Source organism: Corvus cornix, chromosome 1A, assembly GCF_000738735.6.
Source record: "Corvus cornix cornix isolate S_Up_H32 chromosome 1A, ASM73873v5, whole genome shotgun sequence".
Lineage (NCBI taxonomy): Eukaryota > Metazoa > Chordata > Aves > Passeriformes > Corvidae > Corvus > Corvus cornix.
The window spans coordinates 51,143,315-51,271,232 of record NC_047057.1 but is presented as its reverse complement, the minus strand read 5'-3'; the positions used below and the strand labels follow the sequence as shown (position 1 = coordinate 51,271,232).

The 127,918-nt window shown below is 48.3% G+C and overlaps 4 protein-coding genes across 11 annotated transcripts; all 4 read right to left on the bottom strand.

The window, feature by feature from the left end:
• Window positions 1–22,263: 22,263 nt before the first annotated feature.
• On the bottom strand, window positions 22,264–29,741 carry TXN2 (thioredoxin 2). Of its 4 annotated transcripts, none has more exons than XM_039570725.1 (4): window positions 29,651–29,741; window positions 28,932–29,116; window positions 27,809–27,932; window positions 22,264–23,021 (listed from the first exon to the last, which is right to left on the bottom strand). In XM_039570725.1, the coding sequence occupies exons 2-4, from the start codon at window positions 29,114–29,116 to the stop codon at window positions 22,905–22,907; spliced, it is 426 nt and encodes a 141-aa protein (XP_039426659.1). In that variant the 5' UTR covers window positions 29,651–29,741; the 3' UTR covers window positions 22,264–22,904. The 4 variants fall into 4 exon arrangements, with proteins under 4 accessions (XP_039426659.1, XP_039426662.1, XP_039426660.1 ...); XM_039570728.1 differs by having other exon boundaries at window positions 29,682–29,702; XM_039570726.1 differs by lacking the exon at window positions 29,651–29,741 and adding an exon at window positions 29,629–29,648.
• A 1,617-nt stretch (window positions 29,742–31,358) lies between these two features.
• Window positions 31,359–40,097, bottom strand: FOXRED2 (FAD dependent oxidoreductase domain containing 2). Of its 2 annotated transcripts, none has more exons than XM_039570724.1 (9): window positions 40,015–40,097; window positions 39,033–39,578; window positions 37,346–37,597; window positions 36,587–36,856; window positions 35,734–35,900; window positions 34,932–35,097; window positions 34,182–34,423; window positions 33,149–33,319; window positions 31,359–32,395 (listed from the first exon to the last, which is right to left on the bottom strand). In XM_039570724.1, exons 2-9 carry the CDS (start codon window positions 39,554–39,556, stop codon window positions 32,130–32,132), a joined length of 2,058 nt encoding a protein of 685 aa, XP_039426658.1. In that variant the 5' UTR covers window positions 39,557–39,578; window positions 40,015–40,097; the 3' UTR covers window positions 31,359–32,129. The 2 variants fall into 2 exon arrangements, with proteins under 2 accessions (XP_039426658.1, XP_039426657.1); XM_039570723.1 differs by lacking the exon at window positions 33,149–33,319 and adding an exon at window positions 33,048–33,148 and having other exon boundaries at window positions 32,314–32,395; window positions 40,015–40,072.
• Window positions 40,098–40,339: 242 nt separating this feature from the next.
• Window positions 40,340–47,928, bottom strand: EIF3D (eukaryotic translation initiation factor 3 subunit D). 2 transcript variants are annotated; one of them, XM_039571506.1, is made up of 15 exons: window positions 47,818–47,928; window positions 47,389–47,522; window positions 47,041–47,086; window positions 46,532–46,668; window positions 46,317–46,402; window positions 45,775–45,847; window positions 45,519–45,634; window positions 45,180–45,312; window positions 44,462–44,609; window positions 44,080–44,210; window positions 43,558–43,643; window positions 43,207–43,336; window positions 42,585–42,727; window positions 41,533–41,813; window positions 40,340–40,496 (listed from the first exon to the last, which is right to left on the bottom strand). In XM_039571506.1, exons 2-15 carry the CDS (start codon window positions 47,509–47,511, stop codon window positions 40,483–40,485), a joined length of 1,647 nt encoding a protein of 548 aa, XP_039427440.1. In that variant the 5' UTR covers window positions 47,512–47,522; window positions 47,818–47,928; the 3' UTR covers window positions 40,340–40,482. The 2 variants fall into 2 exon arrangements, with proteins under 2 accessions (XP_039427440.1, XP_039427441.1); XM_039571507.1 differs by having other exon boundaries at window positions 45,519–45,631.
• A 14,651-nt stretch (window positions 47,929–62,579) lies between these two features.
• CACNG2 (calcium voltage-gated channel auxiliary subunit gamma 2) lies at window positions 62,580–114,734 on the bottom strand. 3 transcript variants are annotated; one of them, XM_010410529.3, is made up of 5 exons: window positions 114,421–114,734; window positions 113,734–113,879; window positions 67,767–67,850; window positions 63,939–64,079; window positions 62,580–63,482 (listed from the first exon to the last, which is right to left on the bottom strand). In XM_010410529.3, the coding sequence occupies exons 2-5, from the start codon at window positions 113,873–113,875 to the stop codon at window positions 62,947–62,949; spliced, it is 903 nt and encodes a 300-aa protein (XP_010408831.1). In that variant the 5' UTR covers window positions 113,876–113,879; window positions 114,421–114,734; the 3' UTR covers window positions 62,580–62,946. The 3 variants fall into 3 exon arrangements, with proteins under 3 accessions (XP_010408831.1, XP_010408830.1, XP_039426827.1); XM_010410528.3 differs by having other exon boundaries at window positions 113,734–114,734; XM_039570893.1 differs by lacking the exons at window positions 113,734–113,879; window positions 114,421–114,734 and adding an exon at window positions 113,368–113,633.
• Between the last annotated feature and the right edge of the window lie 13,184 nt (window positions 114,735–127,918).

Below are 127,918 nucleotides of genomic sequence, written 5' to 3'. Positions count from 1 at the left end.
ACCTTCCTTGGCAGCCCATCACAATGTCTCATCACTTTCTGTGAAGAAATTCCTTCTAATGTCCAATGTTGGTTCAGCTTGAGGCCGTGATGCCTCACCCTTGTCACTGGTTGCCTGGGAGACCGACCCCCACCTGGATACAACCTCCTTTCAGGGCGTTGAAAGGTTCAACTCCACAGAAAACTCCTGTGTGTTTCCCTCATGGTCGGATTTGTACATGTGCCATACTTCAGGCAAGTCAGACTTTAAATGTCTGTTTTCTGTAGCTCGATTACCATGAAAATAAGTGTGAGAGGAAAGATGGGTGTTAACGTCTTTGAAATGGATCTTAATGCCTCTACTGACTTTGGGCAGCAGGTTCCTTACCGGGCCCAGACAGCTTGGCTCGTGAAATAGACAAGGGTCTGCACAAGCCTGAAATTCTGAACTTCGGGGTAAAACAGTCGTTTCAAGGGGGGTATGGGGTAGGCAGTTCGGGAAGGCTCTACCTTCCTAGTTCACATCTCCCCCGAGCTTCCTTTTCTCCAGGCTCAACAACCGCAGGTTCCTCGGCTTCTCATAGGACTTTTTCTCCAGACGCTTCACCCACCTTTGTTTCCTTTCACTGGACTCTAAGGGACAAAACTGAGGCAGGCAGAAGCCTGGGCATAAGCAGCCTCTGATGATGTTTGAACAGGCACTGGACGTGCTCATGGAGGCCCGAAATATATTTAAATTTATAATATTTTTAAAAGGCATGCTGAAACACTGAGGTATGAAAAGACAAAGGTGGTGTAATTCTGCCTCCTTACATTTGCTGGAACTTAAGGACGAGCTAAAGGAGGAAGCAATACTCAGGATGCAAGACCAAAGTCCTACTGAAAAGGGTACAGCATATCTAAATCCATATGTCAGATCCAGACGAGCAGATAAGGTTTACTGCACACTTTATGAGCATATAGAAATACAAGGCTTCTTTCCTTTGTCACTTCCTACTTTGTACAAGGAGGGTACATTTGTAGATGTAGGTGCCAGTGACAGAAAATGCAGGGCAAAGCTTACTGGTGGCAGTATCAAAGCTACAAGCAGAAGAGGCAAATTAAGTTAAAGAGGCTTGAATAAAGAGGGAAGTTAGTGGAGAAGTACCTAAAGTAAGCATTTCTTGTCTGCGTGGAACACTTAAGGCTTAGAAGGTTCACTGCAGCAGTTTGGAAACAATCCTAGAACCTTTTATCTCAAGACACAGAAGACAGTGGGAGAAATCACTGAAAGGTTGTACAGCTGAGTATCAGGGACATAGAGGTGTCACTGTTAGAGGCAGAGGTGAGAAATATAAACACAGATGCAAAATATAAACAAGAATTTAATTTGGCAGTGAGCAGGGAATATACAGGGTAGATCTTCACTAGTAGTTCAAGGTAGAAAATGAAAGGAAGCTGGAATTGTGACAGACAGTTACCTACATAACCAGGTACCTTTGGATTTACTGTGGGGGTGATGAGCCACTGGCAGAGGTTGCCTGGAGAAGTTGTGGATGCCCCATCCCTGGAAGTGTTCAAGGACAGAGTGGATGGAGTTCTGAGTTAACCTGGTTTAGTGGAAGGTGTCCCTGCCCATGGCAGGGGAGTTGAAACTGCATGATCTTTAATGTCCCTTCCAACTCAAACCATTCATGATTCTGTGGTCAAACAATCCAGTGGCTCATATTGAGCCATGAAAAAAAGTGACCAACATATGGGACAGATATTTACTGGCTGAACAACAGGGTTTTAAATTCTCCCACAAAAATGAAGCAGAATGAAAATAGTGGAGGTAACTAAATATATCAAAAGCTTCTTAAGAACATGAGAAGCTGCATCATCAGCCACGTGGCTGAGAAAGGAAAGGTAAGCAAAGGAAAGCGGTCAGTATCAAGTCTAAACAGAGCTTTTAAAGGAGGAAAAGTAGCAGATCTTAGCTAGGAAAGCAAGTACAAAAGGCAACATGAACTGACAGCAGTAGTTATGTTGGAAATAAAAGATAATGACTGGAAGCATGAAATGCAGATGTAAAAAGGCTGTCACAAAGTAATTTTTGAAGAGTGTATAATATTGGTAATTTAAATTTTCTTATTCTTCTCTGACTCTCACACTTGCATATGTGCTCTGCTCTTCCTGATGCTCAGATTTAAGGCTAAGGTCAGACTGGACTGCCTTCTTAAGGTTTGGTGGGTTTTTTTGCCTTTTTTTTTTGCTTTCTAATTTTTTTTAATATAAATCTAAGAACTTGGTCCCACTCCTGTTTAATTGATATCAAAACTTTCTTGATGGCTTCAGCAGTAAAGCACCAAAACTGAGTTCAGAACAAAAGTTGATGCAGGTTTACACCATCCTTCCCCTTCACAAAAACTGTATCCCACCTCTACAGAAAACTCTGTGTGTTCCCCTCATGGTCAGATTTGTAGATGTGCCCTACTTGAGGCAAGTCAGATTTTAAATGTCTGTTTTCTGTAGCTTGATTACCTTGAAAATAAATGAAACAGGGTTTTTTTGGCAGGAAGTTACCCAGGAAAGGGGACACACCTCAGAGAAAAACAAGTATGACTAAAAGAGCTATCAGACTGATTTTATACATCTGTTACTTTCTACAAATTCACAGGATGTTTATGTGGATTTTTCTGATCAACTTCACTCACATTTTCCATCAGTGTTTGCAAGCCAGCATCTTTTGGAAGAATGAACCTGTAATGGTCACTGAATTCTGGAAAACATCTCAACAGCAGACAGATTTACCAGTTTGATGGGAATAAATTAATGGCACTGTGGTATTTCTAGAGGGAAACAAATCTATGAAGCAGTGAGCATCCAGGGATACTTCTTCAATTGGCCAGCCTTTACACACCAGACAAAGGGCCATTTTGCTGAACTACAGTGTTTTCCCCTACACTGGTCTAATCCAAGACTAGTTTGGTCTTAAGCTCGTTGCAAACAAACTTTGCTTAAATTTGCTGGCGAACAGCAAGCCCTGGAGAAGCCTGCACTTCTTTGATCAGCAATAAATGCAGGGACATTTGATTTCTGTATCTGACAAATAGGTAAAAGTGGCTAAATTAATTTTGGTGAATAATTTTCAATGCTTTGGGGGGCAGAAAAAAATCTCTGCCAAAACTAGCTTCTTACTGACAAGCTGGAGAGAGTGAAACAACAAAAGGGACAGAGACAAAAAGGTGTTTACTCCGTTGGAGGAGTCACGTTGCTAAACTCTAACCACAGTGGCTTTAGACAGAAACCATACACGTACAGATCTGGAGAATGTCACAATCTGGTGTTGCTAAGACGCCTGAGCTTTTGCAAAACCTTGAAACCTTAGCTGTTCCACTGCAGATTCATAATTAGAATTTCTTTAGAGAAGCAGCTCTGAAGTGGCTTCAATATATACGCCCATACAAAGCAGCAGCTATAAATGCAGATGAGAACTTGAAGCGTTTTCAGGTGGTGTGGCAAAAGGAAGTGGCTCTTTGGAGGCGGGTCTGTAAAGGAAAGCCACATGTCTTCGGACTTCGTGCCTCTGAGCAACCTGAAATTTGTCTGCAATTTAAGCACCATGTATTAGCACATAACTTCCTCTTCCCTTTATACTGACTCTTTATTGTTCTGCTCCTGTAACAAATGCCACATCCAAACTGTGAGAGTGTGAAAGGTGGAAAGCCATCTTAAGAGATGTGGAAGGAGTGAAAGCAAGTGATTTTTCCCCTGAGGGGTGGGAGGGGTGTGTGTGTCAGAGAACCAGTAAGTGAAATGTGTCCCAGGTAACCTGTCTCAGAAGCAGCCAGGAGCGGATGTTAGGAGGAGAGTACTCCTTTTCTTACACTACCCAGCATCTGGCATGGCTGTGGAAAAGGTACAGCTTAACTGGCTCGCTTTCATATGTCAGGGTGCAATTCCATCACGCCCTCTTCATCAGGAAAACTGGTTTAAGGTGTTGGCTATTCTCCCACTATGCATTTGGTTTTAGTGCTGTGACAAAGCTTACCACTGCTCCAGCAGTTATGATGAAGATGTTTAAAAAGTCATATTGTACACTGGATCACTGAAGAACAGCTAAAAAAAGAAGGTCAAGAAAAAAAAGATCAGTTCACTGATCTAGTTTATAGGCCCTCAGAGAGATGCATCAGCACAGCAGAGGGGATTAAACTGAGCCACTGTGATGGGAGTCTTTTAAATTGACTTTGCTGATGGAGAAATTTTAAGAAGGAAATATATGTGCACCCGAAGACTGGGGAGGAGGGGAGGAGCTGTACCTGGCATACTCTAGCATTTAAAACAGTTACTCTATTTTTCACCTCTCCCCAACCCTCCACCCACACAATTCCATGTGAACAACCTGCTGAACTCCTGCTCTCTCATTGTAGTTCTTTCTTCAACTTTAGTAAAAGAGGAACATGTTTTTACTTTCTCAATACATTAATGACAAGGTCTGCTGCTGAATAATAAACCATTTATGTACAGCATCTCTGGTCATTTGGGATACCATTCAGAGGCACACTTCTCTACCATTGTACTGCAGTAAGTATATTTATCACATGCCAGAGTCCCTTCTTTCAATAAAATGCAAGTGACACTATCCTGTAGAAAGAACCCTACTGGGGAAGCAGGATATCAAACAGCTGTGCTCTGGCTGAAGTCATGGAAGTATCCTCAGAAACACACCTAGATGAAAACTTCTCTCTGAGGAAAAGTCTTGGAGCTTGTGAGTTCCTCCAGTCCCTGAGATGAGATTACAACTCCCTTTGGCGTGGTTACAGACACCATATTCCTGATCTGACATATTAAGAATAATGGCCCAGAGCTCTTTACCTCTAAGAGGTACCTCTGCCATTTAAATGGAACCACAGTGTTAAGCAACAGACGTTTTTTAGTTCATTATATTCCTTTCCAAACTGTATTTCCTCTAGCCCTGTTCTCTTGCTGCTCACTGTGTTCTATTCAGCTTTACATTCAGAAAAGCTGGCATCCTACACCATTATACAAAAAGGACAACACAAATACAAGCTATCCAGCAAAAGAATCTTTGTCCTAAAACTCAGATTTGGAATCTGAGTTTCCTGCCTTGGGCCTACCCAGACTTGTCCAAAATGCCAGCAGAAAAAGTCCTATTACCTGCATTAAAAAAAGCACAAAAACTGTTTTGTTTTGGTTTGGTTTTTTCTGAAGAAAATGATCATTTTTCTACCATCTGTTACACCTTAGCTCCTTCAGTGATAATTCAGCAAGTACATATGAAATTTTAGGCTTGTCTGTCCTGGTCTCACAGCTCCCTGGTTCAACAATTGCTAAGGAGCTTTTATTAACATCTCAAATACCTCCTTTTCCTTCTCCCTTTCTCAGAGGGGGTAAGAAATGCTTCAGATTCCTGAGTTCAGAAGGGCTTGGGGGCATTCTTCTTAGCAGAGGATAAGTTGAAAGGAGAATAGCATCCTTCCCCAGCCCCTCTGTCACCCTGCACCTGTCACGCTTATGACAAGCCAGGCTTGGGCGAGGTACTGATAAGGAAAATACAGTTTAAAGAGACTGCCAAATCCATCTAAACACTGTTTAATTCACTCTGATAAGGTAGGGCTGTGGAGAGCTGCCACCTTTGCTTTTATTTTCCTTCCGTAAGTCTCATGCTGGGCCATGTTTTCACAGAACCAAGAATTCAGTAGCAGGGTGACTGTGCTATTACAACAGGGCTTAGTTCAGAGAACACATAAGAGTGATAGCATTTAACTACCTCACAAAATTTATACATTGTTTTAATTGCTTTTCAGCATCAGTCACCTTTAATGGACCTCTAAACAAAAGGCATCTAGCTGAACGTTCATTTCCCTCTTCCTCTACCAGGATGGATTTAGTCTCCTTTTTTTTTAACACTCTCCTTACAAAAAAACCTTGAAAGCACCCCTACCTTCAGCTTGCTGCCTTTCCTGAGGTTACTGTGTGAGATTCTGCTCCACTAATGGTGCCACTCAGTTTATCCCATGTCCACTGTTTGATTTTGGGCTCAGCCTGCTACAGTAATCAAGGCCAAATATTTGCTCAAATGAAGTGCCCCTGTGGTTCTCATTTCAGGAAGCTGGCTGAGCACGAAGTGAAACTAGCTTGAAATTCTCTAGTATGCCCAAGAGATGTTAAGAGGAAGGGATTTTTCCAGAGCTGTAGAAAGTCATCCAGATTCCCACTGTAACTTTGTTGTGGGAACTGCAGGGGAACTAACTTGTTTATAGCCTGCCCCAATTAAAGACACCACTTTTGTCTGCCAGAAACCAAAGTCGGTCCAGTCAAAACCAAACTTTGGGATCATTCTGTCAGGCTACAACCAGAAAGAAGACCCAATGTGAAGTTACTCAAGCATTCGTTCTCCCTCTTCTGCAAGGCTGAAGCCCACATTTTTTTGATAAGAGGAGGTTACATCCTTTGTGCTTGCAAGTCAGTGGCAGGTCTTATAAACACACCCACAGATTCTCAGCATAACATATTGCAAGCTCTGTGCATCTGGAGCCAGTGCATGCTTCGCTCAACAACCCCCCTTTCATTTCTGCCAAGATTCCCTCCCACATTTGTGACTTTTTTCCTGCTCCCTTGGGAGCCTCCTCAATTCTCCCAGCTTCTCCAGCTTCCTATTGTCAGCATGGACTGTTTTGTACAGCTCTGCCGGTCTGCTCTGCCTTTGGGAATGTATGGACCAGTGCAGGAAGCTGGGCACAAAGATGGGTGCGTTACCCTTATTCTCAACCCCGTGCTTGGGTCAGGGGGATGGACCAGAAGAGTGAACTGACAGTGCTGGCACAGAAAGCAGAAAATTCACCAGGACTTCCTGAGACATTAGCTTTGTAGGATGTGAGAAATTGCCAACACAGATACATGAGGTGCCATCACTGTGGGAAGCCTCCTTTCAGATGAGGTGAAGATGAGCTCCATTTAACACAGTCACCCTTCTGTCCCATTTATCAGACCGTCATTTCCTGAGATTACTCTGGGACAAAGAAAGCAACTCACTGGGCAGCTGGAGTGTTTCTATAACACACCAATTCCGGTCAAAAATCAATAACTCACTGAGGAGTAGCAGGCTTCTGAGCTGCCCAGGCTAGCACCTGCTCTGCAATATTTCTCAGCTACCAAGAGACAGGAAAGTGTTAGAGGAATCAAACCCACAGGACAGAGGTGCTCAGGGACTTCTGGAGTTCCTTCATGTGAGGTAGCAACCTGTGTTAGGCCAAGATATAAGGAGTCCTGCGAGGACTGCTGCCTTCTTGCACTGGTCCCAGGGAAGGAAAAAATCCAGGAGGTGAAAAGGTTTTCTGTGGAAGAGAATATTATTTGAACTTTGAGTTATAAACCCAAGCATGACACAGATCTAAAGCACAAAATATGGTAGCTCTGCTCTCTTCTACCTAGGGCAAGTTGTTCAACCTGTGGTAAATCCTGTCCTCTCCCTCCTTGTCTTTTCTGTTTGTACATAGAGTTAAAGCATCCTTAAGCCTCTTACTGCTCCACCACTCTCCTGATTACAGCTGCATCTAACACCGAACTTGAAACACACACCTGTACGTAAGTTTGTGGCTAATTGCGAGACACTGCAGAGGCCTGTAATTCTTTGACTCTTTATAGAGGAATGCACATGTATAAAAGCCTTTTGAATTTTCATAAGCTGCCCCTCAGATGTGGGATAGCAAAATAAAAAAAGATGAAAACAAGATGCTCACCCAATGATTCAGCTTTCCTGTAAAGTTTCTTCTACCAGCCATCATAACCCTGAAAATAATCACCATAGCCCTTTTTTTCCTGTGGGCTAAAAACACATCAGCAATGAGGATCATAATTTAAGGGTTTTTTGCTTCTACTAGGAATTAATGAGAAAGAGCTTTTCATTACATGGAGAAAAAGAATCATATGTAGAAAAAGAAAGGGTGTGTGTATGTTTGGTATTGTCGGGTCCCGGTTTTTGGGGATTTGAAAAATTTTTTTTTTAGTTTAAGGAATGCTAAATCAGGCTTAGCTTTGCTAGGGGACATACCAGCTGTCTCCAAGCTCTTTTTATGATGATCTCTCTTGTACCTTAATTGAGAAAGCAGGGTGTGGAAGTTTCAACAAAGGCTCCCCTTTGTAGTGTGTTAATTAGGCACAGCAGTTAACAAAACCCCTCAGTTATAAACAATTACCTTTCCCCAGGCTTACTTTCATTTTCCTGCTATTGCATTTTTACTAATTTTCCATTAGGTTTCCAGAGTGGACAAGACTAATTTCTAAAATTAGTCTTCTAATTAGCAAAAAAAAGAAAAAAAAACCCAAACCAAACCCAAGCAGGAAAATAAGTAAAGCAGGAGGAAAAATACCCCTATAATTAGAAGCACTAATATATGCTTTTTTTTTTTTTTTTTGTGCTTCTTCAGGATACAGGAGACCAAGGTCTTTTAAGTTCACCATAAAGTCCCCTCTAAAACTGAGAATCTAGATTATGGTCCCCTGGAAGTGACTCTGGGTGTAAATGCCTGGGGACATGAAGGAATGTGATCGGGGTTTGTGTGCGCTAAAATGATTGCTACCCTCACCCCTGCAGGAGGAGGGGGAAAGAGAGGAAAGTGAGAATGGCTGTAATTGCTCCAGACATCTTCTTGCTTGGCGGTGTCCTGGCTGGCTGCTCAGCGTGTGCTCAGACTCGGGACACACAACAGCTGGGACGGGAGCGGCCCCTGCCCTCCTCCCTGATAGCGGTGACCTCACCTCTTGGCACCGAGCTGTCCCAAGGGCAGTGCCAGCCACCCAGGCACTGGGACCCTCCTCCCTCTGCCAAAGGGAAGGAGAAAAACCCGGGGGCTCGGGGCTGCCCTTCTGCCTCAAAGAGAGGCAATCCCAATGATGGTAGTACATCTAGTACAACAAAACTGTACTAGAAGGATGACTCCCTTCTTAACACCAAACATTTTCCACCCTGTGTTAGCACGAAACTTTTCACACTGCTGCTCTCTAATCTTGTCTTCTGTTAAATTTCTGGAGTAAGGTTGAGCAGGGCACATGAACCTATGGTATTAGGAGAAGCACGTTATGATTCAGTCTCCAGTCAGCGTCACACTTTTCTTGTTGCCTCTGATAGTGCTGTTTGCCCAACACCTTTACAACACAGAAGGCACCAGATATTCAAAGTTGCCTTTGTGTCCAAGGAGCTGCCCAGAAAGCAGGGGAATAACATTTATGTAGGACTGGGGAAATAGTAGCTCAAGCTACATTCCCAATGGGGGCTGTGTATCCCATCCTGCCAGCAGACCTGGAAAAGACTGTCTAGGGGAAAACTCATAATTCTTAGTGGCAGCTTCCCAAGCACAGCAGTTCTTATTGGGAACTTGCCTCTCCTCTCTGGAAGAGACTGCAGATAGCCTAGAGAAGATAGGCATTCCAACCTTTATTGCTGCACATCAAACCACTCTTCCTTCTGTTGCAGTAGCACAGACCGGTTCTGAAGCCAAGATCAGCTCCTGCTGCTTTCTGCAAAGAGCTTTCCAGCTCAAACAGCAGGGAAAACTCAGTGTGAGAGAGTGAGCAGAAGTGAAGAAAAGGCTGAGAATGGCCTCAATGGCTGCAGCAGGTCCCAGGCAGGAAGTATGTACAGGTACTACCCTGACTGACCAGGCAATCGGGGAACTGAGGACCCCATGGCAGCACAGAGCTACTGCACGTACTATGGAAAATGTTTAAACTGCTGTAGCTGGGGCCCACAGGAAACTTTTGGGAAGCGTGTGCTGGGTCTAAGACAGGAACCAAGAGAGTCAGTGTTTAAAATATGCACTGACAATGAATTGCTTCATTACTTAGAGAAAAATTGAGAAGGGGGGAAGGAGTAAAACTCAACTACATCAGGGAACAGGCAAGTAATTGTCTGACAGATACACCAGGTCTCCTGATTGTTGGTCTATGACTTTGCTGCTGCTCAGCCCACAGTGTCTTATTCATGATGATCTCCTTCCAGGAGACATCAAGATCTCCTCTGCATTTAGGTATGGATGTCACATGCTGGAAAAGAAGCAAATAGAAACATGGGGCTGCTTGCTGTTTTTATTAAGTGTCTTATTATGCCCTGATCTACTCTTTTTCATTCTCCTCCAACCCTGTTTATACACCCAAAATTGAAGAACGAAAGTGACACCCTTCAAATCAAGGAAACTTTTGGCCCGGGAACCGCTGAAGAAAGACACACAGATGGGTGGGCCACAGCCCTTCTGCAGCACTTTGTAAAGCAATTGAACAGTCCCAGGCAGGAGGCTTTCTGCAAAGGCCAATGCAAGGAGTCGTGTGCAGGGGCAGAGCACCTGGAGAAATTGGACCTCATATCCATGTGCAGAGACATGGGAAACACCGCCTTTCTGGAGCTGGAGTGGGGAGGGGAAGCTCTGGAAGCTGCAGGCAGGAAGAGCCTGACTTGGGAAGAGCGAAGCAGGTAACAATCACACAACTATTTATGGCTCTGCTTGTGACAACCGCAGCCTTATAAGGGCAAGAGCGCTGCAGTCGGAGCAGAGCTGCGGAGGTGGAGCCTCCAGGGGCACTCCTGATGTTTGCTCCCAGGCTATCTGCCTGCCCGAGCCGCTGACCTCCTTCCCGGGAAAAACCCTGGGAACCCTTGCTGAATCCAGCTGTTCAAATTTCAAACTACAAAACGCCTCGGCTCCCCTCCCCTTCTCCCCATACCTCCTACTAGCTGGAGCTGTGGTGAAGCAGAGACGTCTGCTTTTGTAATGTTGTGGGTATCAGGGAGCTCTGGGTTGGAGACTCCCCCCACAGCTGACGTGGGAAACGTATTCCCATCTGGTTGTGACAGTACTGAGAACTGGAAGAAAAAAGAAAACAAGAAAAAACAAACACACCCCCCCCCCCGTGTTGCTTGTCGGACACTAACGAGTGTGTGAAAAGCTGCAGCTGGAAAATCTGGTGCACAAACTCAGTTGCAGATCCTTTTGCCTGTGGATGTGCTTCATAGCCCCCCAGTAACTGGCTGAGTTTCCAGTATGTGTGTTGGGTTCTTACACATTTCAGCTCTGTCCAGTCCACCCAGCTGAACTATGCTGGAAACAGTTTGCAAATAAAACTGAACATAACCATTCAAAAAATGTCACTGTCATCAGATAAGGTTGCTATGCACATGAAATTCCTGACATGAGTTCATTAAACCAAGGACATGAAAAGTTAAGCCACATGCATATGTTGCCTGGGATGGGGAGGAGGGCATGGTGAGTGGGGATTCAGGCTGTAACTTTATTTTTTTAGCCTTCTACCAGCCCATAGCCATCACTCTGGTGTGACTCAATTTCTCCCGACAGGAGGGAAAAAAGAAAAGAACATAAAAAAATGGTACAGCACCCACCTCCCCCTGTGAATATTGGCATGATTTGGGAAGGAGCAGGAGGCAAGGGAGCCACTTGGGAGCTGTGGAAGGCTGGTTTTCCAGAAGGCAAAGCACACATCGACAAAGCCAGGCCTCAGCAGTCTTTACCAAAACCAGTCATATTTAGCACTGCAGGAGGCAATTATCTCTGTGTTATGAGAGGAAACAGGCACTAAGAGCTTCCTCTATGATACACTTCTCGTAGTTGTGGCTGCTGACTTGTGGAAATGCCTGGGCTAGATGCTCCTACGTGGACTTACCAGTTCTCAGACACCAAGTTTGCAGAAGTGCATGAGCTGCCAGATGCAGTGACCTTCCCTACCACCTACTGAGTTGTTCTAGATCTCACATCACGTATTTTAAGAGAGGGGCAGGAGCTGTGAGAGTAGTCTACAAGTGGGAGTGATTTCAGGAGATGCCCTCTCCTAAGCCTACCACACAGCCACGCCTTACCTGCTTTCTCTTTCTCAAGGAAGAGAAGCTGTGCATACTTTGCCCTGGGATAAGCAACACAGGTTAGATTAACCTACAGAGGTGGAACATTATGTTCTCCTCAACGTCTCAGGGGTCAGGGTTGGGGTTTGATGACTGTGTGAAGCCAACCCAAGTCTGAGCAGTCCCTGAAGGAGGGTTGTTCCCCTCCCTCCTCTGATCTTCACACTCCCACCGCCAGTCTCGGATGACAGCCAGCTGATTCAGCTGGAAACAACCCTGAATCAAAAGAAAGACAGATGTTTCCAGTTTGATAATTTCCTTGGTCCATTTGACTATGTGCCTGCTAGAGAGGTGCTGAAAATGCATGGTCATTAGCAGCCAGACCCACAAGCCGCTCACAGACTATGAGGGAATTGAAGTTCAGTAGAAGCCAGAAAGCCTCCCTTCCAGGGATATTGTGAATGAATTGAGTTCAGTTGTGTGGCTGGTCATAGGTGTTCTTACAGCACCCCACATGCAAGTTGTTGCAGTCAGTATCTGAATTAAGGAATGACTACTACCAAATATTTAGCATTACCAAAATCACAGCATCATTTAGCATAAGAGGTAATTTTGGAGGTCTCCAGGTCAACCATCTGCTTGGAGCAGGACCAGCCTTAAGGTTAGATCAGGGTGCTTAGGACCATATCCAACTGGCTTTTGAAAATCTCTCAGGATGGCAAATCCACCATCTTTTCCCTCTTGTATTTTCACTGAGTACATCTGGCAATGTGGCTTTACCTTCCACATAACCCCCATTTGGGTAGTAGAAGTCAGTGGTTGGATAGACCCCCTTATGAGCTTTCTTGTCCGTTTGCAAACCAACCCAGCTCCCTCAGACCCTGCCCTTGTGTCAGATGGTCCAGTTCCCTTGGGCAGCTTCACACTTCTGCCCTAGAGTTGCTCCAGTTTGTCAGTGTCCCTCTTGCAAATGTGAAGGACTGTCCTGGGGCAGCCCGAGGAAGGAGAGCAGGTGTCTCTGCCTGCTTGTAGAAGCTGGAGCTTTTGCGAGTGTGTGTGCTGGGGTGTGCATGCACAGTACCAGTGTTTGTCTGTGCGTGTACACAGTGTCACAGGGCAGCTATGCATCTGCCTCTCGGGTAAATATTGACTCAAAAGTTTAGGTCATAAAAATGGGTGCAAATTCACTCAAGGCCCTGGAGCTGTGGTGGTTTTTGTAAGCAGAGCTCTCCTGCAGGTGTGCTCTGTGAATGCCATCCACACATGTGCTCTGTGAATGCTGAGTCCTAGAGATGTCTGTGAACAGTCCTCCTGCAGCAACTCTGCACCTTAGCAGGCACAGATCCTCCTTCCCATTATTGTTGGAGAAGATGTTTACAGTCAGGTTTAAATCTGGTCAGGTAGCTTCTTGATTACTCACTTCTCAGCTATTACTCTGCCTCAGTAACCCTGAAGCTTGGGGAGACGGTGTACCAGGCAGTAGCCAGGTCTGGAAGACAGCAGAAATAATTTTCTGCTCTGGTGATGTTGCCAGAGGGCAACACATCACTACTGTGATGTCATGAGCATGAGGCACAGCCTTTAGAGCATAAAAAAGAACACCCATTACTCAGGGGGCCAACAGGTGTTTTCAAAGGAGGCAAGTGAAAAAGGACACCTCAAAACTTTTACCTGCTTGCTGTCTTGGGGATATGGTAGGCAAAACGTCGTGTAACTGCGAATCAGCTGTGCCTTTGAAACACTGGGATTGTGGCTTAATGAGCAATCCCTCTGGTGTCTTCCTAAGTCTTGTTACTGTGCTGTTGGTGGACTGGGCAGGGAAGAGCCAAGGCTGGACCAGTGACTGCTCCAAGCTACACAGGCAGCAGCAGCAGAAGAAAGCCCCGGGGTGCTGGTCCTCAGCTGGCCACATCCACTCCTCATTTTACTGCAGCTACATCAAGCCTCTGTCATAAGGAGCTTTGATGCTGCAGCCCAGGGTGTTTGGATGCCTGTCACAGAAGGACAAGGGGTATTGGGTAAAGACCTCCTTTGTGATAAGCTCCAGGCTGGAGCTGTAGTCTTACAAAGAAGAGGAAGCGAATGGAGATGTAAATCTGGGTTAACACAGGGTGAGGTGCTCAAAGGTCTGACCCAGATCAGAGTCAGGCAAAGTTTGTTCCCCAGCTATTGAAAATTATTACAGAAATGTAAGGTTTTACTACAAGTCAAGGGCAAGAATCACCAGCTCTTTATGTCACCCAGCTCCCTTTATTCTGAAACAATTTACGGACTGCTTAGGTGGCATGAGGAAAATATATTCAGGTCACGTTTGTTCCAGGGATCAACATCTCCTTTTGAGACATCTTTGTAAATCCCAAAAGCAAAGCAGTGAGGTGAAATACAAACTCCGTTGATCTTCACTATTAGCTCCACATCTGGATCTTCAGGACCCAGCTGGGATCCCCTGGGTTGTGTTGGGACAAGAAGCTGTGTCTGCACCAACACCCCTGCTGGATGTAGGTTCAAGGGCCCACAGTACGTGCACAGCCACCATGAGCCATGGGACCTTGCTCTCTGCCCAGGGCAGGGTGGCCAGTCCCACCCAGCTCAGCAGCCTGGAGAACCTCACCAGGCTTATCTGGTTGTGTGCCCTCCTCCCTCCCCAGACATACCCTCAAGGCCAGGTTTTCCTGCTTCACCCCAAAGGCTTATTTTTCTTATTTTAAAACAAACAGAGTTGTGTCTGTTTTGATTTCTAGAAGAAGGTTAGAGGGAGGTCAGAGCTGACATCTGGGCTGGAGATAACATTCCCGTCTAATTAGCAAGCCCGGGATAATGAGGGCCTTCCTGTCCCATCCCCCTGCCCTGATGTGAGAAAGGACAGCCAGCGCAGGCTGGTGCACAAATGGGGCAAGAGAACACCCTGTAGGGCAGCATTTCATCTTCTAGTGTCCCCAGCCCAAGTTCTGGGTTGCTGATAGGTGCCCGTGGGCGACGGCTGGAGGCTACTCCTCCTTCATCTTTATGAGGACACCATATGCAGGCACTCAGCCTCTGCAGACTCCTTCCAAGGCATTGGCCATGGCTTCCCAAAGTGCCAGCGGTGCTGCCATTCACCCTCTCTGCAAAGCAGGGGTTATGAATTTAGACACCCTGGGTGCTACCAGTGCTGCTGCGTGTGTGGCAAGAGAAGACACCGGAAGACACAACACTGGTGGGAGACAGATGAGATGAGAACAGTGAGGTCCCTGAAGCTGGGCTATCTGCTGCCCTCCCCTCAGCCGAGGGAGGTGTACATTGGCAGTTCCGTCCCTGCTCTCGGGAACTGGGTCATTTATCGGGGCAGTGCAGCCCGCCGGGCTGACACGATGCAGCTGTTTGTGCACAACAGTCCCGCGAAGAGGAAGCAGCCGCGGCCGGAGCCAGCTTGGGCTGGGACACTGGGCTGGGGGGCAAAGGGGCAGAAGTGCTGGGGAGACCCAGTGTGTGAGGCTTCTGCAATTTGTAGACGTAGCCCCCTGCAGCAGGACACGGAGATGCTGGAATAAGGCCTGACTCAGACGGGACAGAGGCTCTCCGGCTGAATCACCCGAGCGCTGTGCGTTCCCTGCAGCTCCCCCACTGTGGGCTGACGGCGCTTGCAAAACCCTGGGAGATTACAGGCGCAGGCAAGCGTGGCAGGGGCTGAACTGCAGCCAGGCACTCTCCAGGTGAGATTACAACAGCGGGCGCATCCGCTCCATGGAAAACTCCGGCTGGCACCCCTTAGCAGAGCCAGTGACACACCAGCCTCCCTGCCTCGTCAGCTCCATGGCAGAGGGATTTGCTGCCAGCAGCCTCAGATTCCACCCTCAAAGGAAATGCCACAGTCTGTTGATTCCTTGGAGGGGACGTGATCATCATTCCTGGCCTCAGTATAAAACTCCAGGGAGGGAAGGAAGAGGAGGCAGGGAAACAGGGCTTGGGATGTAACACTGGCAGAACTTAGCCATCATGACCCCAGCTGCAAGCTGGAGAAACGAGGCTGGGAACTGTGCCCTTGGGTCAGTCATGTGCTGCTGGCCACCAGGGGCTGGACACAATGTCACACGGAGGCACAGCATTGTGGGGGAGCAGCAGAACAGGGAGATGACAGCAGCCTAAGAAGTTTGCTTGCAGACATGGCCTCATGCTGCCAGTTTCTGTGCCGCAGGCTCCAGTGAGACTGGCAGTGATGGGTCCCTTGCGTTCCTGCATCCTTTCATCTCAAGGATGCTGGTAGCTTCTGCCTTCGTGTGCAATGCCAGATTAAAAAAGCCCCAAACATGCTGCCTCCTGAGAGTTGCCAAAAAACTGAGAACTTGATCCCAAGGCCAGGGAAAGGGGAACGAGAACTAAACAGGGCCCAGACAGGTACAAGGGGGTTGAAGTGCTGGGTAACCACACTCCAAGTTTAAAACTTTTTTTTAAACTCCAAGTTTAGCATGAGAAATGCAGTGGTGGGTGTGATAACAGCAACCTTTAATCTTGCCTGAACTCTATGAAAAGTTTCCATGCTCCTGCTAGGATTTTAGGATGAAGCCCATAGGAGCTGGCCTGGCTGGGAAGGGGAAGCTGGATCTCCTCAGGTAGTGAGCTAAGCTGAAATAGCTAGGCTGAAGGATCAGCCCCTTGAGAGCAGACCTGGCAAGCAAGAAGGAAGATTGTGGGGGTTTTGTCTTGTAGCTTCCTGCCAAAACCTGGCACAGCCATAAACACGAGTGCAGAACAATAATGTCTCCTGTCCCAGCAGCTGCTAAAGCTGTCACCTGGGAAGCTTCCTGCAATCAGCCAGTGGCAGGACAAAAAGAAGCTCCCACATGCTTTCCTGCAATTTGTCATATGTCTGATCTGTGTTCTGCTCAGTCCCTGTCATCCTCCCTTCCCCCAGAGCCATCTCATGCTCCAACAGGAGGATGTGATTATGAAGACCAACCTCTGGTGAGGAGCAGGCTCATTGTTCAGCCTCACTTCTCCAAGCAGCAAGGAGCGCTTCTCTTTATGACTTCTGAGTCACCCTATAGCCTCTCCACAGAAAGTATTTCCCTTGGGCTGGTTCTGCAGGCACTGGGTAGACTTCCCTGGTACCTCAGAGATCCACAGCCCTCTGCAGATCCTCTCTGCCTGCCACATGTTGATGCTCCAGGGCTTACGGTGACCAGAGTTGGCAGGACACTGCCACTGGCTTCTTTTTCAGACCACCGCACCTTTCCAAGGCGTTAATCTCTGGGCCTGAACAGTGCCATGCTGGATCTCTCCTCACGGGTAAGTATTTTTAGAAAGTTTGAGCTCAGAGTATGCAGTCACTTCTGAGCTATGCCAGGATGAAAAGAAAACAACCACTTCTGCCTGAACAATACCAGCACAGAACAAAAAGCCACTGTAAATGGGGTTTTTCGGCATCACTCAAAACTAGCCAAGCTTTGAAAGATGAAACTCACAGTCAAAAAAAGAAGAAAGAAAAAGGTTCCTAGTGAACAAGTGAACAGAAAGGGCTTTGACAGTTTACTTAAAAAGCCAGATTAAAGCAAAACGATGTTATATAAATACCAGCAGGCATGCTGGAGCTTGCACTGCTCCATCTCCATCCCAGCCGCTGCGACAGCCAGACCTGGGTTTGTTACCTGCTGCTGCCAGTGCCATGGCCCCGCGGGTAAAGCCACCGGCGAGGAAAGGAGCCGTGCAGTCCCTGTGCCCGCGGCTACCGGCCCTGCAGGAAGTGTTATTGCCTCATGATGGAGCAAGACAGCAACCCCGGGGGATGCATCTCCTCTCCTTCCTGAGGCCATGATGCTCTGTGTGTAGAGCCCGCCGGGACAAACACCCTCTCACTGACAGCTCTGTGGGACTGGCATGGAGGAGCTGCAGCCACACGGGTGACCAGAGGTCACCATCTCTGGAAAACACCGAAATCTCTTGAGCATGTTGTACCCCCTGGATGACTTGAAGTCAGTATTTCTGAGGACTCTTACCGCAAAAATTTCCTGTTTTTCAGGAAATTGCTCAACCACTTGTCCACTCGCAAGAGAGATGGAACCAGGGTGCCTTTAGCAGCAGAGCGAAGAGAAGCATGTAGTAGCTGAGAAGTGTACAGGGAGCTCAGCCTTGCCTTGGGTGGGAGAGCCAGCAGGGTGGCCCCTATCCTTTTCTGCCAACAGCTACAGCTGCTGGGGACATCTGTGAGTCACAGAAACTCCTGGCACTCTTCACAGCAGAGAACAAGAGTATGTGAGTAGATAAACACATATATATATGTATACACCTACAGGGACCTTACCTCAAAGAAGCATGCAGGCCATGGAGAAAACCCATCCCTTTCAGTGCATTTTTATTGTGACTATTTGGATCACAAGGGCCTAGAAGTCAATGAGAGGTGGGAAGTTGGGTGCTGCCCTGTTGCCTGCAGCTCCCAGCTGTCGTTCTCCCTCAGGACACGAGCAGTTCCAACGTCCCCCTCTGGCCTCTCCCTGTAGGATGTTTCCCTGTCTCACTGCCCACCAGGGACCCCTTGCCACCAGGAAGGCAGTCAGGGTTTCTCCTCGCTCCATTCCCATTGGGATGTGGGCTGACACATTTTTAATCTCTCCCTGTAGCCCTCTTGTTTTCACCCATTTGGCTCCCCTGGTATAAGAAATTCAGGGTTTCCCCTGCTGCTCCTGCCTCCATCCTTCCCTGGCTGGTAGAATGCACAGAGAGAAAAAGCAACCAGGTATGCCTCAGCACAGCAGCCCCCTCCAAACCGCACCCAGCCTGTGGCTACCACTCTCCTGAGACCTGCAGTCTGGTTTTTGCCTGAAAAAGGTTTTAAGGGGAAAAGTGTTGCTGAAGATACACAGCTGCAGAGGCAGAGAAACCACAAAGCTCACAAGGGCACCCCACATCCTTGAAAAGAGCAGCAGAACACCACCCCTGTGTGGTGATGGACAGTATCCTGGTTTAGACTGGGACAGAGTTAATTTTCTTCCTAGTAGGCAGTGCAGTGCTGTGTGTTGGATTTAGTATGAGAATAATGCTGGTGACATACCAATGCTCTACTTTCTAAGCAGTGCTTACTTTAAATCAATGACTTTTCAGTTCCCTATGCTCTGCCAGTGAGGAGCTACACAAGAAGCTAGGAAGGAGCATGGCCAGTAGAGCTGATCCAAACTGGCCAAAGGGCTATTCCATGTCATAGGACATCATGCCCATGTATATAACTGGTGAAGTTACCTGGAAGGAGCTAATCACTGCTCAGGGACAGGCTGGGCATCAATCAGCCAAGTGCTGAGCAATTATATTGTGCATCACTTGTTTCTCTTGTGTTTTCTCTCTCTTTTTGTAGTTTCCCTTTTCATTACGAGTATTATTATGTTATTCTTATATTTTGCTTTATTTAAATTATTAAACTCTTCCTAACTCAACCCATGGTTTAGCCATTTTTTTTCCCTGATTCTCCTCCCCATCCCACCACGAGAGGTGTGAGTGAGCAGCTGCCTGGTACTTAGTTGTCGACTGGGGTTAAACCACAGCTTGAGCCAGGATGTGTTGCAGGGGCAGGTGAAGAGGCCAAGAGACTGTGTAACAGGGGATCTAGCCTGGTTTTCGTCTGGAAGTCAAGCCTCTGGTAGTTTTATCTAATCTTTTTATTGACTAGACTATTGCAGCTGCTGTTACTCTTTAACTTGCAGGAAACTCACAGCAAGCACTTGCCACCATTTAGCAGTAGTTTTGAACTACACTGAGCTTAACATTGCTGCTAACAGCGTTGCAGGGCTGGAGAATTTAATTGCTGATTCTGTCTGAATCCTGTAATTACTTGGACGAGAAAACGAGGTGTGTGAGGGGAAGCTCAAAGTGATTAACAAACTGTTTGGGCCAACAGCCTGGCTGGGCTGTTGAAAAGGCAGTGTCAGTGGGGGCCATTTCCCTGTTGACATGGAGCTGGTCTTTGTTTTGTTCTTTGCACAGGAGGAATCGTATTTGTTGATAAAGCAAAGGATTTACTGGCCAGGCTGCCAAGGTCAGACCTCACTGGAACCAAACTGACCCAAACTATTCCCTTCAGAAGACCACATATACACAGCCCACTGTGTGCTGCAAGCCAAGCAACCTGAATTTTCCATCCTCTACCAGCCCTTGAAGCTGGTCCTGGCATAGCACCTCTAGTAGAGAAGACAGCAAAGCTCTCCCTCCCTCCTTGCAGATCTTTACTATGAGCCAGAGCAGCTGGAGATTAACTCAGAGTTCAGCAGGCAGGCACAAACATCTTGGGGAAAGGAGCAGCTGTGTTAGGGCTTGATGCAAGTGTAAAGCCAACAGAAACGAATGGAAAACCTTTGCTTGCCTGGAATCAGGTGCCTTGGACAAGACTGTGAGGACAGAGGCACTGTGCCTGATCCTTGGGGGAACCTTGGCGTTGGGTTCAAAACAGGCATGGGGAAGAAAAGTGGGCTTAGCTGAGCTTTGCTCCCCTTGGGAAGGCACTGACTGCCATGTCCTCTTAAAATAGAAACAAGGAACATTAAGAGCTGAGAAAGCTACTGTCATATAGACAGGCTTGGGCAGGAGAGCAAGTGCTTGACAGATCAGAGGAGGATTCAATGTGCTTAACTCCAAAAGGGAAAACAAACTGCATCCTTGCTGGAGAGAGGAAACATTTTCCCAGCTGACATAGGAAAAACAGCTACTGCTGAGGAATTACCCATTGCTTCAGCTCCCTTCAATCAGGAAAGACCAACATCACATTCAGGTGGCATGAAAATTGCTGTGCAACCCCTCTTTAGCCACTACATAAATACACTGCTGGCACTGCTTCCTGCTTGCACCTCCTGTTACTAACACTGCTGTGGGAATCCCTGAAGCCTTCCCCAGCAGCTGGCAAACAGGGAACTGAATTAAAGACCTGGCACAGAAAATATCCTTTTGCTCTGAGTTCTGTCCTGTCCTTTGGTGAAAACCTCGCCAAGTGCTTGGGGAATCTCAAGATGTCCCCAAAGCCCTCCTCCTCCCATCCACCTGTTACACTGTTCTGAAGGATTCCCACAGGGCACCACCTACATGGGTCTTCAGCATTTATCTCAAAGAAAACAGTTGTGACTTTCACATAATGCACCCTAAAGTGTGCTGGCACTTTAACAGCTAAGTGACACTTTAGCTCTGCTTTTCCTTAGAAGGAAGCAATAAAATAACTATTTTATACTGCCTGTAATTACACAATGCAAAGGCCCCGTGTTTTTTCCTGTTCTGTAGGATGGTAAGGCAAGAAAGTTGACTATTGTCGGGTATGTGACGCTGTTCCCCTACTTTTCCTGCTCATGCAGGAAAATGGAGAGTCTTTACTAGAAGTGTTTACTGGGCAGGAACACTGAAACTGCAGGGGAAATTGCCCAGCCTGAAACCTGAGGAGGTCAGAAGCAGCACAGCCTCTGTGGTCTCTGGAGTAAAATGAAATGCCAGTTTTTATCGATCGCAACCGACCAACAGGTCTTTACCAGATTACATCCAAGTGACATCACCTCTAGCAGCGTGCCAGCGGTGAGGTCAGCCCAGCCCGAATGGGAGGCACCCACCTCAGGGGACCAGTACCACCTTGTGCTGCGGCCCAGGCCCCAGGGTGACAGAAGCAGGTGGGAGCAGTGATGCCAGCAGCACTGCGGTTGCAGCAGGACTTGGATCACCACCCCCTGGCTCCTTCAAAGGTCATAAATTGTTACTGCAGAGGTGCAGAAAAAAAACTACCTCGCTGCTCACATGCCAGGGAGGTGAAATGGAGCAAAGCCAAAGCAGATTTAAGAGTGACTGAAGGAAACAGAAGCTGTGGTGAAAAAAAAAAGCAGCTTGTACATAGTTATTAAGCACTTACAATGTTCTCATGCAGCTTAGATAAGCAAGCTGGAATTAAACAGTACAGTAGTCATCAGTGCTGGTGCTGTACTCTGCCTGCAAGCACAAGAGGAGGCTGGCAGCACTCAGAAGCCAGGTTGACAGGAAACAGGTGTATGTGAGGAGGAGGAGGAAGAGGTTGGAAGGGCTGAAAGCTGCTCGGATAGAAGCACACAGCCGGCACCATTAGTCCAAAGGTCAGAGCAATTGAAGTCAAAAGGCTGCCTTCTGGCAGGGCTCACCTGTGTGAGCACATTTAATTATTGACAACAGGGACAGGGAGGCTCTCAGGCTCCACACGCTGGGAAGGGGCAAGAAAAGCACAGGGGGAGCGAGCACAGCTCAGGTTCCTCATGTGCAAGGAGCAGCTGTTCCCCTGTGCATGAGAGGCGAGTCCTCCCTCTGCCCCCTGGATCCAGCAGCACACAAAGGGGGTCCTACAGGCAGCACTGAAAGCCCCATGGAAGCAATCCCCTACTTTGTTTTTCAGCACATTAACTTTTAGTAGGGATCAAGTCATAACCTGCACTTTCCCAACCCATCATTAGAAACTGTGCCGCTGATACTCCCAACTCACCTCTCTGGACAGACAGATTTCTGAGAATCAAGTTTTATTCTCCCAGCTAGACAGCAGTGACTGGTAGAAGTTCTCTACTGCAGACATACAAAAGGAGATCCATAAAATACTTCTCCCTATTTTCTCTTATAAAATTATGATGGGAGCTCATGGATTTGTGGAGGACATGTACCTGTCCCAGCAACACAAGGACAGAGGACAAAAGAGACAGGTTTCACAGACAAGGCAGAGGCATTCTCAGCTTTAAACAAACCCACCCAGGACAGGTATGTACCATCATCTTGCAGGGAGCAGCTGCCCTCTGCTCTGGGCTATCAGATGTGAGGCAAAGAGAAAAACATTCCTCCTCTTAACTCAGCAGCAGCAGCAGCTCTGCACGTCAGCTCTTGGCTGATAAATACAGGCTCCTAATTCCAGCCACATTCCCCGTTTTGAGAATAAGCAGCCCTTGCTCCTCAGCGCCCTTTACAACTACTGTTGCTCATGAGAAGGGGGAGAAGGAGGGAAGGGTTACAACATTTTCCATCTCCTAAAAACACCAAAAGAGAAGAAACCTCTGGGTTGTAAGGGCAGGCAATTGACCTGCCCTCAGCTCTCCCAGGCAAGGAATGCACAACATGGACGTGTCCAGAGGCAGAGGCACAGCCACCCTTTTACTTCAGGCTCCAATGAGTTTCTTGAGGAATGCCTCCAGCTGATCCTCATCCTTTATGCCGACAAATTTATCCACAACGTCTCCGTTCTTCATAGCCAGCACAGTTGGCACTGCTGACACCTAGGGCAAGAGAAACAGGGAGACAGGTGAGCAAAGCCTGCAGGAAGCCAGCTGCACCCAGTCCCCCAATGGAAGTCTAAGGAAGTGGGTACAAGGGAGCTGAGCACGCACTGCTGTAGGGTAAGATGTCCACTCGCAAAAGAGGCCAGCTGAGCTCCACGTTCCTCCTCTCCCTGTGGCCTCATCTCTGCACTGACTTACACCACACTGCTCAAGTCAAGGCTGAGCTGCGTTTTGAATTTAAGTAAGACCCAAATTTTTAAAGACAATACCAAAGCTAATACAAAAACAAGGCAAGGCTGTTTCCTCCTCTCCAGTACAAATGCTTCTTCTCCTTCCCTTTTGTCCTATCATAAGCGAACACATCTAGGACACCTCTCAGACATGATGACCTTTGGACATTTTACGGCCATGGCAGCAACAGACTGGACCTGTGTTCTTCTCCAGACAGGACTGGAGCTCTAATCCTAAACCACCCCACCATTGCACAGGCAGATTTCCTGCTCCATCATATTATGGCAATGACAATCCCCTCCAACCCTTCTTCCTTTTCCACTTCTGTTTTCAGTGGTTTATCTGGTCACACACCAGTGGCCATTCACTGCAGATCCCTGGTGATTAGGTAAGAAGTGAGAAAGTCCCTCTGACCAGAGCTAGCAGGCAGCTGTGCTGCTCTGGGCGCTGCTTTACTAGCCCAGAACAAAGTTCTCTGGGAATTATCCAAGAGAACAGTGTTGGAAATGACAACACTCCCCAGGGACTTGCTGGTTGACTGGTGACACCAGAGACCCCAGGGACATCACTGAAAGAAGGAACAACCAGAGCTTGGAGAGCTGCAGCAATGGGAGATCTGATCACATTTCTGACCCCACAGCTTCGATGACCTTATCTCTGCAGTCTTGCCTCCAAAACACATCCTGTCCTTATCTTGCCCGCTGACTCTCCAGCCTGTGGGGCCTTCCCATGTGCACTGCCAGCCCTCCTGCCAACAAAGATCTGCAAATCCCTCTCAAAACCCATCAGAGGGCTGGCTTTTCTCCCACTGGGAGCCTGAGATGAAAGGGCCATTCTGTCTCCCCTTCCCACCCAGCAGTCCAGCGTGGCTCCCCGCAGTGTCCTTCAGGGCTTGTGCAGTCTCATCTGAAGGGACGGGAGCGTCGGGGCTGCTCAGTGCACGATCTTCAGCTCCTCCTAGTGACTGCAGGGAGCAGATCCAGAGGGCTTGGGCCCCAGCACTGGCGATGGTGCCAACACATTCCCGTGCGATTTTAGGAGAGAGAAAGGATGCACTGCACTCAACTGCTCCCTCCCTGAGAAGGGCAAACCTCCATCGAGCACAGTTGCTCTGGTTCCATCCAAAAAAACCAAGAGCCGGCCCTTATTAGGGTCTGGGTGAGAACAGGCAACTCTTGGAAGCTCTACAAAGAAGCAGCCAACACCACGTTGCCAGGCCCTGCAGGCTGACCAGTGCACCCATGAACTTCACATGGCCTCGATCCCTCTGTCTCTTTCCCTCTTCATGCTGGTGAGCAAATCCCAAGAAAGAGTGGAAGGTCTGGGGCTGGTGCTGCAGAGCCAGACAAGAACGAGAGTCACAGAGCAACTTTCCTCTGCTCAGAAAACACGATGATTTTGTCAGCTTCCTTCCTGCCAGCTGCAGCAAGGGCAGCCTGTTAATGGAGCATGTACTTTGTTTTGCTGGTTGAGAAACAAATGTCATGGGAATTTCTAGAATGCAAAGTTGAGGGCATTTTTTCTTTTTTTTTCCCCCCATGTCTTTTTTTGGGTCCCATCTGCACTGAACCTAAACAAACTTTCCTCCTCCCTCAAGAGCACTTCTACAGAAAAAATCAGTCTGCTTTTGATTAGTGTTGACCACACAGATAAATAAACAAACATGGCCATCCAGGTTATTCCTGGCAACACCCATACCAAGGGAATTCTCTCCCATCTGAAACTTTTATACAAGCTCAGATGCCACACATCAGAGCAGGGAGAAGGATTTCACCCAGGCCTCTGAGTGAGGCGGTAACAGGATGGAGCTTCATTCATGAATGACCATCTCTGTACCCAGCAGCTCTCCTGAGCTCCCCACCCACAGTGGCCAGAGAAGGGGCTGCCCTTTCCCAGTCACTACCACAGAGGCAACTGGCCAAGGCAAGAGATGAATCTAAAGAATTTTAAGAGACTGCAGATAAACAGAAGTATTTCTTCTCCCTTTCTGCTCTTGAGGTGAGAGGTCAGGAGATGGCTGGAGCAGTGGAGAACGCCCCCAACTAGAGATGGAAGGTGTTAGATAAAGCAGGGAGTCCCCAGAGAAAGAGCTTTTGTGCTGGGCATAACAGGACGGGGAGGGGCACTGGGGACATTGCTAGTTGCAGGAAATGCATCCGTGCTTTGTGCTAAGCCAGGATCGCTGAGAGCCAAGGGCTTGTGTAAAGGAATGCACCAGCATTCCTCTGATCTTCCAGGGTGTCTCCCCCTCCCGCTGCCTCCCCCTGCACCAAGGAGGCTGCTGAAGAGGACATTGTGCAAGCAGGCAGCAAGCTGGGGGCTGTGTGTGTGCATGGGCAGGGGAATAAACATGGATGGAGGGAGACTTCCTGGCAGCCAAGGAAGGAGTTGTGGGGGTGGCATGGACACTGAAAAGCCCCAAAACAAAGACTTCCTCAGCGTGCAGACATCTGATCCCCAATGGAATGGCTTTAAAACAAATGTTTTCTGATCCCTCCTAAATACCACCTTTGGTTTTCCTGATCTCTCACAAACACTCTATTTGGTCGCTCTTTGATCTCGACTCGGTGCCTTCCCATCAGCCCTCACACTTCTCCTTACACAGCAACTCCACAGAAGATGAAGCAAAACCAAGCACATGCTCAGCACACGAACCAAACTTCTGCCTCGGAAAGGATGCTTCAAACGATCTGAGCAAAGAATTCTCCTATCTCTGTTTGCAGCTATGGTACTTGCAGACACTGTCTAGGGATGGTGTTTCAGCCACGGGGATAACGGCAAAGACAAGGCACACACACATCACTCCAAAAGTGGAGGAGGCCTTCTTGCAAAACAAAAACTTCATCATGTTTGTGTATAAGGTTGCAGAATGAACTGCGAGAAGGTGACCCTTCCCTGCAGCCCCAGTCCTACCTGCACACAAACACACACAGCGGGCAGCGCAGCTGCTCCCTCGGCACCCGGGGGAAGAGGACACGCAGTGCGTCATCAAACCTGCACAACTGGGGACTTCCAGCCTCTTTCCACCCACAGACCTTTCTCTGCGTGCACACACCCTGCTTGTTGTTTCCACTCATCTGAGATTATCCTCTTGTAATCCCAGCTAATTCTATCTACTGGAAAGCCTGGAACAATACACGAGTTGAACTAATAATCTCTATTCTCCTTAGCGTGGTTGCTACCAGAGCCTTCCCTGCATCTATTAGGATTTACATGCTTTTAGATCATCACTAAAACCACCTCACCCTCTTCAACTTCTCACCAGCACCCCTTGAGCTATGCAGCTTTTGGGCTTGCAGCAGCTAGCCCTGCTCAGGAGCCAGCAGACATCTTCCTTGGCCCAGGGTCTATCTGCCAGCATGCCTCCACCCTGGAGAGCACCGGAAGCTCTCGTGCTCAGCTTGTGGGAGCTGCAAGTCATGACTGTGGCCACCAGCTGTGTGGACACGCCACCACAGCACAGGCAGAAAGGTCTCCCTGGGGAAAGAGTGGGAGGGAACAAGCTGTTTCCACTTCCGTCTCCTTCTGGCTCGGCAGGGTGTGGGAATGGCATACAGCGTCTTCTCCAGGCTCAAAAAAATGCCAGCTTGCTCAGGAAGGAGATGGTTCACACTTTTCAGGGCAGCTCAACAAGCTTGCTGTGCTAGTTGTCACCTTGGGAGCAGGACTTCATCTGCAGAGGGGGAGCAGATCCATCTGTGTGATACCCAAGTGAAAATGAAGCACTTTTTTTCCCTGTAAAACATAACAGCAGGATGCCCCAACTCCATGGGCAGAGTGGTTGTTTACAAGGAGAGACAACAGAGGCAGGCACTGCCCTCAGAGGGGCTTCTGTGTTTCTTAAACTACCTAATCACTGACAGAGGGGACAAAGAAATGAATCATGCAAAATAAGCCATGGCTTTCTCCAATCATTCTGCTCCTTCCTGGGAGAAAGGCAGCATAGGGAACACAATCAGCAGTACTGTCACACACTTACACCAAGCTCCTCTCCTTTCAAGAGCAGGACATGTGCTCCTGTTGTCTATGTGTTTTTTCTGACCTGGCTTCTACCTGTCCAAATAAAACTCACCGTGTCTCCTTGTGCTACAACTTAAGGATGGGACATTATGACCCAGCTAGAGATCCTGAACAAGGAAGGGAAAGAGAGGACAGGCTGGTTGCACAAAGAACCATGTTCAACAGCAGTGCAGAATGGGGCTTGTTACTTCATGTTCTTGCCCTGCACCTGAGAAGCCCCGGCTCGCAGCAGAACTCCCTGTGTGCTCCTGGCCCCTCGAGGCCAGGGAAGTGTTTACACTGACAGATGCCTGCAAGGCCTAGAGGACACCTCCCTGCAGAATTAGAGGTGGGGATGCTGAGCACGACCAGCAGAACTGGAGCAGAGCTCAGCACCAAAATCCACCTATTAACAAGTGACCCAGTGGATCAGGAACCCGTAGGCTCTGGGCTTCCCCTCCCCTCCAACACTGCTGCTGTGCAGGCACAGCCCTCCCCAGGGAGGCACCTTTGCACTGCCAGCCAAAGAAAGTCTGTGCTCTTCCACCTCCTACCTCGTATTCGATAGCAAGGTCTGTGTGATCATCAATGTCCACCTTGGCCATCAGCACCTTCCCCTCCTGCTTGGCCACCAGCTTCTCTAACCTGGGGCCTAGGATCTTGCAGGGACCACACCACCTGATGGAGCAAGAAAAGAGAGGAGACATTAGGAGAGGCAGGTGCAGCAGCAGCCATGGAAGGCATGCTGGTACTCCACTGTCTTTACCACCATTGCTGTTCCACTCAAGAGCCAGCCTGGAAATACAGTTCCTGAACCACAGCTTAGAAAAACACTTCTCTCACAACAGAGCTGTCAAAGGTGTTAAGGAAGCTCTGTATCACGTTTCTGGCTTCAACTAATTGTTCTCTCCTCCCTGGATGATCCCAACTAATGCTCACTTTGGTTTGTCAGTTTGGTTCATTTAGAGCAGAAGTTTTTTGGCTGATTTGTGTTCTGTTTGCCCCAAATCAGCCGTAACAGGCTCACATGACAATACTGGAGAACTATGAAAATACATGAAAACCCCAAAGATAATCAGTATTGTTAATCCAGTGGATAACATCTGGGAATATTTTTACTGGCAGGAGGATGACAGGATGTCATTGGTGTCACATGGCTGTTAGTAACACATAAAGGCATTTGCTATAAAAAGCCTCAAAACCACGCAGCTTTAAGAAACATGGAAAGACACAACATGACAACAGTGAGGCACTGCAGGTGCAGAGCTCTCCGTGGCTGTTAACAAACTTTAATGTTTCTTAGAGGACATTTCATCCATGACGCCAAACAGGGCAGGTATCAAGAGTTTTTTCCTGAAGCATCTTTTGTAGGATGATGCAACACTGGGGCTGGGGTAACAAGTGAGCACCTGGAAGGTGCAGCTATGCCACCCTGAGGAATGCCTTCCTGGCACTCCTGTTTAACACTGCTGCAGGGTGTAGCTATGAGGGAAATCTTCACAGATAGAGCCTGACGGGCAGAAGCGTTTTTCAACACCAGACTCCACAGCTTGGGAAGTCCTCAGGCATGCTCCTCCATGGTGTTCCCAGAGTGCCACCACATCAGGAATATCACACAGGGACACACCGGCATGGGTGATGGTGGAGAGGGGTGCAAGAGCCACGGGTGGAACTTACTGCGCGTGGAAGTCCACCACAACGGGCTTGGGGCTGTTCACCACCCGGTCCTGGAAGTCGCTGCCATCCTGCACGTTGAAAGTGCTCCTGCGGCCAGCTGAGGTGCCAAAGGCCCTGCCGTGGGATGCCAGGGGGCTCCGCGCGGGGAGGGACAGCAGCCGCTGGAGCGCCAGCCTCTGGGCCATCTGTGGGGAGAGGTGGCTGGTGGGCTGGGTGCACCCCATGGTTGGTCCCATTGCAGCAGCGCCCTGCTCCGAGCCCCCTCGGCAGGACTGTCCCCGGGCCAGGAGGTGTCCAGGACAGACGTTTATGGGATATGACATGGGAGTGCTTCCTGCCCCTGTGTCCAGCCCCTGCAGCTCCAGTCCCACAGCCACGGGACCCCCAGCTAGACCCCGCCTCCTCCCCGCTTACAGGAGACAGCCCCAGACACAGGGTCCCCGTTTCCCTCAGCCCTGCAGAGCAGAGCTGCCCCCACCGCCCGTTCCTTCCTGCCCACAGGGCGGACCCAGGCCGCGGGATTCCCACTGCCCCGACAGCGCGGGGCTCCTTCAGCTGATGTCCCAGCAGCTCCCGCAGTGGCACAGTGCCCCGTCCCCCAACCCGAGGGGCGGGAACAGCCCCAGACACAGGCGCCCCGCTGCTCCCCCCGCCCGAGGGCAGGCGTACGCAGCCAGGAGAGCCCCGCTCCCCTCACCGGGCCCGCGCCCCGCCCGCACCTTCCCGGCCGCGGAGGTGACCCGCACACACCGAGCTTCCGCCCGGCGCCCCGCCCACCTGCGCCCCGATTGGTCGCCGACGCCGGAAGACTGAGACAAGCAGGCCGGTCGCCTTCCCAGCCGATTGGCAGCCGCCTCAAGAGCCGGCCACCTCTGATTGGCTGTCGTGTCTGTCCATTAGGGCATTTCGCCCCGCCCCTGGAGGGGACGGCGGGATGTGCTGCGTGGGGCAAACCCTGGCTGCTGATTGGCGGCGGAGCCCTCCAATGAGCGCCGCGGGCGCACCACGAGGCGCGTGGCGCCTTCCGCACGTGGCGCGGGCCCGGCGGCCCCGGCCCCGATCTCGATCTCGTCGGCTGGCGGCTCTCTCCAGATTGCTCAGATTGTGGCTAGGCAAAGGGCCACCTGCTTCTTTAAGCTTTGCTGGAAGCGCACAGCTCTACAATCCCCCAGACAGCAATTAATTCCCTTCCACAACACACCCTCTGGGGCAGGGCACCGGGACCAACCTGCAGCCCTGCACTCAGGGGTGACCACAAACCAGCATGGCCCATGCCACCCCCCGGCCTCTGTAACCTGATGGAAAATCGTTTGGAGCCGGCGCTCCCGCTCCCTTGCCAGCTCCAGCATCAGAGGAGCTCAACAGGAGCGAGGCTGAGAGCAGTGCTCACCCTGCAGCACCCAAAGCAGGGAGACTTGGATCCTTACTCCCCCTGTCCTGCTGGAAGCGAGTGGCAGAAGAACAGCTGGAGTTTCAACTCACAAGACACTGGGAGATGTGCACAGTGCATGCTGGAACTGTTGGTGGGTACCAGTTTTTTCAACCATTGCTTTTCTAAGGGGAATCACAATTTAAGGCAATACATACAGATCCACAATCTCTTGGGGGAATTTGAGGATGGAAGAGGAAACATCTGGAGAATGTGCACATCTGTAGGTACAACAGGGATGCACTCTGTGTCAGTGCATAGAGGGAACAAATGAAACAGGCTCTTGGTGACAGCTGGTCAATCCAGTTCAGCCACAGGCCCTTTTCTTCTCCTGCACAATCCCAAAATAAAAAGCCCATGGTGCCGAGGATGTAGCAAATACTAGCACCACCCAACTACAGGCCACGAGAGCCATTCCTGGACTGGCCTTAGAGCTGGGGCAATGGGATGTAAAGGCCACAGAAAGATGCTGATTGATGCCAGCTGAGATGATTGTTTCGCTCTCCAGCTGCATGTGAACAGGCACTATCTTCCAGCAGCAGCACTGCTTGCATAGCCCAGCGTTCTCAAAGAAAGCAAGAACTCCTCTGTCACTTCCTTCACCTCTTCTGCTCCCCAGCCTCTCCAAGGAACTGGCGTTTTACTGAAACAGCAGCTGAATTCAAAGGTTTGGGAGAGCTTTAGGTACATGTAAGGTACAGCCCCCTCAGTGTGGAAGAAAAAGTGAGTATTTTTCAAGAAGCTAAAGGGTTGGAAAAACGTGTGTAAATATAAGCCTGTTCCCTGTCACCCCTCCTCTATTTCCTAGAAATCATAGGGACATTATGAGGTCAAGCTCGAAACTGCTCTTGCTTTGCAACTCCAGGGCCATGGAAGGAGTCCAGAGGGAGGTGACAGGCAAGTGTACATGGCTGACGGGGCAGCAGTAAAGTGCAGCAGCCTCCCTGTCAGTCCCTCTAAGATCTCAAGGTGACTGGAGTGGAATAAAACAGAGAAGAAGCATTTTAACAACATCAAACTTTGTTGATGGGACATAGTGCAAATAGGAGAAATATTGATCATGCTTTATAAAAGATAGGCTAACCTTCCAGGCTGCTTGGTGTGGGAGAAGAAAAACATGAGGACAGCAGAGCCAAACTCTGTAAGTCTGTGTCCCAGGCATTCCAGGCAAGCTACTCATCTGTCGTGGAGGAAGGAGTCCCTTGTAGTGTTCTCTGGGAAATTCTCCTTCCCCACTCAAGCTACACAATTGCCCTAACTCAAATGCAGGAAAAATACCAGGAAGTTTGCCTGGAGTACCACTTCAGGATTCAATGCAGAAACAAATCTTCAAGTATACACAGCGTACAGCATCCAGGGTCCAGAGAACAGCCTCAGGGCTGCCACAGGGTGTGAGCAGGTCACCTCTGAAGGGGAACGTGACATCTGAAGTTTCCCAGGCATTCCTGCACTCACTTCTGTGACCTCTGTATGTCGCTGCAGATATTGGTCAGTGAGATAAACACAAACACCATCTTCAGGCAACTCTGAACTCTGCAAGGACAACGTGGGAACCTCAGCATCACTGGATTTTGGTCCCTCACTCAATCCTTCAGAGCATGTTGGTCCTCTTTGTAACAGCAAGATCTTAGCAGGTCTTTGGCAACTCATGATCAGTGGGAGGCATGGGGATGGAAAAGGGACACTGGAAAGGGCAGAATCCTGCTGTGGATCTCTGTTACAGTACTGTCAGAAGAGCACCTATGGATTTCAGTGTGGAGCAAGAAAGGTTAAAGCTCATCCTTGGCATTAACAAGATGCTGCAGAGGACGAACTGGTATCGCATGATCTCTCATCAACTGTTCCTGTGACCCATCGTGGCTGTCAGGGGGTCTGTCACCCAAAAAGTCTTTGTGAGTGTAATCCTGGAGCAGCCCAGCCTGTACCGCGTGGTGCCGGAGCTCCTGGCTCCCCACCAGTCCCTGCATTCGCAAGTACCCCTGCTGGCAGAAGGGAGGCAGCTTCTGACGGGTGAAGGCAAACAGGAAACAGGACTCTGCAGGGGAAAGGATCAAAAATTAGAGTCAGCAGAGAGACCCTGTAGGGAAATAGTCCCATAAACTATCAGGGACTCGTTCAAAACAAAAGGCAGAGAGGATGAGGGAAGACGGCTAGAGTTTCCCACCCAGTACCCTGCCCCAGCACAGCAATTGACTTAATTCTGCAGTGCTCAGGAGATGCAGAGAGGGATTCCCAACCTGCACTTTGAGAGAAAAAGGAGCTGGATTTGAGTTTACATCCATCTGGCATCTTCTTTGTGCCACAAGATGGCTTCCCTCTGTGTGCCACATGGGCTTCCTGCAGGTGGGTCACAGACGGGTCAGGGAGGCAGCAGAGGCTCTTCACCTCTCACATCACAGCACTCCCATTTCCCATGGGAAAGCAATCCAATCACCAGTACAAGAGATCTAGTACACAGTGGCACAAAGAAATGTTCAGATAATGATGAAGAAAAGAAAGCTGCAGCTAGAAAATAATTGAACCCAACCTTATATGGCTTTCCCTAAATCCTGGCATGCCTGGGCCAGTCTTTTTCTAATGGTGAACGAGAGCAAGGACTCTTTAGGAACACACACACAGAACGGCACTTTGTACCATCTGGTGAGTGCATTGAGGAGGTGTGACTGACAGTGAGACAAGCAGCTTACCACAGGGAGATCTCAGCTATTTGCAGAGGAGATCGCTCCTGTCACTTGTTCCTCACATTCCTCCTCCTCTTTCTGCCACCTCAACCCTGTGCTCAAATTACCTGCAAAGAAATTGCGCAGGTCGGTGCTGAGGCAGTTCTCCAAAAACCGCCTCAGCGGCAGGATGTGAGCATTCGGGGCTGTCCAGTCTGTCAGAAAGTCCTCCACAATGTGATGGATGGCATCTGGCCGGGGCAGAGGCCAGTCTGGGGGACGGAGTTTCATCCCACGCTCTGCCAAGAGAACATTAAGGGAGTCTCTTAGAAGCAAAATGGCATTAAAAAGAGCTTGGGGAGTGGAAAGCAGCTGTGACAGCTGTTTCCGCTTTTGTCCTGACCTTTTAATCCATTACTTTCATTTGCAATCCCCTCTGCCAGCTCTGTCCTCAACAGCCCTGCCACTGCACAGCTGCCCTCTGTCCCTGCCCGCAGCATTCCTGTCATTTCACTCCTGTTCCCCCTGGGCAGGGACTGCCAGATGGGCTAAGCTGCTTTAATGCTGCTACCCATCATGCTTATTTCTGTGCAAGGCAAGCTGGACCCTGACCCTAGGTTTCTGGAGATGAAGACTTCAACACACTCATTTCCTAAGGAAGTCTACTCCGAGCCTGTTTGCTGCTGGATAGAACACTCTTCTTCAAACCCTTGCCTTTGGCTGCCTCGATCGCTGTGTGACCTCTCAGACCTAGGCCTGCCACAGAGAGCAGCTTTCTCTTGGCAGCAAGATGGCCAAACAACAACAGCCCAGCCTCATCTCTCAGGCTCTGCAAGTACACAGAGGGTGACAGCCAAAGGGAAGAACTGTTCCTCTTTTTGAGAACGGGGAAATTTCCAACACGCCTGTTTGTTCCTGTTCTCAAATGTGAGGTCTCAATTCCCCTCCTCCCCTCCCCATATCGTCTTACCAATGGAACTTTCTTGCCAACTCTCAGCACCCTTTTCAGCTCATACAGTGGTGGGGGGTGTCTCACAGGATGGACATGAAGGAAGTGGAGAAAGGGGAATAGTGCTTTCAGGTACCACCTGCACTTTGGCTCTGATTCATCTTTATCCCTCTTTGTTTTGGTTGTGTCACATAATTAACAGGAAAGCTTACCTGTTGGGAGGTGTTTGTAATAGTAAATAACAGGGTGTAAAAAGTTGGACTGCCAGGCATGCTGCGCCTCTCCCACAGCACGGTTGTAGTAGAAGACATCCTTGTCAGCCCCCGAGAAATTCCTCCCATACTCCATGATGATGACAAAGAGCCCATTGCGAGCCTTTCTTCCTGTCTGCATTTCCAGCTCAGCCAGGACTCCAACAGGGTACTCTTCCAGGTATTCAAATGCTGTGGCATTCCTGTGAATTGCAAACACACCATCACAATTTTCCACCAGACAAAGCCAGCTGGGATCCAACCCACCCTCAGGTGGTTGAGGATAAAGCCAAAAGATCATCAGATAGTAATTTTGTTTGGTCATTTCAGATCTGGGCTGGACTTGATGCAGAGCTTATGAAGGCTGCAGATACTGTTACAAGACACCACTGTTTTCCTGGATTATGGGATTCTCTCTACAGTAGCACTGCTCAAGGAAAGTTTTTCCCCGGGGTCAGTAAAAGGATACTACACCTCTGAGCCTAGAGGGAACGTCTAGAGCATTTCAGCCCTTTAAGAGGGAGAAATAGTCTGCACAATTGGGCACCAGTTGCAGCAGTGGTACAGGTTTGGGGTGGCTGCCTACACAATGGTAACATCCTTAGGCAGCAACAGTGCAATTTGTGTGGTGGCACCACAGGAAGCAATGGTAAAGAAACAGAAATGAAATTATGGAGGTGCAGTGCTGGGAATAACTACTCACTCACTCACTCTCTCAGCAGTATGATGTCAGCCAGGACACTGAACATCTGGTAGAGGCCTGAGGCCTCGTTCACTCTCTTGATGATGGAATTGGTCAGCTGTGTAATAGGGTAGACTGTGGATGGCCAGGGGACACCGTGGTGACGGTTTTCCAATAGGCGATGGACTGCCCGAGCTAAGACATGGCGAGAAACAAAGACAGCTTATTTAACAACCCAAGCTTATGCTTTAAGAAATCCAATCTCTGCACTGCAGCAGGACTCAATAAACAACCTTTACAGCTCCTCCGTGCTCAGGATCTCCCACCCCAGTCGCTGGTAACTGCAGTGGAGATGCCCTCGGAAAGCTGATGTGATGCTAAGTGGTGGGGGAGAGGGCGGGGGTCCTTGGGGATATTTTATTACTTCTCAGCAGTCCTTTAATGACAAGGATGGGCACACACACATAAAGAAGGACGTTCTCTCCACTGCCCACAGCTGCTGGGTTTTAACTCCACAGTGCAGACCTCTCACCCACAGCCTGTCACGAGGCAGAGCATCTGGCAGGAAGAAATCTATTGTGTTACATAAATAACAGACAGCAGGCAAGAGAGACACAAGACAAAACAAAGACAGACAACCAAAAACTTCAGATATGACCCCAAGTCACTTCTCCACTTCAGATGATGCAGCTGCAGCTTGACTATGTTTTGTCCTTCTTATTGCCAGAACAACACTAAGGGCAATCTCTTTCCAGCAGTAAACTATGGATTGTTCCTTTGAAGGGAGGAACAATTTCCACCTCTGCCCTTTCTGTACACCCCAGTACTCACTTGTATACCGGAATCCATGGATGAAGCCCCCAGCAGATTTCCTGAAGTCAACTGAATGGCTAGCAGTGCCAAGAATAAAGAGCCCCTGAGTGCCTCTGGATTCATAGCTGGGTTTGATCTGAGGATACTTCTTAATATTCCCTTTTCCTGGCATCAATCCCAGGGATCTGATGTGCAAAAGAGAAGAGCAGGCTATCAGGAAGGACAGGAGTAGAAAAATAAAAAGGGTTTCTGATATTCATTATATTGCAGCCACTGCAAGATTCTGTTTCATACCCCTGCTGCCTTCAGTGGCATTTACTACTAAAATGAGGATCTTTGGAAGATAAGGGTGTTCCTCCCAAGATAGCCCTGGACAAGATCTAATTCTCAGCTAAGCCACTGACAGTGAATTTTGGAAGACAGTGAAGTCAGCAGTATCATTTTCAACTGCAAGATTTACCAAGGTGGAGTGAAGGTTGCATCCTCAGGGAATGTTTTTTTCCCCAACAAAACCTTTTCGTAGTGATCTGCATCTTTATCATCCTCATTTCAAAAAAAACCCCTCTGTCCATGTGATCTGGCAGGTCAGGATGTTAAGTTCTAAAGGTACAAGCTTTTCTGTGTCACTCAGGTCTCATTGCTGCCATCTGCACAGCCTCAGAGCCTGTTGGTCAGAGGGCAGTGACACACATTCCTACTGGGACACAGCCTTACCTGCACAATAAACAAAGGACTGTGCAGCACCAAGCAGCTCAGAGCACATGGAGGTCCAGACACTGCTGCCAGGAGAAAACCTGCTCTTCCCTTTCCTCCCTACTCAGGCCCTTCAGTCTAAATACATTTTTTCATGGAGATCCTGGTTCTCCCTCACCTATTATAGATAGAGAAGTCAAACTTCCAGCCCAGGCAGCGGATGACACGGTCGTAAGGTGCGCGGGTGGCAAAATTGTCCAGTTCGTCCTGAGGGAGGGTGATGGAGTCAATGCCTGCGCTGATGTTCCCGTTCTCCAAGTAGAACCGCAGTGTGATGTGCAGCTTTCCCTTTTTGTCCTTAACGATAGCCAGATCTTCCAGGTCGCCCTCCAGAAGCCCATCCAGAGATTTCAGCTGGTAGGTGTCCAGCAGGCCGTTGTTAATTGCTCTACGGAGAATACAAGAATGTAAAGAAGGGAGGTTCTGTCTTAGCTGCTGAAAATGGGATCACTTATCAGGCATACCAATTCCTCTTCAGTGTAAAGGTTATCCCCAGAGCCTCAGGGCTCCCAGGAACATCACAGGTAACACAACCTCGCTGTCCTTGCAGGATGTAGCCACCCTCCTAGCTTTCCTCTATGACTGGAAACAAGGGAATAACTTGAGAGCCAGTACATTTTAAAGATTACAGCTTCCAAGTGGACATGCTGCTATTTCATACAGATCCTAAAAAGCTCTCATCAAGCCTCTGTGTTCAGTGACTGCAACCTGGATTGCTTTAAACCAAGGACCTATAGAAGGCCCCATATTTCCCCTGTGACCCCCATGACCACAGCACCACCACCTGCACCAGTCCAGCCTATGGCCCGGGAAAGAAATGATTCTCCTTGTTTGTATTCCAGCTGCATTAGAAAGGGGAATAGGAGTGGTTTCTCACCTCAGATCCCCGACGTAGTGGGTGGCCCACGAGAGGCGCACGCGGGACCGGCTCACCATGTGGATGAAATTCGTGACACCCAGGATGTTCTCCGCTGTCTCAAAGGCTGAGTTCCCTCGTCCCAAGATCAACACGGTTTGGCCAGCGAAGTCCTCTGGGTTGATGGACACAGTCTCGTAACCCTCAACATACTCTGAGCCAGGAAAGTTTACCACATTGGGAACCCACATCCCAGCAGCAACCAACAAAGAGCTGCAAAAACAGGGACAGCACTTAGAAATGCAGGAATTTCAGGAAGGGGGCTCCATCTCCTCATTCCTTCTTCCTCCCGCCATGGAAGGTGGCTGCAGTGTGACCCCCACAGTGACACTGGACCAGCTGCATAGGCCATGGTTTCAAAAGAAACCTCTACCTAGCTTCAGCTAATGACCTGCTCCTCTCTTCCCTGTCCTCAGGATAACTGGGAACACTGTTATATATAGCATTAGTCAGTGTGGGTGCTGTATGTATGCATCTCCCTCGCCTGTTCATGAATGCAACTTCTACTCATATGAACTCATTGACAATATATGTAATATAACTTCACAGGTTGATTATATGTTGCATAAAAATGACTTTGATTTAAAATTTGAGTTGCCATTTGGCAGAGCAGAAGTAATTTTAAAGACAAATAGGAAATAGTTTCGATATTTTGAAATGTAACTCCCAGTCACGTTAGCAACACCACTAATTGCTAACACCAAAAATAACTACACTGATCTTTTTATATCACTCCATAAGAGCTTCTACTTGATTCTTGAGGAAGTTTTTGTGACTTAGATGGAAACACCAGGCAGCTGAGGCAAGCAGCACTGCCTGCTGTCCCAGCCTTGCTTACACAGCGTCCCAAGAGCAACTCGCTCGCGGTACGTGGGTGTCCGGGATTGCCTTCTGTCCCTTCGGAGCCTGCCAGCAGCACACCGGCAAGTGACAGCCAGCACGACCTACTGTCATAGAGCTGAGCTTCTCAGGAGAGGTGAGAAACATACTCCGTATGTTCACACGAGTAACTTCGAGGTTTTTAGAAATGTAGCTCAGTGGCAGTACGGGATACACACACGTAAATAGGATGAGTGGAAGGGGAATTCAGTGACCAACAGCCTTGAGGGTTATTTCTCACAGTCTGTGCCCCTGCAAAAAAAGCCCCGCTTTCCTCTGCTTCCCCCCTGTGTTCCAGCTCTGTGCCAGCCAAGGACTTCACTTGTCTGGGACACACCCCTGAGCACACGCGGGAAAACAGGAGTGAGATGTCACCGCACTGACTCAGTCCAGTTTGTAATAAAGGCAGTGCTGGCTGTGAGTACAACTGAGTTACTTTCTTCACAGACAGCAATTATCTAGTGATAAAACAAAAGTGATTCCAAACATACCTATGAAGGACAGACCCTGCAGTGACGGCCATCACAGCCAATTTGCGTCTGTCCTGCCAACCTCCTCAGCTGCCCAAAGCAAAACACTGCTTGTGAAAGGCAATGCATTCCCAGGAGCAGTTATTCCACCCATCCACCTGCCAATCCCTAAAAATGTTCTCCACCTCTGATGGTGCTTAAGGCTCTAAGAGGCTGTGATATCTCCATCCTTGGACATACTCATGCCTCAACAGGGCAAAGCTCTGAGCTGTGTGTCAAGCCCCAGGTTTGCCCATTACCTGCACTTGTAGTTCTTCCTGTCCTGGTCAGTCAGGAGAAAGTAATGACCGTTCCAGGCCTGCTCATTCTTCTCCAATGTCACGTGGATGATGGCCGTATTGTACTGAACCTGCAGCTTCAGCAGGGAAGCAAAGTCCTCCAGGTAACGCACCATGGTGTCAGCGCTGGGGAAGAAGTCGCGAGAGTAGTGTCGGAAAAGCAGCCGCCGGTCGTGGCTGAGGAGCGAATTCCAGTCATGGCGGAGGTTGAACTCGCTGTTGGACTTGCCTGTGTACTGCTTGTTGATGCTGATGAGTTTCCGGTGCCGAGGGTAGAGTGCAAAGAAGCTGCCGGGAGCGTGGCTCCGCTCGAAGACGATGTAGTCCCGGCCAGCTTGCTGGAGGAAGTAGGCCGCCTGCAAGCCTGCGGGGCCGGCCCCGATGATGCAGTAGTCGTGGTAGAGGAACGTGGCACCACTCACCGCGAAAAGGCTGCCCGTGTACAGGGCCAGCCCCAGGAGCGTCCTGCAGACCGCTGGGGCCATGGCGGGGCGGGCACAGCTGGCCCTGTGGGCAAGAGGACCAGGAGGCGTCACCCCAGGGGCTGCAGCCGCCCCACAGGAGCCCCCCGGCCGCACCAGGCCTCGCCTGCCACGGCACCCCCTCACACAGAGCGGGTGGTGGGGCGGGGCCCTGCTCCCTGCCAGCCAATAGCAGCAGGGGTCCCGGGCCTTCCAGCCAATGGGCGCGCAGTGCCCCCGCCCACAGCGCACAGGTGGCAAGGTGGAGCAGCACCTGTGGACGCGAGTGCGTCTGCGCCCCACCAGCCAATGGGGATGGGCGGCCCAAGCCCCCCAGCCAATGGGAGATGGGCTGTCCCTCGCTGCCCTCCCTCCCTCGCCAATACGGTCCCGGCCCCGATGCCCCCGCCCCCGCCAAACGGCGCACGTGCCGCGCGGGGCCGCCGCCGGCCGCCCGCACCCGTCCCGCCCGGGGGCCGCACCTGCACCATGGAGCTCCCGCCGCGCCGCTCCTCCCGCTCCGGGCTCTTCCCGCTTCGCTCCCTCCTCCTCCTCCCTCCCGCGCCGCCCGGGCAGGGCGGGGCGGGCACAGCGCTGCCTCCCGCCCGCTGCGGGGGCGAGCGAGAGCAGCGGCGCGCTCCCCGCGTCACGTGACGCCGCCACCGCCGCTTCCCGCCGCCGGCACCATGGCGGCGCGCGCACCACGTGTCCGGGGGCGAGCGCGCTTAAAGGGGCAGGCGCGGGACGGAGCCGTGACCGCGGGGGGCACCCGAGCCAGGCGTATACAGACACACAAAACAGCGCCGGCACTCGGCAAAATCAACTTTATTCCTGTTTCCCCCCGTTTATGATCTATGTGCAGCACAGCCAGGGCCAAGGTGCAGCCACAGCCCAGCCCCAGGGACCGGAGCTGCCCGGGCACTGCAGCCTCCCGGTGCTGGCTACGGGGTTCAGCTCTCTTCCTCTGAAAAAGAAGAGGAACAGAAATTAAGTAAATGCAGCTGGGGAAAGGAAACAGCCCAAACCCCAAAATTAAACCCTTGCTGTCAAGGAAATGCCACAAGGAACACAAAAAAAAGCACGGCTGCCACTTCGGGAGATGTATACCACCTCCAACTGTCTCCCTGCCTCCCCCCAGCTTCCCAACAAACCTGCCCATCAGCCAAGACCACATACACGTCATTTGGAATTACACAATTTACATTCCTGAGCAGATTACACAGCAACCTAACTAACATTTCCATAATAAAATCCGGAGCAGCCAGGCTACGCTTACAGCCTAAAAATAAGCTGGGAGATATTTTTCCTATCAAAGAAGCAAGAGCTCTAGGGTAAAGGGTTTCCCACTGTCAACTGAGCACACAGAGGTCTCACGTCAGGGGTCACAGATGGTTTTAGGCAGCAAAGGGAAGGCACTGTCCACTGGGCACCACTGATCCTCCAGAACTCCCATCCTGACCAGCCAGTGATTGCTCAGCTTCAAGAGTCACTAAAAGCCTTCACCATGTTCCCTCAACTGCGCTCCATCACCATGCATTTTAAATGTGTCACCTTATAGTCACTGCCACTTCTAAAACTGCAGTCAAAAAATATCCCAGTACCAACAGAAATTAGCACCCACCCACTCCTGCAGACCTTGGGGCCGCTGAATGTAGGGCTTCTTGGCAGGTTTTTTATTTCCCAGACAGTACTCTGGATCTGGGACCTCCTCCCCCGCCCCTGCTAAAATCAGTCCTCATCAAGTATCTGTACAGAGGCACAACATCTGCATTCCCAACTCTCCTCTCCTTTTTCTTCCAGCTGAGTACTCCCAATGTGACCCACCACCTTTTCCACTGAGTCTCATCCTTGGGACCACACATTCTCCAGCCTCGTTCCTCTCCTGCCATTGCACTGGTCAGATCTGACCCTTTAGCTGTGGTCTTCATCATACATCACTCCCCTTTTCATCCACACCAGCACATCACTTAAAAGCATAAAGCACCAAGTATGCTACAAACCTTCCTCTTCCTCTTCTTCCTCCTCATCCTCCTCATCTTCATCAGAGCTGAAGGTGCCATCAGGCAAACTGTAGATCCGGATCACCTGCTTGTTGGGGTCCTTGAGGATGAGGTACTTCCCCTCATCCAGCTTCATGCAGATGTCAATGACGCATCGCAGGATGCCCCAGGCATTCTCTATGCTCAGATTAATCTGGCTGGCGAATTCATTTGGCTTGAACTGCTGCGTGCCCAGGATCACATGGCGGGCAGAGTCCTTCACATGGTAACGGGATACATACCTAGGGGGCAAGAAGTAACCAGAGGGGTATCAGGAGATTAAGCCCAGACAGCAGAAGAACACAGCAAGAAAAGCAGCATGATCATCTCATTTTCTGGGCTGAAAAATCCTAGTACTCCAACACTGAAAGCTAAGAGGATCTCCTGGCTACAAACTGTCAATCTGTAATGCACCTGGAAATCCCCAAATCGGATGCAGAGGTACAAAAGATAAAAGAAGAATTAGCCCCATAGATAAAATTAAGCAATAGCACGATTACCTGGGAGTTTGGAATGAAAAAGATGCAAAAGCATCAGTTCCACATCTGTGGATGGAACCGAGGGTTGCAGAACCACTAGAACTTACTTAGCAAAAGCCTCTTGTTCACTACCTACAGTACTCAACTGATTTTAAGCTGATAGTTTAAAAAATGCTGTGGCCGTATCTCCCCCCACCACTCAATTTCTCAGTAACAGGCACTGAGCATCTCAATCAGATTCTTGACAGGCACCACAGCTACTGTGTTTATTTCCCTTGTTGGTGCCACAGCAAACAGGCTGAGAGCCCACGCAGGCCACCTGCCCCTCACACGTGTGGGGTCAGTCTCAGCTGGATGCGGAGAGGAAGCAGCTTACACCAAGGCTGGGGCACTCACCACAAGCTTTCCTTTCTTGGCCACTCAAACACGGTGATTTTAGGATTACTCATTTTGTAAATGCTTCACTCAGACATACATGAAATTCAATCATGGAAAACGCACCTGGAAGGTATTTGGTGTGAACCTCCCCCTTACCCGAGTTTAAGATACTCTGATCCAGCCAGCAGCGCGCAGCACGTCCAGCGGGCCAATTTGTAGCTGTTGTTCTTCAGCTCTGTGGCAATGACAGCCCCTCTCTGAGAGTCCAGCTTCTGGCGCCAGTCTACCCCATTGCAATACTGAGGAGAATCAGAACCAGGGTCAGCCTGACAAGCCAGCAGCAGCCATCTCTTCAGCCATTTCGTCATCACATAAGGAAGCTGCTTCTGTCTACCCTACGGTACCACTTGAGGGAATGTGACCTGCAGCCTACAGGGAAAGCTCTTGCACCGGGAAGGGACAAATGCAAACAGCTGGGATTGCTCAACATTAGTGGCACTGGTTACAAAGGTAGTTTGTGAAGGAAGAATTCTAAAGAGAACCATAGGAACAGACTGGCTACTGTGCTGAACACCCAGGGACAAGGGTTCAAGCCAGCTACCTCACATTTGGGGGAGAATCCCATCAGCACTGCTTGTCCACCAAAGTTATACTCCTTAGTGGAATGTAACACCCGGGGGACACCGCCAGATGTTTGTCTCATCTTTCCTGCTGTACCTGGCATGTCAGGCAGCAGTGAAGCAGTTAGAGCTAGCTTGGGGATCTTGTTCTTCCTCACCCTCGAATCCCACTCGTTCAGTGTCTTGATGTTGATGAATGACACTTCTCCATTGGCTCCTGTCATCACTCCATCATGTTCACAGCGGACAATGAGATCTATATCATCTCCCAGCTTCCACCTTCGGTATCTGCCAATAAACAATCCAACTGGTTATTTCTGACCTTTGTTCTCTTCCAGATCCATGTAAACACTCAGCAAAATCCTCTCCTCCTCCGTCTTTTCACTGTGAGGTCATCCATGAATCCTTTTCAAGGTAAAGCTTCTGTAAGTAACACTCCTAACCTGTTTTGCCTCCGTATCACACTTAACATCCTGCCCCCATGACAAACATCAGAGAGAACAGCTTACCTGTATGCAACAGAAGCTACTTCATTTTTATCCATGTCATCCTCCACAAAGGGGTTTGGGTTGGGAAACTTGTATTTCTCCTTTCCCTGCAGATGAAAACAGCAGAGCATGTTAGGAGACAGCTCTCCTCTATTGGAAAAATACTCTTTTACAGCAACAGTAGCTGATTTCCCTGATGTAGAGAAAAACCAAAACATTAAGACAGCTGATGAAAGCCTTATGCCCACATTAGTCACAGCACTATAAGCAGCACTTTTACTGGCACTTAGGCTTCATTAAGTGTACTGAGAAGCCTGTCTGCATCATCAATGGGAGTAGGATGACTTGTCTGTGAAATCAAGGTGAAAACCTTTCTACAACATCTCACCAGAAATAATCCCACCTCCTTCAAAACTGAAAGGCCACTGGTGTAACACAACTGTCAATTAAAATGCTTCTGTGCTGTACTAAAGCAGCCTTAATGAAGTTTCCTCTTGAGACTCTGAAACACAGACCCCACTACTCATTACTGTTCCACCTTACCATCCTCAGACACTGCTGGGAGAAGTTATGATTGATGTAGGTAGCTTCCATGGCCAGGTTGCGAGGAGAATTAAAGGAGTTGCCCTCTTCCTGTGGTGGTTCATTGGCTGTTTCACTCACTGTCAGGAGGTCTGGGAAGAAAACCAGATGCAAGTGGTTATACTTGGGGGAGTAACTATGTCAGCTTTAGAGAGTTTCTAGCCCCACATCAGAGCAGATCAATACTGAAGTTCCCCACACAGCTATCACATGTACTGCAGTAATTAGCTTGTTCAGGGGGCTCAGTGTGGACACTGAGACACAGAATAAACTCAAATAACCATAAAGAAAATCACACCCTTTAGCTACTGCAACAGAAATTCCTTTCATGACTTTTCCTCACCAAAATCTGAGTTGTCCCTCTTGTCAAAGAAAAGCTTGGATCCAACTCTCTGGACAATGATATCCCAGGAATAGACAGAGCGAGTGCAGCTCATCAGTGTGGCCAGGATGGCATCTGTGGCAAACACATTCCCTTGTGTCTTGGCCAGCTGTGGATAAAGGAGAAAACTGTTTCAGCAATAAGAACAGATACTCTTTCCCTAGGCAGGATGAGAAGTGCTAGCAAACCAGATCACTGATTTCTGCTGCTGTTCTGACTGAGAAAGCTGAACTGGCAAGTACCACATCAACTGCCAGACCAAGTCTAAGGTACTACCCAGCAATCCTGGCCCACCCTCACCCACAGAAAGAAAGAAACTACTATGAAATGTTAATTCTGTTGGAAAATGCACAGCTTCTTATGGCCAATGAGGTCACGAGAGAGAACTCTCCAAGCCTTCCTCACTTCCAAAAGCAAAGCCCCAAGGATCAGGTCTCTGATGTAAGTTTCCTTTCCAACGCAGCTCAAGTACTGGTCTGCTTGCCCTTCCAGAATTACAGCTTTTCCTTGGCCAGTGTTCTCAACTCTGCATTAATCTAGCTCTGCCTTCGACCTAAGAAAAATACTGGTACCAGCTAATGCTTCTTGCTTTCGCCCTTTGGTCTGATGGTGACAGCTGGTCTCCAACAACAGCACATACCCATGAACACGCTCCTGGGTTTTACCAACTGGTAGCTACCTTTCGGATAACTGGGTCATCCGTAGTGGTGACGGTATGGAAGATGCGCTTAATGCTCCTCAGGAGCTTCTCGTTCCTCGTCGTAATGCGGTCGAAGGCTTTGTCATAGTACTCTAGGGCTCCACAGCACTCTCTGCAAAGGCAAGAGGACCATCTCGATACCCTTCCTACAGATAACACCACCCATGAACCCCTAGGGTCTGCTGGGTGTTCCATTACCTCCCCCTGGTTTGGGTACCTCCATGAAACACTGGGACCAGGCAGGAGACCCTTGAGCTCCTGCTTTCCAAAAATCTGGTCGCCTCAGGAAGCGAGCAAAGGGCTGTCTTAGGAACTCACATGTCCTGTGGTTCTGACACCTCCAGGTAGCGCATTTTCATCAGCCGAGGGAAATCCATCTCCTCCTTCACCTCCCAGTCGCTGCGAACTTCAACAGAGGAGTCACGAGGTTTCTGCTGTGCGGCCAGAGGCAGGTCAGGTAGAGAGCGAAACAGAGACACAGCATATCAGGATTTGTGCAAGAGGAGCTGCCCTGTGAGTGCAGCCAGAGAAACCAAGCCATCACAGGGGGCACAATGCTTGTCAGTTTGTCTACCTGTGATTTCTGGTCCCATTTCTGCCTCACTCCAAACTGTTTCTGAAACTTCTTTTGTAGGCGCAAACGATCTCTAAAATGACAAATGTGAGAAAAGCCATGAAGAGAAGTTCTTGATTCCTATATGCCACAACCATTCCTCCACTTCCAAACTACCACCAGAGGAGCAGTGCTTTCAGGCACCGAGCTGCTGAAACATTTGCTGAGCCATCTGTTGATCAAGATGCCTGAGGCATTAAAAAGTCTGCTCTTTGCTTTGAGGAGCTCTTTACATAGTTTTACCTGAAGACTGAAATAGTTTTCAGAAAGGATATTCTCTGTTTAGAACACCACCTTTACTTTCTAAATACAATTCAAAAAATCTCCTGAGGCATTAGGTAGCCATTTGAAATCCATGCTTTTAAGTACTACTGACACCAGCTGAACACTGGACTCAAAACATCCTGAAATCCTTTGCTGTTTGCTCCAGCAGGTTCTGTTACTGTAAGTTTGCAAATTTATCAACAGTATGTTCACACAGTCCAAGCTCTCTGGAGCCTCACCTCTCCTTCTGCTTGGCACTCTTTGGCAGTGTCTGCATGCTGAACTGCAGCATGTTCCGACGGTCCTTGTCTCTCCGAAGGTTCCTCTGCAGAAATGACGGAAAAAAGAAAAAAAAAAAAAAAAAAAACCAAAAAACAAAAAAAGACATTTTAGTTGGGAAAGAATCCTGTGCTGCTGAGGCTCCCCTTGGATCCCATCTCTGAGAACACGTTACCTGTGCAAACCTCATACGATTCCTCTGGTATGCTGTTTTCTGTGTCCGGGCTGTGTCCACCAGCTGGAAGCTGGTCTCATCCTCCTCGTGGAAATAGGCGTATTGGCTTCCGCCGCCGAACTGGGACGAGTACTTGTCTGGAAATAAAACAAAGCGTCTCGACGTCGAGGTTCTAAGAAAAAACCCTGATGCTTTGCCCCTTTCTCTCCCCAGCTGCCTTCACCTAAGCCTGATGTCTAAAAGCCTTACACCTGCACGTCTTCCCCCGCTCCAAACCTCCCTTACGAGCCCGGTTAGTAAGGCAGTACAAAAATGCAGAGTAAGCCCCAAGGACAGGGAGAGCCCCACAGAGCTCTCCCAAGGGTAAAGCACGCTTCCTAAAGTAAGCTGCCTGTCCTGCTGAGGTGTGCAGGTAATTACAGGGTGGGTGTGAGACATGAAAGCAGGAACGACGCTTAGAAGAAAACTTTGTAGAAAAGAAACCCCAGGAACCACCAGACCCCACGTACTTGTGTATCTTTTATCCTGATACGTGGCTCCTGTCCAATCAGCCACCTAAGAACGAGCATAAACAGTCAGAGCAAGCATTAACACGACATTTCCCCCCCCCCCCGCCACACCTCTAACTCTGCACATATAGTTCCCAGCAGCAAAAGCAAACACTGCTGTACGCTTCAGGTCTAATCCCTCTGACTCCCACCTCTGCTGGGCAGCCCTGCTAGGTGTTCATAGCCTGTCAGGACACAGTGCCAAGGGTGCCAGAGGAGCAGCCACGGTAACGACAGCGAACACCGCAGGCAGCGCGCAGGGGGGCCCGGCAGGCACCCAGAGCTCACGGCCCAGCCCGGCACAAGTACCTTGCCCAGGCGATCTCCTTTGCTGAAGGGCTGGTAGGGCATGTCCTTGAACTGCTCGGGCACAGCACACGGGCCCCAGCCGGAGGGGTTGTCCTGGATCACGGGTGTCACAAACTTCGCCATTTTTTAATCTTCTAAAGGTGGAATAAAGAAAAAAAATAACCCCGAAACCCTCAGCTGCCGCACGGTGTGGCACCGAGACCTGAGGCCTTGCCTCGGCACAGGCCACCGCGACGGGAAGGCGCCTCCGCCCACCAGGCCCGGGGAGGAAGGAAGGGTCCCGGTGGGCGCTGCGTATGCCTGGGAGGGGCGGCGACGCGGCCCCGCCGGAACCGGCGGGGCGGGGCCGGGGGGGGGGGTCTCGGTACGCGCGGGAGGCGCCGGCGGGGCAGGCGAGCGGCCCCAGGGTGGCCCCAGCGCCCCCCTCACCTGCACGGCCCCGATGGCGGCGGATCCGGGAGCGGCTCCGAGAGCGGCTCCAGCGGCGGCGGCGGGCGGGGAAAAGGCCGCGCGCAACCCCGGCGCGCCCTTCTTGCGTCAGCACCGCGCGACGGCAGCGCCGTTGTCGTAAAGTAGAAAAACTCCACCACCCCCCCCCGAAAACGCGACCAACGAGCGCGGCTGTCGTAAAGCGGCCGCGTTGTCGCAAAGCGTCAAATATGAAAAAATTTTCTTAAGAAAGGATGTTCTTTGATGTTTGATCTTTGTATACTTTCAAGTCTAATCAACAAGAAAAGAGGTTTAATCCGTGAAACGGCAGCCAACAAACAAGCTCCAAGTGATACCAAGGTGTTAGAAGGACGAATTACTTGACAGTAGAATTGCCTTGTTAAGGTTTAGGGCTTAACATGTTTCAGTGACCTCAGGGGAAGTTAACAAAACTTGGGAAGAAGGATGTAGCACAGATTGTGGGCACAAAAAATGCAGAATTTACAAGCCACAGGGACATTTGGCAGAACCCCCAAGATAATGAAGAAACTAATAAAGACTGCTCAGCAACTGTGCTGAATCAGCTGCAGCTGAGTAAAAGGTAATTCTGGCAGGGGGAGATCACGGCCACTGACCCAAGAAAGCACCGACTCGAAAGGAGAGAAAGACTGAGCGTGCAGACTAATTAGCACGAGCAGTGAGAGGATCATTAACCAATAGAAGACAGAATACTAATTAAAAAGAGAATTAGGTAATTTTTGGCCAAGGAACATTAGTGGCTTTGTTTGCTAAAATATATAAAGAGTGAAAAGTTTTGGTAGTCATCATGCTGGCTTTATGGATTTGCTATTCAGCACCCCTTTCTATGCAGAACTGTAAATAAATCAAATGCCTGGATTATGTGCGTGGATTGGCCTCCTGCAGACTGGGTGAATGAACCTATTTTGGGACAACACTGTCATTTATTGAAATTTTGTTCCTGCTTAATAGCCACTTAATAAGGAAAAACATGCGTGAGTGCCAGGAGAGTGATGTTAAGGGTAGTGTAAATTTGCCCTGTTGATTAAAATGCTTGAGTTTGGCTTTTAAGTGTAAAAGCTGGGGGTGACATGTGACAAAACCCATTCAGTTTGTACCCAGATGTCATAAAGAGGAAGAAAACTTGGCTTTCTGTGTGTGCTGAAGGCTCAGCAGAGCATAGCAGCTCAGACAATGGTGAGGTCAGAAACATCTCCCGTGCTTACAATGGCTAAACTTCCTGGAACCGTGGAACTTCTCTTGGCAGAAGTATTCAGCCCTGTGGTAGGCAAATGCCTGTTGGGAATGGTTTTGGTGTAAATGGCTCTCCTGATAGCAGCAGGATGGGATAGGTGTCTAACAAACTCCCTCTGCCTGTCTACCCTCTGTTCTCAGGAAAACAACTTGAGCTTCATGGCCACACAAAGGACTGCCCGATTGGAAACTTTTTTCCTTTAGGAAAACTGGAGTTCAACTTACGTTACAAAAATCATGTATTGGAAGAATGACGATCCTCAGCTTAGTCAAATACAGATTTCAACCATTAATGGGCAGTTCCCATCTGGTTGTGCTAGTTTGCTTTGCAGACATGTGATGGAGTTACTGTGATGTCCAGTAGGTAAATTCCTGTTTTCCCAGATAAAAATGGAGATAGAAGTTAAGAGATGACTTTGATAGAGAACAGACTTACAGGACTTTGGACAAGAAGTATGTCAATAAAGCCACATGCTAGGACAGGAAACATGACTTAATACTGTACCTCTTCATTTTCTCTCACACACAGCTTCTTGAAATAAAAGTACAAATGCAAACTCTGCAATGGTTCCGTACAAAATCAGGTACTTTTCAGGCGGTAGTTGTGTGATCATTCAACCAACTTTGTGCTTTAGAGGGTGTTACAAGAACCACTTGACTTTGAGAGTTAAAGATGTGTAAAGAATGGGAATTGCAGTTGCCCTTGCTGTGTTCATAGTGTGATAGTCAAGCTTTCCCATTGTCCCCGATGGCTTCCCTGGACCTGCTGGAGGGGAGGCCTAGGGCTGGAAGTTGGATTCAGCCCGACAGCCTCTCTAGGAGACCGTAAGCCAGTGATTTAATACAGCAGTGCCTCGGGTCCCTGTCTCTGTAATTGGGATAGTATTTCTTCTCAGGGAGTGAGGGCAATAAATCAATAAATCCCAAATGCTCTCATGCCAGAGTGATTGAAATTTTCTCTACCCCTAAAAAGAGCAGGATTGGTTTACAAATCTCTTCAGCTCACAGGCTGGAAAACTCTTCAGAGAATTTTACTGAGTATCTTTTACCTAGGAAGAGTCTAGATCAATATTTTCCAGGCAGAGAGGTGTGCATTTTGTTCTTTATTTTCCACTTGTGATTCCTCCTCGAGAAAGAACTGAAGCTGCAGTGGTCTTTGCTTTGACAAGATATCCTGCCATTAATCAGAAGTGGGATTATTAAAGCACCTCTTCCCGCTAGCAAAAAAAAAATCCACTTATAGGAATACAGTTTATAAAATACAATTTGTAACTGTCTCACCTAAACAGCCTTTTTGGAGACAAACATCATTAGTGCTGGAGCTGCCTCGCCAGTCGCTTGCAGTGGCTCAGTGGGATCCCAGCTCCATGTGAGCCCCACAGCGCCTGCCCCTTGCCCCCCCAAGCTAGGCAGTGGGCCCAGTGGGCTCAGAGGGACTCAGAGCTCAGGAGATGGTGAAGGAAAAGACGAAGAAGTTCTGGAAAGAGAAATAGACTTAGGAATAAATGAAAAGAAATTGATAAAATCCCTTTCTTTCCAGTTTCCTCTTCACTCCCGAGTCTGCGCGAGGTGCATGCAAGAGAATGCAGTGCTGCTGCTGTCTACCAGAGATGGCAGATCACGTGCTGCTTGATCTTAGCCCATCAGATTTCCTTTTCTGGTGACACAGTTGGGTATGGTGTGGGTTGGAGGAGACAGCACACATAGGGAGTGGCTGGTGCGGGATAAACGCTTGCCTGGGCATGGCTCTAACCTTCCATTTTCTTAGCAAGGAGAAGAAGAGTTCTAAGAAAAGAAAATCCAGTCTTAAGCAGGTGAGATTTGCTGCCACATTTAGAATCGTAGGATGTTAAGGGTTGGAAGGAACCTTAAAGTTCCTCTAATCCCAACACCCCCTGCCATGGGCAGGGACACCTCCCACTAGGCCCAGTTATCCAAGGCCTTATCCAACCTGGCCTTGAACACTGCCAGGGTTGGGGCACCCACAACTTCCCTGGGCAACCTGTTCCAGTGTCTCATCACCCTCACAGTAAAGAATTTCTTCCTAATATCCAGCCTAAAATTCCCTCTTTCAATTTGTAGCCATTAGTCCCTGTCCTATCACTACAGATCCCATTGAAGAATCCCTGTTTGGCTTCCTGGTAGTCCCCTTCAGATACTGGAAGGTTGCTATGAGGTCTCCATGTGACCTTCTCTTCTCCAGGATGAACAGACCCGACTTTCTCAGCCTGTCTCGGGTCAGATTTACTAGAAGAGGAAGCAGGTCTGTCTTGCTTCCCACTTCACACCAGGCTCTGCACCTCCTGTGTCCTGCTGGGGCCCCACAGCTCCGTGTGCCTCTGGTCCTGTCCTGCTGACCCCACACTCTGCTGCTGCTGCAAACAGTTCCTCTCGCTGCCTTTGGTTTTCATGAAAGGCACGTGAAATACGTCGCTTCCTGGAAAAGTACTCCAAATACGCTTGCTTTGCAATCATTTGATCCTTCATCCATAATTTCAGTTCATCAGTTAATTAATCATTTAATCAGTTAATAAGACTAATCACTCTTCCCTGGAAGATGCTCATGAGAACTGCCAGGATAAATTGCTCCCATCTGTTTTTTCCGTTCTTGTCTCCCACTCCTCTGGCTTTGGGCTCTGCGCTGGTGTTAACAGGTCCCTAAAAGAGGGGCTCATTCCAGCACCTTAGATGTTCCAGTCCAAAACCTTCTCTGCCATCCCTCTCCTCTGCAGTTTGGGGCTCGCTGTTGCCCCGTAAGCTGGCGCTGCGTTGAGCAGCCACCTCCTGCTGCGAGAGGATGATACACAGCTCAGGCAGTGTTACCAGGGGCTTGCCAGGTTTAAGTGAAGGAGAGCAAGTCCAAGCACCCAACCCATTAGGGGCCTTTCCTAGAAAAAAGATCACCTCTGCCTTCAAAAAGCTTTGGAAAGCCTTAAAACAGGTTGCTTTCCACCTTATATGACGGTACTTCCAATCAAAGAGGCAGCTGAGGATTGAAAGACTAATGTTCCCACTAAAACACTATTTTCCAGTAGTTCCTTTTCTCATTCTTCTAAGAAATGCATCAAAAATACACAGTTGGGTTCCTTTTCCTCACTAAAGACCAAACACACCGTATGCCTGTGCCATATGTTTAGTCTGCACTGCCCCGTGCTTCTTGACAAGCCCAGAAACCAAGGGAAATAGTCTTCAGCCTTAACACATTCCCACTGCAGGGAGCCCTGATGTTCACACACACCTCCTCAGGTCAGATTCCTCTCCCGCAGTCATTGTCATCATCTTTAAAACAGCAAAACTTACTGCTGGCTCCCGGGCTTTTGTTGTAACCAACCTTGGCCATGTGTGAACTGGCTCATGCCCCAGACTGATGTTCACAGGCTGGGAAGCCCTCCTTCCTTCCCTGGCCCTCCTCTTTGCATCCCATCTTTTCCATGGCACTTTTATCTGCCTCCTCAGTCTGCTGTTCTCTCAGGCCAGGTGCTTTGCTGCAATGCTTGGCCTCCTTTCCAAGAGCTTCCTTCCTCTCGCTGGTGTCCTGGTTGCTGAACTATAAACCTGTCCTCTTGTGTGCTGGTTGCTCACCAGCTTTTTCAGGGAAATTCTTGATTGGATTTTCAGGAAAATTCTGGATTGGATTTTCAGGAACCCTGGAAAAATGGCCATAAAACAGTATTACTGTGTACGTGCGGTGAATCTGATTTTTAATTTGCTGTCTGTGCAGTCTAGTGGGGCTGGGCGCTGGTGGCACCTGGCAGATTTGCTGTGTGTGTTCAGACCAGCCATGTCTGTCCAGAAAGGTCCACACCAGGAATGTGCTGAGTTTATTATTCTTGGTAGCAAATAGTGTTTTCTCTGTAAGGCTTTCCCCATCTTCCTCTTCCTGCTGTGCTGAGCTCTCCCTGACTGCTGGGCTGGACTGTCTTGTCCTCACAGACAGACAGAAACTGAGCAAGGACAGACCCCCCTCTTAAACCACGCTGCTTCTGTAGGCTGGGCTCAGAGCCTGACCTTGTATTGTCTGCTCCTTCCATGCTACCAGGAAAAGCCACATACTTTTGATGTACCCAAAAAATAGTCTTTCTCTGAATTAGTGCTGTCTCTTGCCTGGTTTTGACTGTTTTTGCGACCAGTGTCAGAACTTTCCCAAGGTTTCTATAGCTGTGACTGTCAGGGTCTGGACCACACGTATTGCCAAAGAGGCAGTGTGTGTGTCACGCTGCATCCTCACCCTTGGCTGCTGAGCACTGCCCTTGCCAGAGCTGTAGAAGGAGCCCAGGTCCAGCTGCCTCCCCTCAAACTGTCAGCAAGATTGTCTCCTTTGATCTGCACTCAGTGCTGGATTTTATCCCAGCAGCCAACAGGCGAATGCCACAAGTTTATTCTACAAAGCTCAATTAGAGCAGCTGGCGCCAGCAGCGTCCCTGCTGGCTCCAAGCCTGCATCAGGAGAGGAAGGCTGGTGCAGTGGCTGGGGCATGGGCTTGGGAGTCCACAGGCTCAGCTGCAAATCCCCACTCTGTGGCTGTTTTCTAGGCTACACCAGCGAGCTTCTGCAGCAGGAGCTTGTCACCTCCATGCTGTGCAGGGAGGGACAACATTCCCTGCCTGACTGGAGGAGATAGAAGCTATCATGGTGATGGGGAACCGTGTCAACAGAGGCTGCTGCTCCTGGGAAATGCTGCATGGATCCTGCCGGATCTACAGCGGGGAGGAGGATGGGGCCTTGGGTGGTGGAAGGTACAAGGCACATAATGCCTTCTCACCACTGATTAGCAGTGTGCCTTTCAGCTGCAGGAGCCCCGCTCCGTGCCCCTGCGATTATCCAGTGCCTGAGTCATACGCAGCACTGCCCTCAGAAGGATCTCGATCTGAGCAGATCTGTGAGCAACATGGGTGTTCTTTACAAGGGCCCTTGCCCAGCGCAGAAGCACCCACGGTTATTTCCTTCAACATCATCAGTGTTAGAGTAACTTCTGTGAAAAATCAGAATCTTCTGGGCTAAACGTGCTGTGCAAATGCTCTTGCCTGGCTGGTCTCTGTTCTGGAAAGCTTAATGTTTATGCCAGCCAGGAAAAGAGGTCTAAGTAGAGTATCAGGAGGCAGAAAAAGAGTGCAAGCAACTTCTGCTAGGAAACACAGTTGAACCCTATTTGCACAAGACCTAGTTTCAAGGCAGTAAGGAGCCAAAAGCAGATGCCACCTATGTATAACATACTGTTCCCTTCCCAGAGACTGTCAGGAAGGTCCCCACAAAAAAGAAAGGCAGCAAGGGATATGCAGCAGCCCAGAAAGTCCATGGTTGCCATTCCCTTCTTTGCCCCTTGGTAAGTCAGAGACAGGGCTGGCCGACACGCTTGGCCGCGGACAAATGTGCCTCTCGGGGTACAGGGAGTGCGGAGGGTACAGGGAGTACAGAGCCTCGGGGCCATTCCTTCCTCTCCTCTTGAGCAGATTTCAGCACCATCTGCTCTCTTCTGTCTTTGGAGGAGTCAGCCGGGTGCTTTTGTCCCTTCTGGCAAAGCTGTGCTGTGTATGTCCCCCATCGGGTGTCAGGTACCCCGAGGCAGCTGGGACGGATGCGCACTCTCAGCCTTACTCCAGAAAGCTCCCACTGCAGCAGTCCAAGGTCCTTCTTTCTCTCCTTTTCCCTGTCTGCAGCCTGTTCCTCTGGATCAGGCACTTCCCAAGGTCACAGCTGACTCCCAAGGTCAGGCCCAGGCTTTGCTTGTGGCCCCTACTGTAGGGGACGGGAAGGGGTTTGGGCTGGGAAGGAACCTTCCCTTCCCCCCTTTGTCCCTAAAGGATCCACAAGCAGCATCAGGCACTCGAGGGAGAGGAGCAAGGGCAGAAGGAGACATGGGGCAGCCATGGGGCTCCCTGACCTGGGAACTGCTCTTTGGAATTACTCTTTTTCCTGCATGCATGAAGTATTACCCTACTAAACACTCCTAGATGATCCCTGGCTAGGCACCAGTCAGAGCTGCAGATTTTAGAGTAGGAGAAGTGGGGGGACTTGCTGATGATAAGCAGCTTCCTGGGACATGCTGCCTCGAACCTCAGTGGCCACACCAAGCTCACAGTAAGAGCTTTGTTGTCTGCCTTCCCTTCTAAAATAATACCTGCCCCTGTGCTGGCTGGAGCCCGTCATGGGTGGGATTAAGCTGAACCCCCCAGGTAAATTATGTCCTTGTACCCCCTCTGAACTGCTGGAAGGAGAGGGGGAATGAGGGAAAGCAGGTAGTGAGGAGCCCTGGCAGAGTGGAAATGTCCGCTGGCCACCCTTGTGCACCAAGGGGACCCCGGGCAAGGGTCCCAGCGCTGCATCTTCCCTGGAAGCTGTGGGGCTGCTCCAGCTCCCGCACGGCGCGGCTGTGAGGCTCTGCTGCTGTGCCGGGCTCGTCCCACGGGAGGGCACTGCCTGCTCAGGAACAGGCAGCCCGGCCGGCGCTCCTGGCAGGCATTAATGCAGCAAATTAAACGGTGCTGGCAGATTCTGATTGACAGGTCCCTAGAGAGCAAAGTCCCTTGTTTTTTCCATCCCCGAGGGGATCAGGAGCAGCAGGAGGAGCAGCAGCAGAGAAAACCCTTTCCCAAGCCCAGTACTTTGCCCTTGTGGATCTGTTTCTGGGACTCAGCCCATCCCCGTGTATCTTGACCCCTTTGCTGAAGCTGTGGGTATCGGGCCAGCCGGCTCCTCCACTGCGGACGTTCCGCAATGTCAAGAGCTGATCCTGCAGAGGATGCAGAGGATGCCGAGGCCCAGCCCTTGCTGCGCACATGAGCTGCAGCACCCTCGTCGCTCCGAGCCCAGGGTGCAAGGCCCGGAGGTTTCAGTAAAGGGCAGGCGAAATGAGGCCAGCGGGGTTTGGCGTCATTCGCACGTTACTCCTCTCCACGGTGTAAAACTGGCACAAGTGACAACACTCTGCCAGAATGGTTCACGTCTGTGTTGGCTCTGCCACAGCCAGGTCAAAGCTGGGATTTGCAGCCAGGAAGATGGAGGCAGTCACCCATTTTTTGCTGCTGCTGTTGTGGGAAGCAGCATGGCCTGTTGGGGTCCTGGATCCTCTGTCTGGGTCCTCAGTGCAGCTCTATGTCTGGCAGGTCCTCAGCACCCCTCTATCAGCCAGTGGTCAATGGCTTTAGTAAGGAGTAGCCACCACGGACACTGGGACATCACAGATGTCCTCCCTACCCTTGTGGGCATAAATCCCCAGTTAGAAGTCTTTTTAAGACCTGTCCCATGTCCGGGTGACAGGGCCCTGTCCCCTCTCAGGCTGGAGAGGAGTTTCTCATGTCCACGGGGCATCTTGGTGGCCCAGCTACTCTGGAGCTCTGTGGAACCAGCAAAGTGTGGTACAGGTATGCTCGGTTTGATCAGAGGTCCTGTAAATGCCCTGCCTGGGTGAGGAGCTGCATACTGCACAGCAGCCCACGTGTGGTCCAGCTCCATGCCTCCGCTTAGCATGAGGGATGATGTGTTCCCCACTCTTGGACGTAAAACTCAGGCTGATGGCATTTAATTCACACCTGTTTAATCTGCATAGGTCCTACTCAAATTTTATCCTCCATCTGTCTCCCTTCCCTACCAAAACTGTTGGCCCTTCTTTCTTTGTCTCCAGAAGGTATCAAGAAGAGCCTGGGGAGATGAGGGGAGAAGGTCCCAGCAGCTGGAAGGCACCTGGGAAGGAGATGCCAAGTTGTCTGGAGCCCCCTCTACCTTTGGGGATACTTCCAGGACATTCAGATAGACTGTCCTTTGCCATCCTTAGCACTGCTCACTTAGCAGCTTTACTGATGTTGACTGTACCTCTCCACAGACCCTCTTCCTCCATCAGCTCTCCTCAAACCTTTCTCTGTCCTTGGCTGAGGTGCTTGGCTTTTGAAAGGCGAGCTTTGTGGCTGTCTTCTTCCCCCGTGGCAGTCCTCACACACAAGCAAGACAGCAGGCTTGCGTGTCTGACGCTTGGCCTCTCTCTGTAGTCATCTGGCACTAAAAATTATCTGCAGAGAAAAATACTGGGCTCCATACCTGGGTCTTAATATCCTCCCTCACCAAACCATAATTACTAATTACCACTCCTGGGTGTTTAAACCATTTCAATGATGCAGTTAAATGCCCGATGTTAATTTAATAGCCAAGTATCTGGGTTTCCCCACATGAGGAGCTCTCAGAGCGTCTCCCACTAAAGCAAAGTGCAGCCAGCTCTGGCTGTGGTCCATATGAAAGAGGCAGCAGAAGAGTAGCAAGCACATGTTGATAGCAGACCCACACACGTGAGGGCCTGGGCATTACTCAGTAGTAAGTGCTCCCTCGCCCCACACTGGCCCCCAAAGGGAGCCCCCTCCTCAGCCATGCTCTGCCTCCATGGGATGGAATACCTGGCACCACTGCCAGCGCAGGCAAGCATGCCTTGGGCAGTGCAGGCCCTCTGGAGCTCAGATCCTTTGCCAGAGCCATCCTTGCAGATTGCTCTGTCTGAGTAGGGCAGCACTCTCTCTTGGCAGATGCCCTGCCTGCCTTCTACCCATCCCTGGCCAGCATTTGAGAGCATGTCCTCAGGTTCAGAGGGGGACTGTCCAAAATCAGCCCTCTGCAGGGCCAGACACTGCATTCCTCTGACACCTGAAAGCAGGGAATGACCACTGGCCCCAAAGAGGTCATGAGGCTGGGGCATGAGAGGGACCTGGCTGAAGGCATCGGACCAGACTTTGCCTGCTCCATCTCCACTCTGGCTGTGCTGCAAGAGGCCTGCTGCCTCTCCTTCCCCACTGCTGGGGCTTGAGTCTGGGGCAGGAAGTTTTCCAACCCAAATATTTTAACTGACCTCTCAGTCACGAGTCTTTGGCTTCCCTAAGGCCTCAGTGGCTCAGTGCTGTCGAGGAGAAGACCCTGGTGCCATTCTCACCCCTGGCATACTCAGGGCCTGCCAGAGCACACAGTCAGCAGTGGGAGAGGCAAGCACGTAGCATGGGGAGCACTGAGAACTCGGAGGGGCACAGGATAACATATTAGGGTCTCTCACCTACCTAAGTGTTAATGTGCCTGAGGAGAGATGGGGAATGAGAGCTTCTGCCCACGCACAAGTTGTTTGCTTTCAGTGCTGCCCCTCTAAGACATCACTTAATATGACATTAATTAGTTAATGTTTGCAAAGTGCTTTGAACATGAAAAGTGCTGTATAAGTGCTGAATATTAGTACTAATTATTATGGCATGGAGGCTGGCGCTGTCTGAGGAGCATTCCCCACACCTAATTTCAGGCCGGTGCTGCTTCCCTGGCTCTCCCCCTCCCTTGCCTCATCCCATAAAAGCCAGACAGAGAAGGGGAGAAGCATCTGCACCCTACGAGGAAGGAGCCCCTCATGGAGCTGTGTGGAGGGGGCGAGCCATGCACCCCCTTCATTCCAGGCAGGACATTGTTTGGGAAGTGTAGCCATATCTCCCCAGTGCCCCACTGGCACGGGGGAGGATGAGGGAGCACAGTCTTGCCCCAAGCTCTGCAGCGGGCCAGGACTGGAAACATCACAGGGTGGATGGAGGAGATGCGGGGGGGTTCCTTCAGCTCATCCCACCCATGCCTGAGTGGGAGCACCCAGCACTGGTGGAGGCTTCAGAGCCAGGCAAGGAGATGAGGAGGAGGTGAGAAGGTTTTGGGGTCTGTGCACTAGAAGGGGTGGGAAGGCAGCTGTCTCCTAGATGTGCACGTAGCAGGGCCGGGAGCTCCCTGGTGTGCCCCAGACAGGCTCCTGGCCTGCTTTGCTGCCTCTCCCCTCCCTGTGCCCTCCTTCTTGGTGAGGCTGCTGCTGGGAAGGGTCCCTGGAGGAGGAGCAGAAATGGGTCGGCGGGTGCCCCCAATTACCTTGGCAGCAAAGTGTCCTGCCAGCTGGAATGCTGGGGTGAGTGTTAGGTGCTACAGGGGCCCAAAGAAGAGGGATGAGCTGTAGGAGGTTGTGCTGGAGGGGGTCCAGTGAGGGGCAGAGTGGGGACCCACTGGTGCTGGCCAGGGGATACAGATGCTGAGCACAGGTACCAACCTGTGCAAGGTGCATTGGGCAACAGGGAGAACTGCAGTGCAGTGATCACACTGCAACCCAGCAGTGTCTGCTGGGGCTCCTGGAGCCAGCTGTGCCTTCCTTGCTGCTGACAAATTAACTCCCCCGGTCCCACCTGCTCATTCAGCTTGAGGTCCCACTTGTCTGCTGTGGTCAGACCCTGGCCACACTTCAGAGAAGCTTTGTCACTCAGGCAGCTGTCCTTCTGTGTCACCCCTCTGGAGCTAGAGGTGACGGAGTCTGACGGGGATTCTGGTCTGCTTCAGAAAGCCATGGAGGGTCTCACAGCAAGTGAGAGCCCAGTGCAGGGTAAAGGGAAGCTCATTGGTGACACCCTTGCTGCCAGTGGTGAGTGAGAGGTGAGGGGGCATAGCGGTAGCCTAGTCCCCTTTGTGGGGATCACACTGCGTCCTCTGCTGCCACCTTACCTGTTGTTGGGTCTGCATCTCCAGCTCTAAGTTATTCCCTCACTCCAGGCTCCTACACTGAGCATTTCCACCAGGCACCCCCTGCCAACCCAGCTCCTGAGGAAATTGCCAGAAATCCCATGAGTGGCTGAACAAACCCCCAAAACAATGCTAGGGTCACTTTCTTTTTCCTTTTTGAGCCCTCCAGTATGTATGAATTCTGACCTTGCTGGCAATTCTTGGCTTGCCATGAGAGCCACTGTCTTCCAGTAGGAGTTGGAGCATCAGCCTTTGTGGCTGATTCAAGGAGAATGGAACAGGAGGGGAGATGCTGGAGGCTACAGAGAGGCTGGAGCAGGTGTTTTGGAGGGCAGCAGAGAAAGCCCACATGTATGACTTGAATTTACCCACACTTACTTCAAAAAAGAGCTGTGGCAAAGCCCTCTCCTCTTGCCTCGTCCGTTCCTGTATCTCAAAGACTATCATGAAGCAAGACCGTCCTCTGAATTTACAATGAGGACAAAATTGTCCACACCAGTAGATTCTCTTGCTGGATTTTGAGGTACTCTTCTGGCACTACTAATGCCCCCAATAAAGCCACATAAACGAGGACCAAGTTATAAAAAAAAAAAATCTTTATTTCATGTACCAGGATTTTTTTTTTTTGTCATTTTCTCTTTTTAAAATTTTTTTCTTTTTAACAGTCTGAAAAAAACCACGAAATAAAGAAAATGGAGGTTGGTTTCTTGTACTGGTTTGAGCTGGACATGAGCAACACCCTGGGGAAGAAGCTTCCCCGCCAGCCCTTGCCTCCTGCACACGCTCTCCCGGCGCCCTCCCGCCCTCTCCCCTTCCCGCCCGGCCCCGGGGCGCGCTCAGCCCTGTGAATGCTCCCCAGCTCCGAGCAGGCTTGGGCGGGCATGGAAACCCCAACGCCACCTTCCCTCTACGCTGGGATCTGGGGAACTGGCTTTAACTTTTTCCTCGGGGGCCACTGGAGGGGGTGGATGTCCCCCGTGAATCTTTCTTAAGGGGCTGGGGGGCCACCGGAGGGGATGTCAGCAGTGGGGTGGGGTCTGAACACCCAGCCAAGGCGCTCGCATCCGCCTCTTGCTCTGTGATGCCGTTTTTGGGGGTGACCCCGTCCCTCTGCTGCCCCCCGCCCTACCCCAGAGCGGGGAGGTGGGGGTGAAGTAGCAGTGGGTCGGGGGAGCGGGGACGATCGGGCTGCTTTAAAGCAGAAACCCCGCTGGGACCTGGAGCGGGGACTGCGCAGCTCCTAAAACTGGAGCAGCAGGAATGGGGACGGAAAAAAAGTCGAAAAGTGGGTCTGAGCTGCCGAAGGGCTCAGCGGCCCCATCCTGCAACCCTCGGCTTTGTGCCTGCCGCGGGCGCTGCTGCTTTCGGGGGGCAGCCCCAAAGGGGTCCTGTCCTCGCCCCGGGCTGGCCGGTGTCTCGTGGGTGTCACAGAGATCCCCCATCACCTCTGCTGCCACCTCCCCTTCTGCCTCCATCGGCAGCGGCTCTTGCGGAGGGAGCTGCATTAAAAGCTGGCATCCCGGTGTCCCGTTCCCGGCGTGGCGGGGAGGGAGGGGGCGGCAGCCAGGCCGGGGGCCCGGGGCGGGATGGGGGGACCCAGCTTGCCTTGCCTTGCTGCTGTGGAGGAGACCACGGCAGTCGGGGACCCCCTGCAGAGGGGTGGGGAGGAGGACAAAACCCAGCGGGCATGGGGACACCCATGGGCACCTCTCCCCGGCACGGCTGCTGGGGCTTGGGGGCTCGGGGGGCTCTCTGGGATGGGGGCTCGGGGGGCTCTCTGGGATGGGAGCTGGCAGGCTGCACGTACCAGGCAGCCTTCGGCAGGTTTTGGGTCAGGGTGTGCTGTCTCTGCCCAGGCGACGACAGGAGCGATTTCAGGGGGCGGCTGGGTGGCCTCACCGTGCCCCCACATGGCTGCAGCCCCACTGATGTGACCCAAGGGGGATCTGGGCAGATTTGAGGGGTGCATGGCCACCCTGGGGAGCCTCCGGAGCATTCACAGGCGAGCATGCGCACACCAGGGCACGAGTGTGTGAGCGTGGGCACATGTGTGCACGAGTGCTGTCCCCCCCGCAGCATCCCGTGTGTGTCCCCCCACAGCATCCTCATCCTGAAGGGATGGGAGCCCCAGCTGCCCTCCACCAGCCCCCCCCGCCCCGTCCTCTACCTGTGCCTCCCACACAGCTCCCCACTCTCTCTTTTCCTTTTTTTTTTTTCACAGTTTAAAGCTGAAGAAAACAAAAATTAAAAGAAAAAAAATACTATCTGTTCTTCTTGCAAGTAAATCCGCTTATTATATTTACATTTATTTATAGCTGTTGTTTTATTAAAAAAATTGCCACTTTTTTTTTTTTAAGAAACCTCTTTTGTCCTTTTTTTTTTTTTGTCTCTTCTTGTGTGTCTTTATTTACTGTGTCTGTTTGTTTTTTGCACTGTCACCGTTAACCCCAGGGTCCCCAGGGCCGGGGAAGTGGGGACCCTCCTGGGGACCCTGTGGAGGCGTGACTCAGCATCAGCTCCTGCACTCCCTAGGGTCACTCTAAACCCCTACGGACCTGTGGGGGGACGAGCGGATCCCCACGGATCCCAGGGGAATGGAGTGGATCCCCATGGGTCTCGGGGGAACAGAGTGGGTCATGGCTAACTCCGGCACTCAGGATCCTCCATAACGGGCCCAAGGACACCGAAGTCACTGGCAGCCGAACCCCCATCCCCTGTTCCCCAAGAAGCCTGTGCTGGGCTAAAGGTAAGTGGGAAACAAACCATAAAATTAAAGAATAAAACCTCCCAAAATTAAAAAAGCTGCCTCCTCCTCCTCTTCCTCCCACTTGATTTATTGTCATTTGTTATTTCTTGGTTCCCTTTTATTTTTTTTAATCTGTTTTTATTAAATGTTAAAATAATGGTACATGGGAAATCATGCATTTTCTTTTAAATTTATTTCTATTTTTTAAATCTTTCTCTCAGTTTTAAAGTTTTTCTTTTTTTTCTTTTTTCTTTTGCTTTTTTTATTTTAAGAATTTTTTTTCACTGTTGTCTCTTTCCTCATGTTTCCTTTGCGTTTGTTTGGTTTTTTTTGTTCACTCACTTGTTTGTCTGCTTATCTGCTTGTTCCTTCGTTGGTTTTTTTTTGTCAGTTTTTTGTTTGCTTTTGTTGTTTTTGTGGTTTTTTTGTGGATTTTTTTTTTTTTTTTTTTTTGCATTGGGAAGGTCCCCACTCCACCAAGGGGCACTTCCACCTCCTCCTTCCCCACCCCCCCCTGCTGCCCCCTGCCCCCTTCCACCCTCCCCACCCTGCAGCCCACCCCTGTCTCCTCCTGCCCGTTCCTGCCCCATTTTCAGCTCCTGGCGACGGCTTCATACCGGGGTGGTCCGGCGGTTGGCTGTGTTGGTGTGGATAGAGTCCTTGTTCTCTTTCTGGATACAGTTGTGAACCTGGAGGAAACTGTTATCCCTGTCGGAGTTGTAGGTAGCGGTGGGGGTGGTGGTTGCCTTCAGCGGGTCCCTGGTCAGGGTGTACATCGAGATCTCTGTTGATGGGAGGGTGTTGAACCCTTTGATCCCGACGGGAGAGGCATCCCTGGAGTGTGAAGGCTCGGTGGAGCGGGAGCTGGAGCGACTGCGTCTCTGATAGCGGTACCGGTAGCTGGGGATGCGGGTAATGGCGGAGGACTGGAGGTAGTCCGTGGCACGAGCATTGGCGCGCAGCTGTTTGTGCCGGTCTATGAACATGTGGACAGCCAGCACTCCCACCATCTCGGCTATAATGAAGGACAGGGCCCCGAAATAGAAGGACCAGCCGTAGGAGTAGCTGTTCTTCTTGGAGTCACTCTTGGAGGGGTCTCCAGCGTTGGCTGATATGTATACGATGATGCCAATTATATTACTCAGACCTGCAAGCCGTCCGGCGGGGGAGAGAGAAGGATATGTCAGGAATGTCACACATAGCAGTGGTGGGGGCTGTGGGGTTGAATCCCTGCCCATCCCCTCCTGGTGGACAGTTTTCCTTGGGAAACTCGGGCAAAACCCTCCTCATGTGCCTGCTGCTTCCGTGGACTGCACTCCTGGCTGGTCCCTGAGAGATGTCAGATGTTAGGGAAACACTCTCCCTCCATCAGCTCCCAAGGAGGGCAGTAGGAAAGCCCCTGCCTGCCTGCCTCTGATGGGCGAGCAGGCAGGATGGAGAGGCATCCTTGTGACACTACCTTCACCCCAAATAAAGCTTGTCAGGGCTGGGAAATACACACACTCCTGCCTAGGCAACTGCGCCCCTGCAGACGTCCTGGCTGGGCAGCCCCCCAACGCCTGGAGCCCATCCCTGGGGCATCAGGCCCTGTGCATCCCTTTACCTGCAGACACGAAGAAGATGCCGGCACTAAGGATGATGTTGTGTCGGGTTTTGTAGAACTCGCTGGCTGCAATGCAGAGTCCACCCATGAAAAGCAGAATCACACTCAGGATCGGGAAAATACTAGAGGCTCTAACAGCCCCTGCAGAGGAGAGAGGGAGGGCGGGGCAGAAAGAACAACAGAGGTGTGAGAGAGAGGAAACAGGGGCGTGGAAGTGGCACCGGAGTGAGGGGAGGGGGGCACGCAAGTACGTTTTGTGGGTGTGGGTGAAGGGGAGAGACAGAGGGCAACGTGCCATAGGGGAGTAATTTAAGGAGAGAATAAAGGCATTGGGGAATGGAGGGAGGGAGGGAGAGAGAAACAAAGTGTGTCAGAAAAAGAGAGTGGTCCAAAGCAACTCTCCCATGCCCTGGCCACTGCTGCTGCCAAGAAGCTGGTGGTTCGGCACGGGGAGGCAGAGAGGGCTGTGGGGCTGGTGGCTGAGCTGGGAGCCTGCCTGTGTTGTCTGTTCCCCCTCACGCTGTCTTTTCCTCTGTTTTTGCGGGGACTGTGGGCTGGAGGGGGAGCCCAGGCACCATTCAGCTTCTTCTGCGGGGCTCTGCCGCTTGAGCCTGCACTTCAAAGAACAGCAACCCAAATGCTTCCTGCAGAGCTGCTCAATCTCAAATCCTCCTGAAAGGGCATGAGCATCTCAAGGAGATTTTTTTTTTTAGGGCTGAGGAGGAGCTCCTGGTGCCATGCACTGCTCTGCAGCTGCAGTGAGGATCGAGAAGCAAAAGTCCCAGCCCTGTGTGCTGAAATGCGGGGCTTATCCTAGTGATTAAATGACTGGGCTCCTTCCAGAGGGCAGTGATGGGTTTGGATGTGCCAGTTCCCACACACGCACACTCTCCATCAGTCGATACGGGAAGAGCTCAGCCAGCAGAGGGCAATGGCATAGATGCACAGATGCACGTATATGCTCATATGTGCATGCAAAACATACCCCAAAGCTTCTGGGGGGCCTGACTCGTGCTCACACAGCGAAAGGCCAAGCCTGTGTGTACGCACACCCACGCACACAGGCACGCACGCACACTTTGCTTGTGGGCGGCTCGGTGGGAGCCACCGCTCTGCCTGAGTCTGCATTGAGAATATTCATTATTTTTTTTTAACTAGGAAGGCCTTCTCTCCTCCCTTCACAAGAGAAAATAAGCTGTTAAAGTGTGAAATGAAGCCTTGCTTGATAAAGAAAGGTATCAGACGGGCTGGTGCAATTCTGCTTGTGGAGCAAAGATCTGGAAGGGGGGATGAAAGCTAATCCTTCCTTGCTTGCGAGAATGAACCTACATGAAGCAAATGCAGGACTTCTTCCTAAGTGAGCAGAGACCGCGCTTCAAAGACCCCGTTGGCCTCTGGATCCTGCCAGGCACAAGCAACCAGCTCTTTGAGGGGGGCCTAGCCCACTGCTTGTGCATGGGGAATGCAGAAGGCAGGGAGAAACCTCTCTTGCTTGCTTTCCAGCTCTGCCTGGCTGTGTTTCAGGGAACAGGATAGCAGTAATAACCATCTTAATAGCTTCTGGAAAGCAAGATGGGATTTGACGATGAGAAGCTTAAATGGCAGGAAGCAAACATCAAGTAGACACCCACTATTGAGAGGGTTTCTAGGGGGATGCTTGGTCAGTCCTGCAATCTGGTCCTGATGCATCAGTTTTATCTGTGTCTTAATTCTGAAATTCACGTCTGTTGGGAGAACACAAAGTTGCTGACTGACATGGGGAGCTGCAGGTGTCATAGGATGGAGAAGGACAGCAGCCTTCCTCAGCCTCTCAGGAGGACCATGCCACCAAGAGAGGGGCAGAATATCATCCAGTCTTCCTGGCTCCAGAGCCTGTGGCCTAAAGAGAAGTGGCTGGTGTTTGTATGCTCCCTTGAATCCTCTGTGTCTGCTAGCAAAGAAACACAGGGATGCTTCTGCTTCCTCTCTGATAACAGGCATTTGATTTCAAAAAGCCTAAGACACCTAATGTGGATGGCTGGCAGAAATAATGTCTAAGCCCTTCTAGGCCATGGACACTACCCCATCACTGTCCTGCTTCCCTGGGGCATGAGGGAATTGCCCAGTCTGATACTAATAAGCAACTTCCTAGCTGTTCCTGATGGTACTGCCAGGCATTGCCCATGCAGAGCATCCAGGGACTCCAGTTTGGCAGAAGTTCTGGGAAGAAGATCTTCAGTGGGGTCCCTCTCCAGGCAGGTCAAAGCCAGCAGAAATCCCACTTCCCTCAGGAATGACCCAAGTAGTTCTTTACTGACTTGCCAAATCTCTCTTTGAACCTGGTTCTTTCTTAAAAAGGGCTCTACCCTGGGGACACTGTCAGGTCCTGACACTGGGCCAATTTTTGTCTTCAGATCTTGTTCCCTCTGAGGGAACAAACCCATCCTTCTTAAGATGTTTGGCCCCTTCCCCCAGCTCTTTTTTCTGAAGTGCACTTGATGCTGCAAGCAGCTTCCTTGCTCCCAAGCAACTCTGCAAGGGCTGGTTTGCCCTCGGAGGCAGCCTGCAAACCTTTGGCATCCCTGTGCCAAACCAGATCAAACCCCTGTCTTCAGCTCTGCTGTCCAGGGGCCATGCAGCAATTAAGAGACCGGTACTGCAGAAAGGCAGCTGAAAGAAGCAATCTCCCTCAGTTATTTACAATTTACAGTGGATGAAGGACTGTTTGAGAAACCAAGAGGAAGCAGCATAAGATCTGCCTCTTTTCACATACAAATGAGCCTCACAGATCCTAAATTATCTCTCTCATCCCTGCCGCAGGGCTGGGTCTCCACATCTGGCTTGGAGCACACCCGGCTGACAAGAAGCTATTCTGAAAGACTCCCGGTCTTTGGAAGCCTCTGATGATTAACCTTGGAAGGTCAAAAGCACTTATCTCAGATTTCTGTCGGGAGAAGATCTCATGATGTCAAAAGACGATGGGCTTGTGGAGGGAGGGCAGGACAGTGAGGTGGGGACCTAAAAGGAGGAGTGTTCCCTGTTCAGCTGTGCTAAAGGAAGAGTAAGCTCCTGCCTCTGGGGTGGGTGGAAATGCTGGCTGGGGAGGGCAGCCGGGCAGGGCAACGCACGATGCGGATCTGTCCTGCTGGCCAGGATGCTGCTGTGCAAAGCAGTCTGACCTTCACCCACACACCTGAGGCTGGGCTTGGAGCTCAGGCTAGGCTTCCTTACAGCCATGCCTTGTACCTAGGGTTCAGCACCTCTCCTAGGGGCTCCGGGTGAGCACCAGGTCTTTCCTTCAAAGGGCTCTGGCTGTCCTTATTCCCGCTTCCTGCTCCCATCACTAAAATCACTAAAACCAGCAAAGATCAGATCTGTAGCCTCTGTAGGGAAGTGGTGTTTGGGGAAAGGTGAAGACAGCAATAAGAGCTCCTCAGACAAAACCCAGCTAATTTCTTAAGTCTGGTGCCACTGGAGTGTCAGATAAGGAAATGTAAATGTCTCACACATGGACACGCACACACACACTGCCCCAGCTAGCCCAGTCTGACCTAATGCCCAATCAGCTGCTTTTCAATGGATTTGAATTGAGACTCTGATTTTATATTGCAATTAATTGCTGCTAATAAAAAAAATGCCATTGGTTTTTACTGTGAGTTCAAATTTGCACTGTCTCATGGGCAGGGTCCCAAGGAGGTGAGAGTGGAGCCAGTTTTAGGGGGTCACAAGGCTCTGGGGTCTCCACTGAGCCTCACAGGTCCCAGTGTCTCCACCACCCTGTGTTCAGAAAACAAAAGGTGCCCGACGCTAGCACCTACAAGCCATTGCAAAAAGAGCCTGTGGACTTACGGAGGAAATATTCTGCTGTATCGGCTTCATAATCTGCATCCTCAGGGAAGTGATCGATTTGCTTACACAGACCTTTAAAATTCCCTAGGGAACAAGAGGAAAAAAGAACAAATGAGAACACCAAAACCTGCCTTGCAGGAACAGCTGCCCTCTGCGTCACCTTTTGTGCCCGCCTGCCTTCCTCCCAGGCAGCACACCCACTCGTGTGTGCATGCCCGGGAAATGCCCGGGGCCTCTCCTTGCACACTCACACATGTATCTCCCTCTTACTTGCACAGGAATGTGGGCTTTGCTGTCAGGATCCAGCCTGACGCCCACCTAGCCCAGCACGCCTCGCTCAGCAGAGGAGAGCACCAGAAGCTCCGTGACTCCTGCCGCAGACGGGCGGGAGAGCTCTGCCCGCCTCTGAGGGAGGCGGGATGGGAACAGGTGCCAGAGACTGGGCCATCCTGCAAAGTACAGGTGTCAGGGTCCCCTCCCTCAGCATCGACAGGCGTAACTGTGGGTTACATCAGCAGAGCTCAGTGTTTCCCCTGGCGTGGGCTGGTGGATCCCAGCAGTGAGGGGATCGTGGCAGGATGATCGGGTGTGGGTTGCGAGAGTATTTGTTTCTCTCAGCTGTGAATTTGCTGTCCTCTCATTCCATGGGCAGGATACATCCCTTTGTTCTGGTTTGGTGTGAGAACAAAAGCTCTTAATCTACTTTCTCCATATGACTGCTTGTTTTTGCATACCTTTGTCAGGCCCCTCTTGTGTCCTCTCACAGACTGAGGCTACAAGAAGCTTGGTGCAAGTGCGTGTATGCAGCTCAGCAGCAAAACACCCTTGTGCTGGGGGAGCAAAATCTTCCACCATGAGTGAGGGAAGCTGGGCTGGACACAGTTCCATCAGGCTGGTGTACGCACAGGGCCTTCTGCTAGTTTTACTCATGGGGCTCCCTTTTTCACACACTCCATGGCCAACAAGGCCATCCCAGCAGGAGGCCAGTGACATCTTCCAAGTCTTTTGTTAGCTGAGATGTCTACCAGACTCTTATTTTCATCATTCATGTCTCGACATCAGGAATACCACTCCAGAGAGGTACTCCTCAAGCCACATCATAATTTTCACCATGATCACTGGTTAATTAGCATCTCAAATGATCAGGTTGTCCATTCTTGTACAGGGGTCACCACGTGAAAGACAATTTCATTCTATCTCCTGGGGTTCCCATAATTTTTTTCTCCTACCCTCCATTCAATTTCCCTCTGGACACTTGCACTGACTGGCCATCAACACAGAACTGATGGACATAATCTGTCCAGAAAGGAGAAATGCATTGTCTGCATGAGGTGTGTGGGGAGGCATTGTGATCCCATGGGCCTCCTCGCCAGAGGTCAACCAACAAAGTGGCTCAGGCTCATTGATCCCTCAGCAGACGCATTTGGAGCCTGAGTCTGGAGAGTGACAAATGCTGTGGCAACCTGGGTGAGCCTCCTGCCACCCTGACCCTGACCCCAGCTTCTGGACCAGCTGGGTGTGCAGGGCAAGGAGAAAATGAAGCCACCACACTTGAGGTTGTTGCCTCTGGGAAGAAAAACAGAGCTCTTCCAGACCAACCCTACCCAGGCTGAGGACTGCAGGCACCATGTCAGGTCCCCAAGTCATGTCTTGGGAGGTCTATTCCTGACGAATTTGAATGATCTTTCAGTTATTTGTGAATAGATGGAAGAGGAACCAAGCTCAAAGGGTTCTCCCTGAGTTTCTTGTTGAGAAATTCTTGATGGATTAATGTTTGGGATGCTTTGGGAGGCAGTCCTGAGTAAATAGCTGAGTAAATGGAAGGCAGGTATGTGGGTTCCTTTAGGTCAGCCCCCAAATTTGACTTCTTCTGCATCCATCTGGCTTGTGTCTGATGCCTCTAAGGTACCTATCACATTTAGCTACTCATTCAAAGAGCTTGCATAAAGAGACTAGAGACAGCAGAGAGGAGTGTGTGTGTGTGCATTAAGAGGTAAGTAATAGGAGAAGAGAGTAGGAACAAAGCCTCTCTGTGTAGCTCTGACATACTATTCCCACACTGAAACTGTGGGTTATGAAAGAAGGTTATTAATCACCCATCCCCAATCCAGTTAACCTCGTTCGAAAAGTGTCTGCTTCTCAGCCATGGCTCTTCTGGAAAGGCAAGCTTCATAGCCAAGCAAATTGCCTTGGCACACTTCCATCCTGCTAGTTGCCCACTAAAATCCCTATGAGGCAGCAGATACAGCAGGAAGTGGGTCCTTTCCCTTGCTTGCCCCTGACTGCCTGGGGCCATCTGCCTGCAACAGATGAGCAGCCCATCATCCTGGTCCTTTGGCTGAGGTCACTGCTGTACAGTGCACATGAACACTGGCACTCTCCGGGGCACTGGGGAGGTCTCCAGCTTCAGATTTCAGTTCCTTGCCCAGCAGGTCTTGAACACCGAGTTCCTCCTGCCCATACGTGCTGGGAGAGCAGGCAGAACCTGCATGCACCTCCCAGGTGATGTTCCTGGCACGCAGCCGGAGCCTCCCAGTTGGAATCAGCCGGGGAGGGAAGGCGCAGTGCATCTGGAAACCCCCTCACTGTGTGACATCCTTTCCCTGCTTCCTTTTTTCTCCCTCTCCCCCGCTCTGCTTCTTGCTGAATTTGAGGCTGATTAATTCCTATGTAAAGAATTGAGCTGCTTGGGGAAGATGCTGCATCTGGTGCAGGCTGTCTTTTATATGGACTTGTGTGGGATATCTGGGTAGAGGTTCAGCCACCTAGGCAGGCTGAGGGCATATGCAGGCTTTTTGAAAACCTGCTCCTGTTGCTGAGCATCCCAAAGGCTTTACTGACCTGGCTCAGCAGGGTACTTGGCCATTGGAGTGCCCAGCCTAGGCTTCCTTAAAATGCTGTGGCACTGTGGAGCTGCCCTTCTCCACAGGCTGATATGCTGTGCCAGGTTGATTCCCCTCCCTGGATTGACCCTGCCGGGGTTCCCGAAGGCAGCGTTGGTCCCACTTTAGCCCCTGCATTGTCTGTGCTCAGCACAGAGTGCTGTGGATCTGGATGCTGACTGTTCGCCTGTGCTACCACACCCTCTCCTCCAATGCCTCCTGGCTCCTCTGGGCGATGGATGGGGAAAGGATGCAGAATTTAGGTCATTAATGCGCTAACTGGGAATATAAGAGAACAAGATTCAGTTTTTGCTGTGCCACAGGCGTGCTGTTAAAACCACTTTTCTCTGCCTCAGAATCCTACCCTGTAAAATGGGGGTGACAGCACTCCTCTGCCTGGTGCCGTACGGGGACGTGTTAAACAGGGCATGCTGTGGGTGTGCTGGTGCCAGCGGCTCCGAAAGCGCACGGAGTAGGTGAATGATGGATGGCAGCGGTTCAGAAACCCGCTTGGTGTGGGGAAGGCCTTGATGTCACTTCTTGTGCCAAGGTCACTCGGCAATTCTCTGACGGACATCTGTGGCCTGCTGAGATGGTACAGCAGCTTCCCTGGCACCTGTGCTGGTGGAAGCACGGAGGGGGGATGGAGCAGCTCAGCAGTGCTGCTGAAGTCTGACACAACAGCCTTTTCTTGTGCTGCATGTGTGGTTTGCAGAGCCAGGGATGGTGAGAGCCGTGTGTCACCCTATAGTTAATATTCCTGAATGCCTGAGCAAGATCAAATCGTTATGTGGGAGGGCATGTAGGGCTCTGAGAACCCCCCAAGAAAGTAAGAGCAACAGTTCCTCTCTACTTGAGTCCCCTTGTCCTTCCCATTCTTCCCAGCTCAAGGTATTTCATGCTGTAAACCTTGAAACAGGGCATGTGTCTGTCTTCGCCCATACGCCTCTCTGAGAAACCTAAGGCACGTGCTTCCACCTCCTCCCTGTAGCTCTCCCAGTGCAGTTTGGGCTCTCCCCTCATCCTTGCTCATGCTCACCCATCAGATCTTCCTCCTTTTTCTCAGTCCCTCTCATTCATGGCAGCCACCTCCCTCTCTCAGGCATATCAGTGTGGGCATCCTCTGAACAGCCTGCTTTGGGGTGCGCAGGCTGCAGAGGAGGAGGGAATGAGCATCAGCCTGTTTCAAAACAGGAAGGCTGGGGATGCCCAGGTCCATGGAAAAGCAGAGAGCAGTCCCCACATCCCCTGTGTGTTACTGGGAGTCATTAGTCACCACTGTTTTCTTGTTGCCTGCCCAAACTTTGGAAAATGCAGTCCCGAAGAGCCAGGACTGGTGCAACAGGCGCCCCTCCAGTGCCTGGCTGAGGACTGAAGTTGCCCAGTTGGGTCATTAAGAGCAGAGACAATCTCTCATACTGCCAAAAGGGACTAAATATCTAAGATGCATGAAATTCAACATCAACTGTGCGTTCATCTCTTAGAGAGACCTCCTCCAGTGTGGCAGGATCATTGTTTGGGTATAAGCTGTCTATCCAGGACAGCTGGCAGCCGCCAGCCCTGCTGCAGCAAGACAGGCTGAGTTACCCCTGATGAGAACCTGGCTCGGTATTGTTGGTGATACAGTTTATTTTTGTGCCGCTTTGTGCAGCCCTGTCTCTTTCAGAAGTCTTGCTTGCCTGCAGAGTGCAATCCATTGCAAAATAGTAAGTTCCAAAGAATGAAAAGCTACTCCCTTCCTGAGAGGTAGGAACACTTTTAAATGGTCAGGACCATACATCTGAAAACTGCGAGCCAGAGGCAAAGACATCCAAAAGGAGAGAAGCAGACAAAGAGGGACGAGAACAGAAAGACCTCTTTTCCCAGAATGATTTGTGATATTTCCATTTATGGAGAAAAGCAATCCACTGAAAGCTTTTCTTCAGTCTCACTCTCTAATTTAGCAGAGGTTTTGGCATGATGGCTTCTAGAGAAATAAATAAAGGGGGCTGGATATAGCTCTTGTCTCTAAAAGGTGAGAAAGATGGCTTGGTGTTGGCCAAGGATTCAGTATCACTTTCCGTCACGCACTCCCTGTATCATTTTAGGCAAGCCACTTACTCCCCCTCTTCTTTCACTCCAAATGGGAATAATGGTATTTCCCAGGAGAGTAGGCTGAGGATATTTATATTAAAAATATGAAAGTGATCAGACACTGGATCATTTGGGCCAGATAATTCTTCCCACCATCTAGTTCAAATGTAACATGCTCACTTTTGATGTGACCTTCTCCTTACATGAAGACTGTGCAGACATGACAGTTCTCAGAAGCTCCCATTTGTGCTGCCTGCCCTAGGAGTAAACTTTGGCGCAGATTAAACTGTTTTTGCTATCTGCACATGAAAGAGATACGAGAAATAGCACACAAAGGGCAGGTAGTCAAACACAAACGTTTCTGCTCCAGGATTCTGTTTCTGAGCAGAGTCCCTTTGGTTGGACCAGGTGGTGAAGTGGGGCTCAGAGCCAGCCTCTGGGCTACGAAGACAAATTCCACAGCTACAGGGCAAACTGCTGGCATGCCTTTCTTACACACAAAAGGCTTCCAAACCAGGAGAGGAGGTCTGCCGTCCCTGTCAAAAATTGACACTGGTGACACTGAGTTGTTAATGCCCGACCTGACATGACTGCAAGACGAAGGAGTGAGGTTTCATGAAGTGACAAAGAGCACAGGAAAAGCCTTTTGAAGGCATTTTGATTGCCCTCCTCCCTTCCAAGAATGAAGCACTTGAGAGCACACATAATTTTGGGGGATTCGGAGCTGATGAAAAGGCAGTGGCAGGGAGCACAGACAGTGCTTGTGGGCATCTGCTTTTACCCACCTGTGCTGACGCGCCCAAAAGAAAGACTGGCCCTTCAAAAGGGCTCATTGTCCCTCTCTGGGAATCTCTCCATAGATAGCACCTTACAAAAATTAGGCCATCTTTTCACCTGCCTCAGTACGCAGGTTACAGTGTAGGGTTAAACCAGCAAACGTAGCACAAGGTATGAGTGTTCTGGGGCTTGAGCATGTGCTGCTCTTGCAGCTCTGACCCTGCACAGTGGCAGGGGATGCTGTGCTAGGGCAATACCTTTTAACCCAGCTGAGTAATTTTAAGACTGAAGAGTGCTCAGAGGTGCTTAGGGACAAAGGGACTTTCTACTACAAGGTGAAGATCAGTGGGGCAGTAAATGTGGTCTGCAGAGCTGAGCCTGGGACAGTAGCGGAGATCCCATGGGAACTACAGGCCATCAAAAATCTTGCCTCCTTCCTGTCCAAATGCAATGCACCTACTTTGACGTGGTCTTCTTCAATGCAAACATGCAGCAGCGCATGTGTTAAAACCCCCAAACAAAACCCTAGCAACATAACCAGTATGTTGCATACATAATTCTCTCCCTGGGGAGAGGATAAAAGAACAAACCACATGTGACTGATATCAAGCCCCATCACTTACTGTGCCACTGGAAATCATTCAGATATTGTGCTGAAGAAGCCTGTAAAAGAACTGGTGCAAAATAGAAATTGATCTTATAGTTATGAAAGAATATCTACCCTGCCTACGAGGTAGAACCATTATACCAGCTCTCCTCACCTTATTATTAATAATCATGTTTATTACAGCTGTTGCCAAGGATCAGATGACAAAGGGAATTGCAGTAAAAATGTTACAAACACTGTCTTACAGACCATTGCTGCCTTGATGAGCATCGAGGAAGAGGTGTATCACAGCACATTAGCAATGACCAAAGCTACAGCAGTAAAATGGCCTGAACTTACAGGTTCTGGGGTGATTAATTTATTCAGGAGATGGCGGATAAATAGGAAAAGAAATGCAGACCTAGATGGGAAAAATAAGTGGGAGAAGCCAGTATGGGGCAGCACTGAGGAGGAGACGATGAGGTGGAAGGAAGAGGGTATAGAGAGCCGCCAGTGAGCACCAGGGAGATTAGTCCCATCCAAACCAATACCAGGCTCCTGTTCCACAGTTTTCAGCTCTTCTCCTCACTTACTCCCAGCAGCCATCCCTGACAATCACCTGGCAAATGAGAGGGGGCTAATGACAGAAGGCTCATAGAATCATTTACGTTGGAAAAGGCCTCCAACATAATTGAGTCCAACCTTTGACTGATCACCATCATGCCAACTTAAACAAGGCACTGAGTGATGAGCCATGTCCCGTTGTTTCTTGAACTCTTCCAGGGATGGTGACTCCACCACTTCCCTGGGCAGCCCTTTCCAACGCTTAACCACCCTTCCAGTGTGATGACCACACACATGCTGCTGGAGGTGACTTAGGTCCCTCCTGTAGAGCCTCAGCGGTGTGGGAGTGCAGGAGAGCCCATGCCACCTTGGTGTTGCCCGCATGGTGCCTTGCAGAGCTCTGCTGCAGCAGCCAAGGGGGCCCACGCTGTGCTAGGGCTGGACTCTGCACTGCTGTCAGCCTGGAACCGCTTTGCATTTTTCCTTGGAGGCGGCAGCCTCCCCTCCTTCCCACCCTGCTCGCTGCTGCTGCTGCTGCTGCTGCTGCTTAAGTAGCCCATAGGCTCTGCCTCAGAGCTGGCTATAGCTATTCCATGTACGTGGGTGGAGATGCAGTGGTAGCAAAACCTATTATTAAGATTATATGAAGATTTCCATTTATAAACACCCTCTTTTTACAGGGTTGTAACTTTCAAAAATATCCTCGCTGTGGCTTGAAATTTCCCGTGCTTTGTCACAGGCAGAGAAGTGAGATTGGTTGGGAAAATTGGGCAAAGGCTCTTGAATGCTTTTTGGTGCAAACGCAAATCCAGCGTGTTTGAGCTTTACAAACTGAAACATTGCGGGTGGCTGGATTTCAGGGACTGCTAGACATCTGTCCAAGTCACAAATGCAAAACCTCAACACAGCAATAATAAAAATCATTCAAAAATTCTTTTTTGCAGATACCCAGTGCAAGCGTCTCCCACAGTAAACAAATGCCTCTGTTTTCTAGATTTGCCAGAATCAAACCTGGACTGAATTTCTTCTGAAAATAGTACTTAACACAAAAATGTATTAGGCTCATCTAGATCGTTGAAAGCTGTGGGTAACTGTGCTCCTCCTAATGTTCTATTTTTTAAATTTGCCTTCTGGCATTACAAATAGTTTTATATATACATATGTAACAAATGTGTGATTTCATTTATATGTCAATGAAATAATTTGGGGTTTATAATGATATTTTCCTGTGTGATTCAGTGAATGAGTAAAGCATGAACAATATCTCTTTGTTCCTCAGCAGAGAGATCAGAAACAATTTCTACTGTTGTTACAGTGACTAGTGTCACTCTAGGAAGGAAAAATATATGAACTTTCTGGCTTACAAGCCCTATATCAGTATTCAAGGTATACTAGCTGAGTTAGTAAAAGTACTGCCTTTGCCTTGCAAAAAAAGAGAACTGGATTTTAAATGAGCTGGGAACCAGAAATAGAATTGAGAAAAGGGCTTGTAAGGAGTTGCGCTCAGATGTGGTAGCATGATGTTGGGTTTCAAATTCCAAGAGCACAACTTAAGTGCTGGACCTGCCGTGGTGGAGGATGGAGAAATAAAGGGAGAAGTTGATCAGGACATGGAGAAAAGTGCAAGCAAAACAGAAAGGGCAAGTGAAAGAAATCAAGAAATTACAGATTAAAAAAAAAAAATCAATCAATTTGTAGCAAAACCATTTATATGTGTGTATGTGTAACGAGTCAAATGTGACACTACAACTGTGAGCCGAGTGACAGGAAGGGTGATGCAATTATCTGCAGTGAGAGAGAAGTGATGTGCTTAAGGTGTGGGAGGAGAGGATGCTCCGTAGCTACCACAGGCAATCCCAAACCACAGCTGCACATCCAGATGTCAGAGGAAGGGAGACACTCATGTAAGCCTGGATGGAAAGGGGTGAATGGGATGGAGGAAGTATTTAAGAGCTGTTGCTTCTGTTTTCTTTTTTTTTTTTCCTTTTCCCTATCATGGCAACAATATTGTAACTAGGACAGTTTTTGCATATAGGGTTACAACATCAAACTCTCAGAAATGAGAGCGTGTAAACAACATCCTAGCTGGATGAGGCCATAAGGACTGAATCATCTTGAATTTGGACTCAAAGACCCAGAGCTCAAATGGGTTAATCTTTCCCCAGAAGTACAAAGAGGAAAACCACGGGCTACAAAATTTGTGATTAGTTCATCCTATCAGGTTGCATTTTTCTGCTCAGATGTAACTGTGTTGCTGATCTATGAGTGTGCATCAGAGGACAGAGCCAGGCTCACCTTGTACAGTAGGTCATGTTTTGGATCAGTGGTGAGACTGTAACTCTAGTGGTCACTGGAGTTAACCGTGCACAGACATGGATTTAACAGGCAAGAAAAAAGGGCAAACCAGCCCTCCTTACATGGTGAAAAGTGCCCTGCACAGCCTGGGGCAAGCCATAAGCTGTGCATGCCTTGGTACAGGTATGAGCTCAGCCCCTAACTCAGCAGGAATCAGGGCTTGGCTATTCCCAAACTCCAAGTCTTGAATCTTGCAATTGCAGTGCTGTGCTCACAAGGCTTTTTGAATGCAATTTCCTTAGTCATTTTTAAATTATGAAGGAGGAGAAAAGGCACTTCAAATCTTTCATCTCCAACTCCACATTGGATTTGTCTCTGACATATCCAGCTGGATCTATGGGGAGACGCTGTCCTCAGTTAAACTGGTGTAAATCTAGTGTGACTCTGACTGCTCCTTCAGCAGTTAGGGCCACAACCAAGAGAGGAATTAGGCTTGCAGCTGTTAATTAGCTTATGAAGTATGTGGTGTGCTTTAGGGTCCTTCAGGATGCAAAGCGCTATATAGAAATTATTATTAGTTATTAATAACAAAAATACCCAAGAACCCCAGGGAAATAATCCAAAGAATGGAACAAGTCAATGACAGAGGCAGCATTCAATCCATCCTCCCTCTTCTGCGCCACTTAAGCTCTCCTCCCCCTTCCCCTCCGAGACTCAGACACATGGAGGAAGGGAGAGCCCACCATCACACGTGTTTAGCAATTTGGCAGTCTCAGCAAGTCTCCTGTGTTCTCCCACACAACATCATCAGCCTGCAGTAGGAATTGTGAAATCAGTAGCAGAATTGACACCCAGCAGTAGAAATTTTGGGGAATAACAGTGTGTGGGAATTCCTCAGCTTGCCTCTCAGGGAAAATTGCAACCCTGCCCAGTGGTCTTCAGGGCTTTTTATTTCACTGCCCTCCCTTCCTCTGGGAAAACGACTGAGAAGCACTGCTTGCTTTCTTTAAAGATCTCTAGATGAGAACTGGGGGTCCATTTGCTGATGCCTGAGTTGGGGTGAGTGGCTCCACTGGAAATTCACAACCTGTTCTGGCCATTCCAGCCCAGGAGATGAGTGTGAAGTCTATTTTAGGTGAGGAAATAGAACAAGGGAGGGGCTGGACTTTCTCTAGTACTTTTTTACCCCAGGGAACCCAAAGCCCTTCATGCAACACTGACCGAGGTCCCCCAGTGCGGTGGCTCTGCAGATGAGCGTGGCAGCCATTACGCGCTCACTGAGCTCACACACACTTGCCCTTGGAGAGTGGAGGCAGCTTTGCCCAGGCAGGGAATATTGGTTGTCCCTTAGTCTGCTCAGGAAGTGCACTGGGATTTTTGCTGTGCCTTCAGGCAGCCCACCAGAGATGGCCAGGAGGGAACTGGGCGTAGGATTTCCTTGGCAGGAAGCCCTGCTGATTGCAGCGCTTCAGGTTGAGCTGCAACGTGCAGGGCCATGCACTCACGGAGCTTTTCTGCCCTGTGTCCTTTATGCCCTGGAATGCACCACCTACAAATTAGAAAATGAAAGCCCTGAGGAAGAGGTCAGGACTTTCCCATTTTGCAATTTCCTCTGGCAGTCACTATGTCTCACCCTGGAGCACTGGTGTTTTGGGAGAAGCCCGACCCAGAACAGATACCCCACTGTGCTCTGGGGAACATGCTGGGATGAAGGGAATGTGAGTGTGCTGAAACTCTTCCGGATGTTCACTCCTGGTGAATCCAGTCCTGACCTGGACCTCACTCACAAAACTATCCAAAACCTCCCAAATGTTCCTAAATCAATAAGGAATAAGGAACAGGAGGGAAAACAGGGCAGGAAGGGCAGAGGACTGATCTGATGTACAGTAAGCTCCTTCCTACTGACAGCTGAGGAGGAAGCCACTGGTCCCTGCGAGCTACCCACTCACAGAAAGATGAGTTCCTTGACTTTGCAATGTCCCCAGGATGGGGACAGCCTCCACTGCAGTCCCTTCCCAGTGAGCCTGAATACTGAATCCAAACATGGCTTAATATTGTTTCCTGCACTTCCCAGCTATGCTAGGATTTGGGATTTGAAGAGTTGTCTGGATTGCATGTATGCGTTCCAAAACATTTTAGGCTCATACCTCCCTGTGCTTATTTCGGTGCAATTGCTGGCAAGGCAAATATCCAGACTAACAACCACACTGGTCTGTGAAAGTTGCAGGAAAGCATTGCCCTCCATGCTGAAAGAGGCAGGACACAGAGTTTGCTTTGTTACACACATTATGCTTATTTTTCACTTGGGTCACTGGAATTCAGAAAATGTTGGTAAACACAGCTTATATCCCACAGGGCCATGCAGGGTAGCTGTGAGTCTGATCAAATTGCCTTAGCACAGCTATGCCGAGGCTCCCAATGTCTCCAAATGAGCTACTGCTGTTCTAACTTGCTGCTTTACTCATAATCCACCTCAAACACTGGGTGTTAAAGTAGATATTGCACAGATTTGATTTTCGGTCCCTTTCTATGCAACTGAGCAAAAAACAAATGCCAAGCCTTGCAAGTGCTGCTAGCTTTTAGAGGCTGCTATTAGAACATTAATAATTTTATTATTGTTATTTCCTCAGGGTTGCGGGTACCCCAGTGATTTACAGGAAAACAAAGTGATTTGGCCATCTCCTGAAGCTCTTACAACAAAAGTTAGACTTAAGCACAGCACTGGGCTTATTTAACAAGCAAAGAGTGCCAGCAGGGTGTTTGGAAAAGGGAGGTTTATAGCAGCGCAGTATCATGAGACATTTACGGTTGTGTGCACGTGTATATCCTGTTAGTTTATGCTGGCTTTTAAAAAGAAAACCATAGAGGGGAAAGGTGTGCTAGGTTTAGGGATGATGACTGCAAGAAAAACGAGCGGAGGTCAGTGAGGGAAGGATGATTTGGAAAGGGGAGGCTGAGGGGAAGGCTGCAAAGGAGGAATGTGAATCTACCTGTGGCACAGCCAGGGAAAGCATACAGGGGAGCAGGTACTGCTGCTCAGTCATAATAACCCTTTTGAAGCTTGACTGCAAGTCGTGCCTGCTCCACCAATATTTTTTCATCCATTGAGCACACTAATTTATTACAGGAGAGTCTGTAGGTGTGAGCTATGTGCTAAGGGTAATCTCTGAAGCGTTTTCAGCTACTCTACACGTAACATTGCTCTTGCGTCCCAGGGAGGAGGCTATTCATAATGGAATAAAATTTACTCACAATACTAGACTGGGGAATATTATTTCTAATGTGATCTGGTCCAGTTACACTTAGTTAGAAACCTGAAAGGCCGTTTCAGGAGCTTAAATCATGTCCAAGCAGGTACCAAGCCACCTCCAGTGTCCTGGCTTGTACTACGTGGAGACACATCCTTTGGAGCCTCTTACACCAAGTTGTACCTCCATACTCCCCACCTACACCACACACGGAGTAACGTAGGTCTCAGAACTGAAATTTCCCTGCTTTAAAGCCTTTAACACAAGAACTTGTCTCCTAAACACTGCCAAACCCTAAATCCCTTTCATATTTGCCCACTTTTCCTTGGAAAATATTATCAGTTCTCCACTGGAGTCACCGGTCTGAAGTACCAGCCCCTTCCTCAGTTTCTAATTTACTGCTATAGCTGCAGCAGTCTGTGAAGTAACAACAAAAGTTGTGCTTCATCTTAGATCTTAACCTCTTTCTCTTACCTTTGAACTCAGTTGCCAGACAAGAAATGTGCCAAGATCAAAGAACAGCATCATCTCAGCCTCACTGTGTGTTTGTCTCTCCACGAGTAAATCCTTTTTTTTTTTAATCTGTGCCACAGCTACTGCTGAAAGTCTTTATTTCCTGAAGTTGGTCAGCATTTTTCAATGAAAATTTCTCAGAGGGATGCAGAGACTTTGACCCAGTCACCTGAATCCCAGGGGAATAAAGTGAATACCTGAACTATTGGCTTACTGAAAATTTCAATGTATCTAACTTATGGTTTTGGTTTAAACAAAAAAGACAGAAAAAACTATCTTTGTCCCACCCCAGTGTAGAACGGGAAGTTTTATAAATCCAGAGCTTTGTGGGATGGGAAAGTCATTGTCCATATTTTTCCAGCCTGGCCTCTGCATCTGCTTGACTTCATATCAGCTACCATGCACCTTACTTAGCACAGGTTTGCAGCTTCTCTTTGGGTCCTTCTGGGACAGCTGTGGCTGCTGAAGGCACATCTGGCCAGCTGTTCCTGGGGCACCACTTGTCCACTTAACTCTACTTACAGTTGCCACACCTCAGTCTACCAGTCTGCTCCTTCGAAACTGACCTCTAAAACCCATTGTGCACCAAGGCCTCTTGATCGGCACGGCCTTGGAAGGTGCTGGCCTTGGTTTTGCCAAGCCAGCATTAGAGTCATGTCAACCTCAAACATGGAATTCATTCTGTTCAGTAGTCTGTGGTCCAAACTGTCCCTCGTGAAGCCCCCTTTACTGAACGCCTAAATGAGTTTTGGCCAAGCTGGAACCAAAACCGTGCAGGTTTTCCTCTTGTTTCCTCTGTGACCTGACACAACAAATGGATTGTGCAAATGCCTCTTGAGGGCTGCCCTCCACTTGTCCTGCAGGGCTCCTCTTTTCCTGGAGTGCACTTCATGGTGCGCTGCGGAGCAGAGGCGATTGATACATCAAGGAGAGAATGGACGACTTTGCGTAACCCCGGGATCCTGTAACAACCCCAGCACTGGAGATTCCCCTGCAGGGGGTGGGAGGGGTGGGGGTGTGGAGAGAAGAGAGAACATTTCCTCACAAGCTGGAAGCCTTGTGTATAGAATACCTGTGGAGACTGGCAGGGAAAGCAAGCAAGCTGGGACTGGATGTCTTCCAAGCATCAGAGCAAAACCGAGTCTCTCAGTGGAGGATGCTAAATTTTGACAACGGGAAAGAAACAGATAGACAAGGGGTGAGTGGGAGGGGAAAGCCTTTCCCTGATAATGCTGTCTGCTTGTAGCGCTAAGCATTATTCTGTATTTCCACATGCCATCATGAATACACAGCATTTTACTGGCAGCTAAACAGGCAGAATTTTGTCCCCAGGATTTTGCAATGCAAAGACCCCAGCATGTGGGGCACTTGCAAGTGAGGACACTCAGCTCTTCAGAAGAGGCTCTCAGCAGCCATTAGGCAGCAGCTACAAGGCCTGGATCCTGCTCCTGGTGAGGTCAGTGGGAAAACAGTGGGGACAAGATTAGGCCTGAGACCTGCAGGATGGAATGAGGGAAGGAAGTGCCTGAGAAAGGTCACAGTCTGAGTTACGGCATGTTCATATCTTGTTTGCTTCTGGCTTTAGTTGGGTATCTCTGAATCATTCCTCGTTCCAAAGATGTAATGTAGTAAACAAAGTTAATAGTCAGAAGGGGCAAGGCTTGCCAAGGGCATAGGAGAAGTGGAAGTCATTAAGGCAGGGAGAGTAACTGCAGTAAATGAGTCCTGAGGGCAGGCACGAGGGAGGTGAATAAGGTTGTGCGGTGGAAGGAGGGGAGAGGACAGCAGGAGAGGAGGAGCACAGTCATTGCTGCAGGGCAATGGAGGGGGCTGGGAAGGGGCAGATGTGCTGAGTGAGCACCGAGTAGCATGGGAGAGGAGACAGGGAGCAAGCTCCAAGAGAGCCGCGTGAGGCCCTGAAGATGAAATGAGAACTGAACTTTGATGTAGAAGGAGACTGGAAGTCAGCACAGGGATTCAAGAAGAGGGAATGACACAAGTGGAACAGCAGGTAAGGAAAAGATAATGTAGCTGCTGCATGCTGGGTGTTTTAGTGTGAGTATTAAGCCTCCCCTACAGTCCTGCTGGGCCTCTCTGGCTCTGAGAATTGAGCGGGTTTGTGCTTTCATGATCTGGTCTAAATAGCTGGGTAAAACATTTTCCCTGTATTGCTTTGCCTAATCAATCAGCCACACATCAGGAGTGTTCATTCGTAAGGGAGGCAGTGGCGGGGAAAGGGCTGTTGTGAGTAGTGGGATGGGTGCCGCCACCGCAGCAGAACAGTGTCACCGTGGGACAGAGGATCTCCCAGCACAGCCCACAGGTTGTAGGGTGCAGAGCATTTCTACAGAGAGAAAAGTTGTGGGATTGCCTGCAATCTCATTACTTCCCCACAAGTTGATCAAGGGGATAATCCCAGCAGTAGAGCGTTTCCACACTCTGTGGGTTCCAAAGAAGATCAATACCACTGTCTCTGTTGTTTATTGCATCTTCCCTAGGTCATGCCTTGTCAAAGGTGTTTCCGGCAGGACAGAACTGCCAGAATAAGCAAAAAACATTCCTGTTCCTGTGGCTTCTTCTGAGGAAAGCTTTATCTCCCATCTCTGAAAACTTGAGTAGATTCTATGTATTTCTTTTTAACAGCTCATCTCTCCTTTCACTTCTGAAACATTTTTCTACATGTGAATTTCCTCTATTTTCTTACCTTCCATGATTTTTTAGACTTCTTAGTTTTTAGCTTATTGATCCAACTCTGGTGACTTTCTTCATGCTGCCCCTTCCTCTTTCTTCTCCTTCTTTCTCAACTATTGGCATGCGGTTTCTCGACTTCAGTTTTCGGATCTCTGGGACTTGGTCCTAGTAAGCCCAACTTTTCCCACCCTACCCAGTGCTGCCTTGCTTAATTTGCACCAATCCCTGTTGTCTCTTAATCTCAGAATTAATCTAAACCTTTGATTCCCTTCAAGCATTTTCCTCATATGCCTACTTGTGCTCATCTGCAGTTTGACTGGCTCCCTCCTTTCATCTCTCTGTTCATTATGGCAATATTTCAGTCCTGTGTTAATCTCCATTTCTGTTCAACACCATCAGCATTAAAACCCAAACCCAAAACTAAACAAAATCCATCACTTCTTCAGGATGCTTTATCAAGTCTCTGACTGTCAGTTGTTTGGGTTATACTTTCAGGAACAACAGTATGAATCCCTCCTTCATATCCACCAGAAGCAGGGCAGCTTATCAAGGATAGTCTTGTTCCTATTCCTTCTCTGTTTCTCAGGTTGTATTAGCCCTTCCTCCCTGTTCCTCTGACACCACTATTATTCCCAGCACACCCATGTTGTTCTCACCTCCTAGCCCTTTTCCAGACAGAAATATACTTTTTCCATCTTTCAATCACAGATTTCCCTGATTTATCTCGTTTAGACTTAACAGCCCTCTTTCCTGAGCCTTTCTCATGCCTTTCCTCCTACTCTCTTTGCAGCCCTGGAAACATCTGACATAATTCAGTCGCTCAAGAAAACAACTACTTCTCTTGACCCTGATACCTCTCATCATTTAGGCCTATCTCTTTACTCTGTCTTTTTACTTTACTCCTGTTTCCAGTAATTCCATAGCTTCTGGTACTCTGCTCAGCTCTTTGCAAAGAAGCCATTATCTGCTGTGTCCTCAGGCTCCTCCATCGACACTGCCGTTCCACTTAACAAGCACCCAGAGCCTCCTTATTCTTCATTGAGCACTTAGGAGAGTCACTCCCTGCTGTCTCTCCTACATGACTGTCCTCGTCCATTTTCACTCTAGGTTCATGCAGACCGTAGTGCAGGAATCTAATGATCTCCTCTCTGCTAATGATGCCTGGTCCCATTTCTTTTTTACCTCGTGGCAGCCTTGTGAAATGGTTGCCCACTCCATCCGTCTCGAGGTATTCATTGTGATGAAGGTACTCTCGTTTCTTAGCAACTGCTCAACTTTCAAGTGGTTCTTCAGAGGGGGATGCCTCTTCTATGCTGGGATCCCTTCCCCAGGGATAAATGATGCTTTTAATCTTTTTTTTTTCTTATACAAATTAGAATCATACCTAACATTCATACTGATTTTCACTCGTAGAGCTCAAAGTATTTTGCAAAATCAGTAAGCACTGTTTTCTCCATTGTGGAGAGAGAAGAGCTGAGTCACGGAGACATTAGGGCCAATATTTTCATGGGTTCATTCATTTTATGCATCTTCATTTCTGGGAACCCAGTCTGAAATAACTTAACCTAATTGCTTTGCTGTAGGACTTGAAAGGGAGCAGTAGGTCTTGAGCACCTTTGAAAAATACAGAATAGAACAGTAGGTACGAAATATCTCAGATGAGGCACAGAGAACTGAGTCCCTATGAAAATGTAGTTGTATACCATCTGATCAAGACCACAAAGAGCTCCCTTACTTCTGGCATCAGAGCCAGAGACCTCCATTCCTGAGTCTACTGCTGCTTCAGGGTTTTCTTTCTGCCTTAAGTGGTGGAGAGATGTGATGGTGCAAAGCGTCAGGGTATTTTAGAAGTTTCAGAGTAACTCTTCAGTTTGTACTGTGGCATATCCACACCTCCTCAGTTGTTTTGGTTTTTTTTTCTGTGAGGAAGGTAGGAAACAACACTGTCCTAGAAGAACTAGTGGATTAGTAGCTAGACTTAATATTGAAATGGTGGAAACTGGTTCAAAATTCTTCTCACCCAGCAAAGACTTCACCCTGGACTTCTTGTATTCTAGATGAGTTCATGAATTATTTAGTTCTTCTGACCGCCTCTTCTATTTCCCTCCTTCCGGCCAGTGAGTCCATCTCAGATCTAAGCAACCTTTTCCACTGAGACTAGAAAGTATGTTCCTGCAGTGTCAGCTTCAACAAACTGCCATTCACAGACAAAAAACGTGTTTCAGTAAAAAATTTCTGTGAGCTCTATTGGCCACTTTGATGTCAATGGTACTCAAATACACACAGCTTTTATAACTGTGTTGGCTTGTCCCTGCTTACCCACAGCCTCTCTTGCCTAAGAAAGTTTCTGGATTTGTGTCAGCTTTTCTCAGTTAACTTCTTCACAGGTAGAATAGTTCCTCTTAATCTGAAAAGCTTCAAATAATCTGTATCACTTTTCTGTCCCTGTTTGAAAGCCATTCTGCATATGTTCTGTGATGGTTGATGAACAACTCAACATGAGCCAGCAATGTGCGCTCTCAGCGCAGAAAGCCAAAGGAATCCTGGGTTGCATCACCAAGAGTGTGGCCAGCAGGACAAGGGAGGGGATTCTCCCCCTGCACTCTGCTCTTGTGACCCCCCTCACCTGGAGTGTTGTGTACAGTTCTGGTGTCCCCAGCATAGGAAGGACATGGAACTGTTGGAGGAAGTCCAGAAGGGGGCCATGAAGTTGAGGACTGGAGCACTTCTCCTACAAAGACAGGCTGAGGAAGTTGGGGCTGTTCAGCCTGGAGAAGAGAAGGTTGTGTGGAGACCTCATTCATTTTTTCAAATCCCTCTCCTTTATTTTCCAATCTGGTTTGTTTCAGTCTGTGCCATTACTTAAATTTCTCCACTAGCAGGGGCTTCCTCAGTGTCCCACAGCTTCAGATGTTGACATATCTTTTTCCAATACTGCTTCCTTGGCCTGGACTAACATTTTTCTCTCTGCTTTTTGAACTCTCTCTCTCTCCCCTGTCTTGATTTCAATTGATAACAGATTTTTTTCCAATTTTTTTTAGACTTTAGTCCTGGGTTTTTCCACTGTGAACCCAAGCCAGCCTGTGTTTTTCTAGCACTCAGTACAAATGTTACAAAATACAGGATTTGAAAGTAATGTAAAACTGCAATTCCATGCACGATCAACAGAAAGTCCTTATTTCTTTTGAAGAGCCTGGGAGATACCCACTTATTCAAAACTATTAACAGTCTCTCCCATGTGTTTTCAAATAATTCTTGAAGGAAAATAATAGCTTCCCCTAATTTGTTTGTTGATTGACTTTTTGACAGCACAAGGGCAATTCAACCTCTGATTTGTTTGCTAATCTGTTTCTGCCAGCATGGCTTTAAGTATATGAGATGTGAATTTCAGTTATTTTCTAACTGGACACATGTACTCAATGACTTTTATCCTATGCCATCAACTGAAAATGGAAAATGTTTGGGTTTCCAGTTCCCCCACAAAAGAAAGAATGTATCAAAAATATGCCCAAAAACCCAGATGCTTTTGCAGCTTTTCCCTTGGACAAAAATTTCCAGTAACAATTTTGTAGTAGCTTTAACTCATTAGTAGTAGTGTCTCATCAGAGCGAATACTTTTTGGTTACAGAATCAACATTTGCTTTTTACAAACATATTCACGTAAATGTTGCTATTTGAGGGAAAATCCACGCCAGTAAATATGTTTCTGGAACAGTCACAGAAGGCAGACAAATGGAGTGGGAGCACAATTGAAGCAAATTTGTTTAAAGTAAACTGAATAATCATACACAAATATTTTGTGTGATATTTGCTAAAACCTATGTTCTTGCCCATCTGATGACAGCTACATAATTTTTGCAAAGTAAAACAGAAGCATAACCTCTCCCTTCAAATGGTAGGAGTTAACCAACATTGGGAGATGTACCATGCTGAATTTTTGTTTAAAGGGTAGTGTTAGAGGTTAGTCTAAAAATTCAGGTCACATACACTTTTGACTCCAAATGCATGTGTGCACTCAGTCAAAGTTTGACTGCAACCACAGAATCCTTCTTTGATGAAGAAAATGTGACTGCAGAATCAATACTTTAAGGATAATGACAGGTAGAGGGTATGAATAGCTCCCTTCTCTTGGTGGAAATATATCAGCTTTCTCAATTATTGGTCTGTCCAGCTATGTTTCTTTCCTTGGCTGCTGTTGTAGTACAGGATAATCTTACAGGTGCTATTAAGGAGCACCACATCTTTATCCTGTTTATTGGACAGCAAGGGGCAAGTGTGGAGGAGTCCAGCAGTAGTTAAGGTAGTTTAAGCTGTGTGAGTTACATGCTGGCAGGACAGGGAGAAATGCACATTATAGCAGCTCACACTGCCTCGGATTCACTCAGTTCAAGCTGTGAACACAACCAAATATATACATTTTGCTGACATTTTTATTAATTATAGACTTCCATCTTTTCCATCCAAGCCAGTGAAACAGCTCATGCAGCTTGCTGGGTGAAAAGCCTTTGCTCCTGAGTGGGAAAGTCCTGGAATTATACCCCAGATGTTGTATGAAGTGAAATGGCTGCAGCACAAAGTAATGGTTGTGGACAAATAAAGTTGTCATTGGAAATTTATGTTGCAAACATCTGATGAACTGTTCAAAAGAGAGACAAGAGATGACAGTGTTGCCACATCGAGCTCTGGATCAATCATGCCACTGTACACCATTACATGCCTAACATATAGATTATCAGCCAGCTGTGAAGTGATGAGCAGCCCTGGGAATCTCACATATTCGAAAAGGAGCAAACCGCCAAGTGCTCATCATGGGGCATACTGGTGAATGTGGGCAAACAAATTTGGGGCTGTTTGCAAAGCCATATGACTGGGTTCCTCTGCTGCACAGCATCAGGTTTGGAATACAGCATCTCTCTCTAACATAGCCCCATTTCCTAGCTGGCCTGAGAAGCCAGCTCCAGGCAAGTGGGATTAACGACATGCTGATACGCACGCGTGCAGGGAATTAATGGAAGTGACAGTAAAGAGGAGATGCCTGTGACCAATGCAGCCACTGCTAGGTGAAAGGGGGAATCTTCTGATCATACAAGACACCCAAGCTGTTACCAGGGTGCAGCCTCCCCGGGAGCTCGGAGTTTGGAATGGCTCCTCTGGCTGCAGGTTTGACTGTCCTGACCAGGATAGATCCAGTGGGCAGCCTAAAGCCTGCTTTGTGTGTTTGTCTAACACATGTCACAGTAGGAGGTACTGCTTCATGAAATACTGTTTCTAATTGCAACCCAGGGCTTTCCAGACCAGTGGCATTGGCTGACAGACATTCACGTGGTCTCAGATTGCCTTTTATTGTGTTTCTCATCCTCTCATTTGTCCAATAGACCATTGAACTATTGAGCAGCTCTGGCTGACACAGTTTTGCAGCTCTGAGACCTACAGCACATGATCCTCAGTACATGGGGACTATGATCTCTTGTCACATTAAGGGAAAAAAAGGGTAGTTTTTATCTGAAAACAGCTGAACTGGTTGATGTTGCTGTTAAAACTTTCTGTCTACTTGGCACTGCATGATGAAAGTTGTATAATCCTTGAGCTGTTGTGCAATTTCCCGAGTAAGGAGCCAAATAAATAGGATTTCAGAGGAATATCTTTTCTTTGTTCTTCCTGACAGGACATTATATCTCAGTGGAGGAGTTCAAATCCGGTGGCATCCATGCTGACCAGAGACAACGTCACTGCCCCTGCTCTGGGACTCTGAGGCTGTGCTGTGATATGGTGATTTATCCAGCCTAACCCTTTGCCAACAGTAAGCAGTAAGTTCTGTTTCATGCACAGAAGCCTCTAAGATGGCTCACAAAGAGAAGTCCACCCCTCCCCAGGACAGAGGGGAGCCCCATGTGCCTTTGACTTCAGGGACTAGAAACAGTGTGCGTGGGATTTCACCAGCTGGTGCAGAGAGGCATCAGACATGTTCCCACGGGTTCATAGCCCTCAATTCACACACAGTGAGCTCCCAAGGAGCTTGATTCCACAGAGCACATTTTCCTACATCTCTTACTCTCTGGCTACTCTCTCATTACTGTGATAAGGTAGATGAAACAGTGCTATCTCTTTTCTTGTGTGCACAACCTAGGAAAAGCCATACAAGGTGCTTCCTTTGGCTTTCTTACAAGCACGTGGCCCAAGCAGGGCTTACAGTTTTTATTGATTTGAGATCCAAGATGGGCTATTTTCAGTTCTTGATTGGTACCCGCTGAGGACTGCCAGAATGAGGAGATGGGATAAATCTCAAAGGTGTGATGCACAAACCACTAAGACGGAAGTATAAATTTTTAAAAACCCATATGTCTCTGGAACTTAGGGCATAGCTGCTCTTCAGTGATGTACCACATTCACTCAGAGTTCTGCTGGGATGTGATATCCATGAAACCTGGCCCCAGCTGAGTAAAGCCTCGAGCAGACTGGCCTGGCCTCACAGCTGACCCTGCTTTGAGCAGTGGCTTGGACTGGAGAATTTGTGAGGTTCCTTCCCACCCAAATGCTCCGGTTATCCTATGATTCAAACTCAAATACCACCTGCAAATGTCTGACTGGCCTTTTCTTTACTGACACCCCTTGCCCTGTGACCAGAGGGTGCATATAAACAAGCACAACTGGAGGTGAGAATCAGTACTATGCCATTGCAAAGTCTGGAAATACAGTGATTCAATACATACACAACATGGTAATGACCAGACTATAGGTACCTATGCAGTAACTCTAAAATTCCATTCTTCCACAAGATCCAGCTGCTGAAATTTGTGTTACAAACAGAACTTATAAGGAGAAAAGGAATCAGATTGAAAAACATATACAGGGAAAAACAGACTTTCTCAAATTGGCAACATGTTGATAGATTTCTGTCAGTGCAACATATATTAAAGTAAAAGAAGCTTCCATACTAGTCTAAACATAGGAAATGCATAAGTGCTCCAGTGGATCCACCCCATTGGCTGGTTGCGATGTTCTTCAGAACTGGTAGGTCTCTGAGAACATTTTGGGATGAAAGTCCAGACTTCACCTAAGACACAGTATTTATGCATATTATTTATGATGCATTATTATTTTTATTTCCAACTTACCAGTGAAACTGAATCAGAGAAAAACAACTGAAACTGAATTCTAACTCAGGACAGGGATGTTTTATTCAGCTTGGGTTGACCATGGGTCTCACATTTGAGAAGAGCAGGAAAACTGGAATCCCAGAATCCCAGTGAAGCAACCTCAACATCCAAAAAAACAATGCACTTCACTGCATTCTGTTGCTGCAATGTTCCTGCATTCTGGTGGGAAGTAAAAAAACTGGCTTGTAGTTTACATGAAATTTCAGCAAGAATCCAAAATCTATCGACTTCTAAAATGACCAGTAAGCCCCAGTTCCTTGCCTATCCAGCCTGGGGCATAAACTTCCCTCAGAGGCACACCAGGACTGTGCATGCACTTGCTGTAGAAGACAGAATTGGGATTATCAGTTTTATCTCTTTTCCAGTGGGGCTTGTACAAGTTCATTCCGTTTCTGCACTGACGAGACCGGTGCAGGCAATGAGGTCATGACTGCAGTTACCTTGGACCTTTGAGGGTCCCTGGGGAATCATAGCCCTTTTCTCTAGGAATGCAGCTGCATGCTTTCAACCTGCATTTATCTTACAAAGCAGTGTGTCTCGATTTGAAGTTCTGCACAACAGGATTCTTCATAATGGACTTGACAAATCTGGGGCAGTGCATAGAAAATGTCCCTTCAAGGGAACAGGTTCAGGTGCACCGACACCGATTTTCACTCTTCAGCAGATGGAAGGCTATTTAGAGGTGGAACACTGAAGATGGCATTATTTGCCAAGAGTTGCATTCCAGAGTTAAAAGGAAAGGATCTGTCAGAGAGGTTATGCTGGTAAGAAGCTCCCAGACCACCCCAACTCCATTGCATCAGGAGGATTGAATGATCAGTGACCTTGAGCAGATACTTCTCTAATGGGGGTAGAGGCCTTTGGGAACACTTTGTTCCTGTGGAATGTGTCCAAGGACAGATATGAGGTGTGTCTAAGGAAAGAATCTAAGACAAAACAAGAAGTGTACAGCCATCCAAGCAGCTGGAAAGAGGTAGCACTGGCTGACCCGACAGACTTGTTTGTATGTGCATGGTGAAGCCTGAAGATGAGCTGCCAGGGATGGCTGAGCACAGTCTCTCCCTGAGGATTTCTGGATGGGATCCTCAGCCTAGGATCTGCTTCCCTGGGAACTCACTGAAGCATACACCAGTTCCAGACTGTGTTGCCATGCTCAATAGCTTGTGGGAGAGGAATAAAGACAGTCTTGCCACGCTGGACTTAAGAGGTTACTCTGAGGAGTGGGGATCTTCTCTGCTGCAATGAGAGAAATGTCCCAGGCAGGAATAGAGTCCCAGGGATAGGGGTGTGTGACATACAGAATAAAGCTAAGATGCTAAGATGACCATACTTCAACTTCTGGTGAATGGCAAAAGGAGAGGGATGAGCAGGCTTTTCCTTTCTTTGTCCTATCCTGCTGTTGTACTCTCTAAGGCTTCTGAGGTATTGCTAACTCATTGTGTTAGAATCTGCTTGTTAACTCTTCATGGAGTTAACGAGAGGAGTGAGAGCACATTCGGGAAAAGGTAGAAAGAGAGAGAGTATGGGAAAGGTCTTGGAAGGAAAGCCAAGGACAAGCAGATACAGTCACGATGCTTTGGCTGGGATGTATACTGAATAATACTTCCGAGTTGTCCATAAAGTCAAGATCCTGGCAGTGGGTGGATCTGGATGCTAACGCAGCATTTGTATGCTATGAAGAGAATACCATGGGGAGTCAGTCCATTTTCCTCATTGGAATGATCAACTCAAGTGAATTAACTTGGTTTCTAACGCATCCAACCTTAATCATCCTCCTTTGAAGTTCTTCCTCCTCATTCATGCTGTAATTGTGCCCTTTATAAAAAATCCAATGTGTCTCAAAGGCAGCTGGAGTAGAAACCACAGAAGGGACATGGAGGCCTTTTATCCAAAACAGACCTACACTGAAAATTAATCCTGGTTTTGGACACAGTAATAGCTCTCAGATTAGAGAGACAGAAGAAGGTAGCATGGCTGGACTGCTAACTATGCCTCTGCTTGCTGCCCTTGAAAGGGACTGATTCAGGGGACTTTGTTCACCCTCAGTAAAATACTTGTTGAGTTAGAGGAAGGTAGGAAACCTTGTTCTGATGTTACATAAGCACATCATGTAACTTAAACTGAGGGATCAGTTCAACTCTGTAACTCTGAGCAAGCATAACTGTAGTGAAATAAAATTGTTGCAAGAAGGAGTGAGAAGGGGTTTAGGGACTGACTTTCCTGTCATATCTCTCGGGAAGAAAATCTTGATGAAAGCCGCCAGTATTAATGAAAGCCAATTGGAACTTGATAGGAATTATTTTGCTATTTTGTCAGCGTTGGTTGGAACACAGGGATTTAGAAAGATTTCCTTTGTAGAAGTACATCTAGGAACACTGTGCTGTCTCCTCTGAGCTGTGAGATGCACAAGCCTTTGGGAATTTGTATTTCTCTCAGGATCTGGTTTGTATGCAGCTTTTCGGATTTTCATGGGAGACCAACAAACCCACATTACTGGCATCTGTTAACTGAATGAGAACACACAAGCCCAGACCCAAATCCTACCTACATGCCATGAAGGAACTAGAAGGATAGAAGGGAAATTCAGGTTGCCTGGAATCACTGCACCTCTTCTAAAAATTGTCCCCATAAACAAATACCTTATCACAGTGGGGTAAACTGCCAAATCCCAAAGACTGGGCTTTGAGAAAGCCCTTCTCAAGTCATTAAACAGGTCCTATCAAAGAAATGGCAAATGAGAAAGTGGCCTCTGTTACTCACTGTCACGATGGGTCCAGGCACTGGAGAGGTAAGGGGGCACAGTAAGTGGGAACCAGCACAGCATGTAGGGATCCCAGAGAATGGAGCGTGCTACAGTTGAGTCACTTCCTAACTGCATTTGCTGGTATTGCACTTGGCTCTGACCAGAGCAGTTCATTGCTTTTTATTGGAAGCACACAAACATTCTCTCCCATTTGAAAGGAAGGAGAGGGAAGAGCTCAGCTGCAGCGAAGAATAGAGAAATCAGAGAGTGAGGGAGAGCTGTGAAGAAAAGAGCAGGTATAGTGCATGTCCGATGAAGTCCATCTGTTCCTCATTAACCAGATGTCTCCCACCCACCTCCTGAAGTGCCATTGACTGCGTATTGTCAGGACAAGAAGGGGATAACAATGCCACCATGGTGCAGACATTCATACACCAACAGGAGTCCTGCCATGCAGCCATTCCTCCCTCTACTACCCTTCCAGATTGGATGCCAAGTCCCTCTTTTTCATAATCAGCTTTTGAACAGTTACATCCTCATAAAGCTTTTTGCATTCTAATTGCCATGTGTTCCATCCTGCTCTGAAAATGGCAAGTTATTTCAGCCCACTTTACCAGAATCAGACCTTACTTCCTGTAAGTGTGTCACGACTTCCTGCAGCATTTAAAAGAGAGAGAAGTGAATCCTTGCTTTAAAAAGTGATTTCTGCTTGCCAAACTTCATCATTTTAAGAGTCAGAGAGTCCTTGGATTCACACCTGTATCCAAAGTACAGCAGTAGATTTATGGACAATTCAACCTACTAAAGATTATTCAGAAATGCAGGAAGAAGCATAAATTACTTTCTCTGTGTTGTTAGCCAAGGATCATTTATAGTAAGAGCCCATCGAATCATCCTTAGTCCAAGGGTGATCTGTGCATTGGGCATGTCAGCCCACACAGGAAAACTCTGTTTTATTCTCTAGGCTGTATTCACAGCCTGTTCATGGCAAGTCTTCCCTTACCTCCATGTCCCTGATGAAAGCAAAGCACTCTGTCCTCAACCCTCTAAATCATTCCACAGCACAGCTCATAAATTGTAGTGTGCAAATGGAGCATCTGCTGAGCTGCAGCTACAGATAATGTGATGCTTCCACCTATTTTCCTTTGTAAAAGCATGCAGGCTCCACTGTGCACTGGGCCCCTGACTCACGTAACAGCTAGAAAATAGCCTGTGTCTTAATCTTGTCTTTTTTGCTCCGAGCTCCTGCACATTGAACTTGAATGGCTGGAGGAGATCCGGGTGGGCATGTGTCCTCCAGAAGCAGCAGCTCTGAGCACTTGCCAGACGAGCAGCTGAGGGCCTCAAGAGCTTGTTGAGATAAATATCTGTACCTCTTTCAGAGTCATTGTAGTTAGTGAGCCTGCAACGCTACTAGAATAGCACTAGGTTTAAATGCCTTGTGAACAGCTGCTGCTGAGCCTCATGTTGATGTGAGACCTCTGCATGAGTTGTGCACTCTCCTTGATGTCACGGTGTTATTACACTGCTGTAACTACGAGAGTAACTCCAGTGTGGATTCCTGCTCGCTGTGAGGCAGAAGAGTCCTTCATACATCAACAGCGGTTGGTCCTTGAACCCTGGTGGGTGATGACTGAGACTGCACACAGGGGAGATGGGATTGCTGAACCCTGTGCATGTTGCAAAAAGCTGAACAAAGCCAGGTAAGGATGGAAAGGATTAAAGAAAGACTTGGTTGAGGAATGAAACAGGAAACTTCATCAAGAGACAAGACAGAATGGATAGCAGAGAGAGGAGTGAATGGTTTTTTAAAGAGAAAAGCCTTGTTTGGTGAGGGGAAAAACCTCGATCAGAAAAGACAAATTATGAGCTGGCATCTGAGGCAGGAGATCTCCCATTGAGTCCAAAGGAGAGGGAGCAGTGGGTGGGGACATTGTATTTATTGTTTTCTCATGATCTGTTTTTCCTGAGAGGTGATGGGTTCAGACCTTGTATGCAAATTTCATCCTTTTCACAGAGGTGTTACATCTGGCAGTGCCTATAAGTGAAAGTATAAACTCATGCCTTGAGATAGGGTTCTGTGAAAGGCTGTACTTAAGCCACCTGGGGAACTTGTGTGAGCCTGCAGGGAGAGGCAACTGCAGTAGGAGGTCAAGTTCCCAAGAAGGAAGGGTCGATAGAGCTCTGTGCCCCTCTAACATCCCTGGAGATGCCCAGTCAGGTGTAGTGCTTTAGTCTCTCTTTTCGCTCCAGAGACTAAAAGCACACTGGAAACTCAGCAGCTGGATTCTGCGGCAGCAATCTGATTAGTGTCCAACAAATGGCTCCTAGCCAGGTTTGTGACAGCCTGATCAATCAAATTCACAAAATCCCTTTTTAGCTTCGCAGCTGACATTGGGAAAGATCTGGGAACATATTTGGGAATTGAAGGCACCTGCTGAACATGAATGAGAAAGAAAAAAACCCCACAGACAGGCAGGTGGGGAAAGAGATGAATGGAAGATGGTGTGATGATTCCATGTTCTGGTGTGTGGGAGAAAGCAAGCCACCTGAGGTGCCAAACTGCGTCCTTGCCTGCATCACATGGCAAACATGAGGCTACGCTGTGATGGCAATTTAATGTGGATGCATTTCCATGTGTTCCTTTTGCAATAGGAAAACACACCTGAAAGTTTCTCCAAGCGAGTTACAACTGACACGGAAAGCCTGAGGAGAAAGCTGGGATCCAGCAAGACATGGGAAAACATACCCAGAGTGCCTGTTGTTGCTATTAAACACCATCTGTCAGGAATTCAGTATTGGATTCTTCTTACATCACAAAGGCTAAATGAGATAATCTGTGTCTTAGCCTCACACGCATCATGGCTGAACGTAAGAATTAGTTGTTTATGCTCACTTGTAGTAGCCATGGATTTGACCCAATATGACAACTTCATGCCTTATTTTCCTGACATGGCCCAAGACTTAAACAGCATAGATTTTATTTTTCTTTTTTTCCCTTGCTGTTTTCTTCTTCTCACTCAAAGCATTGTAGAATTGGTTAGTTTTCTAACAAAATCTTTTTTAGGTGCCAAGTAAGCCTGCTACTGCAGCAAGAACAATACCCCAGTGTTCTCTCTTTCCCCTTTGGTTCTAACAACCTTTGAGTATCAAAAAGGCAGTGCTTTGCAGAGGAAAAAAAGATAATAATGAACGACTTAAAATAGCTCTGCTGAGGAAAATATGAGTTTGATTTCAATTTCAGAGGGAATAACTTTTTTCCTGGCTCACTCACTGACTCTCTAATAGAAGACCAGCAAGATCTGATGTGGCTCCTGCAGAGACCTCCTATGTTTAAAGGATTTGGGAGCTTGCAAGAAGTACCGTAGAGCTTTAATCGGCTCTAATATGTTACTGATTGCAATCCATGACATTTCCCTGGAGCTTTAGAGAACACCTGTGTACTTCACACTTGGAAAACAGTCAATATCCTTCCATGGTGTGATAGGCAGTGGGGCCAGGTAAACAGCACTCTGGAAGGGTGGTGGAGTGATCTGGATATGGACTTACGGCTTGACGAAAAGTGAGTTCAGCTCTGCTGCAGTCTTTGTGAATACTTGGCTAACCACTTAACCTTCCCATGTCTGGAATTTTCCACAAATAGAATGGGCATGGGAGCATTTTCTTGTGCTCCAGGGACACTGGGTGATGGAAAGCATCAAAGGGTGTAAAACCATGCACTACCAGAACGGCTTCTATTGCTCTGAGCCGAGGACAGCAATCGCATGCATAGAAAACACAAGTTGAAACCTCACCCAGCAGCGTTGGTTTTGCTGCTGAAAACTGGGACATTGCCTTCAGTAAACCATCTGCTAGCCTTTGTTTACCTGACCAGTGATGGCACCAGTGGGTTTGGAATGTCATCTTGATTGGCACCAGTAAAACTTTCATACCATGATCTGCTACTCTGTTCTAGAGGGGCCATGTGTGTCACGGAAAATAAACTTATTTTGAGAGGTTTAAAAAAATTATTGAGACTATCCTTACATTCCTTTTCTGCAAAAGTAAGCAGCAGTTACTACTCAACTAACCACACAGACCTCACAGGGGGCCATAATGATCCTTAAAAAAACCCCTAAATTAGTCTCTCTATGCATAAAAATGTCAACATTTTAAACTCATGCCATTTGAAGTGACTTCTGTAGGGAAGCTGTGGATTTCCAGCTTTCTCAGTGGTATCTGAAGCAGGATGGTTGGTGTGGGGGTTAAAGGTGGCTTTGTGCTGCGTTTGTGTTTTTCTGATCACCAGACCAGAAGAGATGGGCTTAGTCTCTGATGCAAGCTGGATTACCTCAAGGCTGTTGTAACATATACCTGACCAAATCCTGACTGAAAATAAGGGACCACTGTAGCAGGGGACTCCTGGAACATGATTTCTTGTTACTTGTACTGTTTATCCTTTGGCCACATCCCCTCACTGAGGAAAAGTTTCTGCATTCCTTGGCTATGTGGGAGTTCCTGGTAACAGGAATCTAAACCACCAGTGTGCAGCAATGTTAGCACAGGGCAGGATCTGACTGCATGGAGTCAGGCGGAAATACAATTAACTGAAATAGCATGATGCTTTCTGTCTGAAAAAAAGAAGCTGCTGCCTCAAGACTAGATCTTATTCATTTTGGGCCTTGGGCAGGTGTTATTTTGGAAAGCAAAATCACAAATGTCACGGTGTCTGCTTAAACTAATAAATGAGAAAAATGCACATTTTCCAGGGAAGAGGTACTTCAGCCATGAGAAGTGGCCTTAACCCGGTGCAGTAGAAGGCTACGCAGCAAACCCTTCTCATCATTCCCCTGATGCACTCCAACAGGGCTCCCAGTGAGTTCAAGAGATGGTATCTGAGGAACCCAGCATGACCTCAAAAAAACCTGTGTGGCACAGCAGTACCTGATAGGACCAGTGCAAATCCCCATGATAACCTAGCATGACCCACAAGACTGACCCTGTGACAACATTTGATTTACGGCAAATGACATGGATTTAATCACTCACTGGAGAATGCCGAATGACGCAGCACAGCGTTGCTCACTGTGGCTCTACTGAACTGGCACGCTCCGATTGGCTTCGGGAACACACCCATTGGGTGATTCATACAATTAAAGAGCTGCCAATCCTCCCAACACTAATGAAATGCATCTCTATTTTACTGGTAGCACTTTCTAGCAACCCATTTAGGCTTTTCTGCTGCTCTCATCACCCTGAGGTATGAGCACATCACAATTGATGGACAGCTGGTTTGCAGTTGAGGTTAAAAGGAAAACCTGGTTCCAAATAGGATGGAATGGAATAATTCATGAGTTTATAAGCAGAATACAAATATTCAGTCAGATAATTAATTGCTATACTGACTTAGCACGGGTTGGATGACATACCCCCACCTTGGGAGGGGGACACATTAACATTAATCCAGAAATGCTAAGAACTGTGTGTTCTAAGTAAACCAGCGTTACAAAATTGCAGCGTGTAAACTATATCTCACATGGGGTTTGTGATTTCCTGCACACCATGAAAAGACTCTGTGGTTCTTCTCCACTGGAAGGAAAAGAAAAGATAGCTTCAAGGTGCACAGCAAGCTGCCTCCTAAGATCACTGATGTATGAGCATACATCAACCAAAGCAGGTGTATAGGGCTCAGTCCTCAAATTCATTCCAGTTGATTCAGCCCATTTAATAGCACAAAACAACAAATAATTTTGCTTACATTCCATCTGGAGACATTCTTTCCGTAGGGGAAACTTTGGATGACATAAATTAAGGGACATGTGGGCTCTGCTTAAGACTCTTCTCTTCTTTTGTCATTCTGGACCGACTATGATCCAGACATGCTGGAAGATTTAGTCTATCTAGGACAGCCAATAGGGTCTGTCATGTACTAAACTAGTTCAACAGTATTCTCTCAAATCTTGCAAAGGATCTACATTTTTCTATTAGAGCCTCAGTTTCCCTTACTTCCCTTGGTCTAACACCCATGAGGATCCAGCTCGCTTTCTTCCCTGCTTGAAGATTAAATCTTTCCTCAGCGTAGGCTCTATGCTGATTCCCCACTCATTTTTTGCTGCTGTACAATTAAAAATGAGATTCTCCCTCCTTCACTCTCTCCACCCTCCTAATCTAATGCCCTGGTGTTATCCTGATAACAGCATGTAGAGATGTGAACAGATCTGCCTCCCATCTTGTCATCTTCTCTCACGTATCCGACCCAGTTCCCAGGGCCTGATTTTGTACAACTATGAACGTTTAGTCTTGAAAATTGATCATTGGCCCAGAGGCTAAATGTTTGTTACCCGGAAAAAAAAAGATGACATTACAGTTATTCTTATTTTAGGTCCTGAAAAGGGCAGGAAGTCCTACTACGTTAGCAGTGAAATGAACAAGAGTGGCTCAAGAGGGTCTTGACAGGTTCCAAAAGTCACAACATTTGAAAGAACAGTCCACATCTGATCACCTATCAACAATTTATCAATAGCTCAGTGATTAAAAACAAAGCTCTTTCACTTCATTAAACACATTCAGTGCCGTTTGCTCTACATTCCAAATGGCTGAACTGATGTTCCAGTGCAGCCTATTTTTAGTCTTTCTGATTAGTTCATTATTTGGGAAAAGCTACTGACTGTGTATCTGTTGCAGAGATCTAATTCTTCATGTGGATCCCAAGGAAGAGAAGAAGTTCATATAGGTCTTAAGAATTTATTGGGATGTGGGTTCGACCACCATCCCTGCTGTGGTGCAGCTCAGTGAAGTGATGAGCATGGAGCTTTCCTCTCCTTGAGTCTTTTCCTTTATTTTTGTTAAAGGAAGAAACCCAGTAATATATTATACTTTTTTTTTTTTCCCCAAGAAAACTAAGATGTAGATTGACAAAACTAGCAGTCTCAGTGAGAATTAAACAAGATACTCAAGTGATCTCTTGGGTGTCTGAGTAAATCACCACCTCCAGATCAGATTTTATTTATTTTGAGAACAAACTATTTCTTTGCTGGTAAATCCTGCAGTTTTGTCATGAATCCAATGAATTTTCACTGGTAAGTGACAACCCTAGAGACAGAAGTGGCCGTGTATCCCCAGGGCAGATACCACATGGGCAAAAGCATTCCAGCATTGCCTCTTCAGCAAGCTTCAGCCCTCATGTGAAAGGACAGGATCTGCAGGTCACATGGAGATCTGTGTCCTTCAGCCCTGCCTGCTAAAACTGCAAAGGAGAAATCCAGCTGTGATGGCATCTTCTAGCTCACAATTTCTCAAGCACTTGCACACATGTCTGGGCCAAGCTCCATTTCAGAACCCCAAATAATACAGTACCCTTCCCATAGGAACAGAATGAGATGTGATCATTCATTTCTTTCAGACCACCTGTGGTTACCAAGCATGGGGGGAAACCCCTCCAGTCACACAGGCATGCCTGTTTGTGGATGTGAGAATTAGGTTTGGACTGAGAACTGAGAGAGGATCTTACTGCAAGTCCCCATGGCACAGTGTAATGTGACCTTGCATGGGTTTTGGAATCTGCACACCTGAGTAAGTGCTGCATCCTGACAGCTCTCAGACACAGCTAATTTGCCTGTGAAGGGCACCATGCTTGAGTAGCCATTAGATCTTGAAACACCTAAGCTAGCTTGCTTAGAGTTATTTGGGAATCTCCTCCTGGCACTGCCTGGTGCTGGGCAGGCATGCCCTGTTCTGCATTCTGTCCTGCCTGGAGAAGGAGATGAAATCAGTTCTAGGTGCAATACCCTCTTAGTGATGTCAAAAGCAACAACACAGAAACAAGTTCTACACATTTTCTGTCTTCTGCTATGCTGCCTTTCATATGTCATTTGTCATCTTAGATTGTCACTTCTTTGATGTAGGGACAACAGCTTTTGTGTATGCACAGTGTCTAGCATAAAGGTGTTTCCACCCTATGTGAAGCAGTTTTGGTGCAGCTGCAATGGCACAACGGCAAGAAAAGGTAAAATTCTCAGAAAACCTCTGCCGAAGAACAGCAGCTGGAGAGGAGCATTAAATGTTAGTTCCCCTGCTTTACCAGAGTTAATCTAGCCAAGCCATGGGTTCTCTGCCATGAAAACTGTACCCAAAGACTCCAGAAGAAGGACAAATTCATGTGCTTCCAGCTATGAGATCAGCAGAGAGCCTCAAAGTATGAGGTGGTCATAACTGCCTTTTTTGGCATCACCAAGTCAAGTCTAAAATTTCATGCTCTAACTAGTTTGTTTCTTCTTTTTGCTAACCTTTTCTTTTTCTACGTTATTGCATGTAGCCAAAACCACTGGTCACACTTTCCAAATTGCTGTAGGTCCAAATTTGCTTGGTCTATGGGATTAATCCTGCCCTGCCTTTCTATGTCTGAACCCTTCTTTCTCCCATGGACTGGGGCAGGAAGAAGCAAGAGGGAAGGCTGTTAGTGGTGGCAGATGTTGGCATCAGCAGGTGAAAATCCATCCCATTCCACAATTCAGAGAAGGTGGATGAGGGGGTCAGTCTCTCCATCCATCAGCTCAAGCTGATACTGCTGCTTCTCTCAGCAATTCATACCTCTCCTACCTCTGAGTCCCAGGGTTTCTTCTGACTCATCTTCCTCTTTCAGACCATGTATCTCAATTATCTCCTTCCAGCACTCACACTGCACTCCTATTACCACCTTCCCTTGTCATGCTGTGGCCAAGTCCTTGGTCTCCTCTTGCCTAATGTTTCCTTCTGGCCAGCCATGCTTTCCAGCTGTCACAGACCCTTCCAGCCCCAAATGTCTCTCCATTACCAGCATGCAGAGATGCTTTCCTTCACAGCTGAGTCAGTTTATTCCCAGAAACAACCCATCCCTTCAGTTTCTGCAGAAGAATAAAAGTCCTCCCTGGTCCTGGTGCCTTTATATCCTCACAATGCTCTTTCTCACAGTCTTGCTTTGCTCTGAATGCTTTCCCCCTCACTGTTCCTGTAAATGTGGGCCAAGCTGTAATGATGCAGCACTCAGAAAAACATCTTTCTCCTGTGATCTTAGACAGCCCCTGGAATTAATTCCTGGAAAGCCATTCTTGGCCTTTCTGAGTTATGCTTTCCTGTGAACAGATGGACAAAGTGATGGATGAAGAGGGGAAGAACGGAACAATGATTGAGATAGAGTGGTGCAATGATTAGGTGCTCACCTAAAATTTAGAAAAATTGTCAATCCCGTGCATTTTCCTGTGCTGTGCTGCTGTTTGCATTGCAATTCACGCAGCAGGGTAGACATATTATTTTCTCTTTTGCTCCCTTTCCCAACAGCAAAGCAGCTGCACTGCTCTGCTCTTGGCAGTTGTTCCCTTTGAGACTACTGAATACAATTCCAATGGAGCCTTCAGCTGAAGGACACTGTGCAATGTTGAGCTCCAATTACCTCCAACAGCAAGCCTGTTCACAGCTGCTCTGTTGCCCCAAGCCCTTGCACTTCATGAGAGACTCTATCATCCTCCCAGGTTTCCTCCCAAATTCTCCAATTGAACTTTTTTTGTGAATTTTCTCTTCCTTGAAAGAAATACATGGCTCCTACTTTTGGAGACACAAGGGGAGCAGGAGAGATTAAAATAACTCCATGTCTAGAAGACTTAGAGGTCTAGCCCATTGTGCAATCCCTCCAAGCCTGGAAGATATGAAGGAACCTAAGCCTGGTTATTTCTTGAGGGAGCAGCTACATGTCTGCACTTCTGTTATTTCACAGGTCATCTTACAATTGTGCTGCATACACTGAGATCATAGGGCTCCAGGCAGGCATTTTGAGCAATATCTAGGACAGAAGCTTCTACACCAAATTGTAGCATCCCCCATACCAAAAGCATGCACTGCAGTAGTGCTCTGAAGCAATTGGAGGAGAAAGGAGCCTGGAGATAGCTATTCCTGGACCTTTCCTCACGCCCACCCAACTGCATTTCCACAGTACATTGGGGATCTCAGTCTCTCACTCAATTGTTTCCACTGGATACCAGCCCCTCTCGCTATCCCCAAAATACACTAAACCAGCTCTTCACCCTGCTTACAATGTTCCTGCTCTCTGTGGCCAGTTATGAACTCCCAAACACAGGGAAACCATCCATCCTGTGGTCATGAAATTCAGTAAAACTTCATAGTGACTCCAGCTTATTCCCTGTACTGAATTTCTTAGTCTCTGAATATTTGATTTCTGTCTCCCTCCCCCCTGCCTTCAGGCAGGATGACATTCTTTTCTGCTCAAGTCCTTTCAGGCGCTACTGATCTTGAAGCTCCCCAATTACAACCACTTTTCTTGCTATGGTGACACCTTAAGAGACAACAGCAGCTGCCTATAAAGGGCCTCTGCCATCTGTTTCCTCTGCCACTTCTTTGAGACAGCTCTAGTTATATACAGAAAAATATTTATCACAGTTCATTCACTCCTCACTCAAAAATGAGCAAGAGGAAAATGTCTTCTTTCATGATTCTGCCACTACCCTTCAAAAACCCATGACCCTCAGCCTAAGGAAAAGGGCAATGCTTGAATCTAAAACGAAGCAGCAGAAATTCTTGATGATTGATCCCTTGAGACCCTGTACTCTGAAGGCAATTCTGGGGGGCATCTACATTCGGGAAGGACTCCTCGTGGCTGTCTAAAAGGCAACAGTCAAAATTAGACCACTTCATCTCAACCGCCAATCTTTCATAGCGATCGTATCTGAAAGGAGATGCATGTGTGCACACGTGCACACGCATATTTGAACAGACTTGGTTGTGAGTCCTTTTCCACCACTTCTCCAAAGAGGCTGAATGGGATGGGATCAAGGGGACTAGTTTCTACCCAGGAGGACCATGGGCTAGAAATGTAAAGGGAAGGGCAGAAATGTCATCAGGCGTTAGGGCTGTGGGAGAAAACTGCAGACATGAGAGATGATGTGGAGAAAAATGGAAGAGAAGAACAAACAGTGAATTCTGAAGAATAATGATGAAGAGAATGAAGAGAAATGGAAACCAAGGGTGAAAAAAAATTGAACTAAGAAAGAAAAATATTATGCAACATCCTCAGGAGGAGATAAAGCTCCAGGACCAGGTTCTCAGAAATTTACTGTTTACAAAGGACAGGTCACAGTAAGGTTGCAGAAGTCAGCAAACAGGGTTGGATGAAAAGTCGTTTGATTCACAGTGGTCTGTGATACTGAATGGACACAACCTTAAACCTGGGAAATATTCAGTGTTCAAGCATGATCCATCTCACTGCAGCTACACTGGTGATATAAACAAGACCTGAAGAAAGAGAGAAGTTCTCTGAGTGATAGCAAATTTAAGAATGAAACGTTGTTATGAAGGAGTGGGAGGAGAAAAATAAAACAGGCACTAAAAAAAAAATCATGTTCCGAAGGAGAATGAAAACTGAGAAATAGGAAGAGAAAAATCAGAAAGGGATAGAAAATCCAAGGAACGGAGGTGGATAGTGTTATTCTTTATTTGACAGAATGTATTCTTTATACAACAAGCTAAATCAGAAATTTATACTTGCTTGCTTCTAGCAAAAACACACATCAGAAAAATCCCTACCCATGAATAGGATGACATTGCATTCTCAAGTTTTTGTATACCATCCTCATTTTCTGTTTTTCACAGCTAGCAGATAGGAGTGTATGCTCTGGGGGAATAGGAAGTGCAGGATAAAGTCCCTATGCTTCTCTGGGGAGTTATAGATTTGATAGGAAGCTAGTATAAATACTTTAGTCACCTGTGCCACAGAAACAGAAGTGGATTTCACCTCTTCTGCAGGGCTTGGTATGAAGACTCTGATTGTGTAGTTTGGAATTTTATGGAAGAACTTTTCTGTAACACAAGGAGAATAAATGGGGCTGGGAGGCAGAAAACAGTCAATAAAAAAGAGATTCAAATAAAGATAGAAATGCAGAAAGAAGAGAAAGGGAAAGGTGAATGCCAGCAAGTTCATGGTCACCTCTGCCATTTTACACACTCACCCATCCAAGGTGAGGAGTCTGTATGAGAATCTTTGCCCCACAGGAAGGGCAGCCAAGTTGAATTTTTCTAATGAGGGTGAAAGATGATGAAAATGGGAATAGTTTGAAAAGGAACTGCTGGCCTTGGTGAACAGCTGGCATAAATAACTGCAGAATCTCATTAACTTTGGGGCTGTCTCACCCACTCATACTAGAAGTGAATTTAGCCCCTGGTTTGTTGGGTACATCACTGGTGGAGCGGGGACACGCAGTGACCTTGGGGCATGGCTGTTTAAAGCACGCACAGCCCTTCCTCAGCCTCGCTCTCCCCTTGCTTACACGGGCAGTGTTAGCAGCTCCATCCGAGTCACCGAGGTTACATCAGTGCACACGAGGGGAGAACTGGGCCTCCATCTCTTGTGCATAGAAACACTACAGTACTGTACGTCATCAGATGCCAGTGCAGTAATCATTTCCACAGATACAAGAGAAAAGAGACAACCTCGTTTCTAATTTAGTCGTGATAGCATCAAAGAGACCCAAAGCCTATTGCTTTCTGGGAAGCAGGGACTTCAACAATAATAATTCTTTGCACATATATAGCACCTTCATTGCCAACTACTTACTTTATACCCTGGGGTGTGAAGAAAAAGGACTCCACTTAATTCCATATGCTCTTAATTGCTTTCTATCCCAGATACTTCCTAGAAAAATATGATAGAAATACCTAAACTCACTGTTAATTTGTCAAATTAGGGCAGTCATTGACATCAGCAGAAATGCAGGCCTAGTTTGCATCTTACATTGCAACTGCACAGCATAGCACCTAGAAACAAAAGAAATGCCAGACAAAGTAAATCTGAGCTCTGTTTAATCCCTGACAAATGTTTCAGGGAAGAGGCAAGAACCACATGGCAGTCAGATAGGGGATAGACTGCCCTTGTGAAATGTTATCCTAGTTTTTATGGCGACTGACTTAATTGCTGAATTACAGAACACCCAAAATGCTGTTCACATCCATTAGGAGGATGCTTAATTTTCGTGAACTCTGTCGTAAATGCCCACTTGCTTGCTAAATGTTGTTAAAATCTTGGCCATGAGAGCTCCAGTGGCAATGAGCTCCACAGCCCTGATATGCATCAAATGAGAAAGCTTTAACTGGGTCTCCGGTGACTCATGTCAGGTCCTCTTGTCTGTGTGTTACAAAATGGGGAAATCAAGAGCTACTGATCCACCTTCTCTAGCCCATTCATTATTCAACACAATCCAATCACTTTCCCTCTCATTCACCTCCTTTTCCAGGCAAACATGCCTAGCTTTCATGCACACAGTCTTTCCTACTCTTCCTTGTCCCTGTCCCCCTTTTATGAACCCTATTCTTTGCAACACCCCACCCTTGGATGGCCCTTGCTCCTGCACTCTCTGCTATCTTCTTTGCTCTACTCCTTATGCCTGGGGACTTGCTGGTGGTGGGTTTTCTGTCTGCAGCCATGTGCTGCAATAGACCATTAACAGCAGTGTCCCCATTTTGGCACCCCGTGAGTCGCCACGGTTCATGTAGAGCCCTGCATGGTGCACAGTCCCCCTTTTCTCACCAGCCAGTGATACCCTCTGCCCCTCCTCACTGAGGTTCATTCAGGCAACCATGGGGCTTGGAGCCTCCAGACCCATTCACCTCCCCACCTTAGGTATTCCTGAGAATCTCAGAGAAAATCATTCCCCTGAAAACAGTTCAAAAAGGACGACTGCTCGCTGACACTCTTCTCCCCGATAACCAGAGATCCTTCACTGTAGTGCACAACAACTGCCCCAGGGTTATGGCTTCAGAGACCCTTATTCTCCACTTGGATCCTGGCCTGATCCATGTCTGAGGGTTGCCAGGGAGAGCATTTAGGGCTGCCACGAGCTCCTTCCAGCCCAGTTGCTGGCTGCACGCAGATGAGCCAGCTCATCAGCTGAGCTGCCAGTGAGCCCTCCGGCCATGGGAGGTTGGAGGCAGCAAAGTGGAGGGAGGTTGGCTTGACCACAGGCAGTGAGAAATGAGGGGAGCAAAGGGAGGGGCTCGGGTCTCACCCCCCTCAGAGGTAGCTGAGCTGCCATAGGGGTAAGAGGAGATAGCGACAGCAACTGGTGTCATACACTGCTTTGAGGAGGGGGCACTGGCTGAAGAAAGGAGGAGGGGGACAGCCAGAAAGAGGTTGGAAAAGTATTTGTTTAGAGCATACAGGCAGCACGGCTCCAAAAGAATGGGGTCCTTTGGCTGGGGGGAATGACTGTATGTAAGATGGGGTAAAGCCAGGGGAAAATGATGGCCGGGAGAAGAGGAAAGAGGAGAGATGTGACAGCAGGAGCAAAGGGGACAGAGAAGAGCAAGGACAAGATAATATAACAGAGGAAAGAGCAAGGGGGATGGGCCTCAGAGAACTTGGAGACAAACAGGGAGAAATAATGAAGGAGAAGATGCTTTTGAGAGAAAGCACAGAAGAGACATAAAGATGAAAGGGAAAAATAAAGAGGAAAAACAGGGGAGGGAAACGAGAACAAATTGAAATGGAGATGGATAGAATGAGTCAAAGATGGAGGGTGAGGAAAAAGCTGGGGTCATACAGGCAAGAGAAAAATAACTTTTAGGCGTATTGTATTTACATTCCGTTCTGCGTATGCCTAACCTGCTCCGCGTTCTGTGTTTCCCCTGCTGGGTGGCTGCTGCCTTGGGTTGGGGGCTGTGGGGGGGAGGACATGGAGCAGGAGCCCCATTGTAACCCATTCCCCCAGGAGCAGCCCCCTTCCCTCCTTGAGAGCCCCCTTCAAGGGGGAAGGTTTCGTGCCCGTGAAAGGAAGGCAGCAGCACATCCCCTGACAACGAGTGCAATATGGAAGGGAGAAGCAGCGCAGAATGGAGCAGCGAGGGCTCCCCCTGGGATAAACCGGGTATGCTTGATTGGGAATCTGCTCTTAAAACAGGGGCAGGGGGCAGAGCCATCTGAGAGCCTGAAATGTTCCCTGCTCCCCCCGGCAACCTCCTCGCTACTGCTTTTAAATTAAATAAATATGGAGATTCTGCTGTCAAACCTCAGCAGTCCTCCCCCAAAACTCTTGCTTAGATCATACCAAACCGCAACCAAGTGAGACGGGGGCTCAGAGGGCTGCATGGGGAAAGGGGTGGGTTAAAAGGGAAATATTAGATAGGAATAGCTCCTGGTCTCCCTGGCAAAGAGACATTTGTTCTAGCTCTGTGTAATTTCTTTATACATTACTGCTGCCACACTGCATCTCCATGTCCCTCCCACTGCATTTCACTCTCACTCTTTTCAGCAAGGCAATTTCTGGTGCATTTCAGGACAATATTAACCCATTCCTCTTTCTCTGTCAGCAGGAAGATTCATAATTTAAAAGCAATTTAAAACTCTGTTCTGGCAACTCACTAGTGAGGAACAGCATTTCCTTGTCAAATCTTACAAAGGAGCTGAGCTTGCAGGTCTCAGCCCCTCAAATCCCTGCCTTCTCAGTGACTTCAGTCAGGTGTGAATTTAAGCTGAGAGGAGAACCAAACCCACCCAAGTCTGGGATCCTGAGTAATTCTTCTTCACCATCTGCCACCCCACTTTTTAAAATCCTTTGTCTTCCTCTTCACCCAAGGCCTGTCCAGCTCTGAATCCTTTTTCTCCCCAGCAGATGCAATGCCAGCAGCAATCAGCTCTGTGCCCGGTCATTTCCTCCTGCTGCATCTCATGGCTGGGCTAGGATGCTCCTGGTCCTGAACTGTGAAGACATGGAGACCCTGACTTAATCTACTGCTATGTCCACTGAATTTTCAGAAAAGGCCCTGGATTAGGTCAGCAAGGATGCGAGGAAAGAACCCTGGTGGGTTTGTGGATCCTTGGAAGTAGGACGGCAGGCAATTCTGCAGAGCAAAACTAGGGTCGTTGACAGAAACAACGGCTGAAAGAAAGAAAATCATGAAAGGTAAGAGGGAAAATAGGGAAAAAATCCTACACATAAAATGGATGTGAAAGGAAAGAGGTGCACCAGGAACAAACAGCAGTGGGAGAAGGCAGTGAGAGGAAGCGACGCAGCGCCAGAATCGTCTGGCAGAAGCCTGTCCACTGCCTGTGCCCTGCCTCACTTTGCTGTCAGCTCTTCATTTTCGCAAACACTGAATCTGCACTTAGCTCTCATGCACTGTTCAGATATAACAAGCTGGAAAGGGAACAGATCAGCTCATTAATTCTCCTTGGGAAGGGTCTCTAGGCAGGAATTATTTTCTCCACCAACATCCATTCAATTACTTGCCTTCACACCAGTCAGATCTACAGGGATGTCTAACCCCATGCGCATCACTCATGCCTGCCTGCCCTGGACTCTTCTCTCCTGCCTTCTCAGTATAAAAGCCTCCCAGACCTATCTGTTTCTTAATAATAATGACAACATGACAAAACCAATAACCTACAGATATAAAATACATTTCATTTTCTTGCTTCATAAGACCCTGATAAGGCATCGTCCCTCACTTTTTGAGATCCTGTAGGAGATCTACAGGAGCTAATGAAAGAATTAGAAAAGGCATCACTCATAATAAAAAGTGGTTTTAAAACATTCAGGGCCAAGAAGGAATTAGGCTGGAAGTTCCGCAGCCATTTCAAAGTTGTAAGAGGTGCAGCATCCATGTGGGGCATGAGCTTGCAGATCTCAATTGTTTGCTGTTTGTGTGTGTTTTGTACCTATACAGTTAAAGGGCTGAGAAAAAACATTTTTCTTGAAGGGCAGAGACTTTGGAATGGCCCAGAGACCTATCTGGGCAACCCCAAAGTCTGAGAGAGAATCATCTTGAGGAGGATTAGGAAAAAAATCAGAAGCATGATCTGCAGTAATGTGAACTGACACCACCTGTCTGCTTGAGTCCCATGATGGAGCAGGGGTGCGCTGTAGGAGAGAAGAAAGGGGGAAAATAAATCCGAATAGAGGAGTAACTTCCCAAATGGCACTCTTCTTTGAAGTAATACAAAGATCTGAAAATGCTGACTGACAGTCCATTGTAGGGAATAGAATGACTGAAGAGAGGGAAACCCAAAAATTGAGAGCCTGGGGACCAAATTCTCCAAGAGGAGATTGCAATTCTGACCGCAACATACCTATGCATACAGCCCAAGATAAGTGCTCACATCCTTTTTTCCTACTGGAAAAAAAGGCCTCCTTCTTGTCCAAGAAGAGAAAAGACAATTTAGCAGGATAACTTGAACATGAGGTGTCCACCATCTCTGACAGCCTACAGTGTTGACTAATGCCAGTGTTCCTCCACGTTTCCAGAAATGAAGGCAACATCAGCAGAGGCTTCCTACCAGTAGCAGATGGCAGTTTGGACTCCTTCTTTGATTATTTTCTTGTTAAAAAGCCTCCTGCCCTTCTCTTCACTACCTCTCCTCACTCTATAGACATGCCCTGACATCCACCCCAGGCAGAGGAGTGTCTATCCCACATCCTTTGTCAGGTGCCTCTGCCACACCGTGGGCAGGCTGTGAACAGATCCAAGGCTTTTGTCCTTTTTACAGCCTCCTGGGACTAAGCCCTTTCCTCCACAAATCTACCCACTCTATGTATCATGGGGGAAAGGAGCCTTTGCTGCATCCTTCTCTCTCCTGTTCATGAGCAGGAAGCTTTCACTGGGAGAGGGAATCAACCAGGGACGCTCTTCTGATTCCTTCTGACAAGAAAGAAGATAACCCCCCTAAGGTGATCAGACATGACAGTAAGAACCCTGCCATCCAAGGGCTGGTGGGGATATTTGGCTGTGCTGTCCTGGGACCAAGAGAGTGCCAGCCACCACCTCATGCAGGCTGTGGGGCTGAGGGAAGCCAAGCAGAGGCATCCCATCAGTGCCAGTGCCAAACCTATGCTGTGCCACCTCACGAGGCAAACCCATGCTCAGGGCCTGCACAGCATGTGCCCATGGGGATGGTTTTGCCCTCTGCTGAGATGCTCTTGCAACAAATTCTTTATCTAAGTTTTAGTGCAACCTGTGCCCTCAGGTGAGGGACTCAGAGCTGGGCTTGACTTCCCTGTGGTGCATTGCACCCTCCTACCCCACTTGCTGCTGCTGCCCAGCAGTTGGGAGCTGGGGGATTGGGCCAGCCCAACCCTCACGTGTGTGGGGTGAGTGAGAGCACCCTGCCAGGGCCGTGCAGGTTGTGCTCAGGCTGCATTTCACACCCTTCACGCAGGGCTATGATTTTAAGCCCACTGGAGAGCATCAGCAGGGAGAGCAGAGGACCTGGGCTAGCAGCACAACATTGTAGGGGCTGGGGGCACTTCAGAGCTTTTAATTGGAAGTATCCTGGCACATTCTTTTGCCATGCAAGCCACTTCTCAACAGTGCCTGTGGGGTCCTGTCAGATGTAAAGGAGAAGGAGCCCCGAGCTCCTCCAATCTGACAAACCTCACCCGCCCCTTCCTCCTCCCCCTCAGACCGCGTCCCTCTGGGTACGGCTCTGTGGGCAGATAGACATGATCTGAATTCACTGCCTCTCCTGGCTGGGGTCCTCATACCTTCTACCTCCACACCAGCCTCCCTCCGCCCTCCAGCTTGGGGACATGGCTCAGGAAGGGAGTTCATCCCCGCAGCCTCTCTTCCCTGCATGGCTTTGCATTTGGGCTTTTTTTTTTTCCCTTCTCTCTCTCATTAATTTTTAATTAAGGAGATGTCTCCTTCCCTGGTTGTAATGAACATCTGTGTGAAAGGCTTTTCATTTTTTATTAATATATACCTCTATGTATTTATCTATTTGCAGGAAATCTGTGCATGTGTGTGAGCAAGTGTGTTTAAAACATCCCCCATTAATTTACTGCTATTGATTTTCTGGCGTGGATACAGCATATAGTATTCAGCATAGAGCTCCTCTGCAGGATATGTTAAAAGGCAGCAGTTTGGGTTGACAAAGGGCACTAAATGCAGTATGCGTCAAATAGACCATCGCTCAATGAAGTCACTTAGCTATTCAAAACATGTCCAGCCATCACTCAACCGTTTGCACCAAGAACGGGGGGGAAATTCACGCTTCTTCCTGGACACAACCATTTCCAAACAGCAGCTTTAGCTTTCTTTGGTGAGAGACATCAAAACATACATAGTTTATTTCCCCCTTCCCCCTGCCTTCCATCTCCCGGTGCCGGGTTAAGAAAATCAGTTCTGCGGTACCCACTTGCCGTTCTCTCCTGACAGGGAGCTCCAGGCACACCCAGCTCCCGTGGACACCGGCAGACACTGATCTTATCCCTGGATGCCCATGAACCCCTGGCAGCCCACCGTCCAGCTGGGAGCTGATTCACAAACAGGGCTTTCACAATGGGCTGGAATGTGTGCTCCTGTGCTCTCACTCTCTCCTTCTCACTACGTGTGTAACATAAACCACGCATTTACATCGGTTGCCCCTCTCCCTCCAGCACAGGCTGAAGACCACCTCCCCAGCCCACACGTACGCCAATAGCAGGACTCAGCAACACATATTTAAAAGCGAATCACTGGCCCCTCTTTTCTTTCCCCCTCCCTTTAGAACGTCTGATTCCAGAAGTTGGCTGCAGTGGTGTCTCTTCTGTCATCAGACATGTCACTGAGTTGCTATTCAGTTTCACCACATCAGACTTAGGCTGATTTCTCCATTCAGAGAGTTGTTTATTTTAAGCCTTTACCATAAACCTTAAAAAAAAAAAAAAAAAAAAAAAAAAAAAAAAGAGAAACCAAGCAAATCCCCCCCCCAACAACAAACAAACTGGGGAAAAATCCCAGCCCCAAACCAATCAGCAGCCAACTAGACCCCTCTGCACCCAGCCCAGTGAGATGTGGTTGCTTACAGACATTACAAAATGCTCTGAACTCTGTTTGAGATGACTGGTATCATTCTGCATGAGACATTTTGGATGTAACAGGGTTGCTTCTCTTTCTCTCTTTTTCCTTCCTAAAGTGAACTAATAATTGCATTCGAAGTGCTTTGCAATCACCTCCTCCCCACATAGCCCCTCACTCACAGTCTTGTCTTTGCAAATAAGCCATTTGCAAAGAGAGCAATTATTTCACTCTCTGGTTGCAGCTAGAGCACAGCAATAACACAGCATTTTGGCATTGCTTACCCAGGCAATACAAACAAGATGAAGACAGGCAGACTGCACAGTTGCTTTTTGAAAGGATCTCTCGGTGGTTTTGTAACACACACATTATTCCAGTTGGAGAGAGGAAGTGAATTTTTGGGGAAGGTGGGAGGGGGGAGGGTGGGAAAGAAGAAGGGAGAAGGGAATGGAACAGTGAATGTTTTGCCTGTCTTCTTGCCTCTGTGTCCTGAGTAACTGAGCCCACCACTCTCAATCCACGGTGAAAGGAATGAAGTGAGAAAATGGTGGAATGTGGAGGGATTTACTGGGGGGAGGAGGGAGAAATGTGGGGTGGTGGGAGAGGAAGGGGTGGGGGGGGTGGGGGTGTGGAGGTCCAGAATCAAATACCTTCCAGGCAGCAGGTTCTCCATAATCCAGAATGGGTCATGACTTCCTCGTTCTTTTTGCTGGTTTCGTTCTCACTGACAGTTTTAGTCTTGCAAACCCCTCTGGAGTAAAGCCAGTAGTCGGTCCCCACAGCTATGGTCATCAGGCTGAAGGCAGCGAAAGCACCAACGGTGGTTAAAAGCATCTGAACACCTCTGTCAAAGAGCCCCATAATTCTTCATTATACAATACCCAACCGCCTTCTGATTCTTGGGGTGTGTGTGTTTAATAAAATAAAAGAATAATAATTCCGACTAATAATATAATGGGTATAGAGAGAGAGATAGATATCAAAAAAGGGAGGTAAGAAAGCCCACGGAAAAGAGTGTAAATTAGAAAGACCACACGGGAAGAGGCTTGCCTTTTAAATTGGAAACGTTCTGGTTGAAATATAAAAAAAGGAAAAAGGAAAAAGAAAAAAAAAAGAGAGAAAAGAACCAAGAAAAACCAAACAAATAAAGAGAGAACCCCCCCCAAAATGAGACGCCTTAATCCCTTTTTCTAAAATTCTGGTCTCCAGTTTCCATATGTAATGGCTAATTTGGAGATGGCTTCCACAGTGAACAGGGGAGCAGCAGCAGCATCCTCAACACAATCTCTCATTATCTGGACCTAGACAGTTAGAGACTGTAAGAGCAGAGATGCAACCTTCAGTCTTCTTGCTTAGCTCTGCAGCCTGCGCCATGAAAATCCTTTTCCTTCCCAGTTATCTTCCTTGGGTTTTTATTTTTTTTTTTCCCGGCAGCGGCAGTCGCTCCAATCCTCTCTCACTTTTTCTTGCTCGCTTCTCCTTCCTTTTGCTCGCTCCTACCACCAAGCCAGAGTGCCCAGTATACTGTAAGCCCTTGATTTCAGCTGAACAGGTGCCGAGGTCTTGCCTCCCATGGCTTTTCCGCACAGCCGCGGCGCTCGCTCCCGGCGGAGGTGGGCGAGGAGAGAGGGGGGCTCCTGGGGTGGGGGGTTGGGGAGGGGGAGGAGGGGGACAGGCGCGGCGCCCCTCCGGGCGGGGGGCGCGGAGCGGAGCCCGGCTGCGGCACCCCCTGCCCCGCGGCGGCCCCCGGCGACTCCCGGGCCCCGCTACTGCATCAAGGCGGCGGCGGCGGCGTTGGCGGCGCGGCGCTGGACGGCTCCCCCGCGGCGGCGGCGGCGGCGGTGTTGGTGTCGGTGTCGGCGCTGGCCGGCGGTGCTGCAGGACAGCTCCCCGGGCGGCGGGGCGGGCGGAGCGCTCCCGGGCCGGCGGTGCTGCAGGACAGCTCCCCGGGCGGCGGTGCGGGCGGAGCGCTCCGCGGCCCGCGGTGCTGAAGGACAGCTCCCTGCCCGCGCCGCCCGCCCTGCCCGCGCCGCCCGCGCCCCAGCATCCGCGGGCGGCAGCCGCCCTCCTCCTCCGCCCCGCTCCGCTCTGCGCGGGCACACACAGGCAGCAGGCAGGCAGCGAGGGGCGGGGGGGCAGCCTGCCCCCGCCCTGCGCCTCGCCCGCTGCTGCCGGCACCGGCAAGGGTCGCTCCCCCGGGGCCGCCGCGGAACCCAGGGGAAGACGGAGCTGGGGCGCTCCCTCGCTTACCGCCTTTCCCGCCCCACCGCCGCCCCCCAGCTCAGCCTCCTTCGTATCTCCGTCGTGGGTGCCCGGAGCTGGGAGTGCGACCCGCACACCGCAGTTAGACCCGCACAAAACTTCAGTCAGCCGTTTCTCTCCCCAGGAGGGGTTGAAATGTAACGTGGAAGGGTAATTTACAAAACAAGCATGTATTTCTGCTCTTATTGCTGGTGTTACGATTTTTAAGTGCTTGATCTTCACTCTTCTCGGGTTTGCTGCAAGTTGCATATGGCTTGGTGTTGCTCGTTTTCCATCCCTCTGCCTCCCCCTGACCAGTGTTGTGTGGATCCCTGTGTTCTTACTTTGTCTTTAGAGCTTTCGGCAAAATCCCAATGCCTGCTCCAAGAAGCAGACATTTTGGGAAGATTCTTCATAAGAAAGGACGATTTATGATAATTAGTATCATTTTGTTAAGGACAGGAACCACCAAAATTGAATACCTCCACCCCCTCAACCCTGGGAAAGCAATCCACCTTTCACATCCTCATTTTACACAGAAAGATGCATGAGCTGAATGGATGCAGACTGAAATCTATCACTGCTTAAGTTTTCTGTGTCAGACACAACCTGATAGTACAGGGAGCACATACAAAATTGTGCAATACTGACATCTAAGTATGTCATAATCCTCTCTCTCTTCCTCAGCAGTATCATTACACCAGGTTAATTACATTAGTCACCTCCTGGTTCTATACATGTAGCTGCTCATTAATGCAACAATCATGAAGAAAAGAAATCATCTAATTCTTGATGCTACCGATTTTGTTTCTCTCTGATCAGATTCATTGTTCACTGAAAAATGAGACCAGAAGATCTGCTTTAGGTTCACTGCTGTTCTATGCGGGGGAGCAGCGCTGGGGGAAGAGGGTGCTGGGAAGTTGAACCAGTTGGAGGGCTTCAGCCATGCTGCAATTTCATAACTCCAGTTATCTCTTCTCCCTACTCACTCTCTGGGTGCAGACTGGGACTGCCCTTCCAGGACAATCTGTCCCAGGACTGATGGACATGAAGGGCTCTATAGCAAGCAGCCAGGGGGCCACTGGCTTCCCTACAGACCCTTGATCATTTCCCCCATTTGGAGGGCACAATCCAGGCTGCCCTCATAGCTGAGACTGAGGCAGAGGCATTTACCAGCAAGCACTCTTGGTGTCCCACATCAGCCATACGCAAAGCACCATCAGCAGGCAGAAAAGGCCCCGGGGAAGGCAGAAAGAGGAAGAGGTGATAGGAGACAGTGCAGGTTGAGACCACTGAAATATTTTTTGTGGACAAACACAGTACCTAGTTCATCTGGGGGATTTCCAGCCTTGCCCTCTGCCTTAGGAGCTGGGGGGAGGGGGGCTCTTTCTGTACCCTTGGAGCTGCTGAACAGCTGGTGATGAACGTGGGGGCAGGTGCATATTGTACTCTGCATTTTTAGTACTCTGAGTATAGCCTGCTGCAAGAATGTGGAGGATGGTAGCTTGTGGACAGGCTCTCTGGACTGTTGTCCTTGGTGCAAAGGAATTTGAGAGGCAGAGAGATGTGGAGAACACCCCTAAGATGGTGGGAGATTATGGCTTTACAGGGATGGTCTGTGTTGAGGAGGAAGTTCCCTGAGGCTCTTCGTTGGGAAAGCTAGAGAAGATCACCCGAGGGCCTCTCCTCCCCTTGCATTTTGCCTGAAAGAAGGAAGGGGCCTTGAAGAGGGAAGGCATAAGGGAAGAATAAGTAATTCTTGGGATTCTGAGCATTTTCTTTTTGTATTTGTGGTTGTTCCTTTCCAACCCAACCCTAATATTCAAATCTTCTCATTCTTCAAAGGAAGACAGAAAGTCTGGGCCAGGGGCCTGAAAGATTCTGAAGAAGAAAAAAACTTCATTTGGCTATTCTTGCACTTAAATCCATCAGGCACAAACATCTCATGTGTGGACAAGAAAACCACTCTGGAAATCTGCAGACCTCATACTTCCAAGAAAAGTTGGCTCCTCAGTTACTCTGTACTCTCAAATAGTGTACTACAGCAACAAGAGAAGGGCATGTTCTCCCCAAAGAAACTGCCAGCATAAGAAGGCCAGGTTTGCAGGGTGGCAAAAGGAGTGAGACTTATGAGAACTCAGCACATCTCAGGATCAGAACTAAACACGCCTTCCTGCCTCACACTTCCCAATTGCCAGAAATAATTCTCCTCCTGCTACCCTACTTATATACTCTTAGACCATCCACAAGAATCCCTCTACAGATCCAAATGCCACAGGAGAAGAATGGAACAAAGGCAATGCAAATGCCAGACTGTCCTGTGTGACTGCTTGTGCTGTGGTTAGATGCTGTGCTGAGATTTCATCTTTCCTACAAAGAATCATTAAAAATGGTAATACAAAACAAGAATACAGAATAAAAACACTGTGGCAGATTTTTACAACAGTCGCATCTTCTGAATAACGCAACACAGAATGACATCTATAGAAAAGTAAGGAGAGAGAAATTAATAGTCTGGAGGAAATAGAGAGATTTTAAATTACATTTTAAATTACTTGAAATGAGAAGCTGATGAGACAGGGAGCCACAGGAAGTCTGCTTCCAATGGCAAACCAAGAGTGCTGCTATTTGTGGAGAGAAGGGGCAGTGCTGTAGGAATGAAAGGGGCATGAGAAAGATGCAGGAAGCGAGATGAAGGGCACAAAGTCGGAAGCAACTCCATGGGATGGTAATGAGACTGAATAGTGTTTGTGGATTGAGTGCTGCAGTGGAGCTCTTTGGCACATAGGATAAAATCAAACAGCAATAGTGTATAAAAATTTGATCTAGGAATCTTCATCCTGGGGAGGCCAGCTCAGAAGGAGCTGCTGTAATGAGATGTAAAAGAGATAGAGTTGATGCAGCCATATTTGCAGGCAGAGCAGAGGTGTTAATAGGGAAATGCACCAGCAGAGGAGATGTTAGGAAAAACAAACTGGGGTTAGGGTGATGATCATAGAACTGGAAGCCAGTGGGGCAGGGAAGAGATATGGTATATAAAAAGAATGAAAATACAAGATATTTCACTGGAGAAGAAAAAAGTCACATATCTGTATTGTTAGAAAAGCAGATGGGGTGATCAGAGCAGTCATCACTGACATCCGAAGCTGAGGGTCCCAAAGCACTTAAGAAACATTATTCACATCATATGTGCATGCTGTTGGTTTTCTTAGACCAGTTCAATAAACTAGCAAGCCATGGAAAGAAGATTTGTGGTTTTGGCCAGAGAATCTCAGGTGAAGGAGCTAGAGATGGAGATGATAGACACAGGGAGATAAATGGTGATGGAAAAAGCCTCACTGGTCCTCTCTTCTTATCTTCAGGTTCATATAACTGGAAGATCAACAACACAGTTTAAACATCAGACATTCAATACTACAGCAAAGTCATCTCTAGTGTAACATTGTGACCAGAAAGTAAGAAAGAAGGGAGATACAGGATATAGAGGTCTATCAATTAAAATGAGCAGATTTCCATGCAAAATGGGTGGGGGTACTGCCCTGAGAGTGCATTAAAAAATTATTGTGATAGACAGGAGCGGACTCCTGTCTATCACAAGATGGACACCAGTATGGGGTTCCAAGTATGAGGTTCTAATGCTGTCATACAAAAGTCCCTCAGTTTCTCACTTATGTCCTCTTCCAAGCTAAATGTTGTACCAATGGTTCATTTAGCCTCGCAACAGTCTTACAAAGTAACATGTTCATTAGTTTGTGGAGGCACTAAGGCACTGAAAAATCCAGAACATAATCACAAAGCACACCAAAATGAAAGAGTTTGCGCTGATTTTAGTGGGATCTGGGTGCTGTTACGAATGAATTGGGTGCTCACGGGTACCCAAGATAACAGTTTCAGATTGAGTCTTGAAGCTTGAAGCACTCCTGTGCTTTCCATGTGAGACTCCTTTTTCTCACACAACCTTTTCTTCCATTGAATGATACATTTGAAGATGGTTGGGAAACAAAAAGTGTCCTCTCATGAGCCCTGGTGGTTGATTTCTGCAAAAAAGGAACGACTTCCTTCTCTATTTGGAAGAGATAGTTGGAGAAGACTGAGACTCCCAGGATGAATTTTCCGCCATGATGAGTTGCTGGGATGTGAACTGTTTTGCCTCCCTTTCTCTTTCCATGCTATGCTAAGGTTTGTATGTACAGCAGCCTCCTAATCAATAGAAATAGAAAAAAAATCAATACCTGCAACCCATTAGCTCTAACAGAGGGTAGGCTGCTAACAAGTCATTCTAGCTGGAATTCTAGTATTTGGTAAAGCGCCCTCAGTGAGGATATATGCATATGTGTATATATATATACACACAAACTTACCGAATCCGACTAGCAGAGAAAATAAGTTGTGAGAACATTCCCCCTCCCACCAGCACGTCTATCCCTATGTATTTACATAAGTATGCTAAACTAAAGTCACTCTTCCCCACTCAGATGCTGTGCCTCATACTTATCCTCTCCAGAACACACATTTTTCTATTTTTCTACACTTAATCTATAATCCCAGGCTACCTTCATGTTGGACTATCTTGCATATAAATAAAATACATGCCTCTACACTCCTTTACCCCTATGTTAATCATGCACATAGAAATCCAGCTTTAGACCCACTTATTCCCAAGCATACACCCATTGTTTCTCCTCTGCTGTATCCCCAGATCCTTCATGGAAATCCTCTTTTGAGTTCCCATTCATATCCAAAGCCAAGCACAGACATCTAGATACATCCAACCCTGAAAGCATATTCCAGGCAACAAAAAGTTGATGAAAAGTTTTTGGCACAGGTTTTGTAATCAGAATCAGTTCTAGGGTCTAAGGCACAGGGAAAGGTCTCCAGAATGGACCAGAGAGGCAATGGGTCTCACTGCCCATTGTGCCTGGAATATGGGCACCAGTAACTATGTTGCCCCCAGTAAAGCCTTTGTCCTTTTATCTACTGACTGTAACTAGATTAGATTCTCACTCCTGATTTGTCTCTCATGGAAGGGGTGGTCTCTCCAGGTCAACTTCAGAAACTCCAAATTAAAAGCACTCATCATTTCTTGACAAACAGTTTTATGAAACTCCACTGAGGAAATGTACATGGGCTGTGGTTTGGTTCTTAAAGAAAAAAAAAAGCCTGTTTCCACGTAAACATAGCAATCACAGAATTGCAAAGAGTAAGTCAAGAAAGAGAGGCCTTACTTTTTTCTAAAGGCTTTCAGAATCTTCTTGGAAGCATCAGTGCAATGATAAATGCTGAGGTAAAGGTGAGGCCTACAGTGAAGATGGTTTGTGTTGACACTGATCGATATTCTCTGATATCAGTCTTCCTTTCAGTGTAAAGGGCACAGATGGGGACAGACAAGAGGATCTTGTGCAGCCGCATCTATTCAGTGTCATCATTTAAAGCCACAATCCAGCCCTAATATGAGCTTTTGCCATCCAGACCTCTGCAGCCACAGAGGTATCACTGGGGCTTCCTCCACGGACAGACTTGCTCTCCTAGGTCTGGTGGTACTGACACAGGTAACCCTTCTGCAAGACAGCTGTGCAGACTTTCATCTTTAGGATACCCTGAGCTTTTCTTCTGTCAGATAGCTTAGGGTATTGGGGCAGGAATATTGGACATTAAACATCTCTGACACTCAGTGGTATATCAGGGTTAAAAGGATACTTGAAGGAACATCCCAAGAAAAGCAAGAGAAATGGTTAGTGTTTAGGATAAGCTATTTCATCCCTCTGAATTTTCGGAGGGACAAATCAAGGGAAGCACATATCACAGCACCTATTCAGGAGTTCAGTGAGCTGGCATTCTAAGAGAATTCAGAATCACAGTATCCAACTGATGCCAGTAACAGGCTACCAATTTCAATGTGAGAAAGATTTACTTCTGTAGTCCCACATAGTCAGGGAGGCATCCCATGAGGACCTGAGACAGAGCAAGTTTCAGAGCAAGTCAGCTGATATATTGCGACCACAGAGCTCTTGTATTGTATTAATTCCTAGGATTTATTTTCACATTACCATTGTAATGGTTTAGGATCCCCCAAGTGAATTCCTATAGAGGAAGTAGGTTAAACACATCAGATTAAGCCAGTCAGATGTTAGACTGGAGCATTATGGTGATGCACAGAAGAGTATTCCATGGATAGAAATTGTCGAGAGGTGGTATTCTCTGCCTCGGGAATAAAGGCCTCCTTTAAAAAAGTAAGCAAAACACATACATCTATTTAGGCTTCTAACTCCATGTTTAGACACTGAGGAACTGTCCTGATTTTCAGTTGTGCTAAGCAGTCAGCATCTCACATCGAATTTAGAGAGATGCAGGGGCTCCAAACACCTCTAAAAATCTGGATTTCTGTTTTGATGTTTTAATGTCATTTTAACAGAATAGCTTTGATGTCATAAACCAACGAATTTCTTAATAGAAATTAAATCGAAATTCCCAAGGCCAGATGCTGGGCTCATCAGTATCTGACACAGTCGTTCACTGCAGCTACTGACCACTTTTGAAAATTTCTGGGAATGATCAGGAAGCAGGGTTTACTCATATGGTGGCAAATCATGGGAAGTGAGTAGCCTACTGAAGAGCAAAACAATTCCCAGCAGTGCGCTTGGCTCATACAGCTCCACCAGCCTAAGCTCAGGGCCTTGATGATGCCTTTCTGCCACTGTGGGGGTCTCTTTGGCAGCACTTACCCCAGCAGAGGCTCACCAAGCACTCCAGCCCATCCTCCAAGGGTGTGAGGTTATGGTTCTCCCTTGTGCTTCTCTAATCTGTTTGCTCGGTTGTTGTCCTCTTTGACATGGCGAGCAAGTCTGGCAGAGGACACAGGGAAGCATCTCTCAGCCATGCTCTGCAGTCCATAGCAGAGACATGGGAACATGCTCAGAAGCAGGCAGCTCGGAACAGGAGAAAGGCTGTTCTTTCCCTGGGTTATGGGGGTGGCTGGGAGATGAGCAATCCCCTGTGCAGAGCTGGTCCTCCTCCCATGCTCACCACTACTGCATTCTCTGACAGGACGCTTTTCCTGCGTCTGTTAGATAAAACTATTCATTTGCCATCTTTCCACTAGCCAGTCTGAAATGACAAAACACTTCTCTATTTCACAGACCATTGGGACTCTTCTCTGCAACTGACCTATATTGGTTATAAGCTTCATTTGTTCTGGCCTGCACTCCTCTCTCTTCTCCCGCATGGAGCACATGCACTGCTCCTCCCCCTCAAACAAACACCTTTACACATCCAAGGACATTGTAAAAATAAAATGATCACAACCTGGCCCTCCGGGAACCTTGGTTTTACAGTTTGTCCCACTCTGATGCCAACAGAATTCACAACCCAGTTCAAGAGAGACAGACAGTGAATGAGAGAAAGCAGGCAGACAGGCACAGACAGAAGGAGATGGAGGAATTGGGGAGAGAGAAAAGGAGCAGAAGGAAAGAAACAAGGCTCCTAGTCTAGAACACAATAGAGAAAGGGGAATGGAGTTATAGGGACAATAAAAAACTTCAAATTATAGAAAATTGAAGGAAGAGAGAAAGAAGTAGATAAAATAGCAGAGGAAAGAAGAGAAAAGAAATGGTCAAAGGGAAGAGGGGGAGGTCAAGTTAGGCAGCAAAGCAAAGTGGTGTCTATGAAACAAGGCAGAAGAAATAAGAAGGTGCCTGTGAATCTGAGTACTACTTTTTAATGTCTCCTTTTCTACTGTGAGTACACTGTGAGGAAAAGGGCAAGAGGGAAGGGAAAGGGGGATAAATAAATACCTGAGCTGCCATCTTAAACAGCTTCTAATAGTTAAGCAGGTACGCTTGAAATAGGCAGTCCACAGGTTGCAAACGCTCGAGTACACATTGCAGTTCGACAGGCAGGAAACAGTCTGCACCAGCATAGTGGCATTTACATTCCTGGGTCCACTGGGTCTCTCCGTGCAGTGGCAGTGAGCCCTTGCATGTATAAAAATGCTTCTGTTTAGTACTGGGGAATTGTGCTCTGATGTCTGCCCTGTGTCCTCTCAGGTTCCAGTAAGAAAACCTCAGCCCCAAACACATGAGTGCTGTTAGTCTCCCTTCTTTTCATACAAATCCCTTCCTCCCCACTGATGCCAGCTCTTGTTTGCTCTCCAAGGATTCACCTCGATCTAGCCTTGTTCTTTTGTTGCTCTGCTTTCACTCTCCCCTTTCCTTATAGCTCCTCTTCCTCACTCTCATTCATTCAGCTCACCCTTACACAGGCCTATATAAACATACACACACTAAATTTATCTCCACCTCTGTAGTTATCCACTTACCTATGAGTGTAGTACCTGGCTGGCACACATGTCTCTCCCACAGTCAATCCATTGATTTCCACACCACAACCCTGCCAGATCTGCCTGTCTTTCCTTCTTTCACAGCCTTTCTCTTGCTGCCCCCCAGCCAGTCTGTTTCTTTGTCTCTCCCTGCACAGTTCCTTATGTTTTTCCTTCTCTTCAATCCATTCTTCTTCCTTCTCCCCAACTCTGCCCATCTGTCTGTCCCTCCTCCCCACAGTTCTCTCCAGCTGATACACATGTACCCCAGTGTCTCTCTCTCCCCTTCTCCCCCTGCCACATTTCATCTCTTTGTGCCTCCTACACACCCAGGCCCACACTTGCTCTCTCCCATACTGAGAGGAGGCAGCAGCAAAGAATTTGCTGCTGACCGCTGCATTGCTAGGAGGCAAACACATGGCCGGCCTTGTGCAGGCCAGTTTCTGCCTGAGTGCCCCAAGTCACATATCCCCAGCATCATCTCCAGCACTGGGAAAACAGATGGTATAATAAATGAGCGCAGTCTGATAAAAGGAGGAAAGGGTGCCTGCCTCGGACGCTCCTCACCCGCACAGAGACATACATCTGACATGGGCACAGCCCTCTCGCTCCTATACCAGTCCAGCTTTGTGCCAGAACTAGCCAGCTGAACAGGGCACAAGCTCTTCCCTAGTACCAGATGGAGAGGAGAGGGGTAGGAGAGGGTGGCAGTGGATAGAATGAGCAGTGGCTATTTTTCTGACCACAGCTTACCATCCTGGAAAGCAAAGTACATGGGAGGAACTAAGCAGTCTTAAGGTCATGGGGAGGGCTGATACATGGGGAGGTGTAGCAGAATTGTGGGGACATATAACACCTCCACATGCAGAGACAGAAGGGAAAAGGCAAGAGGCATGGACAGGGAAGAGGAATCAAGTATCAAAATAGCTGTGGACCAAGATGGCATTCAGGGATCATGTCTATCTCAGTGAAGAAGGAAAGCCAACTTACTGGCAATCTTAGCTGTGAGGGCCATCGAGAGCAACGACATGTTCTGCTTAAGTGAAATAGCCCCATACATAAAAAGGTACAGAAACCAGAGGGCAGGGTTTGCACTACTCTGCTTTTGCTCATACCAGAACCATCCTCCTGCTCTTATCCAGTTCCATGACACTGTCCAAGAATGCTCCTTTTCCTCCTCCACTACCTCCCCAGATACCTCCATCCAGAGCCTTGCAGCATTCTTTCTTCTGCATTCACCTGTTAGAAGAAACCCATACTTATTACCCTTTCCAAACCCACCAGCATTCCTTCCTCATCTAACATTTTCACATTAATTGCAGCCTCTCTCTGCTGACAACAGCACTGAAATGCATTATCTTAACCCTGCAAGACATCTTTCCTAGACACTCTGTTCTGCTGTGCCTACAAGCTGATTTTATGCCTTATGCTTCAACTGTAACCTGAAACTCAACACTTCCAGTTTTACAATCCTCAAAATGAAGCCACCCAACATCACAGAAACAAAGTCCTAAATACGGCCCACAATGGCCACACAAAACTGTTAGAGAGAGCAACACTTCACAGGAATCAAAATGAATTATCAAAAGCAGGGAAGGCAAACCAACACAGAAAATATTCCTTCCATTCCTTCTGCTGTATGAACTGATGATGAAATTTCTGTTGCGAGATATTGATGCTCAAGTTGTAGTGGGCATTTCTGCTTGGTCAGGTGAGGTGCAGGTTCTCTTTCCATTCCCTGAATGTATTCATGATGCAGCATCACAATTAGGCATAAATGTATGTGTTGTTCCCCACTCCCCCCATCCCCCCTCCCCAAAAAAAAGGTTTAAGCAGAAAGGTTGGGGCACTTTCTGGCAAAGGAAATAGAGATAGCGGACATAGTGCTGAATTAATTTGTGGTTTAAATGTGTTTATGAAGATGTACAGGTACCAACTGTAGATATCTATTTCCCTCCACTCAGAAGTTCCCTCAGAAGAGCTGTACTCAAATATGAATTTCCAACATCTCTTCACACTCTTCCACCCTGATAGTCTGATAGTGCCCTTAGCATAGCTACTCTATTTTTTCTGGTCTCACCTGGATGCGCTGTCTCCAGCCACTGCTGCTCACAGCATCACAGCTTGCTGTTCTTATCTCCCCACACTATGCCTAGGTTTATCATTCTGGATTCTTGCTACTGCCCTTTCAAATCCCAGTGTCAACCCTGTCACACAGACTTTAACTCTTCCTGCCTTGTTCTAATGCAGGTCCTACATCTTCAGCCTAAACTGATGGCTACCAGTGACCTTCCTCATCATGGCTCTGAACCCCCCTGTCTGCCCTTGGCCTTGAGAGCTTGGCCCTGAAAATCTTCTTTCGGTTTTTTATTCTTACCACCTGCCCTTCCACCTGCAAAGTCTGCCCTGTATCCTCATTTTCCCTCAGTAGCTCATGCAAAAATTACTTTTCCTCCCACTTCATTTCCATACAGCATTCTAAAAGACAGGAAAAGCCTTAGGTCTTCCCATCCCGAAATCCCACCCTCCCAATCTGCCTCAGCAAGTCTTTTGGGCTCTTCATGAAGGAATATAGACCTACGTATGTCCTACATATTCCTGTTCCCCTACTGGTCCTGCATTTCCCCTGTTTGGGACACAGAAGTCAATCGCTTCTGCCTTTATACCCTTTTCCTCACAGTCCCTAACTTGCAGCCCTCACATTGTCTATTTTTCTAGTACTTGTGCAGAAAGATTACAGGCTCCACATATCTCCAACTGATGTGTATCTGGCTGGAGGGAAACTCATCAAACTGACCCCTTCCCTGACCCCAGCTTGACATGTAGGGTCTGTCACATTTCCCTTTTAAACATTGCCAGATTAAATCTCAGAGACCAGGAAAGGGAGCAATTCTAAGCTTCTCTTGACAAACAGCTCTAGGGGAGGAAATATGTGAAGCCATGACAGAAAAATGAGAGAAAGACCTCCAAGGAGTAAAAAAAAAAATCTATCAAAAATCCCAATCAAAACTCCCAGTTAGAAGGAGAACAGCCAGTGTCTGACAAAGTTACACTGCAGCAAGCTCTGAAGAGGTGAGATGAGGCTGCCAGGACTCAGCTGGTGGTCTCCAGCCAGGAAATTACACCCTAGACTGAGCAACATCCCCATCTCTGAGGTGACTTCGACAGGGAGTCACAACAGCTAAAGGGCCCTGAAAAGACTCGAGACTGAGTAGCTCTCTTCTTTCTCCCTCCCCCAAGAATTGTTGTTCCGGGTCAACAGAGCCAAGGGCAACTGGCACAGAAGACATTGCTCTCCAGGCAAAATGACAGCAGGAGGAGGAAATAGGACACGAGAAGTAGAGAGATGATGTGCCCCTAGGCCAAAAGAGATGTTGTGGAGGCCAACGTGGCCCTTGAAGAGCTCCTGCTCTGACTCCACCTTAGTTGCAGAAGGTCCTAGAAGTCCCTCAGCCCTAGGTTCCACAGAGTACCATCTGCAAGATGGAAAATTTACTTGTTAAGAGCAAGCAGAGGTGGATATTGTCCATCAAGGAGAGGATATGAGATAGGAAAAGGACTGAGAATGCATGGGGAGAGAGGGGTCCCATCATGCAGGTGTCAATAATAGGGATGACTTTTTGCTATTAGCAAATAATCTGCCATCACACTGCTGAGTTTGTGCAGGCAGATGAGAACACAACTGAGAGCAATTGCCACCTGAACATCATAGATATGGTAATTATTAAAAACAGAGCACAGCCTTGAGCTGCATAAGGACCCCCCCAGATCTGCACAAGCACCAGTAGAAAGCAGTTGCTGCCTCCAGAACAGAAATGCAGTGTTTTCCCTGCTGTCAGCACCTGCGTCAGGCTCCCAGTTTCTCTTGAGATACAGCTCTTAATTGGGATAGATTGTACATTTTCTGCTGCAGCCCAGCCCAGCTCCCAGTTTAATTGCTAGTTTATGACTTAGCCTGTTTTGTGCTTTCCATGCTACTTCTTTCCTCACTTAATCTAACACAATTATAGAAAGCATTGCTGGGAGGACCTCAGGAGGCCACACAGTTTATCCTTCTGCCCCAAGGCAGTATTTCATTTTCAACAACATCATGTGTCTTTTGCTATCAGGTCAGATTGGTCCAAGATGTATAGTGGGTAAAGAAATGAAGCTTACCCAGGGGAGTCAATTGGCATAAAAGACTAAATCCAGCTCTTTAAGTCACCAAAGTTATATCAGAAATAACCCTGGTCCAAATGGTGTCATTTATCAGATCAGTCTTTTAAAAGATGTCTTTTCTT

Coding starts and splice junctions, on each gene's coding strand:
- CACNG2 (XM_010410528.3), bottom strand. CDS start 113,944: ATGGGGCTCTTTGACAGAGGTGTTCAGATGCTTTTAACCACCGTTGGT. Junction 67,851..113,733: donor GAGAACCTGCTGCCTGGAAG/GTATTTGATTCT, acceptor CTTGTTCCCTAG/GGAATTTTAAAGGTCTGTGT. Junction 63,483..63,938: donor CATCTTCTTCGTGTCTGCAG/GTAAAGGGATGC, acceptor GACGGCTTGCAG/GTCTGAGTAATATAATTGGC.
- FOXRED2 (XM_039570724.1), bottom strand. CDS start 39,556: ATGGCCCCAGCGGTCTGCAGGACGCTCCTGGGGCTGGCCCTGTACACG. Junction 35,098..35,733: donor CCATGGATTCCGGTATACAA/GTGAGTACTGGG, acceptor GCCATGTCTTAG/CTCGGGCAGTCCATCGCCTA. Junction 33,320..34,181: donor TTACAAACACCTCCCAACAG/GTAAGCTTTCCT, acceptor TTCTCTTGGCAG/AGCGTGGGATGAAACTCCGT.
- EIF3D (XM_039571506.1), bottom strand. CDS start 47,511: ATGGCGAAGTTTGTGACACCCGTGATCCAGGACAACCCCTCCGGCTGG. Junction 46,669..47,040: donor TCAGGATAAAAGATACACAA/GTACGTGGGGTC, acceptor TTTTATTTCCAG/ACAAGTACTCGTCCCAGTTC. Junction 42,728..43,206: donor TGAACGAGTGGGATTCGAGG/GTGAGGAAGAAC, acceptor GATTCTCCTCAG/TATTGCAATGGGGTAGACTG.
- TXN2 (XM_039570725.1), bottom strand. CDS start 29,116: ATGGCCCAGAGGCTGGCGCTCCAGCGGCTGCTGTCCCTCCCCGCGCGG. Junction 27,933..28,931: donor GTGGTGGACTTCCACGCGCA/GTAAGTTCCACC, acceptor TTGCTCCATCAG/GTGGTGTGGTCCCTGCAAGA. Junction 23,022..27,808: donor ACCTTGCTATCGAATACGAG/GTAGGAGGTGGA, acceptor CTCTTGCCCTAG/GTGTCAGCAGTGCCAACTGT.